The sequence below is a fragment of the Corapipo altera genome, unplaced genomic scaffold (genome assembly GCF_003945725.1).
Source record: "Corapipo altera isolate COAL_440 unplaced genomic scaffold, ASM394572v1 0, whole genome shotgun sequence".
NCBI lineage: Eukaryota > Metazoa > Chordata > Aves > Passeriformes > Pipridae > Corapipo > Corapipo altera.
The window spans coordinates 54,127,759-54,271,937 of record NW_020884872.1 but is presented as its reverse complement, the minus strand read 5'-3'; the positions used below and the strand labels follow the sequence as shown (position 1 = coordinate 54,271,937).

At 40.0% G+C, this 144,179-nt stretch overlaps 4 protein-coding genes and 1 long non-coding RNA gene across 6 annotated transcripts; 3 read left to right on the top strand and 2 right to left on the bottom strand.

Annotated features, from left to right (window-relative positions):
• Positions 1–27,986: 27,986 nt before the first annotated feature.
• On the top strand, positions 27,987–46,046 carry LOC113949220. Its single transcript, XR_003528384.1, has 3 exons — positions 27,987–28,751; positions 37,401–37,486; positions 43,786–46,046. It is a non-coding gene; the product is annotated as an uncharacterized LOC113949220 (long non-coding RNA).
• A 2,289-nt stretch (positions 46,047–48,335) lies between these two features.
• Positions 48,336–57,368, bottom strand: NHLRC3 (NHL repeat containing 3). The gene is made up of 7 exons (XM_027647538.1): positions 57,246–57,368; positions 56,051–56,203; positions 55,071–55,218; positions 54,380–54,580; positions 53,167–53,258; positions 51,511–51,623; positions 48,336–51,007 (listed from the first exon to the last, which is right to left on the bottom strand). Exons 1-7 carry the CDS (start codon positions 57,291–57,293, stop codon positions 50,779–50,781), a joined length of 984 nt encoding a protein of 327 aa, XP_027503339.1. The 5' UTR covers positions 57,294–57,368; the 3' UTR covers positions 48,336–50,778.
• A 671-nt stretch (positions 57,369–58,039) lies between these two features.
• On the top strand, positions 58,040–79,984 carry PROSER1 (proline and serine rich 1). Of its 2 annotated transcripts, none has more exons than XM_027647523.1 (13): positions 58,040–58,207; positions 62,201–62,266; positions 62,982–63,050; positions 63,515–63,609; positions 65,767–65,860; positions 66,361–66,471; positions 67,190–67,273; positions 68,232–68,310; positions 70,537–70,632; positions 70,756–70,800; positions 73,036–74,794; positions 75,451–75,598; positions 79,661–79,984. In XM_027647523.1, exons 1-13 carry the CDS (start codon positions 58,163–58,165, stop codon positions 79,664–79,666), a joined length of 2,697 nt encoding a protein of 898 aa, XP_027503324.1. In that variant the 5' UTR covers positions 58,040–58,162; the 3' UTR covers positions 79,667–79,984. The 2 variants fall into 2 exon arrangements, with proteins under 2 accessions (XP_027503324.1, XP_027503314.1); XM_027647513.1 differs by lacking the exon at positions 79,661–79,984 and adding an exon at positions 76,913–78,579.
• A 1,935-nt stretch (positions 79,985–81,919) lies between these two features.
• Positions 81,920–92,126, top strand: STOML3 (stomatin like 3). Its single transcript, XM_027647499.1, is given in 7 exon segments — positions 81,920–82,172; positions 86,179–86,282; positions 87,101–87,173; positions 88,390–88,460; positions 90,136–90,339; positions 91,333–91,484; positions 91,711–92,126. Coding segments are annotated over 7 exon segments (1,002 nt in total). The 5' UTR covers positions 81,920–82,120; the 3' UTR covers positions 92,057–92,126.
• A 1,275-nt stretch (positions 92,127–93,401) lies between these two features.
• On the bottom strand, positions 93,402–141,575 carry LOC113949197 (complement C4-like). The gene is made up of 41 exons (XM_027647485.1): positions 141,429–141,575; positions 138,995–139,187; positions 137,802–137,982; positions 137,066–137,136; positions 136,674–136,759; positions 135,877–135,959; positions 134,647–134,734; positions 129,790–129,895; positions 129,469–129,592; positions 127,362–127,477; positions 126,464–126,631; positions 125,518–125,715; positions 122,982–123,173; positions 121,459–121,608; positions 120,927–121,053; positions 120,486–120,557; positions 119,397–119,600; positions 118,452–118,563; positions 118,152–118,222; positions 117,058–117,197; positions 115,712–115,924; positions 113,657–113,708; positions 113,057–113,137; positions 111,827–112,030; positions 110,181–110,256; positions 109,606–109,762; positions 108,177–108,272; positions 107,691–107,859; positions 106,557–106,723; positions 105,954–106,112; positions 105,320–105,379; positions 104,769–104,862; positions 103,883–104,048; positions 102,535–102,622; positions 101,836–101,910; positions 100,691–100,799; positions 99,689–99,778; positions 99,233–99,325; positions 98,426–98,509; positions 95,175–95,307; positions 93,402–93,997 (listed from the first exon to the last, which is right to left on the bottom strand). Exons 1-41 carry the CDS (start codon positions 141,491–141,493, stop codon positions 93,859–93,861), a joined length of 5,052 nt encoding a protein of 1,683 aa, XP_027503286.1. The 5' UTR covers positions 141,494–141,575; the 3' UTR covers positions 93,402–93,858.
• Between the last annotated feature and the right edge of the window lie 2,604 nt (positions 141,576–144,179).

Sequence of the window (144,179 nt, the reverse complement as noted above, 5' to 3'; positions counted from 1 at the left end):
AGAGCCTTCAGGCACCTTCCATTGGAGCCGTGTGTCAGCAGCCAAAGCCTCAACCAGCTGGTGCTGCCTTGCAGCAGTCTGGAAACACCTGATGATCACATACAGATCAAGTACCGCTCCCCTGGGCACCACATCTCTGCTCTCCATGGTATGAGGGGTGAGCACAGATGCAAGGGGAGACCTGGGCTTGCTCAACTCATGCCCCTAGTGGCAATATGGGGAGAAGGAAGGACCCTCACCTAAGGCAGCAGCTCTTGACTCAAGTGCTCTGATCCAGCCTTCAGGCATAGACACAGCCCGCTTTGTTGTAGGTAAAGTTGACAACATGGCCACAGGTTTTTGCTGCCTCCAAGAGCTTATTGCCCTTTTCTGCTTGCAGCTGGCCCTAGTGCCAGCATGGCAGACAGAAAAGCAAATAACACTATTTGAGTTCCAGCTAGGGCTAAATTTTAGTGCAATGCAATTTAAAACAGAATAATCTTGGTCTGTAAGTGACAGTTTGGTCTGATTTTTAAGACAGGCACATTAACACTTGCAAACCCTTGGTTGTATTCAGGTAGTTTCCACAAGCATTTATATGTTCAGGAAGGCAAATAACATCCCAACCAAGTCAGGGCAGGCTTGTAGTAAACTAAACTGCACTTTGATTATTGCTGATGATGAAAATACAACTTGTTTGGTCTTTAGTGAGGAGATGGAAACTTTAATAAATTCTTGCAACCTTTTGTAATTATTTCTTCTTCTGCCAGAGCCAGGCAATTAAATCTGCAGCCTAGTCTTTGCCTTACTAAGCTCTGTCTTATTTTCTAGAGGTTCTGAGGATAGGAGCCTGCAAAGAGGAATTCCAAACTTCTGCCAGTCAATCCTGCATAGAATTACTCTGCCCTGCGTCCTCCAGGTTCTGTAAAATTAGAAGCATTTATGCCATCTTTCATTTTGCCATCCTTTGATCTGCCTGCAGACAGATGAGATGCCTGGCTCGAGCATGTTTCTGAGTTGCAACCATGATGATATCAATAAGAAGAGCTGATAGATATGAATCTCGTCAGCTGCATTGTTTACTCTGTTCTCCTGAAGTAATTGAGGATTCACAGTTGAGATTTACACTTAGCTTCTCTTGTATTATCTATGGCAGCTTTCACTATCTGTCAACAGAAATTTCATGACCATGGTGGGGAAAAAAAGAGTGTAGCGCAGGATAACAGTGCATCAGATATCTAGTAGTAATAACTAATGACTAACCAGCTTGGCTATGTTGTGCATTCCTTAATACATTGCCACAGCCCCCACTTTCTGAGATGGACTATAAAACATCTACTTAGGATCATACCCAAGGAGGTTGTGTGTGCACCTTTTCTTGTTCTCGCTAGTGTCATTAGATGAGATTCATTTGATGCCATTACTTGTGCTCGTTAAAATCTTTGTGACTAGAATATGGTACAGTATCAGAATTTTAATGCCTCATATATTCTCAGAGAGATGATGGCAATAAATGCTACTGCTTTGACCTTCTCTGTGTTTTATCATTTGATTCACTGATCATCTCCATTCGTTCATCTCCATTTGTGCCCATATAGAAAATGAAGAGCCAGAGAATAAGAACTACAGTCACTGACAGATAAAAATATTTACAACATTTAATGGCTCCTATTTGTAAGCAAACCAACAGTTTATAGCCTTTCATCATCTGCATTAAGTATTAATATCCTGCCTTTTCCTTGAGACAGGGATTGCTGTGAGCAATGGCAGTGTGTGGATCCTTTAGTGTTATAGGAACACTACAAAAGAGCCTGGTAACTACACATCCTTGTGACAATACTTGCAGTGAGAAATGGAAAAAAGAGCTTCCTGTTTGGTACTACTTACAAGAGTGACCTTAAAAGAATTTCTAGGAATCTTTATTTTGGGTGATATGAAGGTGTAGCAGCAACCAATTAACCCCATCACTGCCAAGCTTTCCTCAAGCTTTCTTTACAGCTGGCACCGCATGTAGTTAATAGGATATAAACAGGTCCTCAGAACAAGACTATCCAGGTGAAGATGTGTTAGGCATGTTGCCAGCCTCAGTCACCAAACTCAGAAGTTTATTTTGGAAGCCTAGATTAGACTCATCTCCCCACAACTCCCTGGATAGAGAAACAGAACATTTTAGGACTCATCTGGCCTGTTTTAGACATCAACCTAAGATTTCCATATAGACAGTGAACAGAAGGAGCTCTTTCAGAATATGATCTGTAGCACCACAATTAGATGTATGCTCTGGATTGCTCGCTGGAAGAACTTGTCTCTCTCTCATTTGCCTGTTGAGGGAGAGCAACCCTTCAATATAAGCTCCTAAATTGGAGGCTTAAAACTAGGCAGCATGATTACCTCCCCTACTCAAAACACTTGACCTGGATGCTCCTGCGTGGTGAAAATGAAGTGTTGTCTGGTGCACACTCCCTGCAACGGCAACTTGTTATACGAGGGGGTGTTTCTTTCACAGGCTCACTGACTTGAGGGAGTTCACCTGATTTATGGGACAGATTGGGGTGTGGTGCTCTGAAATTGAATTGCTTTAGCTTGTCCATAAAGAACAATAAGATTTCAGTGGAAAGTGTGACAGAATCATTAATTTTTTTACCTATTTCCTTTCACAAACATCTACTTTTCAACAGGTAGATTATGAAATAAGACCCCATTTGCTCCTGCACTGTGCTGTGCCTTGATACAGGGGAAGGACTATACATGGGGGTTCATTATTCCATGGAAGTCCAATGACTTCCAGCATTGTATATAAATCTGCCATGAAAGACCAACTTTTGTTTACCTGTCACAAGAATTTACTCATCTACCTTTGGGCAGGAATTTTTGCAGGTCCCCAGTACATCAAAAATATATCATCAGTAAAACATGACCCAGTTTAGCCTCCCACCCAAGTCAGGACTCTTCTGGGAACAGACAAAGCAGGTAGCTGCCCAGAGCAGCAGCCTGCTGAAGGGAGGTAAAACACCTGTGAGTGCTGCTGGCTTTGTGATTGACAGAGTACAGAAGAGCCAGAATGGCTGCTGCTCTTCCTTCAGGGTCACTGTGGGGTGATGTGGCTGGTGGCTACCATTGTCAGGTGATGCAATGGAGTGGTGGTCATCACCCCATCCTCCCAGCTTCCTGGCTGCAGAAGCAGAAATCCCAGCTTCTCTGCACTCTCCCCTGCCCTACTCCTTTTCTTATTGCTTTCCTGTTCAGGAGGGTTTGTGCCCCAACCGGCCTCTAGCCTCTGAGCTGTGGGGTGGGAACACTCACTTTTGAGAAGTCTTTGTAAGCTCTGGCCACAACTTTAGAAAAAACATTTAGAGATGGTCTATTAACAGCATTTAGCAGCCCTCATATTACACTTGTCAGGGGAGTTGGTACAGAGGCAGTGAGAGCATCCCAGACACATACATTGTCATGGAGGTTTAGGTAACAAGGTGTCTCAAAAGCTGACCACAGGTTTTGCTTGTCTGGTCTTTCTTTACCTCTGCAACCGGGTGATGCAGGCTGTGGAGGTAGTTAACTGATGGTACATGGAAGTAAGGTGCACCACAAAATCAATGCTGTGGTCTTCAGCACCCCAAAATTTCCCCAGAGCAGAAGGGAGCTCAGCTGCAATGGCAACAGTCTGGCAAGGATGTGGGCTGACTGGCACCAAAAGGGTTAAACTACTGAGTCAGAAGAAAAGTAAATTGGGAAGAGATTGTAAGAACACATCATCAAAAATGATTGCTAAACCAGGGTAATTAGAAAAGCTTTTTCTTCTCTCTATAAGAGTAGCAGCGAAACCAAGGATTCAGTGGCATGTTCCTTGTGTCCACTCCACACTGATCCATGTGAGACAGATCCACAGATAGTTAGGAAGGACCAGGCAGTAGGATACTCAGTGGAGCAATTGACAGCTTTAGCAGGAGAAGATTGGTTCTTAGGTAATTTTAGGGTGATATGACAGGTCAAAGCACCAATGCAGAGATAAACATGATTTCACTCTGAAAGATATTTAGAAGGTATTGTTCAGAAAGGCATCTAATCTGACATCACTGTGAAGCAGAGAGAGCATGGCCATGGTTTTACCTTCCACGACAACATAGTTTTATCCTGATTGGGCCAAAGCTAAGATAAGTATCATTGATAGAAAATTAAAATTTTGCTGAAACAGAAAAAAACCAAGGGGTACTCTATCCAGTCAAAGATACAAAATTATCTATATTCAAGCCAAATATATCAGGTTAGGCACTTTTCTACTGGTTTTGTGTTCTGTTTGTTGTTTTTTTTTTTCTAATTCCATATGTGTACAAGCAATACGAGAACAGGTGTTGCCTTGTTTTACTGCAACATCTCAAAATTACAATTTTACACATTTCTTTTACCTGCTTGTTTAGCAGGAAAGATCTGAGATTGTTTTTCTCCCTCTGTTTGGAAAGGAGATATGAAATGAGATGGCATTTCAGTAACTTCCCTGGTTTTGCTTCGTAAGTACAAATTTATTCATATGTCAACGGTAATACTTAATTTCCTACATATCATAGACAATATATATACCATATTACAGACATAATTCAACTTCTGAGCAGTGATGGGGAGATCTGATGTCAGATGGTGTTTTTGACTCGCTAGTTGAAGGAAAACGAGGATATGGGAGGACCCCAAGCAAATACTCCAGCTCAAGGCATGAGACCAGAGGACCTGAGAAAAAGAGAAAACATCTCTGCTTTAATTTTGGGCAATAGGTGAAGTCAAATAAGAGGACAGAATTTTGACCTTTCTTCCCTGGGAGAGGTTGAGTTGACTTGGCTGGCAGTGAGTTATCATTCATCAGGGAAGAAATAAACTTAAGCAGCTTGCAGAAAGATTATTTAAGAACAACTATCTCTAAGAACATGAGAAGCAAGGTAAAGCTCCCTTCAGGAATACACTGTTGTGAATCTGGAACAGCTCTAGTTGAAGCAAACTGAGTTATGCACTGATGTAAATGAGATCAGACATAACTTGCTGTCAACACAGTCAAATTTTAAGTTGATCAAAGAACAAAATCTTCCCTTGTGTATATTCAGAATTCATCTGATGACTGTAGACAGATTTAGATCAAAATATTTCTTCCAAAGAACCCAGTAGGTCCAAGTGACTTCTCAGTGTGGGAAGGAAGAAGTCAGCTTTTTATAAAGGGAACACTAAATCAGAAACTATATAGGCTTTTTTAAAATCATAGAAGAGCTTTTTGCAGCCTGTTGAGCTGTGTATCACCTCCAGTGATTACATTTTCATTCACTGCTGGTGTATTGAATACCACATGGTTACAGCACTGATTGTTTTAAAAGGAATGCTGGACAGAATGGAGGAGAATTTTATGCCAACATTGGCTAGGATGGGAGCTGCCAAAACCCATCCTTTTATTTTCACTTAATCTTGTTCAAATGCATCAACTCTATTTATTTCAGATTAAAGGCTGCAATATTGTCATTAAACATTGGCATTAATATTGGAAATCCAATCTGCTGTCATGGCTGGCAGTGCCAACACAAGCTAATTATTAAATGCCTTTAAGGTACTTTACTTCCATTTTTTCCTTTTGAACACCAGCAAGCTGTTTTCAGATCCTGGCATTCCAGAGGTCTTCTTCAAAATCAGGTGAAAACACAGTATAGAGGCTTCCTGCTTGCCCGAAGAGTACTGAAATGCTGTACAACGTTCATGGTGCTTCCCCACACCATTTTGCCATTGTTCCCCCAAGAGAAGGTTTTCAAATCCAGCTGATGCTCTTTGCTAGGTAGGAATATAGGTGATTATCAAAACTCCCAGTTGTCTAGACAGCTAACACTGATGATGACAATTGTTTCAAGTTGACCCAGTTCTCCTGTTGGAAGACACCAGTCTATAACTGGGAAACACAACTGTTGCCTGGGCAAGATCGAGACGAAGCAGTACTACTGTAGACCCTACACACTGTGTCTGGTGTCCAAATAACTTTCCCAAAGGCCAGCCGAAGAACATCTCACTCTCCCTATCCTAACCATCTCATAAATAGTGCCTCAATAGTCCAAAATCTCTGTAACCTTGTGCTTTTTATGCAAATTTCACCCCACCACACTACTTTGATAATAGATTAGTTCTTCTGAGGGACATCACACCAATAAGTCAGGAATACAAGATTAGTTAAAGAATTTCTTTGCTGTTCATACATCTATTCTCAAGACAGTAGTAGATACATATACAGTTTTTCAGCACAACACAGTCTTTTAGCATGTCCCATACATTTGGTTTGTTCTCATCTGTTTGCGAGTCAGAGATCTAGGGGTACCTTAAGTTATCCTGTCTCTTCCTTTTGCAGCTTTTTTTTTCTGTAATATGGTCCACAGAAGTCTTTGCTTAGACGTGCACATTTATTTTATATTAGGCAGTTTCTAGAATAAAGTCTAGGAATAGCTGTAAGAACATAAAGCACAAATCAGAACCCTCCTTTTCAGCCAAGTGCCCAAACTACGAGGTGATTCTTGCACCCCTTCTCTCTTAACTTGGATTGGTGATTTACAGATATTTCTTATCAGAGTTACTCAGTCACAATGAGATATTTAGGGAATACTGGCAGTAAGCTAAGTTATAAACCTGGTAAAATAAATCCTACTGGTGCTAGGATATAAAGTTGTGGATTTAAATCTGCTCAAACAAAAATTGAACCTAGGTCTGCCATTTCCTGAAAAGTGCTCTAGCTCCTACCTAAATGGCACAAAAGTGCAGTAAAAATATCCAAAACTACTTCTCTCTAAAAATGTGAAACCTATGTTTGAAACTATAGAAGGTATTTGGGACTATTTTCAGGACACCATTTTTAAATGCTAATTTTAGGGGCTTCTCAAAATAACTGTGACAAGAGCAATGAACAGCTTGGAAAGCTTGTTGTCAGGCTATGATGCCCCTTTTAGTCAATTTGGAAAGAAGTTATAATGCCTAAATTGTCTGTAAAAAATGACCTACTTAGCAGGCTGTGTTACCTACTGAACATGCCATGGCATTCCTTAGGTTACCTACTGAACATGTCATGGCATTCTCTGGTGTCATGCTTCTCCTTTCACTTCTTGTACCCTAGTTTCCTTTGCACGGAAAGCAGATTTGGGGAGACAGCATATCCCCCATTCTTGCTCCAAAATTGTATTGGGATGTGCTTAGGATAAATAAAATCGGGGAGCAAGGAAATTCTTCCCCTGTTCCAGAAATGTCTATTTACATTCATAGCTTATATAGCAATGGAAGCTGGTCTGAGGAACTCATCAGAATTTATTACAGGCACAGGTATGCAGTTAGGTCACTGCAGCTGTTAGTTTTGACATACTCCCCAGGTCCTAGGCTGAGGGGCAGTATACAACCCTTGTAGTAAACATAGATTTCTACAGGAGGTGATGTATTTGCATTTTTCAATTCATTACCTTTGCCTTCTTTGCTGCCTGAAATGTTGCGATATCAAAATCACACATATATGATTGATTTGAGTTATCAGGGAGCATGTTGAAAAGGAGACTGAGTGCCCATCATGGCAGGTTGAGTAGATTTGATACTAATTGGGATGTTTTTTGCAACAGCAGCTGAAAGCACCTTGTGGCTGCTGTGGGCTGTGCCTACAAGGCATGATTAAATGTGTGCTCTGGCATGTGAGTAGGATGGTAATTGTTCACAGCTGCATGTATGAAGACCAGTCTTGGGCAGGCTTCACTTCTTGCTCATTCCTTTCTACCAGATGTTTTTTTCACTTCTGTCAAGTTTTCCTGCTTTCAAGAACAAGAAAGGGGACCCAGGGCACTTCTCAGCTCATCTCAGGAGCAGGTGGTGAAAGCTCTGTGCCTTAGGGAGGGGCACTGAGCCCTACTGAAAGCTCCTTGACTGCAGGAGGTGGGACAGGATTTGAGTGAGGTCCATGTCTCCTGTCCTCGGCCAGCAGAAAAATGGAAAAACACAGATATGGCTATTCTGAAACTCAGGAAAACTATGCCCTTGTGTCTTAACAGACACCTAATGTCTTCAAGTGACCCCCTGGATGTGCACCATCCTTCATCTAGAAAGATGACATGAAGCATAAAGGCTGGAGTTGAGCTTTCTCCAGCTACTCAGGCTTCAACCTCTCTGAGAAGATCACGTAGCATATTGCCAACTTATATTAACCCTTATCAGCATTAGTACCTGATCTTGACCATTTCTTTTAGGACTGACCTGGCAGGTACACCTGCGGAGCACCGTATGGTCCCCACCTCATAATAATTACCAGCGTTCTCTACTCATTTTCCAAGAAATGAACAATTCTATATCCCATTAGAAAACTAACCAACAGTCTTCCCTTCAGCCTACCGAGCCCCTGCCTCACATCCCTACCTATCTTCATGTAGCTTATCTCGCTTTCTGTGGTCTGCCCTTCTGGGTGAGAAGGATCCCCACAGTAAGGTCATCCTGAGATGTTTTTGAAAACTTATGCAATGCATTAGTATTTTTCAATGCAGAAAAATTAGACAATGGCACCTGACACTGCAAGAATTTAAAAGCTCTCAGGAATGTTGATTAAAAGGGACATCTGGAAGCCATCATCCAAAGCCCTGTTTACAGTGGGTTGCTGCTTACGCTAGATCAAATCAGCTGTGGCTGTTGATCTGCTTCTCCATTTCCCCACAGTCTGCTATAAGCTTTTTTTCTTCTCCATATCCTCAGGTTTTTTAATATAACCACCACCATGGCCACTCTGTATTCTCCAGGCTTCTGCTGCTTTTGTGCTCCTTCGGCAGTTTCTTTTCACATTATCCAGCCTCTATCAGCTTTTTTTCCCCATTAGAGTCAGGACAGTGTTTGAACTGATGCACAGCTTTGTTCCTTGAAAAACAAAGCATGGTGTTTCCTGCCCTCTTATAGACCACAGGAAGCTGTAAGCACGTGCCCTGAGTGTATTCTCTGAACTTTTGGCGAAAGGTTTTTTGGACAGACATACGTGACTTAATGGAAAGGTTTCTCCTCTGGTTCTGCCTTCTTTAATGAACAGGGTTAAGCAAATAAAAACCAGTCAGTTGTAACTTATCCAGAACCTCAGAGGTTCAAATACAAAGATTCCTCCCCAGTACCTCTTAAATAGTTTATAGATAACATAAAGACATGAAAAACATAATAACCACTACTCAGACTGATTCTGCTTCAGGGAAATCACTGGGAATATAAACAGCAGAGGACATGCCTATATAATCTCTGGAACTAAATTTAGGCAGAGCTGTATCTCTGCCTAATTGTTCAACCCATTTCCTCCTCTCACAATGGAACAAAGATTCCTCCTGGAGCAAATGGATCCTGCTCAGTGTCTTCTGTTTAACTTCCCTCCTACGATACTTAGCTTTTACAATTGCTAGCCTTCTGGATGAATACCCTATAGACAGATCTGTCAGAACTGGCTCCCTTTACAGCAGAGAGTTTTGCTGTGTTACACTGCAGTCCATGACACCAAGTCAGTTGTTCAGTTTTACATTGGAAAGATCCCAAGAATGACCAGTCTCTCTGTATCATCTCAAACCAGCCTGGCTTTTTAACATGGCTTCAGAAGGTGCATGAGAGATTTCCTACTGGATGAAATAGTATGCAAAACAGAGGAAGATTTCAGGTGCAACATCATTGTGGTACAGCCTGTGAGTTCTTTAGGGATTATTTTTCTCATAAAGTGTTGCAGTATCCAGCATACCTGACCAAAACGCTCAGTCGCACCGTCAGCATATCGATAGAAGAAGTAAAAATAAACTTTGGATTGATGAGTAGTCTAATGGCTCTTGAACATGAAAATCACTCTACATAAATAACTAAACAAAGTTTGCAATTTGGGTTGAAATAATGCTGCTGATAACATAGCTTATTAACCCCAGTAATAAGTAATGGAGATACACTGATTATGCAGCAGAACTGAGCTGAGTTGACCTGATGGCTGCTTGACCCTGAAAGAAGGAATCCAGCTCAGTCATCTCTCCTCTCCTTTCTTCCTTTTTGCCCTCACCATGACTGTTTAACCTGCTCCCTTCTTCATATTAGCCCTAGTGCTCCTGATTGCATGCTGAGCAAGTTCAGTGCACTGATCTAATAAAAAACTAACTCGAAAGGAAAAAAAACCCATTAACAAAAACCAAACAGTTTTTTGACTGTTTTCAACTTAAAAGAACTTAGTACAGGGTCAGAAGACAGTGACAGACACTGTAACAGAAAAAAAATATAGCATATGTGTGGAAGGACACATATAGGGAGAGATGTGAGGGGAAGTGGAAAAGTGGAGCCAGACAATCCTTTTAGCTCCCAGTGAGATGTTAGATTGGTTCATGTGCTTCATTTAGTCATGTTGCTGGTAGACAGCTCAATTACATCTTTAAATCCCCCAGTAGGCAATGTTACTAAACACAGATAACAAATTGCTCAATCCTCATAGGAATTTAAAACAAAATTTGTTAAAACTAAGCTATAGTGAGCCTATAATAAATACACATTCTCTTTCACCTTTTCTGCTGTTACTGCTGTGTGGCATTATCCTCAAAACTTCCCCATAGCTCTACTAGGAAAAAGACATTACTCTGGAGATCCCTGGGAAGATCCAATACAGTTATTTTAGGAGGCTCTGGATCCTACCATGCTGTTGCTTGCTAGTCCCAGTATCAAAGCAGCTCACCACTCTGCCAAGGAAGGCAGAACTGAAGATCCAGACAAGTGGAAGATTGTTTTAATTTTTTTATTTTAATCTGCAAATTAATTCTAGAAACATTTTTCACCAACCTTCATCAAGAAATACTAACATGCTTGGGATTCTCTTCTGGTAATTTTCCTTCCTGCTACCATAACAGATAGCATTAGGCTGTTGCCTGCATACACAGGACATAAGCTGTGGGCTAGTGCCATGTGCCACAGTGATATTAGCTATCCAAGCTTACTTTGAACTAGGACAGCTACTTGTCTAATGTAATCTGGCACTAAAAAGCTATACTGCTTCTGATACTCTGGTGATTTTATTTAAATATACATAGTGTTGCAGTTGTCTTATTCTGAATAACAAATACTGGTATCTCATTTTGATAAATAAGTGCTCATTCTGATAAATAAGAATGACAAGAAACACTTTTCTCTCTTGGGACTGGAAGCATTTTCATTACATTCTTTTCCAGCATTCTGGCTGTAGAAAGCTAGTAATAATTCCCGGAAAAGATTTCTGAGAAAAAACTATGTACAAAATTCTTATCTAACACGCTCACAGGCCATGTAAAAAAGAAAAAAAAAGTGTGGAAGATGATTACTTAGTCAGACAGAAAGTCCAGAAATTCTTCAGTGCCTCCCATGCCTGTTGAAGGACTTGAAACATCATTAAATGATACTGTAAAAATACGCTAATTATTTCTTCTCATCCTCTTGTCTTATTCCAAAATATGCATCTGCATAAATACTTTCAGGTCAAAGGAAGTGGCAAAAACAACAACACTTTTCATTTTCTTTTGATTTAAGTTTTATTTTGTCTACCATACAGTAGCCTGACTGGATATAAACAACTTGCCACACACAGCTGTGTTTATGTTAGCAGGCAACCCATTCTCAGTTCTCTTACTAAGTTTCTTGAACACAGCATATATGGGAATTTGGCTTCCAGGGTAACAGCCATGAATCTCAAAAGCTGAAAGCTGTGAGATGCAAACAGAAAGGCCACCTCACAGGAGAGAGAGGGCTAATCCTCTTTAATTGAGTTTAGATTTTCTTTCAGAGGGTGTACTAGTAAATGGCTTTAGAAGCCAGAACATTCACTGAGGTGACTGCCTATGTAAGAAAATACTGAAAGCAAGTGAATTTTCCAAACATATGATACTTGCTGAGATGTTTTTCTAAGTCAGGGAACAGAAACAGATCTGGATGAACCACCACGGTGAAACAACATGCCTCACGTTTAAGTACTTTCAGCAAACTCATCTTAAAGAATCCTGAGACTAACAAATAGGAATATTTTCACCAGATTAATTTTAACTTTGAACTGCAAAAATTAAGCCAGACAGAGGAAACTCTTTTTATAGGTATCTCCTAACGTAGAAAATGCAGGCACGTGTCACAGTGTTTACTTAAATTATAGCTGTGTTAGATAGATGAGGTAAAAATGTAGGTTGGATACCCATGAAAGAAAATCTGAATGAACAGTCATGGCTGTGGCTGATAACATGTTCAGGAATTATTTGTACAGAATGTCCCAGGAGAGAGGTGTGATTATCAGACAGGGGAGAAGTGCTTCATTTTATACGAGCAAAACATTAGCATTGAATTATTTTTGAGTGAAAGAAATCCAGAAGTGTTTCCTCCACAAACAGTGAGAAAAAATGTTCACTCTTTCTCAGTTTCCTCCATATGGCTCTGAATGGCTCTCTGAACAGGGGTTTTGACCAGGTACCTAGAAGAGATATCTGAGAAGGTAGAATGAATCTCCTTCTTAAGGTATCTTTCTATCTCCATTAACTACAGGACAGGTTTGAACAACCAGCTTAGTCTAAGTGTCTTAGTAAATGCCAGTCAAAGTCTCTGGTTTTTTTAAGAATCAATAATAACTCAATCCTTGCATTTTCATTTCACTGAGAAATATGCTTGATGTGGTCTACAAATATTTCTCATTGACATGGCTCTCAAAACCTTTGTTTAGTGTTTGTCATATCCTGGTTTTACAGAGTTCCTTCTAAAATATATTCAGCAATAGACTTGGAAATTGATTGAAATTTACTTACAACTGGGAAAAAAACCCAAACCACCACCACCACCCCCCCAACAAAACGGAAAGAAACAAAAATCAAGGAAGGAGACATGGATTTTGTTGATGGGTGTCATTCAAGTTTTCCAAGGCTAGCTAAAACAGTTCTGTCAAAACTCAAAATAAAGACCCATTTTTTTTTTCATTTCCTGAAGGGACATGCTTTCCTACACATAATGTATTTTTTCCTTTGGAAAAGTGAGACCCTAAGAATGAAAACTTGGAATGAAGAGTTGGCCAAGAATCCAGTGCTTCAGGGTATATGTAACCACTGTGCCTCAGTTATGCTGTAGAACAGATGTCCCATGCCCTTATAGTTTTCCATTTCCAGGCTATCCAGGTATACTTTACATTTCCTGAAATGAGCCAGCAGCTAAACAATCCTTCACAAGTTTCTCGAGCCACTTTCCTCCCCCAAATGAGACACCATGAGAAATATGACCCAGTGCGAAAGAAAAAAGAATTGAGTGCATATGGCCACTGAACCACAGTTCACATAAATCATCACTGTAACATTAAACAACAGCTTTTTTTCTCTTGGTTGAAATATTTGAGACATTCTTTTCTCTTAAAGTTCAAGAATTTTCATGTGACACAGAACGCTGTGTTCCCACCACTGGTCACTTTCGTCCTGTTCCCCAGTATTGCAGTTTTATTCCACCTGACTTGATCATTTTTAGATGTCAACTTTTCTATTTTACTAATGCTATAGATGATTTCTCAGGGACCTCCCTCCTGGAACCACAGGAATACCTCAGCATTTTAGCTCTGAAGTATGAAAAATGAAGCTTCTGAATCACATGTTATTGGACAAAAGTATGATCTAATTGTGTCCTAACAGTCCGAAAGACAGAAGATAAAGAATTTCATAAAACGCTGGAAACTGATGAAAGAACACTGGTTCGTTATGTATTTTTGCAGTTTCTTCAATGGGATTTCTTATCAGGGACAAAATTTCAGTATTAGCCTAAAGTAGCTTAGAATTAATTTTATCAGTTGAAAATAAGACGTTATCTACACAAGTAATGACCCATTGCTGGAGCTACTGGACAAGAGAAGTCAAATCCTGTGGTGGGTATTTTACTAATGGGTATTACATTCCCTTTTTTAAAGAGACAGTTCTCAGATTGTTGGGTAATTAATCACATCTGTGAAAAGTGTTTTTCTAATTAGTAACTAAATTTAGGCTATGGTTCTTGGATGTTCTGCAGCATGTCTGCTGCATAAAAATATTGCTTTAAATGACGGCTTTGTCTCATGACTAGTTGTGCTGTGATTATCAAGTAAGAATAAAACTCTTCTGGCAGGTGTTTTTGTTTCATGACAAAGAGTTGATAGCTTTTTGAATTGAAGCACTTTTTTATGGTCCCATAACTCATTGAAACCTATACTGCAGGATGATTTTGTGGTTATGCACATACAGAAAAATGCAGATGAATTCTTGCGATACCCTTGCTTCACCAATTCTGCAATTAAACCACATGCTGTTGAGAAACATAAACACATTGAAACTAATAAACCCAGCTGCAAGGCTCTCAGTGCAGTGCTGCACAGTCAGCACCTCAGACAGTATCAGGGATCTGCAGGAACGAACACACATTAAATATGACATTTCAAAGTAATACAATCCATTACAGAAGACAGTACTGGCTTTGGAGAGAACTTGACAGACATTGAAGTGATCAAAGGTGCTTTGATATGCCTAATTTTGGCTTACACAGCTGAGTTCTTCTATGGCCAACAGAGATGATGAAAATAGTGGTCTCTTTTATGTCTTCCTGAGGGAGGGGTCAACAAATAGCATACCTTATGCAGGTGACACAGTGATGCAACATTTTTTTCTTTATTCCTAACTCAAATTAAAGAACAAATAGTTGCAGATTGGAAAATAAATTTAACTGAATGCCCTTTCCTTTGGTTCTAAACACTGATATTTTCTAAGAATTATGAGATAATTAATATTAACTTGCTTTTTTTAACCCTTCAGCAGACTAATTGCCAGTATGCCTTTCAGTACACTACGCAGTTTTGCTCTTTGCTACCAGGAAAATATGTGTCATTCTCACAGCACAAGTGTGCTTAACTGGGCAGGGATTTTTAAATCAATAAGAAATAATTTATGAACGTGTTATATTTGCAGTGCTTCTGTGAAGCATCGTAGCAGAATTATATTGTCTCTGCCAAATATAAAGGCTAGTAACAAATCAAATCTCTTATATGAATGCTTCTTACCAAGTATGTAATAGAATTATGAGTTAAATTGGACTGAGACACAGATGTTTAAAAGTAACAATTGAAATTTAAAATCTCGGTGAAAAAACAAGCCATTTTCTACTACACAGAGACTTAATGCCTAATGTTCTCCTAACGTTTAATAGCTAAATGTCTACATCAGCTTCCATCACTCAGCACTAGATATTTACAAATTAAACAACAGATTTGAAACCTTATTACCCCCCATGGGAATGATCAGTTTATGGCAATGACATGAGCCCAGATGAGTGCTTTGGGAAATCTTTGAAATCATCTGAGATATTCCAAATGCTGGTCAGATTTTTTTTCTCCATGATTTTTAATGTGTTCTCCACAATGATAGAGGAGATAACTGATGATGCTATTAATAACTGTTACTGTTCAGATAAACAGTGCCATGGGTGTTCTAACTAGTCAGACCCCTAGATCTATCAACAGGACCCTGAAGACATCCCCAGGGCACGGAGGGAGACAGAGATAAAAAAAGGCAAGACTCAGGGAGCAACACAGAGGGACTCTTGGCTGAAGCCCACAGTTCATATCACAAGCTCTGAGAGCATCCCCTCTGCCAAAATACTTCCCTGAGGAAAAAGGGGTTGTGAGAGAGTCCTGGAAGGGCAGAAAGCTAAAAATAAAAATTTTACAGCCATTACTTGGCTTTATTTCTTTGTTGTAGCTCCTTCCCTGACCTAATTTAAGATAGATTGCTTTTAACATATGAATAGCTTGTTTACTGGGACCTGAGCTGATGAAGACATAGACCTGTGACTGTTAAGTGGCACAGCTCATCCTGTGAAAGTATATTTACTCAGCCAACTATTTTCCACAATGTTTTTCCTTTTTTCATGAAGAGCCAAAAAGAAAAATGGTTTGACTCATGTAGATTTTGTCTCTTCCTGGTCTCTGTATCTTTTATCTCTAGAAAGACTGAGGGTGGAATACTATCAGATATTGCCTTTCAGGTATTTTTTGGTCTTTTTTCTTAAGATATGACTTAAACCAGGAGTCAGTTTCCAGCTGAATACCTTCTGGGAAAGGTTTCAGAATCAGAAACAGTCTTCTGAATGGCTGCACTGACATCTAACACAATGCTATTCCCCACATTACTTCAGACCTTTAATATGCTCTTACTGTTTAACTCTTCTACTTTCTCTCTCAAACCTGTCTCTTGCCTGCAAGCTTGCTAGCACAATTTGGGTGAAAGATTTCTTTCATTCAGCCCATATAGTACTCTGCCCTTGTTCCTTGTTTCCAGAAAATCCTTACCTTTTTTTTTTGTCTTTGTCTCCTGTCTGAGTATCATCAGTGTTGCAGTTTCTCCCTGGGATATTGCTAGTTGTCAGCTCTTCAGGTCCTAGAAACCACTGCTGCTCACAGGCTGCACCTCAGTCACCCTCTACCCCTGAATAATAAGAAGGTTTAGGGGCTGTAGCTGTTCAGTCAGGAGAGAAACATGTGTTGATTTCTGTAACGGAAGTCACTGTGACAGGCTCTAGGAGATCTCTGGTCAGAGGGCCAGGTACTGTGGACTGCTGAGGCGCAGTTCAGTTTTTAATGGTGTAACTCATTTGATTTCAGAAATGAATGTGAAATGCCGTGCATGGAAAAGTGTAAGCCATCACATCTATCACCTTGAAAAATACCTGCTTTATATTCAGAATTAGTTATAAATTCAGATTAGTTATAAAAATGTATGGAGATATGGTTGAATACACTCAGGCCTCACACACACCCCCATACCTTTTCTTGTTAGGTACACCCTTTTCCTATCTCCACATATCCAACAGGAACTTCATTTAGGCTTCTTTCCTGTTACAGCTGGAAGGGAAACAAATTAGTCTCCTCTGCCTGCTTAAGACCCATTTGTGACAAGATAGTGTTGTTATCAATTGTTTCTCTTCAGTCAGTTGAGTACACTATGATGCACAGGTGCCAATTGCAGCATCCCAGGAGGGGGCTGCTTCTCAGTGGAAAAGGACAAGTAACAGCCTGGCAGCTAGGACAGGTGTGGTGGATTCATCTTGGCTGGACACCAGGTACCCAGTAAGCTACTCTGTCACTCCACCTGCTCAACAGGACAGGGAGAGGAAAATACAATGAAAAGGTCGTAAGTTGAGATAAAAACATGGAAATCATTTAATGATTACTGTCATGGGCAAAACAGACTCTGCTTGGGGAAATCGTTTTAATTTATTGCCAATAAAATGGAGCAGGATACTGCAAAAGAAGAACAAACCTAAAAACACTTTCCCCCCTATCCCTCCCTTCTTCCTAGGCTCCCAACTCTTCTTTCTCCTCCTCATGAACAGTGCAGGGATATGGGGGAATGGGGGCTGTGTTCAGTTCATAACACTTTGTATCTGATACTCCTTCCTCCTCATGGTCTTGCCCAGCTCCAACGTGGGATCTCATCCACAGAAGACAGTCTTTCATATACTTCTCCAACATGAGTCTTTCCCATGTTGTGCAGTTCTTCATGAACTGCTCACACGCAGGTCCCTTACAAGGGGTGCATCTTTCAGGAAGAGGGAAATCTCTGGTCAGGTGCCTGGAGCACCTTCTCCCTCTCCTTCACTGGGTGTTGTCACTTTGGTGCCTGTGCATAGCTATTTCTCTCACATTTTCTCACACTTCCTTAATTTTTTACCCTTTATGAAATATGTTATCAGATACCAGGTGCTACCAACATCACTAACGAGCTCAGTCTTGGCCTGTGGTGTGTCCGGTTTGGAGCCAGCTCTGTCCAACATGGTGGAAGCTTCTGGTATCTTCTCACAGAAGCCAGCCCTGCAGCACCTCCCCATACACACACTACCAAATCCTTGCCATGTAAACCCAATACAACCGGACATCTGTGCTGGGATACTCTCTCACAATACTGTGTGAAGGAATTACTTCATATTGGTCCTTACACATTACAAGAGGTGACTGTTCAAAAATGGACACAAAGGCAGCTGAGAAAGAATTGTGACTACCAGCTTTTTAGCCTCTGTCAAGTCAGGAGATGGCAATGTTCCCATCTTTAGGGAAACAAAATAGCAGGTACCCAAAATATCCATAGAGACCATAACTAGGGAGCAACAGATCCTAATGTCTTAAAGTGCAGACTTCAGGGATGAATGTTAATTCATCAAATCATCTATTGAAAAAGTGGAACTGCGTGGAACTGTTTTGCACCAGGAGTTGCTGATCTATTACAACTACAGTAAGAAGGCACACAGAGTCTGTAAAATAACAATTAAATACTGTTTGTTAGAGCTAGTAGTGTAAAGATGTAATCGCCAGTACTGAGTAGCATCTGCCTGCAGGTTCTTTTGTTTTAATCACTGGGATGAGTCTGCCCCGCCCAGTTCACTGATATGTGGATCACTGTCTCCTCAATGTACAATGGTCTTCCAATCAGCATCACTACATCCCTTGATCCACATGCAGTTGAACTTTCTTACAGATATTAATAGTTACTGATTATGTTAGTAAGTGTTTTAAAGTGATGTGCATGCAGCTAAACCCAGATGACCAAACCACAGCTAAGGTATTAAGGAAATGTTAAGACAGAACCCTTTCCTCCCAACATTCCACCCCCTCATTCAAGAGACCATTCCTGCTGGGGCCAGAAGTGTAGGACAGGGTAACTTAAGAGGCACTTAATAGAGAATATAGGAAAAAAGAATAAGCACATAACGCTTTAAGGTAAATGCTCCAGTCCCCGTGTGAAGGCATTAAACCACTCAGCTAGGAAGACACCACTGATAGGGTGCCTTAGTTGATGCATCAGGTCCTGTCAATGTCAAATGTTCCTCTCAATGCAGCTGATTCAGCAGTCATGTTGAAGCAGCACATGCCGTCAAAATCAGAACAGTGCATGTGGTGTTGATACAGGAGGCAGCAAATCAGCAACTGGACTGGAAAAATTCCCAGCTGTAGTTGGGAAATTCCCAGCTGCAGTAGCTGCAGCTACATCTACATTCCAGGAAACAAGTGCTTTGCTGTCTATTTTAAACCTCTGGTGAAGGCATAGCACAGGTGCACTATATCTGCTATGTGGAGAAGAAAAAGGAAACAGTTACCACACACAAGCATTTATGTAGTAATCCTGCAAAGATGTATCCAGAATGTGTGCATGTTGTGCAAGTCTACAAAGCATCATGAGCCAGCCTGTGACAAGGAAGAAAAATAGGCATGTCATCTCCTTACAGTAATATATATGCTGTTGCCCCAGCTCCTTCAGCTAAAATTACTCCTAACTTGGCACCTTGAGATGGGGTGATTGCCAATACAGATTGAAGAGGTATGGTTTGCGCTTTTTCAGACTGAATTTCAATTTGATGGGTGGTTCATGACACCAATAACAGAATTCCAATGCTGCCCCCCCTAGAAAAGGCCTGGGCATTTGTTGAAGACACCTGAAATATAAGAACTTGAGAATGTGATATTAACAAAGGATTTAGCAAAGAGTAATCCTGACACTGTATCCACAGCAGTGCATAAATATTGCCATCTCCTTGATGGGGGCAGGGGAACAAGATAGGCAACTTGCCAGGCAGTCAAAACCTACTGAGCCCGCTTCATTTTCCTCTGGGGTCTTTGTAATACCCTTAAACACAGCTATGTATAATTGGGCATACTTAATCAAGACATTCTTGCAGGCATCAAAGGCTTCTTGTTATTGCTTGGCCCTTTGCCAAACAACTTTCTTCCTGGTCAGTTCCTACAGAGAGCGCAGTAGTACTGCCAGGTATGGAACGAAGGTTCTCCAGTACCCTGAAAGCCCCAGGAAAGTGTGCAGTTGCTTCACTGTGGTTGGCATTTCCTTGAGCTGCCCATGCCAAACTACTCCCAGAAAATGTACAGTACTACTAGAGCCCTCTGTCTTCTTTGAATTAATCACCCAGCCTTGGTCCTGTAAGGGGGCCTGTAGAGATTCAGCAGCTGCCTCAATTTTTCATTGTGACTCTGACATAATTGGTAGATCATCAGTATAATGGTACACAGCGCTAGCACCTGACCACAACTGGTGGGCACAACATCAGCAGCCACCATTTGGTGTCAAATGTAGACACTGCTTTTAAATCTCTGAGGCAATGCCTCAAAGGTATGATGCTTTTGTTGCCAGGTAAAGGCAAATTGGTCCTGACATTCTGAAGCAATGGCCAGTGAAAAGAAAGCATTAACAAGATTCAATGCCACCTTCCAGGGATGTAAATTTTTTCTGAGTCTCTCCATGAGGGTAACCACATCTGGTACTGTAACTGCAAGTTGGAGGATGACTGTACCAAGTCTCCATAATTAACAGTCACTCTCCATGTACTATTTGAGTTTCAAACAGGTTGAATAGGGTTGGTAAAAGCAGTCATGGTGTGTCTAACGGTTCCCACTCCTTGGAATGCCTGAGTCATCTGAGGACTGTCCTCTCCCCACCCTAGAATACAATATCACTTTACATTTACCACCTTAGCAAGAACTGGCAGTGCAACAAGGTCTCATTTTCTCTTTTGTCTTAGAAAGTTCATTGTGTCTGGCAGCAGTGTGTTTGAACATATCCCTGAACAATTACAGGACTCTGTTGATGTGATAGAATATGTGAAGGAAAAATGCTGTGGCAGTTCCGAAGAGGTGCGAAGTTATGCAACATGCCAATCTCTGGCTAATATTTATTGGGTACTGCTTGTTACTAGACAGCACCTTCAGGCAGATGGGGAAGGAAAGCAAACCAACAGGCACCGTGGCCACACAAACTGCAGGTGAACCAGAGGAAGAACTCGTGCAAGTGACAGTTGCACCTATACAGAAGAAGAAATCCAAGACCAAATTAGCTTGCTTAGTGAGGGATGAAGAGGAAGTAGGGCCTTCAGAACAGGAGGAAGAGGCAAGGCTGCGGTAGCATCTGCCATTTCCTCCTTTGTCTTGGGAAGCCGTGTGGAACCAGGCTCTAGTAACATCAGGTTAGTCAGATTTCTGTAAGCATTTTTGCATGTAATCACCCCCTTTTATACACTATTGTTATTAGTATTGTTGCTGTTACTGTTTGTTTTCATTATCTCATTGCTCTTTTTCCAATAATTTTTTATCTCAACCCATAATCTCTGCCTTTTTGTCCCTTTATCACTGGAGGGAATGGGGAGAAGGGAATAGCTGCTTGGAACTTAATTTCCAGCTGGGTTTAAACCACAAGAGTGGTGGCACACCCTATCACACTTTTCCTAGCAGTGACACCAGAAAAGCCAGAAAAAGAACTCTCTAAGACTCTTTTGAGTACTAGAAAGCAAGCATTCTTTATTATAGCATGGTGGATGCACAGGAAATGTGTTCCAAATTGTGCATGCTGAATCACAAAAGGATCTATAGCTCTATTCATCTACCTAATTACAAATTCAGGCATTGCCTTATCTTGTTCCTCCTGCTTCCAAAACCGTTCCACCCTTGACATGCCCCTTGAATTTGAATCTGAGGTTCTGCTGGTGGTCATGAAGAACCCCTGGTGGTCATCTCCATCATCTTCCTCAGTTTGTCCTTTTCTTGATCCCTTGCTTTTGGCACAGCATCACATCTTCTGGAATGGTGACAAGGTCTATGACCAGCTTTGACTAGTTTGCTAGGTTCGTGTCCCTGCTTCACAGTAGAGGAACCTTCTACCCCATTAAAATTCCTGCCTGTTGAGATCCTTAACAAAGAATGATAAACTACATAGTTTAGGCTACACTGGTAAATTATAGTCACTAATAAGCTACATTATTCTTTATAGTTGCAAGTTCCCCCTTTTAGAGGCTTTAAAGGACCTCATCCTGTTAACTTTCTACTACCTATATTTAACATTGAACTATAAAGACGAATGACAACATTGAATCATAAAGCAAGCCAATATAAACCCACAAATGATAAGTACAATTATCACAAAAAGCTGTTTTATCCAGGTCCAATTCGGTAACCATGAAGTGATGGAATATCGTTATGTTTTGAACTAAGGCTCTAAGAACACAGGCCTGGTCCTTATTAAAGGGTAAAACTTTTCATGCTTCATTTTTGCATATCCAGTAGCATCCTGAACTCTGGGGGGGGGAGTGTCATTCTCCAGGGTATTTGTGCCAACCCCTTTATAAGTTCTGGTGTTAGTTTCACTCTGGACTTAATTTTATGGCAATGTGAAGGAAGAATGACCTATCCCATGGCATTAACAACTATGCAGGGAACCATATAGTTTTCATGGTTACAGATTAAGCTCCTTAGGGCTATGGGTATGTAGGTTCTATTGATCTGTCCACACCATTCAGATGTGAGAGTTCCTGAGCCTGTGTGTGTCATGTGTGTAGTATGATCCTGGAGTTTGTGGACCTCATTGAAATTTGTTTCAGTCAAAGGTCAGCCTTTTTTCTTACCAGTTGTTGGAATTTGAGTACAAATCCAACAGTCATTTTTATGTAAAATATTAGAAACATTCTGAACTAGGGTCACATGTAAATTCTGGTCCCAAACTTGGTTCATGGATACCAGCAGTACACATAAAAAGTACACATAAAAAGAGTAGTTTAAACGACATTTCTTTTTATCTTTATCTGTGTTCCCTTTTGTTCTGCTGTCCAGGGAGCAGAGGCCTTCTTAATTATGGAGTAGTGAATCCACTATCCTTTGCCACCAACCAAGGCTGTGATGAGGGTGGATAGTAGAACTTGAAACGGACCTCTTCACTTGGCTTGCAAGGGATAGCTGTCCCACCATGTAACATAGGCTCAGGCTGATCTGGATGGGCAGGAGTGTCCAATCCTATTGGTCCGGATGTCACAACAAATCTCTGTAGTTTCTGCAAAGCAGATCATAAAGCCATTAAATAACTTTGCAAATTTTCCCCCTCATGTGAATGTCTCCTGGAATATGTGGAGTTTGGTATGGCCTACCGTATAATATCTCATAAGGACTTATATCGCCCCTGCATCTTGGCTGTATGCAGATCCTCAATAGAGCTGTGGGCAAGGTTTGAACCCACATCATGAAAGTTTCTTGGCAAATTTTGCTTATCTGTGCTTTGAGAGTATAATTCATGTGTTCGACCTTACAACTTGCCTGAGGCCTATACGGACTGTGCAAATCCCAAGTGATTCCCACAGCTTGACTGACCTCTCCCACTTCCACTGCAATAAAATGTGATCCTCTGTCTGATGACATTCCTAAAGGAACCCCAAATCTTGGGATTATGTGGTTGAGTAAACTTTTTACTACTTCTCTTACTTTGTTAGTGCATCCTCTTCATCTGTGTCAGGCTCTGATTTGCTAGTTGTTCCAGGAACTGAAGCTTTCTTTACTCTGGAGTAATGAAACCAGGGTACTTTGCCAGCAACTTTGATGGCAGTGAGGGAAGTCAGCAGGACTTGGAATGGTCCTCTCCACTTGGCTCGTAGTGGGTCACTGTCCCACCATTTAACGTAGACCCAGTCTCCAGGCTGGAACTGATGAGCAGGGCTGTCCAGTCCTATAGGTCTGGATAACTCAATAAATCTATGGAGTTTCTGTAAAGTATAGCCTACAGCCATTAAATACTTTTGTAGATCAACTTTCCCCCTCATGTGAATGTCCCCTGGAATATGCAGAGCTTGGTATGGTCTCCCACATAATATTTCATAAGGACTTAGGTTATCTCTCCGTTTTGGTTGTATGTGAATACTCAGCAGAGCTAGAGGCAAAGCCTGAACCCATGACATGGATGCTTCCTGACAAATTTTACCAATTTGCATTTTTTAAAAGTACCATTTATACGTTCTACTTTGCCGCTTGCCTGAGGTCTGTAGGGAGTATACAGGCCCCAAACAATTTCCAGGACATGACAAACCTCCTTCACTACTGTTGCAATGAAATGTGTCCCTCTATCTGATGACATTCCTAGAGGAACCCCAAACCTTGGAATTATATGGTTGAGCAAAGCTTTTTCCACTTCCTTGCTGTGTTAGTGAACCAGGGGCAAGCTTCAGGCCATCCACTGAAGGTGTCAACCAGTACTAGTATGTACTTGTATCCCTCCCTGAGTGGTAACTCAGCAAAATCTATTTGCCAATAATCTCCTGGAAGGTCCCCGGCCTTTGTTACCCCCAGTACCACTCTCTTAGTTGTATCAGGATTGTTTTGCCTGTAGATTTCACATTTACTTACGATGGATTGCACAACTTCGGTCATACCTGTCCCTATTACTACCTTCATCAAATATTTTAGAAGATTTTCTGGTCCCCAGTGGGTAGCTTCATGTTCCCACAGAGCTATCTCCCTAAGAAGTTGGGGTGTGATCACAACCTGTCCTGTAGGTGTAACAGCCTATCCACTTTCTTTGATTTCAGCATTAAGGGACTTAACTAACTGGTGGTCTTTCTCATCATATTTTGGGGTGAACCCTGTCAGATCAATTTCTTTCTGTGGTATTACTGCTAGGATACCTTTTTCTGCAGCCCCTTTTGCCGCCTGGTCAGCAAAACGATTTCCCAATTCGAGAGTTATTCTCCCCTTTTGATGAGATCTGCAATGCATGATAGACACGTCCTCTGGTTTCCAAATACTTTGCAGGAGTGCATGGATTTGGTCAGCATGTTTGATCCCACTGCCTTGGGCAGTTAGTAGCCCTCTCTCTTTCCAGATGGCTCCATGGGCATGTACAACACGGAATGCGTACTTAAACTCAGTCCAGATATTTAACTTCTTTCCTTCACTCAGTTCTAGAGTTCTTGTCAGTGCAATTAGTTCTGCTTTTTGGGATGACACATCTGCTGGCAAGGCCTTCATCTCGATTACTTCATCCTTGGTTGTCACTGCATATCCTGTCATTCTCTTACCATCCTGCATGAAGCTGCTTCCGTTCGTGTACAGTTCCCAGTCCGGGTTTTCCAGAGGCACGTCCTTCAGGTCTGGTCTGCTGGAATAGGCCTCCTCAATGGTCTGCAAACAGTCATGCTCAGGCACACTGTCAGTCAATCTTGAGGACAGAAACATAGCAGGATTTACAACAGATGTTGTTTTCAGGATAACATGATCATGTTCCAACAACACAGCTTGGTATTTAAGCATCCTGTTAGGGGACAGCCAGTGGCCCCCCTTCTGCTCAAGTGCAGCTTGGACTGCATGGGGTACATACATGACAATGCACTGCTCAAGGGTGAGTTTTCAGGCCTCCTGGATCAGGATAGCAGTTGCTGCTACATCTCTCAGACACCCTGGCCATCCTTGGCTAACACTGTCTAGATGTTTGGAGAAGTAGGCCACAGTCCTTTGGTGGTTTCCCAGGGTCTGTGATAATACCCCCAGAGCAACATTTAGTTGCTTATATGCAAACAGTTCAAAAGGCTTAGTTAGGTCTGGTAGTCTCAATGCTGGAGCTGACATTAAAGATTGCTTCAGCTGTTTAAATGCAGCTCTGGTCTCATCTGTCCATGTTACAACTTCTTCCTTGGCTGCTTTTAGTGTTCCATATAGGGGTTTGACTAGTAACCCATAGTTAACTTTCCACAGGTGACACCATCCTATCATTCCTAGGAATGCCTGCATTTCTCGTATGGTGTTGGGATCTGGGAGACTACAAATGGCTTCTTTCCAGTCTGTGCTGAGCTGTTGATGTCATTGGTAGATTTCAAGCCCCAGACAGATGACTATCTCCTTTGCAATCTGTGCTTTCTCTTCCAAGACCCTATACCCACTCAGTCCCAAAAAGTTTAAAAGACTTACAGTGAGCTCAATGCATTCGTCTTGACTTTTGGAAGCAATTAGTATGTCATCTACATATTGCAGGAAAACTCCTTCTGGTTGCTACCTTTTCCGGTCCTCCAATTCTTTCATCAGTTGGTTTCCAAATATCGTCAGGCTGTTCTTGTAGCCCTGCAGTAGAACTGCCCAGGTGAGTTGAGTTCTTCTCCCTGTCTTGGGATTTTCCCATTCAAAAGCAAAAAGCTCTTGACTGTCCTTATGTATGAGAATGCAGAAGAAGGCATCCTTGAGATCAAGCACAGTAAATCACCCTAAATCATCCATTAATGTGGTCAATAAGGTATAGGGGTTGGCTACTACTGGGTATATGTCCTTGGTTATTTTGTTGATTGCCCTCAGATCTTGGACCAATTGATAGCTCTTGCCATCGGCCTTCTTTACCGGTAGGATAGGGCTGTTGAATTTGGACTCATGTTCTATCAATAACCCAAATTTGAGAAATTTTCAATTATGGGTGCTAACCCTTTACAGCTTTCTAGCTTCAAGGGGTATTGTTTTTGTCTTACCAGTGTTGCTCCTGGTTTGAGTGTGATGCTTACAGGCTCTGCTTGTTTGGATCTCCCAGGACACTCGCTAGCCCATACTATAGGGATGACAGCATTCTCAATCTCTGCGAGGATCTCTCTGTGGTTCTCCTGTATGAAGAAGGTAGCTGCCTTGATATATTTAGTGTCAGGAATTATGACTTTTATTTCTCACCCTTGCAGAATTTAATTTCAGCTTCTAATTTCTCCAATAAGTCTCTAGCCAATAAAGGCTTAGGAGAGTTTGGCATATAGAGGAACTGATGAGTTACCCAGTGTTTACCTAATTTAAATCTCAAAGGTTTAAAGAAAGGCCTGGTTTCACTTACCCCTGTAGCACCAACCACAGTTATAGTATCACGACTTAATTTCCCTTCTAAGGTATTTAACACAGAACATGCTGCGCCTGTATCAACCAAGAATTCAACTTCTTCTTCCCCCAACTTAGCTATAACCAGAGGTTCTGCCGGGGAAGAATCCTCCTGTCCCCTTCATGCATCCTGGTTCACAGACAGTTGAGGGACTGGATTTCCACTTCTTTTCAAGTCTGGACAATCCCTTTTCCAATGTCCCTTCTTTTTACAGAAAAAACATCGATCGTTTGCCCTATCATGTTGGTGATTCCATTTACAATACTTGTGGTAGGCATTATGTTTGCGGCGTTCCTGACAGTTACTGCTTTTGTGGAGTACATGGCAGGTATCTTCCTCTAGCTTCAGCACCCTTGCCCTGCCTTTCTGATCTCTACTGCGATACACCGTCCAAGCAATATCCAATAATTCACCAATATCTTTCCTACCCCCTACCTTCTGCAGCTTTTTCCTTATATCATCTGCAGACTGGTACATGAACAAATAGACCAAGTACTTTTCCCCCAAACCTGACTCCGTGTCTATGTCTGTATATTATCGTATAACCTCTCTTAGCCTATTCAGAAAGTCTGTCGGGGACTCATTTCTATCTTGTTTTACTTCATCCACCTTTGACCAGTTCACTGCCTTTGGAATCACATGCCTGAAACCATACACTACCCAGGCATGATGGCGTTTCAATGCTTCTTTTTCCTCTGGTAAATTAGGGTTCCACTTTGGGTCCTCTAGGGGGAAAATATCCTTAAGTTTCCCTGTGAGTACTCCGCCTGTGTCAGTAAAATCACTGTCTCGAGTTTCGACTTTCACGCTCGAGGGGTCAAGAGGGGAAGACCCCGCCTTTGCTTCCTGTCGGAGGCCGGGATTGATTTGCTCTTTCTTGGAGTGCTCGTTCCCCGATGATATGGGGCAGAAGCTGGAAATCCCTCCAGTTCCTGCTTCCCCCCTTCCACAGTGGGAAATCCTACATAACTGGGCGGCGCAGTCGAAGTGACCCTGCCCCTGTGGTTGGAGGATAGCGACCATAAAGGACAGGGGGTACTGGGGGAGAGGGGGTGGCTCCAGCTCCGCCCACAATGGCGGAGCCGGAGGGTCCCTTGTCGGCCGGGACGGTGATCCCGGCTGCAGGCACCGCCCCTGCTCCTCCTCCCGCAGTTCCAAGATCTATGCCGGTGCCTCCCATCACCATGGGGACAGCTCCGGCCGCAGTGGGCGGCTCCACCCCTCTTCCCGGGGCCGTGTCGGCCCCTGCGGGGACGGAGCCGTCTACGCCCGCGCCGGCGGCAGCCCCCGTTGCCGTAGCAACCGCGCCGGCAGTCAGCACCACCCCTGGGGCGGCTCCAGTCAGAACCGACCCTGCAGCTCCTGGGGGGGGCCGCCGCCTCCCCGCTAGCGACCGCACCTGAAGCGGCTACGGGCGACATCGCTCCCGCAGCCCCTGAGGGGGCGGCCCCCCCCAAAGCCTGAGGGAATCCCTTAGGGATCTCCTTCTCCTTGGCCAGCATATACAACCCATGATGACAAAATACAGACAGGAGTAGCCCCGGGATTAGAAATCATAGACCCACGAGCACTGTGCAGACTCCTTCCCCGAGCGCCACTGCCGGCTTCAGGCCACACACAGTACTTCATCACACCGAGAGACGTCCCCCCACTCGGCCCCCCTGACCAACACAAAACACGAAACACCTGAGATTCCCTCTGCCCTGCCTTTACCGAAACTTCACACACAGTCCAACTGCCCGCCCCGGCGAAACTCTTTCGCCCACAGACTGGGAAAAACACTGACTTTTGCAACTTCTGGCCCCAAGTCTAAGTTTCCCTTTCCCAGTCCCACTATTCCCTATTCCTGGGAAATAGCATTTCGCAGCTGCTAACAAAAAGCTGCTCTTTTATCTCACTTCCGTGTGTGGTTTTGAGGAGCTAGGCCTCTCAAGATCAGTGTGGGAATTCTCCAAAATATGCCGGCCAAAGAAGAATTTCCTGCAGGATGAAATTTTCCAATCTGGAGAGCCACAGGTCCCGCTTTTCCACCTTTCAGGCTGCCAAAACTGTTGCCTAAGAGACCTAGGGAGAAAAAAAGACTTCAGGCCCAATTAGGTAAGGAGATAAGAGAGAAGAAGTTTTAATGAGCCTACAGGCTCCAGGAATACACCCGCCCCCCCCAGCCACTCGAGGACGCCCCTCAGGTCTCCATGCAGCCACTCCAGGTGCTCCGAGGAGCCGGCCCCGCAGCCTGCCATGGCCCCGCAGCCAGATGGTTTAAAAACAAAAAACAATTCAGCATACGCTACTTGGTTCCATTGCTCCTCTTTATGAAGAATCGACATAAGCTGTAACACTGTATTCATTTGAAAAGAGCCAAACTTCGGCCAAGTCTTCCCTCCGAGCAGCCCATGCAAAGGCCACATATTTATAGAGAGCCTTCATGACTCCTGCCTCTCTAAAGATGTTTCAGAGCCAGTCAAATGCCTCCAGTGCTGCAAAACCAAGGCTAACGGGGATCCTTTTGGGATCTCCTCCTCTCGGGACTGTATACAACCCATGCTGATAACTACTAGGCCAGGTACCCGGCGCCAGATTAGAACCCACAATCCTGGGATCACCTTGTGAGCTCCCTCTCCAAACACCACCACTGACCTCAGGCCAGGGTAGGCTATTTTAATACATGGAAAGGTGTCCCTCTCCTTCCAGCTGTACCAAGCCAGCAGAAGCGGAGCGTGTGAGCGCCGGTCCCTTCCCCACGTCCCCTTCTTGCACTGAGGTGTGTGTGTGGGGTCGCCCCGGCACCACCTGGCCGGGGGCAGAGGCGTCGGCGTGGGCAGGAGCATCTTTCCGGCGGCGGAGGGCGCGGACCCCTCCTCGTCCCGGGCGTCACCGGTGGCTGGACCCTCCCGTCCCCTCCGCCTCCTCCCTGCCCCCGGATCCCCGCAGCCTCCCGTCCAGGCGCGGCAGACGCTCCGTGCCCCCGCGGTGCCTTACCCGGGCTGCCCGCCGGCTGCGCGGGACGGCCCCATTTCGCGCATAAGCAAACGCAGCGCAAGGGTCCTCCGGCCTCCCCTTCCCCCGCCCATCCCTGCTGGGACACCCCAGTACTTCAGCCGGAAGAGGCGTCCAAACAGCCCCCTCTCGCTCTACCGGGCCACCGCGGGAGCCACCGGGGCGATTTGCCTTGCAGCCCGCCCGCCGCTGCACCCGGGCCAGTCAACCACCCACCCCCCTGGGCACCCCTTCCCTCAGGATTTTTTCTCCAGAGAGGCGTTTCTAACTAGGACCTGCCGGCTGCAACAAGGGATTTGAACACGGAGGTTATGGTGTCAGTAAGAAAGGCATCTGGATTCTGTAAAGCATCATTTAAAATAAGATTTATAGAAGCTAACATATAAAGCATATAAAGAAGGTGAATAGTATAGTTAATCTTAACGTTCATTTAGATGCTGGGTACTCCATGTTGGGCAGCACCAAAGTGGCCTCCCATCAGTGCAGCATGCTGTGCAGATCCCATTGGAAGGAAGGATTAGTCTGTTCTGATCATTCAAGTTCTTAAAGGATTTTCTTAGAAGAAAAAAACTCCATTCAGCATTTCTACTGTCAAACAGAGAATGTTTGCATAATAACTTATTGTTGCACTGTGAGATAAAGACAAGGCCATGCAAGTGTGTAATCACTGGTGTGTAGTGGGAGCTGCCTGTAGGCTCCTCTGTTATCGTCCCCCATGCAACACAGCACAGGCCTGAAGGTGATGCTGTACTCGCACAGCACAGCACGGACTAGGGCCTTCACAGATTCACTGTTACATGGATCACTAAACCTTACTGTGCTATAGTCTTTTAAGTCGGAATCACTGCAGGAGCCCATAAAAGTAGTTTGAGATCTCCATCAGTCTGGGTACATTTTGGAAGAGCCTCGTGTCAAAAGCAGTTGCTCTCTGTAGCAGGGAATTTGGGGTATTAGTGTGGAGTGTGTTGTTCATGCTGATAAGGTAACAGTGTACAGAGTCCCTACACTGACATTTTGACAGTATGGTTTATTATTTAGGAGAAAGGGATTGTATAGAGATATGCTGCATGAGAATAAGTCAGCAAGTTTTAATATTCAAAATGTTAGTTGGAGCTCAACTGGAACATGATCGATAGTTGTCATGAAAGAGACTTTGGCTTAGCAGGCTGCATCTAGCTTCAAAATGAAAGAGCCACTGAGATTTATCTGTCACGCATGGTTATCTTCTCCCAGAGGTTCTTAGTTGCAAGACGTTCTTTCATAATAAGATTGCTAAAGTCTGACTACTAATTCCACTATAGTCTATAAACTCTAGAATGATACTGAAGTTTATAGAAATTCTCTGCATGGTTACACAATAATTGTCTTCACTTACCAACAGCAAATATTTCTGTCTTTTAGTTTTCTCTTCCATGGATATTCCTCATTTTAGTGTCCTTGCCATTTCACTAGTTGCTTTGTAAAAGTTAATTTCTCTAGTGAAAGGACCTGTACCAAAGTCACTTGTGTAGTGTTTGGGCCAATTTTAAGCTCCATTGAGGTGGTCAGGGGTCATCTCACAGGCCTTGCTGCAGAGCAGACCTCCCTCAGCACTACTCTTAATGTCCTTCACCTCCTCCTGTTTCACAGGACCTTGGGATTGGTCCTTATCTGCCTTATATAATGTTCTTCTGCAAACATAACAAGCAAGCTAATGTCTTTACAAAATAGAAGTAAGCAAGGAAACTTTTCATGGGAAGTTCATGAACTATGCTTACTCCGTGTTGCACATTCAAAGCCATTGATTTCTGAGGAAAGTAAACGTACCCTCTTACTTCATCAATGCTGTGCTCTAAGAAGGAACTTTTTGACTTTTCTGCTACCCTTGAAGTAAACATGACAGAGATTGTCATTCTCCTTGTCAGTCAGAAGGGCCATCTGGCACTACATTAAAACGGTATTCTATTAAATTCATCAGCATGCTAATTATAGGATGACTAGTGAATGGTTAAACTGCCAGATGCTATGAAGATATATCACTGTCTGTTTATGTGGTTAGGCAAATGTTTAATTAAGCCTCCGCTGCTATGTCTGCTTTACCTATGGATATATCTCAAATGCATTCACCTGTGGGAAACATGAGTCTGTTTTTGTCTTTCAAGAAGAAAAACAACTTAAACACAACTTTGGTGAAACATACAGCATGTTTATGTATGATTGAACTATGCATGCTGGTAGTAGCATTTAAACTAGTTACAGACTCTTACACCTCTGTTCTCTCGGTTGTGCTCCCTGATCCTTGAATGATCTTTTAGTGCTCTTACAAGCTTTAGAAGCTGAGTTGTTTTGGACACTTCAGCAAAGCCGTGTTAGAAATGACAATACACAGCCTCAGTTAATAAGATGTCCACAAGTGATCCTACAGCCTTTTACTTTTCCCTATTCTAAGGAGTCTTTCATTCAGAAAATACTGAGGAGGGTAAGTAACCTTCCAACATGACACAATATTTAATATTGGTCCCAGGGTATTTAGAATTTCAATGAGACTGCTTCTTCACCAAAAAGCTGAAAGACAGAACCCCACAGTTCTCCCCATCTGGGATGTGGCCTTGGCTGGAACCTGCAGAGGATGATTTTCAAAGAGAATATAACTCCTTTGTAAGTGAAAGTGTTTGTACTTGGCTCTACTTGGCATTGTAAGGTCTAGAGATCAGATCTGGAAAAATGGGATTTAGGGGTCTAGCTAAAGTCTAGTCTTCCTTCAGTCAAGTTTTCATTACATTTCTCTTTTTTGTGTTTAAGAACTAGATTTCAGAAAGGTGCTTTATTCCCGCTTGGTACTGTGCCCATAGTCTGCCTGGACTCTTCTTAGAATCCATCCCAAGGCACAGCCATTGTGGTGACCAAAGGTGCACACAGACAACAAGCTGAGATTTAACTGAGGAGCTTGAGTCCCCAGAGTAAAGAGCTTTTTTGGATGGGCAGCATCCTTGGCTGTTTGCAGAAGGTGCTTTATGGAACTAAAATTGCTGAAATTGTGTTGAACTTTTGCAAAAGGTTTTTGGCATGGTTTTGGCCTGGGCCCACAAGCACTTTTCTAGACAATTCATGAGCACAGGAGTTACTACATAACAAAGAGCAGAGCCATCAGACAAACTAGACATGGCCAAGCATTTTGGAGGGTAAAGGAATGTAGTCATATAAGCATAGGTCATTTTGTGACAATTGAGCTTTTTGCCACAGTACTGACAGGAGTGGGAAGAAATAGGATACTGGGAAGTTATTTAGGAGATACCAGGGACATGGGCTTTAGAGGACAAAGTGAGAGTTTAGAGCTTCTACAATGGAAGTCATAGTTGAAATGATTTCACTATTTTTAAGCCTACTTTATTTGTAACTTTATTCTTCCTTTGCTAGCATTCTCTTTTGCCAGTTTTCATACAATGTGCCTCAGACACATACGGCCTTCCCTCTTGGGCACAAACACTGACAACATGATCCACATGATGGTTTCCCTCAGGGTTAGATGCTGGTAAACATGCTTTATGAGCTCAACAGCTGAAATCCAAGCAATATATTTGGGAGTACGTGGTGAGCTGACCCTGACTGGATGCCAGGTGCCCACCAAGGCCCTCTATTACTCCCTCCCTCAGCTGGGCAGGGGAGAGAAAATATAACGAAAGTCTCATAAGTTCAGATAAGGGTAGGGGGAGATCAGTCACCAATTACTGTTACAGACAAAATAAGCTGAACTTGGGGAAATTGGTGTAGTTTATTACCAGTTAAATCTGAGTAGGGTAATGAGAAATAGAACCAAATCTTATAACAGTTTTCCCCAGCCCTCCCTTCGTCCTGAGTGTAACTCCACTTCTGAATTCTCTACCTTCTCCCCCCAGCAGTGCCGGAGGACAGGGAATGGGGGATTGCAGTCAGCTCATCACACATTTCTGCGGGCTGCAGGGGGATACCTGCTCCACTGTGGAACCCCATGGGCTGCAGAGGGACAGCCTGCCTCACCATGGTCTTCACCACAGGCTGTAGAGGAATCTCTGCTCTGGCACCTGGAGCACTTCTTCCCCCTTTTTCTCCACTGACCTTGGTGTCTGCGGAGCTGTTTCTTTCACATATTCTCACTCCTCTCTCTGGCTGAAGTTGTCAGGCTGAAGTTTCCCCTGTTTAACTCTGTTATCCTGGAGGCACTCTCTGATGAGCTTGGCCTTGGCTAGCAGCAGGTCCGTCTTGGAGCTGACTGGCACTGGATTGCAGCTTCTGGATGAATCTCACAGAAGCCCCCTCTGTAGGCCCCCCCCCTACCAAAACCTTGCCACGCAGACTCAATACAGAGTATAAGATATTGGTGCCTCAGGAGCTCTGTTCAGTGCATCAATGTCTTCTTGCAGTTTATGGTGTTTGCCTGGGAAAGCAGAGAGAATATATTTGTGGTCTTCCCTGGAAGTTTTACTTATTCTCCGTGTTTGGATTAAGAATGTCTTGTCCTCTCACACACTTTTTTTTTGTGTGTGCACAGTAAAGTCCTCTATGAACTGGGCCTGAAACCAATAAATGCTTTCTTCAGAAGCTCTAGCACCTAGTAACAGGGAAAAACACAGCTCTTACCGAGTGTTGTATTTGATGGCTCTGGAAATTGTTCCTCTTTTGGTTTTGAAGATGCCAAATTTGCTGACTTTCCAAGCCTGCTGCAAAAGGCGTGTATGTAAGACAGTTTTCAGATGAGGCAGAGACATCCTTTCCAGCTGACAGTGGAGGTAGATAGCTGGCTGACTGAACTGCTGAGGCTTAACTTAACAGTATTTTTGCATAATTTATTATGGCAGTTCCATAGAGCCTTGGGGACTGATCTTGATTATTTTAAATTTAAACAAATAAATATGGATCGTGGGACAAACTGGCACACAGTTCCAGGAGATGAACCTGAGACACATCAAAGGCAGGCTCCCAGTGCCAGAATCAACTGCGGTTTTACAACTGTGTTAAGCTATGCAATTATCTTAAACCACAACGATCCTGTTGGATTTGCAGGGGGAAATTTAGCATCAATCTCCTTACACAAAACAAATAAACAAAATCAGCACTGCATTTTCATATTAACACAGCACAACACAGTGCCAGAATGAATTATCATTTATGTTCAGAAGTGCCGCTGCTGTGCTGGTTGCCTCACAGATAAATAAAAATGTATAACTATTGGTCTGAGAACTTGTGATTACAGAGCACAGCGATGACCTGTAGAGATTGTGACCAGTAAGGTAACTCAGAAGAAACTGTGATTGTCTAAAGCAGTGCTGCTACAGTCAGCATTTTACCCTGCTGGGGTATGCAGCCCTGCTGCTTTCATTCATTGTTGGCCCCGTTTGTCTATCTGTTCACTCATCTCTCAGGAAAAAGGACTGCAAGAGTTAACCCTAAGAGAGATAAAGGATGATTATGGCACAAAACTATCCCCAGGGCTAGAAGACAGGAGAGGACAACAACAGTAACAGATTTGGGTGGCTGAAGCACTAGGAGGGAAAATATAACCCAGAGTGCAACATTCCTTTTAAACCAATGGGGAGAGACAGAAGGCAGCAATGCAATAAATATTAACTATGGCAAATCAGTAAGTAAATAAATAAATGGGCTCTACATATCACTTAACAGCATGATCATTGTCAGAGAGAGTAGAACTTCTCTGGAGTTTCCTTCTCTGTCAGCTGAACCAGAATCCAGCAAGAGAGCAGGCTCAGAGACAGCTTTCATTTGAAAGACAATTTGTTTATTAGCTAGGCAGAAAATCCCATTAAAAAGAGAGGAATTTCCATGATTGTGCTGCAGTATTAATTTTCAAGTATTCTGCCAAAAACTTTTGGTATTTTACATAAGATGAAACCATAATTCTCAATGGGACCTTGAATTGGGGGTGAGGCATGAGCTGAGTTCCCTGGGAGGAGTCCCAGGAAGCACTTTAGAGGTTCCTTCTCTGCTAGATTTATATATATATGATATTTTTAGTCTGGATTATGCTAAAAGCATTCATAGAAACATAGAATCATAGAATCAATCGGGTTGGAAAAGACCTCTGAGATTAGCAAGTTCCTTGATCCAACACTGCTGTGGTTACTAGACCATGACACTAAGTGCCACATCTAGTCTCATCTCAAAAACCTCCAGGGACAGTGAACATTCCACCCCCCTGGGCAGCCCATTCCAATGTCTGATTACTCTCTCTCTAAAAAAATTCTTCCTAATATCCAACCTAAACCTCCTCTGGCACGGTTTAGAACTGTGTCTTCTTCTCCTACTGATGGTTGTCTGGGAGAAGAGATCGATGCCCACCCAGCTACAACCTTCTTTCTGGTAGTTGTAGAGAGTAATGGTGTCTCCCCTGAGCCTCCTCTTCTCCAGGCTAAACAACTCCAGCTCCCTCAGCCTCTCCTCATAGGATTTGTGCTCGAGTCCCTTCACCAGCCTCATTGCTCTTATCTGGACCTGCTCCAGCACCTCAATGTCCTTCCTGAACTGAGGGGACCAGAACTGGACACTTGCTCAAGGTGTGGCCTCACCAGCGTTGAGTACAGGGCAAGAATCACTTCCCTGGTCCTGCTGGCCACGCTGTTCCTGATCCAGGCCAGGATGCCATTGGCCTTCTTGGCCACCTGGGCACACTGCTGGCTCATGTTCAGCTTTCTGTCGATCCAGACTCCCAGGTCCCTTTCTGTCTGGCTGCTCTCCAGCCACTCTGTCCCCAGCCTGTAGTGCTCCATGAGGTTGTTGTGGCCAAAGTGCAGGACCTGGCACGTGGCCTTGTTGAACCTCATCCCACTGGAATCAGCCCAACTCTCCAGCCTATCCAGGTCCCTCTGAGGAGACCTCTGGCCTTGCAACAAATCAACACTGCCCCCCAGACTTGGTGTCATCTGCAGATTTGCTAATGGTACACTCAGTGCTGTCATCCAGATCATCAGTAAAGATATTAAATAGAACTGGGCCCAACACTGATCCCTGGGGGACACCACTAGTGACCAGCTGTCAACTGGATGCAGCCCCGTTCACCACCATTCTCTGGGCCCGGCCATCCAGCCAGTTCTTAACCCATCAGAGAGTGATATCTGCTTCCTGGCAGAAAGTGGGTGTTGGATATGACTTGTGTCACTCTTTTTCTGCTCATTTGGTAACACTGTACTTGCTAAAATAAGGTGATGACTCCTGGTATGGTAGTACAGCTAAATAAATGTGGGGCAGGGAATGGGGGCTGAGCACTGGTCCACAACTCTTCTACGCTGAACTTTTAGTTTGCTCATGGACTGGCCTGAGCACTTCAACAAACTTTTTCCAAGACAGAGCCCAGGCATGCTTCTGGAGAGTTTTTTCCCAGGAACTCCTCCCGGAAGGTACCATAAATGAACCTGAGCCTCCAACATTGGCCTATGTCCTCATGCCACACACTGGTATGAACAAAACACCCACTCACAGGTTTTTGAAGTTCAGAATTGCAGAGCAAACCTTACATTATTTCAGAAAAAGAAAAGATGGTAAAGTTCCCCACCCCTCTAAATTGTAATTCTGTTGCTGAAGGGACACCATCAGAGTGCCAGAGGATCTCCAGAGAGAGGATGGAGTGGGAGTGCTACAGGAGAGGAATGCCCTGGGCAATGTGGATGTGAAAAAGTTCATATCACTCAGGGATACAGATCAAACCCTCTGTTTTGTTATTTTTAATAGACTGGACATAGTCTTTAAAACTGAGACACTAGAATTGGGACCCTCCTCCAGGTGCCCGAAGAAAAGAACCAACATTGTTTTCTCATGGAGAGCATTAGGCCAGCAGATGCACATCCCAGGTCAGGACCAGCTTGCAGGTAGGTTTTGGAAGAAAAATAGGTGACAGATCTATTAGACCCTTGCCTCCACAATGTGGTAGGTGAGCGATCTCATTTGGAAGCTCTCCCATAGAGAAGCTTTCTATGTTGTGACATGCAACACTCATCCGGGCCAAAGGAGGAGTCAGTTTTGCAATGTCAATGGATCAAACTTTTTCATCTTGAGCAACTTACAGGGCCACAGCATGGCAGAACCCCTACAAATGCATACTTATGTGATCTGTTGGCATCTCCAGTTTTGATTTGTACCTTCCTTTGCCCCAGGCATGCTGTCAGGTACTGCATCTCAGCTGCAGGGTGGAAAATTCCAGCCAAAGGAGATCTTCTGTAAATGGCTGCGTTTAATCATAAAGCACTAATGTGACGGTTTCACAGGATATTTTGAGTGGAACAAACCCAGCAAGAATAGTCATGTAGAGATGATGAGGTTTTAACTCTGCAGTACCATGACCTTTTAGCTGATAGGAAAGTGGCCGGAAGGATTTTCTTGGGAATTGATTTTCCTCTTTAATGTTGCTGTTAAGAGATGTTGATAATAAAGACTGCTGATAATAAAAATTAACCTAGGTATTTCTAAATAAAAATGGTGTGATTCATTTGCAGGAAGACTGGTCCAAATCCCTTTCTAGATCTACGGACTAAAAGAGAAGTACGATATGCAAAATAATTATTATGATCCATCATTTTCACTGAAACAAAGCAGAACAACAAACAATTATGACAGTAAATTGAATCATAAATTGGAAATACTCCAAGATGTATATCAGCTGAGTCTCCCTACTTGTCTGTTGGCAAAATAAAGAGGATTGGGTTATGACTCATCTGTTGATTGGAAAATCTACTTTAAAGTTGCAAAGAAATTTGAAAAGCAACATTTAATAAGCAATAACTCTCTGGGCAAAAGCTTCTGTTCACTTACAGCTGCACTCCCCAGCTTATAAACTGTGGATGCTTTGGAGCAGCAGAACCAAAACAATTGTGACATGAATCTCTCATCACTAGGTTGTGTCTTCTTGTTCTTGCTATAGTTCTTGTGAGTGGGGTCATATTAGCAACAACAAAATACGTGATGTATTTGTATAGGGGGAAATCCTAGTTTTAATCCTAGTTAGCTGTCAGTGACAATTTTATTCCTGGCTGCTGTGCAGTCAGGGTTTTAATTTTTCCTACAAGTTTTATCTCCTCCTATATGAAATCTGGATTCTTCCTACACCAACTTTAGGTTCATAATGCATGTGAAGTTGTGGTTTTAAAACTATTTGTGGCCACCAAAGTGATGCCTGAGCTGTCGTAAAAGCGCTGGGAAAGACCACACTGTTCCAAACTTAGATTTCAAATCCTGCCTCATCCCCTGTTATCAGAGCAGCCAGCAGCTCCCTGCCCTGCAGGCACTAGTGGGGGCTCCAAACTGTGCAGCAGTTCTGGACAAAGCAATCAGTGCTGGGGAGGTCCTGGCAAACTGCCCATCCGTCATCTCATCTCTAGCCTGGGGTCATTCAACCCAAGCTGCTGCTTTGTCTTCATCTCACAAAACCCCGATGTCACCACATACCTCAGCAAAACTCAAACTTCATTCTGCTCAGAAGCCTGATGAGGATCTAGGTAACAGGTTTGTATAAGTGCTATGTGGTTATGCCTCTGCTATGCGTAACTGTACTGTGTTGGTGTTTGGCAAGTGCCATCTGGTTTTCATTTTTTTTCACAGTATAATTCATCACCTCCACCCTCACAGATTCACAGTGCAAATGCCTTTCTGCTTTCAAGACAATTTCAGCTACACTGAATGTTTTGATTTACTTTAGCTGAACCCAGCAGATATTACCTTCAAATCATTCTTCTTCAAATTAAAAATAATTTGATTTGCAAGTTTTAGCAAGATAGGACTAATAAAGTCTTAACTTAAAAAGTAATAAGATGCTAGGACCAACCATATAATAATTCTGCTCACCACAGTCTAGGAAAATACTCTGCAGAAGCATCTTGAGCACATCAAAACCCATCAAAACTATATAAGCAGTCAGAATAATAGTGAGCAATTAGGAGAAGTCTAGAGAGGAAAACACGAATTGTAGCTCACTACAGGGCATTGTTTAATAGTCCTTGTTATGACTCAAATTACTATTTCTGTTCGAGAAAGACTGGATGCATCTTTCATTAAAAACTAATTTTTGAATCTTACATTGTGAGAGGGGACACTGGCCTGTTCTATTTGTGTGTCTGTGTACAGGCAAGGCAAGCAAAACAAAATTAAAAATAAGAAGGAGCAAAAGATAGAGCTGATTACAGAAGTAACAAAAATAAGTAACTGACAAACCAAGAAGAATGTTTTTATAGTAGGTTTGTAGGACTTCCGGTGAACAGTTTTCTCCCCTCCATTTAAGCACGTACACTGGAAACACCACTGGACGTAGCTATAAGGAAAACTGTAAAGAGAGAGTAAGATCCAAAGCAGCAGCTCACCTCTGGTGACATAGATTATTTTCTTTCTCAGTAACACTGAAAGCCCACTTTGCATTGTAATTTGATGTGCTCCTCAGCTGTGTCCTAGGGTTCACTTTACACTATAGTTATTTTCACTGAGTGGCATTATGTGTTGAGGTATTGTGAATTGCAAACAGGATTACCAGGTTAAAGGGACATTGTCAAACTCCATTATTTTACATGCACATATGCACATTAAAAACCTTATTAAGTTTACTAACTCAAGCAGGCAAAAGCCTAGAAAATGTCAGACTTAATGTTATCTGTGTAACTCTAAGTCTGTCTTTTCCCCACATGCATCATGGCTACAATATTTAATGACACAATCACCAATTTATTTTCTCCTCGGGGGCTCCTGTCTTATTCAGTGTCCTCTGTTGGAAGCTCCTCCTTCAGCTTCCTGTTCCTTGGACTTCTCCAGGCTCACTGCACAGCCAAACATGACATATTTTTCCCAGGAATACCAAGTGGAAATTATCTCATGCAGATGACATGTCCATTGCTGAATTTAAAGCCATATTTACTAGAAAGGCATTAGAACTTATTGGAAGGTTTCAACTAGGTGACACAATTGGCTTTACTGATCATCTCAGATTGTATTTTGATAAGCCCACTGTAGTCCCTTGGAGTTTCCTCAGCAGCCTTGCTGAAGAAGAGGAACAGGACACCAGAAGGTAGGGTCTAAGACTGGGCCCCAAGTGAGACAAATGTGAAAAAAATGGGAGGAGAAGTTGTCCAGCGTTGGTTCTGTTCCCTCTTCCCTTCTGTCCCCTCAGGGTGGTCTGTGGATGACTGGGTTTGCTGCAAAACAAAAGCCACTCGTGTTGGGCAGCTAGAGAGTTCTCCAGGCTGTAGGTGCAGGAGTAGCAGCCAGCTTCCCCTTTTGTTTCATTCCCTTCCTTTGTGGTGCAAGCAAGAAAACAAAAAATAAGGGACAAACATGAGGCTCCAGGTTTGCTTTCACCCACTTAAAAAATGAAGGCCAAGCAATTAAACAAACCGCAGCAGCTAAAATAGTCTTATGCCATAACAAAAATGAAGTTACCCAATCTGATTTGTCCCACAGTTTCTGGGTTGCCAGTATTGCTTCAATTTTACCCCTCATCCCTCCTCCACTGTGTCTGATTTTATAAAAAATTAATAAATTCTCTGCTGAATTTAAAAAAGTGGCAGTATTTGCATTTTGAACACCCAGCCGTTCAGGATTCAGCCCATTTAATTATTACGCTTCAGAGGATGTACCCAGTTTTCTGACTCACCCTTACGGTGGAGGAACTGCCTGGCGGGGGATGAGCAGTGGGAATACCGGTCACTCGGCCTGCTGGTGTTTATTTAAATGTTACCAATGGCCATTCCTGATTTGGAGCTTAATCTGCACTTTGGATTTGAGACCACTATCCCAGTGATAGCTCTATCCCAGCACTAGCTCTTTAAATATATGCACTGGTAATCACATTTAATTTGACTAGGCTCACATAAATCTTTCTTTAACAAAAAGGATACCTTTCCAGCCTGTGTCATGAACTTGTACTTTCATTAAATGCCACTGTGTTCTACTTAAATTTTGAATGTTTTGTTTACTTGGATTCACCTCTAACCACATTACAGCGAAAAAGAAATTCTTCCATAAGTTGACAGGTATGTTTATAATAAAACTTTTCAGAAGGGGCTCAAAAATTCCTCTCTCTTAAATTTTTCCACTGTTTCATTATCTGCAATGTGCTTATGTCAAGCTCTCTTAGCAATGTGCAGGCCTTTATCTCATATATTGTGTAGTGCCAAGTGCTTTTTTTTTCTTTTGAAATAATATGGGGTTTGAGATTTTCAGATTAAGCTGCAAATGTTTCTTCTCCGATAAAAATTTTGAATCGAGCAGCTATTATTCCTTTCTTATCCCAGCTGAAATTTCCCCCAAGCAGAACAGTGAGAACAGGGAATGTCATAAAATCCATTACAACTGGTACACTGTATTTCATGCAGTGAGTTAGACTGGTGCAGTAGCATTCCTTGGGACACCTGAGCTGATCTAATGGATCTCTCATGCGAAAATAGACCTCTTTTTGAAAGCATGGAGGTTTCATATAGTCTCACTGAATTATGTACTGCTTTACTTTAAGACTAGCCTATTTTCTTGGTGAAGGCCTCCAGGGCAAGGGCTGTCTCTGTACAGTGCAAACACAGCAGAGAACTACTGCTGATACTGGGCGGCTTAGGCAGTTTCATTATAGAAGCATTTGCTACCACTCTTCTCTCCCAGCATGCCTGGGACCCAGACTAGATCAATAAAGATTAAATTAAAATAACATACATATGTATAAATGTTAGATTGTATATACTGCATCTGCTGCATACCTCTCCTGATATATTTAATCTGTACACGAGTGAATGTGTGTTGGTGTTTAGGATACATATTATATGCCATATATACAATCTGAAATTTACATGACTTCTGTTTCTTGAGCAAGTCAACGTTTGCTGGGGAAAGTCATATTCTTTGTTAGACCTAGTGAGATAGTTGTTTAAAAAAAAAAAAAAGAAGTAAATGTTACATAAGGCCTTGCATACCCAAATGCTTGTCTCCTATATTAAACTGTCACAATTGCACTAACAAGAGATACTGATTTTCCTTGCAAATGTTGCTTGTGTCTGCAGATCATTATAGGTTTTACATCAGTAGCATATTGCTTCCTCTGTTGGAGAAGGAAGGTGCTGCTCAAAGAGCAGCCATTATGACTGAAAGGCTCTCATGCAGGACAACAGCACCTGACAACTTTCCTAAGACTGCCTGGTGGCCCACTCTGCTTTAGAGGTGGCCTCTCCAAGATTGCCAGCAAATCTGCCTTTTCAGATAAGCTGCATCTTTCTTTGCAATGCCTGGTTAAAAAAACCAGACTTTTTAAACATAAGCCACTCCAGCACTGTCAGGGTTTCCTGATGTGCAATCCATCCTCCTCTCCTGACTGCTGGAGAGCTGTGTGCAGGGGTGAAGACCTGTGCACTGCTGATACCTGTGCAAGGATGGAGAAACTGTGACCAGAAAGCAGCAGGCCAGAGAGAAGGTAAGTGTATGTGATGGGAGCTGTCTGTGGCAGCCCTCTGCTTTGGAGGCAGATCAAACCTGGGTTGGCTGGGGAAACACCATCAGACATAGCTACAAGGAAAACAACAGCTTGACTGTATTAATAGTAACAGCTTAATTCATAAAAGAGATTTGATAAATATTGTCTGTGGCCTGTGTTTCCTCCTGACTGGGTTGTTTATGAGAAAGAAGGAAATTTATTACAAGGAAATTGGGCAAAATGAAAATCATGAACTCTCTGTTGCACCATACATCCCTGTAAGAACACAGGCAAGCATTTTCAAATCAATTGAAAGGTACCACCTTAAAAGTTATCCCCAATATTTTTAATTCCTCCAGCTTGTTATTTGTCCTATAGATGATTCAAACTTTCTTTCTGTTTTTGTCTAGTAGCATCATCCGTCACAAAGCCCCTGTTAAGGCAACAACTAGGAGGCACATCATGGCAACCCTTACTTAGAGTATAATCTGTTCTTAAAACAATTTTTTAGAGTTTTCATATTAAAAGCTCTGAAATTAGACTGGGCATTAAGTAAGATGGAGCAAGCCTTATTACAGAGTTAGTGTGGACTCCGCTAAGTAGAATCACTCCCCTCTCCTCCCCCTGACATTCAGGTCTCCTCCTTAATAGATTAAGTACATATTCCCACTGTAATTTTTATACACATGTTGAAGCACATGCCCCAATATGACATCTTACTTCCTTTCTCTTTTACAGCATCCCTACAGAGACAGTTATGGGCATTTGCTTGCAGACCAGTCACCCTCTGCTATGAACACTGCAGCGGGAGGCCCCATTTGGGAGCTAAGACCCATCTTCTGCCTGCTTATTCCAGCCACACCAATGCACATGAAATAAACCAGCATGACCACCAGCATTGTGTCAGGCTGGAAATCATTAAAACATTTGAAAGAGCACCTTCATTTGAATTCCAAGATTTTTCAAGTGCTCCAATCTTTGAACAAAAATTAGCTTATGCTATCTCATGTTTGTGTCAGACCATGGGTGATGATGTGTTACCTAAAAATGAAATTTTTTTTCCCAATTTTGGTACTTGATGCAGCAAGTATAGTACTTTTCATCTTTAGGAGAGTGGACAGGTGGCATAGGCAGCCAGAGCATGACCCTTGAGGAGAAGATCAAATCTGACCAACTGGAGTGAGGACAACTCTGACTTCCTTTGCTGAAACTTTTGATTTTTGGGAAGACAAATGAACTGACTTCGTGACAGTATGTTCTATTCAAAAAGTACCTTCACCACTAAAACCTTAGTATATTTGCAAACTCTTATTTTTCTTTCAAGCTAACCTCTCCTGCATAATAGACACCACATGTCTCTGCCTATCTGTATTCTTGCCCTGACCTTGGCATGCCAGCCAACTGTACATCCTCACCAAGTTCTGAAGACAAACCAGTTCAGAACAGCAGATATAGGGAAAATGGCATGTTCACGCACAGGTCTTAAGTGATAAAATGTTGATGATACCCAACACAGTAGCTGGATACAGCCAAGGATTTTTAACAGCTTTTTCTTCCCCTGCTCTCCTATTTCTAGTTCTGCTGCAGACTTCCTCAGATTAGAAGGAGAAAGAAGAGGCAGACTTGCCTGCACTATTCAAAATGAGTGAGCACTAGGAATTCACATAAATGCATTGCAATGCCTTCTGTTTGATCATCTGGTATTTTCCTAGTACCCCCCATTATTTTCTTTGTTTCCTGATTGCTCCTGTGGAAGCTGGTATTTTCAAAGAATCATATCTTATGAGCTGAAATAATTTCCTAAATGGCAATGTATATCAAAGATATCATAGTGTATAAAATTAGATTTCTTTTTACTAGCTGTATCTGATTTTTTTATTTATCAACGTTATATTATTTTTGCTATTTTATTGCCCAGTCATTCAATCTCATGGTATCCTTCTGCAACTCTTTGCAGCTTTTGTCTTTAGTCTCAAGCCTAAGTAGCTTAGTATTGTCAGTGCATTCTGTCCCTGACTTCCCAAATTCATTTCCAGATCATATATCAATACACTGAGCAGCAGAGAACTAGTTTTTAATATACTTCATTTATAATATTTTAATTAGTCTTCCATAATTATCCCTTCTTTCTCATTCTCATTTCTCTATGGACACTTGGAATGAGATGTTGCTAAAAGCCCTTTGAAAATTTAAGTAAACTTTATTTGCCAGATCATCTTGACATACATGCTCAGAGATTCTTCCAAAGACCTGTGGATGTGTATCCAATACATGTATTCTTTCATTATGGTTTATGTCAATTGGCAAGGTACAGCCATTGATTCTGTTGAATCTCTACAGAAACCTCACACACAGGTGTAGTGGCTTTTTTCATTTGATTTTGTGTGTTTGTGTGTGTGTTAGAATTTTTTTTTTTTCTTCAAATTTAACAGAATGGAGAGTTTGCTAAGCACTTCAACAGCAAACACAGATAAAAAACTTAGTATCTATTCTGGTCTATTCTTCCAGAAGGGTTCCTTTACACCTTGACCATTTAGTCACCCTTTGACAACTATCAGAGGCAGTGCTGTATTGTACTGAGAGCTAGTAGCAGAAACAAATTCAGCTTCATCAAATCACGGGGATATAGTATTACTCCTGTTTAGTGCTTGGCAGTTCTAATATCTAAACTTCCTGTTACGCAGTAAACATTCTTCTGGATTTGTCTGTTTTTATTAAAAAGTGCTAAGAAAACATTTTGAAATTAAAAGCCTTACTTGCAGTTTTCCACTGCAAGTCAACTTTTCCAATTTACACAGTTTAAACAAGGAGCAGAGCAAGAGATGACTCAGTCATCATCTGTAAATGACTCTTATGAGTGATAAGAAAAAAATAAAATTCCATATTATGTCTTCAAGCTAGCTGAAAACAGAAAACATGATGTTGAAGACAAATGAATCCAGACTAAATACAAAGCTTCTCCTTCATAATGATGTTTATTGACTACTAGGATGGATTAAAACACATAGACTTTAGTTATTCAAGAGATTTTTCAAGTCTTGATTTGTTTGTAAGAGATCCCACCGTAGCTGAGACAGAATTACTAGGCTTATTCCTGATGTAACTGAGCAACAATTTTACCTCTGTTTTGCAGATCTAGTTACACACATTTGGTTTCATCAGCCTCAAAACATGTGATACTATGATAAATTATGTCTATTCAATATCTCATTTGTATCAGTGTCACTTTGGCTTTAATACCGTAACAAATAAATCCTCTTGCATGCATAAATTAATGTGCTCCTACTTTAAAATTTCTTATAAGCAATATGACTGGTGTTTTATGAACACTGAAAGACTCAAATATTTTGAATCATTTACCTGAAGAAAAGTCTGTGTTCTAACTTTTTTTATGGCAACAGCCAGCAAATACAAATTTTGCAGATGAATCCCCCAAAGTAGAATAAAATAGTAATAAAAAAACAGAGCAAGATTTTGAAACAAAGGCTGAGAAAGGAGGGGTAGAATAAAACTGGTGAGTGAGATTAAGTAAGCTTAGCTCTAATCTCACTCAGGGTCACCTCTGTAGGGAAATATACTGGCATCTTTCTCTTGGTGTAATTATGCTGCTACAGTTATACTATTATAAATTATTATGTTTCCAAAGCAACATATCAGGAGTAATTCTATTGAAACCAATGATGTAAGGACTACAAGAATCAATTCACCATATCCAGTTGTCTCTGGACACTGAATTACTGATTTTTTTTTCTAGGAAAAACAATGGAAATAAAAGATCTACATAAATCCAGTAGTAATAAGACAAAAACGACTATGATTCTACGATCAGCTTATGTTTAAAGCAGTCTATTTTGAAAAAAGAAAGGAGGTCTGGAGCAATTTTTCATCTTTATTGACTTACTCCAAACATTCAGGAAATACCAGCTGTTTGTATTTGCAAAATATGCCTTCACACTGAGTATGCCAAGCATCGGCAGGGGTTTGGTGCCCTCTCACGTTTTGTACAAGCAATTTCACTGATTGCAGACACTTCTTGGTGATAGATCACTTGAGAAGGCATCTCAGGTCACAAATTTTAAAGAAAGTGTCAACTAAGACAACTGACTGCTTAATGCTTCAAAAAGATTCATAACCACTTTCACAGAGGCAGTGAACTTACAGCAACAAGCAGACCCACAGACCCTGTGTACCCTCCCCTTCAACTTTTATTGAGGTGGTTCAGCTTCACTGATCTGATCTCGCATAGCACAAACCTGATTCAGGCTTCTTTTGTTTCAGCCAGACAAATATTGTTAATAAATTGCCCACTATGAGAACAGAAAAACACGCATAAAAAAAGGCTGTTTATCATCACAGAAAAATCATGATTAATGAGGCACTGGCACAGGTTGCCCAGAGATGTTGTGGATGACCCATCTCTGGGAATGTCCAAGGTGAGGTTGGATGGGATGTTGAACACCCTGATTTAGTGGAAGGTTCCCTGCTCATGGCAGAGGGGTTGGAACCAGATGGTCCTGAAGGTCTCTTCCAACCCAAACCATTCTATCATTCTATGAAGAGAGGAGACTATGTGATCTGGTCTTACCTAATGGGAACATCGTCCAGTTAACAGCTGTGGTACTTCCTTAAAGAAAAGGGTCAATTAAAAAAAAAATTCTGCAAAATTGGAGACATCAAAACATAGATTATTCCTATTTCCATTAATTCAATACTCCAGTGCTTACTGCTTACACCTAAAAGTTAGCACTTACTACCTAAAACTAGATTACTGGGGTGTTCTAGCAATCACCTTAGATTTTCTTTCTTGGCTAGGTAACACTGGAGTATGTTATTTTTCTTCTTGTGCAAGTATTTCTAACTCATAAAGAAGTCCTTTCTTGACCTTCTAAAAACTCAACACTGTTTAGTAAATCTTTTCTGAAAATAAACCCCAATTTGTCATAAGAAGTGTTTTGTTTCTTTTTTATTTCCCTATTAGCATCATAAAGGTATACACTTTAATTAAACTTGGCTCATATGTAATTCATCATCCCATTTTACTAATTACTCAGAGGGAAACATATGAGAGATATTTATGTGTCTGTTTTGATACATAAATTAGAATGCAAAAGAGATTGGCCACAGAAATAGTAACATATAAAGACAACATGGAATTTTAGATTACATTTGAATGTTGGTATCAGAAATTATTAAATACCTTACTAAAGTGCTGAGGGCCCCATACTTAGAAAAGTAATCCATTGCAATGGAGTGTATTGATATTAGTACAGAAATAAAGCACCCAAAACTTTAATAATGGGAAATTCTCAATTTATTTTATCAAATTATCCTACTATGCATTTTTTCAGAAATCAGTTTCAAGATGATAAATAAGAAAACCTTCATAGAATTAGCAAGTTAGTGCACAAAATCATTTTCTGGTCACGGAGACAAAAAAGAGTCTAAGCATTTCATACTAGTTAATAATGAGCATCCCTTGTCTCTTGTTATCACAGATACCCATATGCCCAGTGGTAAGGCACATTTTGGCACCATAGCCTATTTCAGTAAAGCCAGACAAAGCTGGATGGAAGTTCCCCATTTGTAGGGGCTGCAAAAGCCCATGTAAAAAAAGAGCTGAGAGCAGATCCATGGAGCAAAGAGAAGCTTGCAGAATTATCTGTCAGCATCCAAAAGTGCATTATTGCTTGACTGAACACAGAAGCAGGTTCCCAGAGAGCATTGAGTTCTGTTTCAAATGGATATGACAAAGGAAAAATAAATAAGGAAGAGGATGTGATGAGGAAGGATGGATACACCTGGACCCCTTACACCACCGAGATACGCTCAAATATTGCGATATTACAGTAAAATTTAAGAAAATAAATCCACCCTGTGTAGGCAAGAAATAGCTAAATTACACATAGAGCAGAGATCCCTGAGCTAGTGGAAAACTAGTTAGAAAATCCACACAACACACTCTGTGGACATATCCACTTAGGTCTAGAGGAAGTACTGCTACTTGTTCAGCAAACAAATATTGCTAACTAGTTCCCATTCAAGACCATGTGAGCGATGGACCATATGTGCTAGTGAATAACCCTGAAGTTCTGGTTCTCAGGGTTGTGTGAGGGTAGTCCCAGATGAGATCTGGTTTTGTTTTTGTGGATGCAGCCAACAACAAAGCATTCACATTTAGTGCATTAGTCTCAAATAGTACTAAAATCAGGCCGGCCATCAGGCTCCACTGCTGAGTTACTTTCCACAAAAAGTATGAATCTGACTTTTCTAGACAGATTTTCCATCTGCTGACTCACAAATTTGTGATCATAGATTGAAACCTGCCAAATTAAGAAGCATTTGCTTTTGATAACATTCACTGAAATGGGTATTTCAGCATAAGTCTGTTTCCCATATTCTCTTTCCATAGAAGAAGAAAAAAATTGCCACTCTTAGCTGGTAATTAGCATTAAAATAGTCCACACAGTAGAATAAGTGTGTGGAAACAGCAAAAATCCTCCCAAATGTTTTGAAGAGCTAGAAAATATGGAATATAGATCCACAGCTTTACTCTGGTAATCAGTTATTCACTGTCTCATTTCTGCTATGCCATTTTCCCCATCCCATTTTTCCATACCCAGCTCCCTCTATGCTATAAAGTGAACTTAAAGTCTTCTAGCAACATGTAAAGAAAACAGAAACACTCTGGTCTGTGAGTGGAGAAGAACAGCATTTTTTTTAGGACAGAGGTTGGAGACATCTGGTAGGATATAGGGTAAGAAACTTAACTCTAGACATTAATGGAGTTGATGAAATCTGAATTCTGGAAACAAAACAGTTAAAAATCCCCAAATTAAAATGGCTGCATTGCTGTTAACTGACAGTGCTACAAATAAATTGGAAGAAAATTATATATCTCCCAGTCCCTACTGCTGATTAAGACCTTCCTAGCAAATTGCAATTTGTTTTTCTTGAGGAACTTAAAATAACTTGAATGTCAATATGTTCCCCTGTGAAACCTTACAGAACAGAAAATTCATGCTGATATAAATCAAATCAGGTTAAGAACTGATTTAATTAAGAATCAGTACTTGGCTGCTGTGCACAGACTTTTACTTGAGCCAAAGTGCCTAATATCAATTTAACTTAAGCTTATTACAGACTTCACCATTTTAGCTAGAGCTGAAAACAGATTTCAATACTTAATGTCATTAACCACCTAGGCCAGATGCAAGTGGCATCTGACACCATACTGACACCAATATCCAGCAGCATCTAATTTAACATCATAATACATCCTTGTATTTGGTGTTGGACAGTATCAGCACAATGATTAAAAAAAAGAAAGTGAAGAAACATTGAAATGAGGTCCTCTCCTCCCAGGAAATAATTTATACAATTTCTTTCAGACAGTTCTGACCATTTAACAACATACACAGGCTAAGTAAAGGAGTCCCAAGATGACTCCATGCATTTCAGAACAACAGTTGTGTTTATAAAGTTTTATATAATAAAATTAAAATGCTTTCCATTTTTCAATTGCAACAAAAGCAAAAGCCACCATAGCATTACTAAAACAAGCCCAAGTACTTCTCCAGAACTGCAGAACAGAACAGATTCTTAGCTGTAGGGTTCTGGGAGCACAATGTTCTGTGCTTGTCTAAGGAAACATAAGCCAAAAAAAACTCCAGGAAATGTGATCATAGGTCTTATACATCACACAGCTTGTGCCATGGCAGTTGTGGGAAACCATCAGCTTAAGGGTACAAATTTTTGTACTTGCTGGGCTCCAATCTCTGCAACATAGATTGCTCCACTCTTCATGTCCACATCCACAAGGTGCGGTTTGGTTTCATCTGCCAGTTGGACTGTATGGACCATAACACAGTCCCCAATAGCACCCACTGGTGGTGCCACCAAGATTGCTAACCGGTTGATATTCAGCTGAGCTACAATCAGGTACTTGTAATCCGCAGTAAATCTGTGAAAGACAAACATATTTTTGAATTATGGACGCCATATGACGTCATTTTGACACAACCATGCACTTTTGTACTAACAAAAACTCCTTAATAGTCACATCTTTGAAGGCTATGAGACACAAAATGCAATAAAACATTGAGAATTAACTTCTAAGTCTTGCTCTTCATAAGGCTTCTCATTGAGACAGATTATGCTACAGAAAACTCATTCAAGACAATCTTTCTGCCTGTAAAAGCTGCACCATATTAAAGTTAATAACACACAACAACTTTAAAATGAAGTTCCCAATCCTGCATTTAAATCCATGGGGCTTGTTACGAAGTCAGGATTTCCCTGTCAAGATACAACTGTGCAGATCTTTGCATATGAATAGGGCCCAGCACCCTATTAAACTGGTTAACTCCTTGTCATCAGGAATTAAATATCAACATTTTAATTCACCAGTATGAGTACACCTTATTTATGTAATTGCATGTGTCTAGAGGAACTGTTCAACAATACCTGACAGAATAGGGTCCATCTTCTGAAAAACAGCTGCTCCAAGACCCGAGCCATTCTCCTGTGACTTTATCAAAAACTTGGATTCTTTTGTTGTCTCTGTCTGCAACCCATACCTGTTAAGAAATAAAATCTTGGCTGTTCACAAATAGAACAAAGCAAATGCATTAGTTTCTTATAAGAGCAAGTTCCCTGTAGTAAAAATGTACCTTGGAAGAATGTACCTTCCCATTCAAAAGTAAATCAGTAGATATGACTTCCAGATATAAACCAAAACTGGCCCATAGTTAACATACATGAATTATTTTATACTACTTTAACAGAGAAATTGGTGCCTCCTCTTCATTTTTGTGGCTATGATATAGATATGTCTTGATAGGATTTTTCCCCCCCACTGTGAGGACATATTCCCATATTTTTAATTCTAAAGATCTGTCTAAAGGTCTGTCACCCACCAAAAATTTTTTTTTCAATGGTAGTCTCACTTCATGATCCGGGTCTGTGATGACTGCATCTGCAAGCACTCTTCATATGCCTAATACTACTACAAATATTGAGCAATTTAAACACTTAGAGCACCTTGAGTTTGTTTTGTCTTATCAGTTTTGCAGAGCTTGTCTCTGTCCCACCCTATGCTAACTGGGGTCACAAACATTGCAAGCCAGTAAATACCACTAGACAGTTCCAGTGAAGGCACCTTTTGTACAACAATCATTGAAGTTTTAGCTGTTGACAATGCATCAGTCTGGTAAGTAAACTTCACGACTTTTCTGGGGTATCACTGAAAAGGGAGCAATGAACAAGATGACCTGACATCTTTCATCACTATTTTTAAATTAAACACTACTACAGCATTCTCTTACATTTCTTAGAAATTAACAATTATTTTTTAACATAGGCTGATCAACACTATGTTGGCAACAAAATCATAGCCCATCACAGTTGCTGTCTTGTAGTGAATAAACTCAGTTACCCTTCAGCATAAAGTGACCATGTCCCTCCTGTTCTCTCTCCCACTCTGCCAGTTTTGGCAGAGCAGTGATTTTTATATACATTTCTTATTCTGATTCAGATAGCATCAGCAGAATTAGCTCAAACCAGTCATGTTTTAGTGAAGCTATCTTATTTTCACTGAAACAAAATAAGAAGAGGCTGCATAATTTGTCTATAAGAATGGCAGACCAAAGCCAGACTACAATTAACATCTGGCAGAAGTGGTCTCTTGGAATGCCTTGAGCTGCATGGAAAAAACAAGTAATGTCCACAATGTAGCTAGAGCCTCACTATCATCTTAAAGTTAATTGGAATTTCCAAATATGAAATTAAAGCCCCCTGATGTGTAAGTGCTTGAGTAGATACTTATTACAGAACAGAGTTCTCTGTTACTCTCACAATGGCAATCTGTTACAAACTGCAGGGGAAACAGTCAGTTGTTGCATGGACATTGACAATGTAACTGATGAGAATCTTTGTGTTAACCTCAGAATCTGCACTGGGAAACTTCAGCTCATGACTAGCACAATGAAAACTGTAACCTCCATAAAATGACACAGATCCCAACAGTTCAAATAAAGAAGGAATACAGTTTGTTTTGTTCAAATACACGTAAATGGGTCTGTTGAAAGATGAAAGAAAAAATAATTTTCTTTTACTCTTTACCCGTCCAAAAGCATCCAGTGTTACACTGTGAGGAATCTTGAACTGACCGATGCCAGTCCCGTTTGTTCCAGTCAGCCATATCTCTTTGTAATCTAAACAGTGAGCACGATGAAAAATAAAAGTAAAAAAAAATCACACTGAGAAAACAACAAATAAAGCATCTTTAAGTCATTCCTTTGCAAAATTGTTTTGAGTAATTTGTAAAAGGTGAAATTTCTAAACTTTTTAAACACAGTAGTCCTGATACATAAAACCAAGAAATACTGGAGCTACTACAGTGACTAATGGATTATTATTAGTGGTTTCAGGACTATAGTTACAGAAATGTAACCACTAGTACCTTTCTGCCATAGTCCAAGATTCTGTTAAGCACTGAACTAAAAAAAAAGGAAAAAGAAAAGTTGGCTGATTATGCTATTCATTTCTTCACTAAATTGATTTTTTTATTTGTTATCTGGCAGTTCTGGGTTTTAACAATTCACCATTTTGCAAACCAGGTATTAGGAAACTATCTGCTTTATGATAGAACAAAGGAGAAAAAGTAGCTCCTCCACTAATTCCAACCATAGGCATGTGCAGACTCCACACTCACTGCTCTAACTGGGGTATATGAGCAAACTAATTAGAAACACAGAACAATTTAAGTATAAATCTCCAGACACTGTCTGGTCCAAGCTGCTCCTCAAAGCAGAACTACTCTTGGTAACAAATTCAATTCTGAAATTAGATCAGGTTCCTCATAACTCATAACTTTCGAGCATCTTCAAGAATGGAGAATGCACACCATCTCTGGGTAAAATATTCACTGTCTAACCAGCCTCACTGTGAATATTTTTTTCCAAAAATTGAATTGGAATTCACCCCTCTTGCATCTTTTGCTTAGTGTTCTTCATTTCTTCACTGTGCATCAAGAAGAAACATGTGGCTCTGTCTTCTCTATAGCCCATTACTGACTTGAAGACAGCAATAAGAATCCCCCTTAGCTTTCTCTCCTAAAGACTGAACAAACTCACACTCTCAGCCTCTTCTCATAAATGATTAGGAGACTTTTCCTGAAGTGACAAGCAATAAAACAGGATCTGATTCAACAAGGTCTTCTAACTAATGTTAAATGACAGTTCTACCTATTCCTTGTTTAAAAGTATTCGCAAGCTGTGTTATTTAAAATTCAATTTTCAATAGGCAACTACTGTGACAGTTCATTTTTCCATACCATCAGATAGTTTGATCAATCTGTTATTCATTCCTCCATCTCCATCCACAACATAGATATCTCCAGTTTCCTCCACAAAGATTTCTGCTGGCTGATCAAATTGCAGGGGAATCAAACTTGAACCAGCATTTCCTGGTGTGCCCAAGACCTGCATAAGTTTACCCAAAGGGCTATACTGTTTCACAGTGTGTCCGTATTTCCCTGAATTAAAGAAAAAAAAAGTGCCAAAATATCTTAACAAAACAAAATATAAGTATTAAAACCAATTGCAAAGATTAAAAATCTTCTGATACTCACAGGTGATATTAATTCATCAAACAGTCAAAATTCTGTAGTGAGATTATGACTGTAAATCCATAGGATACAACAATATTCATTAATTGTATTAAGGTCGCTAAACCTAGAACAGACAACAGGTCTAGCCAGAATTTGTGATTTTTTCTGATACTTCTGGGTGGCAGCAGGGAGGAGTGCTTACTGAACTCAGCAGCTGTAAGCAGACACACAGCACAAATCACGAAACTTTGGAGTCTTTTGTGCAGCACCCCGGAAGTTTGTTCACAGCAAGAAAAGCACAAATCTGTCTCAGAACTGTTTGAGAGACTTAAGTAAATGAGTTGTTTAAAGCAAAATCTTCAGTATTAACATTTTCTTCCCCACCTAATACTTCTCATATCACCACCATGCATACCTGTTCCAACATCTGTGATCCATACTGAACTATCTGTTGCAGTGTTCCATACAAAGATACCATGAGGCATTTCAACTGTATCATTCCAGGAGTAAAGAAAATAGCCTTCCTCTGAGAACACAAGTACTTTTGGCACATTGTCTCCCCTCTGAAAAGGCAAAAAAAGATTAAAGAAAACATATTAGGCAAGTAATCATATTTTTTTTAATTTTTTTTTGTGAAGTTTTTGCAATGTTTCATGAATCATAAGAATGTCCTGAGCTGATTGTCTACTAGACCTCTTTTTCCATCTAGAAAAGGAAAGAGAGAGAAGTGTCTAAGTTTAGCATGAAAAACCTTCCACTCAGCCTCGACTTTCACTTTAAATCACATAAGAAGCAGCTAAGCACCTGCAGCTATCTTGGTCTTCATTTTGAAATGTGATTTTATATTCCTGCAGAAAAATATGCCCAGTATAACACAGGCATGAAAAATTGTAACTGTGCTTATTAGTTGCATGGCACTCAAGTATTCATACTGTGCTTTACAATTAATTCCCTCCACTTATCCATGGCGTAGAGATACCGATGCATGGAACTGGGTAGAGGAAATAATTTAACTCAGTTACTGTAACCGGTTGAAAGAGCTGTGTCGTTTTGATTTCATGGGACAAGGCTTGAAGGAGTAGAAGATTCAGTTGCCACAGAATCACATTTTTCCTTGCAGTTAAGGGAAGAAGCTGCTGTAACTCAGTGAAGTTGGATCATGCATTCATACCACAGAAATTTAATGTTTTCTTTTTAAAAAAAAAGCGCAAACAAATATGGTACCAGAACTGCTTTAAAAAATAGATATAGCAGAGACATCTATACTTATATTTTCTCTGATTTTGATACAAAAATTATTCATATATACATTTAAACATACACATATACATCCTAATCTAAACCTTTACAGGCAAAAATACAACAGAAAGAGAGAAATACAGTGTTCCCACTCACTTGTCCTACATAGACCAAACCATGAAGAGAGTCAACAGCAACACAAAATGTTTGGCCAGTGAAGTCTTCTGGAGTTTTAGGCCAGCCTATGTCTAGCTTGTACATCTGCTGCTGTTCCTTCCAAGGAGAGAAGTAATCATATGCTTCTAAAACCTGAAAGTACAAAATAAATATCCAATAGTAATCAAATTCCATGATGGTGGGATCAAAGAAAATAGCAGTTGAAAGTAACTGTGTGCTGAAGCACCATAAATTCACTTATTCAATTTATATTAACAAAACAGATAAGCAGAAGCAGGCTTGCTGCTAGAGGTTTGGATTGCAAATGGGAAAGCTTCAACAAACTGAAAATTAGCTAATGAGTCCTTTGGACTGGGGAGCTCTGGAGTTAGAAGGCAAAACACACATGCTGAAATTTCTTACATCAAAGTTGCTATTAGATATTTGTAAATCACACTCCAAAATGAGGAAAATAGTGGAGAAGGTTCCAAATGCAAGACTCAACAGCCACTTCAAGAAGACATGAAAATAACAAAAAGAAAAGATCAGAATTAAGGGGAAAAAACAGGTCAAGAAAGCAAAAATTACATCTTGGAAACTGGGAAGCATAAAACACCAGGAACGGCCAGACTCAGGTCCATTTACGCATTTTAAAGGATAACGGAAAAAAATAATCTTTCAGGTTTTTGTTCTATTTTTCCAACAAAAGAGCGGAAGCTAAGCACTGCTGCAATATAAGTGCTGAAATGGAGAGCTCAGTCCAGAGCTAAGAAGTACCCTGGGTGACCCTGAAGGTCTACGGCCACCTGGCATTCCTGCTCCTCGCCTTGCCAGGAACAGTGGTGCATTGATGACAGAACTGCGGACAGACAGACTGGGCTGCCATGGAGGAAAACCATGAGTAATCCAGCAGGGAGAAAACCCGACAGCAGCAACAAGTGGGAAGTCATTCACCCACACATTACTTTTTCCTCCCCCGAGCGCAGCAAACTGCCTGGAAACCCCTGAAAAGGATCGCTCGGCACCTCCGTCCTGCCTCACGTCAGCCGCCAGCCGGGCGGGAGAGTCACAGGGACGAGGAGACTCCTCGAGTCCCGGGGCCCCGGCCGGCCCCCCGCCCCCTCCCCGCGGCCCCTCCCCGCTCCCCGCCGTAGTCGGAGGCCCCGGCACGAAGCCCCGGGTGGCCGCGGCGCACCTGGGAGGCTCCGAGCAGAGCAAGCAGGGCCAGCAGTGTCCCGGCCATGGCAGCGCCGGAGCCGCAGCCCCTCCCGCCTCCCGGGGGCCGGGCCGGTTGCCATGGCGGCCACGTGGGCACCGCCCCGCCCGGCCCGGCCCCGCGGCCGCTGCTCCCCGCGCCGTGCCGGCCCCGGGCCCAGGGCGGCGCCGAGGGGACGGCTCACAGTGGCTGCGGCGGCGGTCCCGCCAGAGCGCTCAGCGCTTCGGCGCCGCGCCGGGGGCTGGGAGAGGGGCGAGCCCGCCGCGACTCCCCGCCGCTCCTGCGCAGGCATCGCTGTCGTCGGCCAGCGTAGAAAAGGGCCCTCGGTCCGCGTTGTGATGCCATAGGGGCGCGACGGCGGGAGGCGGGACCGGCGGAGGGGGTGTCCTGTCGGTGTGTTCGCGCCGCTCCCGGGCCGCCTTCCCCGCCTACCCCACCTGCCCTGCCCTCCCCTCCCCGCCTTCCCCAGGGGCCGCTCGGGGCCGCGCCGGCTCTGCCCGCCGGGGTCGCAGGGCGATGCGCTGCGGGGGCGCCCCGTGGGCGGGCGCGGGCAGGCCGGGCCTCGGCGCCGCGTGTTGAGCCGAGCGGCCGCGGCTGCCACCCCTTCCTGCAGCTCCATCCGTCCCCGAGCCCCGCGTCCTCCCGCTCCCACCGCCGGCCCGAGCGGCCCCGGGACGCGGCGTGACGGGCGTTCTGAGCTGCGCCCGGCGGGAGCCTTTGTCTCTGTGTCCGGATGAGGAGAGCCCGGACCGCCTTCAGTGCCCAGATTTTTTTTTTTTTTTTTTCCTGTATACTTGAAGACTCTCAAGTCTTTAGCCCAGATTTTTTCCGGTTTTTAATTTTTTTTTAATTTATTTAGTTTTTATTTCCTTCACACGTTGAATGAACTAATCAAGATGGATAAGAAATCATTTGAAACCGTGTTGGATGAAATTAGGAAGGTAATAACTTCTCGTTTTTTATATTATGTTAGTTTAATAATTTGAGTATAGGCTGTAAGACAGGGAGTAAGGGGTACAAATTGAAAGTGGGGAAATTTTAGGTTAGATATTAGGAAGAAGTTGTTTACTGCGAGGGCGCTGAGACACTGGAACAGGTTGTCCGGAGAGCTTGTGGATGCTCCAACCCTAGCAATGTTCAAAGCCTAGTTGAATAAGGCCTTGAACAACCTGGTCTAGTGGCAGATGTCCTTGTCTATGGCAGGGGGCTTGGGACTAGATGGTTTTTAAGGCCCCTTCCAACTCCTTAACATTCTATGATTCTGTTCCTCTTAATGAACACACGAGGTGAAGGGTTTTGTGTTCTTTGATAATCCCTTCAGGATTCAATACAGACTAAATTTCACCACCGTGTGAAGAATTAATGCTGTATTGCTGATGTATTCCAGTTTTTGTGTGTCAGATGTAACAGTGTAAAACTGCTGTGGCATGCTTCCTCGCTTTGAGATGTTTTTAATTGTCTCATAAAACTGACACGGGATGTCCAGACTTGTGCCACTGAACTAACATTGTGTACTTCAAGAGCCCTATTTGAAATAAGCACTTGAATAAGGTTATTGCAGCATTTTCACTGTCAAGGAAGATGAGGAACAAAAACCATGTACTGGTTTAAAGGTAAACCGGCAGGGAAAATGAACCCAACTCAAAAGAGAGATTATAAATCAGAATAATAATTTAATAAAATAATACAATAAGTACGATTATGCAGACAAACAGTTGGTTTTAACCCACAAAACCCAAATGTATAACCCAGCACCCTGGGGATGAACAGAGTGGTGTTCTTTGGGCCCCCTGAGTCCAAAGTAAAAGGAGAGGGGAAAACCTGTTGGTGAGAGTGCTGGTGCAGTCTGGTCAAGAGTGGTGGTCGCAGTCCGGTTGAAAAAGTGGTGGTTGCAGTCCAGTCAAGTGGTAGTCTGCAGTCTGGTTGAGAGTAGTGGTCTGCAGTCTTCCTCTGGATCCCACGAGTGGTTAAAAAGGTTCCAAGACTCCAAGATTATATATTCTCCAGTTCAGGCAGGAATGTCCAGTACCTCCCTCAGGGCAGGGGGTTTCACAATGGGTGTGAGGACAGAAACACCCTCCTATCTGGAAGGCCTCTTAACACCTAGTTTATAGCCTGATGAGTCATGCGCTCTGAGCTGATGGTGTAAATGGTTCATTGATAACAGTTTCTGGGAAATGGCATGGAAGGCTATAGAATACACAGTTTTGGGTTACACTCATACAGTGATGAACTGGTCCCAACTGTTCTAACTATGACAAACCAAAATAACCAAGTATCTCTTATTTGTGGAAAAGGGTTGCATTTACTTGGCCTGACCAGAGACAGTGTGAAGTATCCACCTTATACAAATCTTTGTTTGCGAAGCCCAGCCATGAAGAGATACAACGCACAAATAGGACATGAGAGCCGATTTCAAAGCTGCACACAGCAGGCCTTGGAAGCCACATCTCTCACAGCTTCGGAGTGTTTGCACAGCTTCTCCAGGATGCAAATCCTGTTTTGATGCTTGCTCTGAGCTGTGCTTCTGCATCCCCTCTTTAAAAACTAATGGAGCAAAATACCTGCTAGCTGTGGGGAGTAGAGATACAAACCTGGGCTTCCTGGTGTCTGGCAGGTCTCTCCTTTCTCTCTGCACTGAGGCCTGCATTTAATAGGAGAGCTAAAGGTTAGTGGTTGGCATAGTTACCGAAACGCTGGAGGTGGAAAAAGAGAGAGAAAAAAATCAGAACCTCTGAGATTAATTTTTCCTGGTTTGCATGGGAAGTAGAAGTCTGTAACAATGTATTTTGTTTTATGTATCCTTCTACCTGTCTTGGTGTGAAAATGAAGGGCTTGTTTCGAATAAGATTGCCTTGTGGCAGAAAAGGGATCCTTAGCATTTTTGTAATAAGTGGGCTTTTTTTGTTATGTTGGATTGTCTAGTAAAGGTAAATTTCCTTTGGACTTGGGTACTAGAGTTGAGTTGCAGTTCAGTTTCTCTTCAGCATGAGGCCCAGTTGATGGCTGCAGTTGCAGTATTACTATTTTGCAACATAGTGAGGTATAAATGAGTGTGCAACAGAAGCCCCAGGGATGAGTCTTTTTTATCACATCTGTGTTTACTAGCATTTTTGCATAAGGTCACGGTCATAAATTCTCCCTTATAAAATAGGTATGTGTATAACCAGCTAAAAACATGACAGCCTAATAAGATATTTGAGGGTGTGGACTTCCCTCTCGGTTAAAATTTTGTGTGGAAAATCTGGGAACAAAAAAAAAATAATTAAGGAACAACTTGCACATGATTGCTTTCTGTGAGAATTCATGGTGGGAAGGAGTAACGTTTCAATTATTGCTACTGCAGTGCAGTCCTTCAGAATACGCTCTGTGATTACTAAAGACTTCAGACAAAAGGGTTTTGACATGTGATTTTAGGCAATTATGTTTCCTCTATGCTATCTGCCTGTATTCCTGTAAACCCAACTTGCAGTTGATCTAAGGATCAGTGCTGTGCTGTGTTAATAATAGCTGTGCTGTTGCAGTGTAATGTTGCCCAAATGCTGATTTCGTGTCTTTGCTGCTGTGTTTTTGTCTAAGCTTTGTTTCTAGCTCTGTGGTAGAACCTTTTTTATTTGTGATGCACAAGTTAGTTGTGCTAGTGTGTTCCATTCTCAGTCCTACAATTAGGAGGAACAATTATTTAAATGTCTTCTTGTGTAGCTTAGTATTATTTCCCCCATATTTATAGTTATTAGCAAAATAAACTTTGGGGATTTTGTTTGTTTGTTTCTTCCATAAATATCCATAGCAGTAGTTTCTGTTTGTGTTCTTATTACAAAGTCATTCAGTTGTTGATTTAAGAAAGAAAAGTAACATATTTTGGTAAAAAAATATGGCATACCCCGCTCTTTTCCAAAATACATGGAAAAGGAAGAGACAGAAGTAAAAATGAGCATGAAGAGAGAAATTCTTTTCCCTCTGTGACTTCGGTGTGTCTGGTAGTGTTTATTTCTTAATAAGGTACTGAAAGGAAAAGACTTGCCTCAAACAGTATCCAAGTGAGTTTCTGTGCACCTGTGCTACTCACAGATTGCAGTGAAGACCTTCACATCTGTCTGTGTGAAGGGACAGGAACAAAAAAATTTAGAGTAGATTTTAGGGCTACTGGGAAGCAGATAGTTATGGATGTGGGGGTGAAGCTGAAGGTGGTTTGAGAATATGCATGAGATCTAGCAATAGATGGAGACTTGGAAACTGAGGAAGAAAGGTGTTTGCACCAATTTGGGGCAGGAATTCAGCTGTCACCTCTCTTCTTTGCATCTTGTACCATCTCAGTGAGTGGGTATGAGAAGAGGAAGGAAGTCCTGGCTATTAGATAGCTCACATGGTTATCAACAGAACTGTCTCGCCACAAAGTTAAAAGTGCTGCATCAAAGTACTGCACTTTGTTTGTTTTGTGTGATTGCATGTTAAAGTTAGAAATCTGAAAGGTAATGATAAGACATCATTCACCTCTGGAGCAAGCTTTGCTGTAATCTTAATTCTTTCTATACAGACTTGTTATCCAGTCCCTTCATAAATTCACTGAAGTAAAATGCTTTGCTACTTATTTTACAGGGAACATACAATGAGATTGTCTGAATAATCAACTGTATTATCTTGTTTAACATAAAATTGATATAAAGCTTTGGGGCAAAAAGAAGAGTGATGATGATGATGTTCTCTCAGCACAGTTATAAATGACAATAAAAAAAAATGAAGTCTTTTTCTGTTTTTCACCATTCTCAATTATCTAAGGAATATACTGTTACTTCAGAATGCTGTGGTGTGATTGATGCAAATGCCACTTTGTAAGGGCAGAAATTTTTAGATTAAGAGATTAGTAGATGATTGTGCTATAATTATACTTTTTGGGCAACTAATTGTACAACTTCTTTTTCTGTATCTTTTAGGCTGTATTGACTGAGTACAAATTAAAAGCTATTGAATATGTTCATGGATACTTTTCTAGTGAACAGGTAAAGTCAACACTGTCATGGGTTTAATGGGAGCTATTGTTTTTGTGTATTCAATAATGCAGACTGTCTCCAATTATACCAAAGCTGATCACATTAGCTTTTTTATTTATTAACTAAGAATATTTAATTCCTTGTTATTATATCAGCATTAAACTTTGAAAAATAGTTCCAAGTTGTTTTATCATCAAAGTAATTACATTTTTGGTTGTGTATGGAAAATGGTATAAATTTATCATAATGGAATTTAGGATTATTTTGCATGTATTGTCTAAACAGGCATGTAGTAATAATTATCCAACTTATTTTGATACTATGTATATTTTTTCCCTGTTTCTTTTTCTGCTGGCTTTTTTTGGTGTATATTTGGTAAAGATGCTGTTTGAGATACTGAATGTTTATAAGCTTTTTCAGAGATAGTTGACTCTTTTTTTATTTTAATACAGTCTCATTGTTGCCCATATATGCAAATATATAGAGAGTCGTAAGTATTTTAAATATTTCCATAGACAATCTTCATCTCATAGCATAGATTTTTTTAAGTGCCTACTTAGAGATAAAAACCGTTAGATGCTAGTAGGCACTGATAATCAAACATGCAGACAGATGTTTTTTAACAGTATACCTCTGTACTATAAAAATGGAAAGATCGTATTGATACTGTTAGCATACATTTTTAGTATATCTAAAAGATTAATTGAAGGCCTTACTATTGCAGGTTGTTGAGTTACTGAGATACTTTTCCTGGGCTGAACCACAGCTCAAGGCAATAAAGGCTTTACAACATGTAAGTTCTTGTGACATAATCTTGTGGAATAAATTTGCTTTTATAATCTTATTTTAATTTTGTGATATCTACTTTTGCAACTGATGACTCATTGTACCCTTTATAATTGTCAAAGTTTCCTCTTTATGTGCTGCTTCTTCAGTGGTATCAAACTATGAAACTTACTTCTAACCAGGGTATCTTTTCTGACTAAAGTGTCTTTTACTTTCCTGTGTATCACAGAAAGAGATGTAACCCTTTGTAACTATTGTTAACTTACCTGATTTCTTTGTTTTGGGTGAGTGCTTTTTGAAACTGCTTGTTCATAATTTAGCGTATAGAATCTTTTTCCAATGGGAGGGAGAGACTGTTAAGTGTTTGCTGAAACACACCATGTGAAGTTGTTACTGAGTTGTATTCTGAGTTTAAAATAATTGTACTTCTTTATTTTAATGCACTTTTTTTCTTTCTTGCTTTCTTGTCAGAAAATAGTGGCAGTTCCAGCATCAAAAATGGTTAATATTCTCAACTGCTTCACATTCAGCAAAGATAAACTTATTGCCCTTGAAATCTTAGCTTCGTAAGTATCTTTCATGATGTATTCCTTTAACTTGTATTGGTTTTGCTAGTGTTTGGGTATATAAAACTTTACATACTTCTAGAAGGAGGCACTGTACCTGGTTAAGGTAAAGCACAAATCCATTACTGATTGTGAATTAGAAGTAGACATAAGGCTGAGAGAATTGGATTTGTTCAGCCTGGAAAAGAGAAGGCTTGGAGTTGACCTAATTTCAGCCTTCCAGTACCTGAAGAGAGCCTACAAGAAAGATGGAGAAAGACTTGTTACAAGGAATGTAGTGACAGGACAAGGGGGAATGACTTCAAACTGGAAGAGAGTAGGTTTAGATTAGATATTCGGAAAAAATTCCTTGCTGTGAGGCTGGTGAGGCTGGAACAGGTTGCCCTGAGAAGCTGTGGATACCCCATCCCTGGAAGTGTTCAAGGTCAGGCGAGTTGGGGCTCTGAGCAACTGCGACTACTGGAGGATGTCCCTGTCCATGGCAGTGGGCTTGGACCTAGATGATTCCAACCCAGACCGTTCAAGGATTCTATGATTGTGGAAAATTCCATAGTTCATTTGAGTCTTGAGCATGCTGCTATGTGGGCTTCTGCCTGCTGGAAAACTGCCACTTTGGCAATGCTTTTACAGTGGTCTTCAAATCAGGTAGAGAATGAAGACAGCCTTAAGCTTATTTCTCTGCTCACTGAAATGTGAAAGACTTGAGACTAGGGCATTCTGGGAACTGACCTCTTTTGCATTCAAAAAACCTTCTAAATTAAGTATATAGATCTCCTAAATTGACAAATCTACAGTCTAAAAAAGATGTATAGATACTCTGTGTTTACGGAGAAAGTTGGGGTTTTTCTACTGAACACAGCTGGTTCAAAGGATCTGCTGCTTACACATATTTACACTGGAACTCTGCTACTTGGTTCAGGGGATTTGTTATAAGAATATTGTTCTGTTTGGGGTTGTTTTGGTTTTTTTTTGCTGTAAGTATGTCTGCCTTGCCTATGAATGCTGTATATTACAGCCTGCTTGAATTTTCTGGGGCATATAAATTCATGATATAAATATCCATAAAAAAATTAAGACACAGACTCCAAAATCTGGCTTTTGGAGTTGAGTTTAAGGAAGCCGTGTGAATGTTCCTAGTCTATTTCAGACCAAAACAAAACAGGGTAGCCTAAGGAAAGTTAGTCAGTGGCACATTAGACTCTTCATTTGCTAGCTTCAGCTCATGTGGGGGGAAAGCATGGTAACTTCTTTAGCTGTTGAATTTCTACAGTACAAGAGCGTAATAAGGGAGTCTTGATTAGGAATCCTAAGCCAAATCTATGTGCTGCTTACTTTGTTGATCAGGATTAGAGAACAAAACCAAAAGTTCAGTCACATTTTAATAACGTTCTTTGAGGCATTTTTCATGTCTTCACTCAACATTCTGCTGATTTAATTTCTGTCTAATATCCTCCTTTGAGAAGTCCTCCTTTCTGGTACCATATTGTATTTCCAGTAGTTTGGATGGCAGAGGTAGTATTTGACAGAATAAGGCTGTGATCAGGATTTTGAAAAAGGCAGGTAGAAGCAGGCATTGGTCTCCTGGTACTCACATTTTGTCTTCCCTGGTGTGTCTAGTGTTGTTTTGGAGAGAGAAGAGAGGAAGAGTTCTTTTTGGAACTATCTGAAGACTTTCACTAGCTGTTCAGAACTTGGAGAGAACTGCCAGGAGTTGATCTTTTTCATTCTGGAGTACCAGAATTACATGAAAATTTGTTTTTTACCAGACGAGCAAGAAACAGTGGCAAACTGAGTAGCTGCAGCTTTTCTGCTGTGCTAGGAATTGTGTGCTGGTAGCAATTAAAGCTTTCTAACAAACTGTTGTGATGCAAAATCCGTTTTTTCAACATATTTTTGCAATAAAGTTTAGCCATCATCATCCATTGTTCCATATTGATATTTAATTCTAATACCATGATTTACTTAAGACGTAAGAAGTTCATATTTAGGCTGGAAGGTTTTACTTTAATAATAGTAATCATATGATCTGAACTAATTATGGGTTTTTTTAATGTACTGTTGGGTAGTGGCTAAATAAGTGTTGGTCACTTTTCAGTGGTGCATTATTTCTACTTATGCCAATGGAATGGCAGTAATTGTCTGTGACTGTCTTTTTAGCAACATTGTTGATGCTCAGAATTATCGCCTTATTGAAGATCTGTTCAGAATTAATATGTCAGAGAAGAAAAGATGCAGAAGAATTCTTGAACAGGTAATCAAGATATACTAGTATCCTTGATTCTGTCAAATAAGTATTGTTTCCATCCTTATGGTCATTGTGGGGTCAAGGCTTAGCATGAGGACTGTTGGGAGCTGGTGGTGTAAGACAAGCTGAAAGCAACTGCAGAAAGATAAGAGCTATATAATGCTTGTGCAACAAAAGGGGAAGTTTTTGTAGGCATTAGGAACGTATGGAAAAGGGAGCACAGAATTGCAACCAATGTGGAAGGAAGCAGTTTGTTTTAGAGAACACCAAGGGCTTAAGCCCAAGTTCAGTCTGAGCAGAACTGGTCCGAGTAGAGTTATTCAAAATAAAGGGGACTTTGGCAGAACCTTACACTTATTTGGATTATTTGGAAAAAGGTTTGAGACAAAAGATTTCAGCTGTTCCATGTAGGTTGATTCATACAGTCTAAATGTCATGAAATAGTAAAATTCCTTTAAAGCATTGAATTTGGTAGCAAATAATGTTCTTTCTTGATTATTTTGCAGGCTTCCAAGACAGGTTGTAAGGCTCCTCATGCTATGATATCATCCTGTGGCATGATTCCTGGCAATCCTTATCCCAAGGGCAAACCAAGCCGCATAAATGGAATTTTTCCAGTAAGTATGATCCTATGCTTTTGCTTTTCACAAATGAACTCTTGATTTGGGATTCACTGTAGTATAACCAAAACCAGAATTGATATACATGGAAGGAGGACTGGGGTCAAAACTGATGTGCATTTGTTGGAGTTTTTTGTTTGTCCATTTTTTAATACCCCCTTCTGCTATTATAGGGAACTTGCATTATTTTTATTTGCCCATTCTTTCTATGCTGCTTCAAGTAAAGATTACTTCATAAATTAGACATTGTTCATATCAGAAACACGTTGTAAAATACAGCAATATTTGGCAGAATCAGGAGAGGTATAAAGAGCCTTACTGGTAGGTTGATAAGATGGCTTAATATGGTCACTACAGTACTACTGCTAATCTTAGTGTAGTTCTTGAACAACCATTTTGAGTATTTTCTGTGAACACATAAGAGACTATGAAATGTTATCACATCCACAAGTCAAAATGCAGAATTCCATCATCAAACTGGACTGTTTAAAATGCCTCTCTTTACAAAAGCTCAGTGTTACAAACCAAGCTGTTGGAATGCTGTTTACTCATCATTTTACAAGCCTTAAAGACTGTTGTTTTTTTTCTGGCAAACATGGTTACTTTTAGAAGTTTAGAAACTCAAATGTAGTTGGGAAAAAGTCAAATATGGCAGAAATTCTATATCAATATTTGCTTCTAAATTAGTACTTGGTTCAATTTTCTTTTGTTTCAGGGAACCCCTATCAAAAAGGACACAGAAGAATGTACTAATGAAGGAAAGGGAATAGCAGCCCGTATACTTGGACCATCCAAACCAGTATGTCTAATAAATTAATAAATAAATGAAACTTCAAGAAAACCCAAAACAACCACAAGATGATTCAATGAGGCTTTATTATAAAATGCTGTTATGTTGCAAGAAGACTGTAGAGCAGCAATTTAATTGAAGCTAAACTTCTATAATGAAATTAATATGACCTAGTAATTTTTTATTTAGCTTGAAAATAAGCTGTAATTTTTAGCTGTGGAGAGGAGATTCTCTGCTTGATACAGTGTGTGTGCATTTGAAAACAGAATTTAAATTACAGTAGCAGAAGAGAAAGCTAAAAACATTTTTAGTAGTCCATCATGAGCTGATCTTTGAGGATTTCCTATATGGACAAAAAAATGTCTGCACCTTGGGAACTTGAATTACAGCTGTGCTTTTGAAGGAGCTTGTTTCTTAACAACATGGCTGATCTGTATTTCAAAATTCTTAAAGATGTGGGACAAATTTTCAGGGAACCTATTACTCTTTTGAAGTATTGTTCAAATATTTTATTATCACTTTTATTGTGAGGCGTTTCCTACAAAGGTGTACTATTTTAAAGGCACAGGTACCGTCAGAAATATTGGTTAGGTTTGAATGTGCTAAATCTTTAAAATGAGATGTCAGTCCAAGACTGCAGAGTGTGAGAACTGTGAGGCAGAAAGGAGTTCCCTTTCCCACCTGTGCTCAGTTTCATATTAAAATTTAAATCTAAAATCTAATCTACTTTTCACTCATGTTAGGGATTTCAGGGAGTTTTTAAGGTAGTTGATGAGAAAGTTGATGTTTGTTTCATTCTTTTCAGAAAAGAGTGAAATACTTGCACTGACAATGGATATTATAAAGTTCATATCACGTGTATTTGTAGTGAAGAATGCCTGTATGTAGTAGTATCTGAATGTTAGTTTTTTGTCTGAGATACATCAGGTAACGCTTTCACTATTGCCTTTTCCTTTTGTTTATGTAGGCTCCATCGACGTACAATCCACACAAACCAGTTCCATACCCCATCCCACCATGTCGGCCACATGCAACTATTGCACCAAGTAAGGCTTCTGTGTGTTCTAGCTTGATGCTATTGTTTCATGCATTTGCCTTTTAAGTAATGTGTCAAGTATTAGTTTCTCTGACCATGGCCATCTCTGAAATTGGCTTGTGCTTCCTTGGCGTGTTCTGAGTACTGGTTTCTACCTTTTCCTGTCATGACTGCAGAATTGATAAAAAGAGGAATATATTGACTTCTTTTTTCAACATCCACATCATAAGGAAAATTCACAATCCTGTTCTGATGATGAAATATTTAATTTATGGATAAATACTGTGCATATTAGACAAGGGCTGTGACTTTGTTGTAACATTTGACCAAGGTTTGGGCTTTGACCTGTCGAGTCTAACTTGTTGCTGTAGAACCAAACTTTGGGTATGGTCAGCCACAGCCCTGAATTGGATGGAACTATGTAGGAACTTGCTGGAGGTCTGTAATATGTTTCTCTCAGCTGAAGGTTCAGACTTGTAATCTGTTTTTCAGTTACCTTCAGCTTTACCTACAGTTTCCTGAAAGAAAAGCACATTTCAGTCTCAGAAGGGACATAGTGATTACCTTTTCCTGCTTTTAGTCTATTTGTAGCCTTGTGCCATAAGTAAGATTGAGCCTTTATTCATAAACTCCTCTTTCTTTGCTCTGTTCCATCAATTGTTTGATTCCAGACGTGTTTGGAAGGGAGCAAGACAATTACCCTTTCTTAGAAAGAGGAGGTTAGAGTACTTACATAGTCTGACTGGTCTTTTTTTTCAGTATCTGAAAACCCTTCTTAATCTTGCAATTCCTACTGCAAAACAAGGAGTGCTCTGGTTAGGACGTTTGCTTTTCACTGATGTTAGGGATTTCTAAGGTAGTTGATAAGAAAGTGTAGTAGAACTCTTAGCATGCATGTTGAAGGGTGAGTCATCTAATCAATCCGATCTTTGCAAGTCTTTTTATAGCCATTTTGGAAAAATGGGCACTACAAGTGGCTAAACTAAGACTGATTATTTATGCCCAAGAAATAACTTGCTCCCAGGAAACTGTATGGGAGACTTGCAGACTAACTAAAATTTATATTAAATAAGTCCTATTCAGAGTAACTTAAAGTACCAAATTTGACCTGTGACTAGATATAAATATTAGTACATTTTAGGATATGAACAGCTTTTGAGGTTTCAGGGCCTTATTAGACTGCAACATGTTTTTTAAGAGAGTTCTTGTGACAATGGAACTCATAACTGTTGAAATTATATATATATTTATGTGTGTGTGTTTGATGAGGTTGCAAATGCTGACCTGAAACTATTGAATGTGATTGTTTTCAAGCAATGGTCAGAATGATGTTTTGTTTTCAGCCTCTAACATTTCCTTCCTAAGCGACACAATGATTGTTAGTTGCTTTTCTGATTTTCAGGCAAGAGTTGTCATGCAAGAAATCTTGACATCAGGTGCAGTTGTGAAATATGAAATAGGAAGGAGTTGTGTATGACAAATTATTGCACTTTCAGTATTGTTCGAGTGCTACCTTTCCCCATGAAGCACAAGTTTTTATGCTCTTAAACTATTCATTCAGGACCACTGTGAAGTGTGTTTATGTTCCTGCAATTTAATTTCTGATGTTCTTCATCAGAACTGTATACCACAGCAATACAACAGTTTGAGTTGCTCCAAAAAAATAAGAGGAAAAAAAGGTATTTTTAATACATCAATTGCACTAAGAATTTTATATTAAAATAATTTCTTAACATTTAAAGAAATATTGAAGAATACTAGATGAAGTATTTGAAATGGAACATTTTCCTCTGAATTTTCTGGCTAGTGTTGAAGGGCTGGTCATGGTCACTGGTCTGTGTTTCTCTTTTTTATTTGTCAAGACTTCAGTGTTAAAGAAGGAGTTGCAACAGACTTTAGATGAGGAATATGAAAGTAACCAATGATGCTGCAGCACTCTGGATCACTCCTTCCCTTAGAGTTTGTTCAGGCAAAATGAAACTGAAAGGAATTGAAACCTGACTTTTTTGTGCTTTCTTAAGAGAATTACTCCTAGTAAAATTTGAATCACAACTCATGCCATTCAGGCAGACATTGGCAAAAGCCAACATCCAACCTGGATGATTAACTGGTCTAGCTTTTTGATGAAGGAATGTCTTACAGTCTTGAAAATGTTCTTTTAAAGCAGAAGATGCCTACTGGTTCATTGAGATATGGGTTTTTTGACAATAGATGTGTATTGTATGTTTTATTTTAGGTGCTTACAACAATGCTGGCTTAGTTCCAATGGCTAATGTCATAGCTCCAGGCTTACCAGCTCCTCCACCATACACTGCTAATCAAGTGGTATCAGGTAAAGCATGCATATCTTTAAAAATATTGATTGTATTGATTTTGCAGTTCATTGTAGTATGTGGATCATTCACTGATGGAATTTCATTTGCTTTTAAATAACAAGCTATTGTTCTTTGTTTAGAAAATGAGGACCTTTCCAGCCAAGCAAAACCTTCCCAAAATCAAGGTAAATTGCAAATCCCCAGGGGGATTTTTTTGTTGATTGTATCTTTGTTATTTGTTCAGAAAATGTTAAAAACTGACTTGTTTAGTGGGGTCTTCACAAGACTGTAATTGTTTAACTACTGTTGGAATAGGATTCCTTGAGAGTGGAGAAAAAAATCATCAGGTATTCGGTGCTTAGAAGCATTGTAACTTTAAAACTCATCCTTTTATGTTAACCAAATTTTATATTCTTAAGTATATGAGTATGTGAGAAATCAGGTAAACTAAATCAAAATATGTTTTGCAATGTCGGGCACTGAAATACTTCAATAAATCTTTGCAGTTGTTGAAACTCTGGACATGTGTTGGAAAACTCATTCACATTTTAGTTTCCTATAGCAGTTGCAATAGGAAGGTAGAAATACAAGGGAGATTCAGAGATTCTTGAATGTCTTATCCCAGACTTATATCCAGCTATGTCTACCTGCACTTTTGTATTACCCTTTAAGATCCTGTTCTTTTTACAAAGACAGTCGTGCATTTTTTTGTTGTTTTTATTTGTGTAGTGCTTTGTATGCTTAGTATAAATCATAATAATACCATTAGGAACTACTTATAAAAAGGCTTTGATAATACTTTGTTAGGTTTGACAAATAGAAGCTTAGAATCTACTGACTATTGAGTCAGGCAAATTGACAAATACTGCAAATAGATAAAATGACCATGATAAGTCTAGCAACTGTAAATATTCTTAGGGACAAAAAAGTTATGTTTTGTCTTTTCTTCTCTATGTCCAGGGGTGGTTCTACAAAATGTTTCAAAGACTCACTTTATTGTTATATACCCCTCCATAAGTGTGCATATATTTTACAAGGTAGTTAATACAGCTTAATGAATACAGTGTAAGGAACGAAATCTTCTGTAGCAAGAGAAATTCAGTAACAGCTCTGGATTCTGTTGCAGCTGTATTTCGTTGATTATCTTGGCTGTCAGGATTAAATAACTGATCTTCAGGAAAGTCTTCAGCTTAGAAACAGAGTAAGGAAAGAACAGAATCCAGAGCTGGGCAGTCTATTTTTTTTTTTTTTGGAAAAGAATACGTAAACGAAAATAGTTGTTTTGCAAAGTTGCTAGTTTTAGAGTTTCAAGATATACAAAACAGGAGTTTGTCATATTAACTTAGATCCTAGATTTAAAAGATTAATTTTTTTGGATTTGTGTGTATATATGTAGAATTCAGTCAAGAGAGACATTTAGGCTGTACAGAGTTATGGGTGATGAGTTTGACTGGTTGGATCAGTGATTTGCTTACAGTTGAACAGATTACTTCAAAAGTAAAATAAAACAAAAAAGTTGTTTGGGAGGAATGATTTATTAACATGTTCATATCCCACAGGAAACTAGAGGCAGGCATATCAAGGTGCTTGACATGTTAGTGTTCTTAAATGCAGCTTCTTTCCATTAATCTCCACCTCCCCATTCACAGTGTACCTTCCTGTTTTCCTCCAGCTTGACTGATGTCTATAACTTACTTTGTAGGATTGACACAAGCTGATACTCTTAGAGGCAAGTGCTTGCCTTGATTACAGACACCTGACTAAAGACTTCTAGAAATATTTGTTGATAAAGTCAAGTGTCCATGTTAGTTTCTAATACTGTAGTGTGATACATGAATTTAAAAGTGTACCTTCTTAGAATCAAAATCTGAAGGAAGCACAGTGAAGAGAATGACCTGATTTTGAAGGAAAGAAAACTACCCGCACCTGAAATCAGCTTTCTTCAGTTGTTGACTAAACTTGTCTGAAATCATGATACATTGAATTAACTGGTTCTGAAGGAAATTCTGACCTTCAGTGAGAGTGGATGCAGAGGAGCCCAGGTGATCTTATGCTGATTTGGGTACTACCAAATATTAGGGACTAGAGGGAGGGTGTTTACCTGTATCACTTAGATGTTCTTACAGAGTATATTTGAGTGTATCTGACTGTTTTGCATGATATCATAAAGAGGTAGCAGATGTCACAAAATGTTTTTAAAAGGAGTGGTAACCCACATGATGTACAACTTGTGTGATGTGTTTGTATGTACCTTTTTGGTTTGTTTCCATAGGTTCCAGTATCCATTGTTTATATATAGACATTGCGTGTTAGCTATTGTCTGTGTATCATATTTTTAAATGCTATATAAAATGTTTTTGTGTTGATTTCAAACATTTCTGACAGTTTCAAGTATTCTTACTGGTTTTGTTTCTTTGCAGCTTTTTCTGCACAAGCGAATCAGCTCTTTACTCCTCATGGTTCTAATCCTTCAACACCTGCTGCTACTCCAGTCCCTACCCCATCACCTGTCAAGGCAATAAGCCATCCATTAACACCTGCAACTCCACACATCTCTGGGATGAACATGTCTACCCCTGTCCTTCCTGTTTTCCCAGGACAGGTCTCCTCTTCCATCCATACGTCTCAGCCATCCACCCCAACCCCTACTGTCATCAAATCCCTCTCATTGCCTGGTGTTCCTGTCACATCTGTTCACAGTGCAACCTCTACCCCTGTCCCTGCAGTTTTTTCTGGGCTGGCTTCTATACCCACTGCTATGCCTACTCCACAAGGTTCTTCCACTCCATGTGCCACACCTGCACCTAGTGAAGCTTTTGCATCTGCTACTACACCATTTACTGGCCTCCCGTTTTCTGGAACCTCTTCTATTGCTTCTGCTAATAATCCTGCTCCATTGTCATCAGTTTTTGCTGGCCTCCCTTTGTCCTTGCCACCCAATGCCCAAGGGATCTCTAGTCCTGTTCCATCTACAATTGCTAATTCTCCTGCCACTACCATTCCTGGTTCACTTAGCTTACCTAACCCAATTTTGTCTGTCTTAAAGGGATTTCTGACATCAAATGATGCTTCATTAATCAATTCATCTGCTTTACCTTCTGCTGTGACAAGTGAGCTCGCTTCTTTATCTGCTCTTGCTAATCAAAGCTCTGACCCTCCCACTTCCTCTGTCAACAAATGTTACACTCCATCAGCCACCCCCACACCACAGCGTTCTTCCACACCTGGGCTGGCTATATTTCCAGGTCTTCCATCCCCATCTGTAGCCAGTTCTAGTTCCACTCCAACATTGCCTGCACAGTCACCTTTAACCACTTCGCCGTCAATTATTCCAGTCAACTGTGGCTCATCAGCCTCCCTCCTGCATGGCACAAGCCCTACTAACCCTGACCAGCAGCTCTCATCAGCCCCAGCTGCCACAAGTATCCCAGTTCTGGTCAAAACAGAACCCATGAGTCCTACCCTCTCAGCCTTCAAAGGCCCTCCTCATGCAGCCAGCCCTTCTCATGGCACTATAGGCCTGTCAGCACTTGGGCGTGCGTACACCTCAGCAGCTTCAGTGCCAGTCAGTTTACCCAGTTCCCTGAATCCAGTGCTGTCAGGTCTCTCTTCTTTGAGTGCTCCTCTAAACAATTCCAGTTCTCTGGCTTCCATTTCCCTCGCTCCACATGGCTCCTCTGCTCCCATTGCCCCTGTGTTCAACGGACTTCCTCCTTTTACATCTCTAACCAGTAACTTTGCTTTTACTGGTAACCCAGCACTTACACCACCCGTCACTCTCCCAGGGTCTTTGTTAGCTACTCCGTCTACAACCGCTTCAGCCGTGTCTGCCCCCCATGTGAGTTCCACTGCTGCCGTACTCTCAGGACTCGCCGCCTCAGCAACAGCAACAGCTCCACCCTTCTCGCTTAACTTGTCCAGTGCTGTCCCTTCGCTGTTTTCTGTTGCCCAGGGACCTCTGGGATCATCAAACCCATCCTTCCCTGGTTTTCCTGTCTCTAACACACCCTCTGTCACTCCTGCTCTCCCTTCTTTCCCTGGCCTCCAGGCATCTTCTGCAGTAGCAGCAGTTGCACCGTTGCCAGCAGCTGCCACAGCCCCATCTCCAGCTCCGGTCCTGCCAGGGTTTGCCTCGGCCTTTAGCTCAAACTTCAACTCTGCACTTGTTGCGCAGGCTGGGTATGTTTCTGTTTCTGAAGGAGGTCAGAACTATTTCTTTTTGTCTTGAGCAAAACACTGATTTTACTTCAGGTGTAGATGTTATTTTCGCTCATAGTAAGTAATTGCAGATAATTTTTAAAGGTAGTTCACTAGTAGATTTCCACTTGTCTTTAGAAGCTGATAGAGAAGTGACTAAATAGGTTGTCCTCAATAGTCCCTGTTATGACAGTTCAATCCAGTGAGTGATCTTATTTCCCAGATGAGGATACTTGGCACCTTCTAGGCTTTTACAAGAATGAATTCCACATGGGCATCCATTGACACATACAGGTAATAGTAGACAATGTCTTAGATGTTCCTGTGTTTTAAGGAAGTACTCAGCATTAACTCTTGTCTGTAAAGTTTTTTTGAGTGCAAATTGTAGGCACAGTCAGGGTACAAAAAATTTGGAGTTCCCTTCTAAGGTGTGCTTCAGATAGTCTTGGTTTGTGTGTGCATGAATAATTTGTAGGTGAGTAAGGTCTGGGCTTCTATTTGGAAATTCTGGCCTTATGAGGTTTAGAAAAAAAAGTGCTTTTCTAATTTGTATAGATGTAATCTTATAGAGAGAGAAACATAGGATAAAACACGATGCAGATGTTCCTAATAATAGCTTCATTTTGACATTGTTTCAGCTTGACTTCTGGACTACAGACACCGGGAAATGCGGTTTTTCCTGGTCTTTTATCTCTCCCTGGTATCCCTGGCTTTCCCCAAAGTGCCGCACAATCTTCCTTACAGGAATTGCAGCATAGTGCAGCTGCACAGTCAGCACTACTACAGGTAACATGCCTATTTGCTAGTACTGTTTTGTTTCCAGTGATTGTTTGAGCATGTACTTATGTGCTAACTTCTTAGGATTACTTTAAGTCAGTAAATGATTAAAACCCCTGACCTGCGTGAGAACTGATTACAAGGATGATGATAAAGAACAACTGATATTAACTTTTTACTCAGGGCTGGTATACAGTGCTTCTATACGTTATGAATATGATTAAACCCTTTTCAAAAACTCTTTTTGAAATGGGGAGAAGTAAAAGAAAGAAAAGATAATGCAAATGAAATTTTTGCTGTGTGTGTGTTAAATCTAATGACCTGGCCGTGTAATTGCAAAATTTGTACTCAGTTCCAGTCTGACATTTTAATAACTTACAGATTTCGTGGACCCTTTGTTGTGAGTTACATGACTCTTTACACATGTAATCAGATTGTCTTGAATTTGTGTCTGTTGTGGTTGTGCCTTTCTCTTGGTGGTTCCCACAAATACAGTTGTTGTAATACAAGCTTGAAGTGGCTTTGGGTAATGTGTAGTCTCATCATCTCTTGTCCATGAAACAATTTGTTTCATTCATCAACCTACGTAAGTTAACTGAAATTACCATCAGACTTTTTGTTTACATGTTTAGTTTGTCTTTTGTTAAAAACAGCCTCTGTGCAGTTTAAGGATTCTGGCAGGAAATTTGTCCTTCTCCACAAAACACTAGAAGAGGCAGTTGAGTGTCTTGAATTAATGTTTTCTCTCTTCCATGACACATCAGCTGTTGAAATGGAGCATGTGTCTAAGTACTATTCAGTGTGCAGAATATTGTCAGATATCTTTTGACTATCAGGGGATTGGAAGAAGCAAGTTATTAGACCACGCTGCTTTTGCAGCTCAGGAATCTGTTTATTCTGTAGAAATCTATGTATGCAGATTGCATTGAGGGAACATCATTTTTCTTATTTACAAGTTTCAATCACTAAAATTAACACTTATCTACTTGAGCAGTGAAGAGAAAGGAAGTTCGAACTCACTGAAATACTACAGCTGATTAAGCTATGCCTTCCAAATCAGTAAATGCCTTTAACATTTCTTTGTTTTCCCTCTTAATCCAACTGCTTTCTTCATTCTCTGGTATTTCAGAGAAATAGTTGCACTACAGTTTAGCATCTGTGAATAGAAGCATTTCTCATCTTTGTTCTTTGCACACTTATAAATAATTTTTTTTTTGGCTTGAGTTGGACTGGTATCGTGGCTGAAATTTTGCTTGATTCAGATTTTTGTTTGTTTCCTTGTTTTTATCAGTGCTGTTTCCTAACTTCTTCTCTTCCTTAAAGGCACATTCTGCTTCTGCTCTGGAGAACTATACAGCTCAGCCTGAAGGTTTTGCTAACTATCCATCAACACCAGGAACACCATTTTCATTGCAGACAAGTCTGCCCCAGAGTGGATGGCAGTAAATACCAGACATTTTTAAAGACTGGAATGTTTGCTTGACAGAGCCTGATCCTATTCATTTTGAAGGCTGTCTCTGCATTAGTGGGAGCATGGTCTGAGTTGGCAAAGAAGGGGAAAACATGAGGGTAAAATTATTCCAGGGGGCTGTGTCAAATGTCAAATTTAATTTGTGATTGCATTCAATTGATTCAGGGTCTGATTCTGTGAATTGCTGAGCATCCTTGACTCTCCTTTAATCTTAAGAGTTGAATGTTTGGTGTCTTACAGGATCGGGAACATTCAAACAGACGTTTATGTAAATAGGGGTAACTGACTGTCAAACTGAGTGGGGAGAACAAGTATACTTAATAGTGTGTATAAGCACCTATCCTTCTGTTATGTTTTGTATGGTATATGTGGTTAATGTAGAATGAGATCTAGGCTGAAACTAGACAATTAAAGCTGTAGATGATCTTTCATCTAGAAGCACACTTCTTCTGTGTGCATAGATCAAGGTCAACTTATTTTTTTGGATATTTTCTTTGTATGTATGAGGATCTCCTGTTAGCATCAACAGTATGTTAAGGGGAGGGTAGATTAGAGGTGTGTGGGAGTTTTCTTATGCTTTGAAATATTGTCGTGGGCTTGCTGCTGAATTGAGTACTCCTTTGTCTGAAAAAGAAAGCTAGGAAATGATGCTGTACTATATTTGGGTAGCAGTGAATTATGTTTAACTGGAGTATGGTTTAGCTAGCTGAGAATATGTCTTTCCAGAGTACATAAAAACATTCTAACTCGCCTCTAAAATAGTGTTCCATAATATTCTCCTTGCCCCCAACACCCCTCTGTGAATGAAATAATTGTACTGCGGATAGGCTGCCTATCCGGCACTTTTGACTGCAGACTTTTGTGAATGTTTACAGACATGGGTCAAGTTCTTCTCTCCCTTATACTCACAAACAAACTGGTTCTCTATGCTTTTCAGCTATAAACTACAACTTGATGGTGCTTACATTATCCTGTGAATACAAGTGGGAGCAGAATTTGGACCATGGATTTTTTTAGTATTTTTCCTTGGAAAACGTACATGATTTTAAAGGCATATAGCTAAATTAACTGTTACGATGCAGCATATAGAAAGGTCTTGCTTTGTTAGTGAAATTCAGTTGTGCACTCTTCTAATAATGTTAGTACCTGTGGCAATGTGTAACACTTCGTTGAGTATCATCTGTTTAAGATATACTCTTGATCATGTTCCAGAGACAATAGAGATGAATGATATTCAGTCACGTGATTAAATTAAAATGTAGAGGATAGATACTACACTGTAGAAAAGTTCTGCACCTAGAGTTTTACTTTTTTAAAGATTGATTCTGCTGGGAGATGTTGCTAATGTATTTTCTTTCAAGATGTGAACAACTTTTTTAGAATGTTAACAGAAATTACTGTATTGGTTTTTAACATAATTTTTTTAAATAAAAAGTTTACAGTCATGGCGAAAAGGCTTTGCTGACTATTTACATATTTACCTAAAATACAAATGAATAAACTTGTTTTTACTAAGATATTTCTGATGTTTGGTCTTGCTTATGCTGTTTCTTTATGATGGAGAATTCTGTCCATAATGATGAAATTGACTTCCTAAAGAGTGACAATAGAGATATCCTATGAATTTTTTTAGAAAAATTTGGCAGCAATTGGGTAATCTTATATTTTAATAATCAAATTTATGTATTGTGTTAAATCTAAATATAAAAATGTTGTGCTCTTGCTTTTTTTTTTTTTTTTATTTTGTGAAACCTGTTGAATTATTATTCTCCACTCTGGACTGCTTTTAAAATTGGTGCATTTTATCTTGTCTCAAGAAATCTGTGGAAGAAATCTCTACCATCTTTCATTATACTTTCCTTCTCATTCTTTTCATAATTTGTTCTTTGTAGATTTGTAGATCAGTTGGAGAAGGAGAAAATAAAGATATAGGTATCTTATCAAAGCAGATTGACTTTTGTCCCATAGATATGAATGTAAAGTAGTTCAAAGTCAGCATTTTGTAACCATACTGTGGGCCTAAGTTTGATATCTTGTTTTAATCCTAGTTTCCTCATTAATCAATCAAAGTCTGAACTAATTTACATTACCTTTTAGTCAGAAACAAGTAATATGCAGTGTTTTATCAAAAAGTAGGCAGTTTGTACCTCTTTCTCAAAACATCTATTGAGTGGCTGTGGGGTGTGGGGTTTTCTATCTGAACATGGGACGACTCAAAGATACTGAAGAGGTTATGAAACTTTGTTTCTCCAAATGCAAACAGGTGAGAAGTAGTGAAAATGCACTATTAAATGCTCTTCTCCTGAAACAGTGTAGTTAGTGAGTGGTGTCTAGCCACATCATCCAGAGAAGAGTATTTCATACATAGGTGGTGTAGTTTTACAGACACACTCCCATCTGTGTCAGACAAATGAATAATTTAAGAAGCATTAAACTGTTAAGTTCCTATGTCTTGAATGGGCTCTCTGGTTCTTAGTGAAACATGTTGAGCAGAATTCTGTAAATTGAACTTTCCAGTGCTTAGGATTAAGATAAAATTCAATTTTATAAATATTTCTCCTGATGTAAAATTATTCTTTATTATTTTTTTTTCTCTTCAGGAATAAAGTCTGTGTTCTTCATTGTAGCAAACTCCTGTGACCCAGCCTTGGAATATCTGAAGGAGGTGATTTCTCCTGAGCTCTTTCATGTTTTCTTGAGCACCATATTTAAGAAGCCAAGGAAAAGTCTGTTCCTGAGGCAAACCACCTTACACTGAGCCTGTGCTGGGAAAAGGCTTTTGCTGTATGACTTTAATTCTGAACTATGATTTTTTTCACTGTTCAAGTTGCCTATTACTGCTGTATTTCATCTGTGTTGACAGACTACAAAGATAAGGTGTAGTGAAGTGTTCTTTAAAATAAAATCTTTCTTGGAAGAACTAAGAACTTACTGGAATTTTGTTTGCAAATGTTTCAATGTTTCTTTCAAGTACTTTAATTGCAGCTGCAGTGAATATGAGAGAAACAGCAATTTTCTGTCCTCCTCTTCCTCCTGTTTGCGAATGAGTATTCCGAATTTGGCTGGGCCTGAAAGGAAACTTGCTGTGTAATGAATGTTCTTATTTCTTGCAAATTGCCTTCCTTTCTGGATTGAGATGGGAGCAATCCGTTTGATTAACTCTCGTATTTACTCATGCTCTAGTGAAATGTAGTCAAAGGGAGGCTTCCTGTTGTCTCCTGATCTTCAGCTATTGAAAGCTGATGCCTACCCTCTCTTCTGAATTTTGATTTGGGGAAAAGGAATGATGAGCCTGAAGCAAATAGGCTAGTGCCTATTCCATGGGCAGAATTCAGGGCCAGGGAAGGACTAAGCTGAGAAATCTTTAGGGAATGGCTGCAGCCAATGGATGAGAAGGGAAGTAGTATGGGTCTAAAAAGGTCAGAGAAAGACAAACTGAAACCTACAACTTTTTTTCAAATCTCATGTGGGCATTGCCTGATGATTCTTTTATATACCTTTGGGATTGGCACTGTTTAGAAATGGCCGTGGGTAAGAACTACCCTTCTTTTTTTTAACAGACTTTGAAGTGGGTGCTTGGTCTTTATGATTTTGTCTCTACAATTGGATGATGAGGTAAGTGAGAGCAACTGGGCACTGTAGGGACATTGCAAAGGACTGGTGCCATTTGTAAATGTAGCAGGTTTTGCAGAGAAATGCTGGAGAATGGCATGCTTACAGGTAAGCACCTAATCATGCCTGACCTGAGCCCTTACTCTGCTTTTAAACAGAAGTTGAAGGCTTTAGCTTTATCAGCACTCTGCAGAAATAGCTGAACTGCCACCAGCCAAAACCACAGTCATCTGATGTTGCTTCTAAGTTAGTAAGTCCTGCTAAAGCAGCTTTGAACTCAGTCTGATTGTCTTTGTGGTAGTGCCCTGACACAGGACTGCAACAGGCTGTTCAGCACCAGTGAACTTGCAGCTTGTAAACTGCTTTGCTCCAGGGGTCTTGTATTTTATTCTCTGAGTGTTCTGTAGCACTTTGGGACATGAGTTATCCACATGCTCCCCTATAGCCCCAAGAAGAAAGGATTAGGATTGCCTTGCCTTTGATTTAAAGTTTTTTAAATGGGGAGTAAAAGTGCAGCTGAAGTTAAAATGAAGAAACTAATACTGCGATATTCCTGAACACAAATGAAAAGCACCATCTGCTTTATTCACCTTTTAAGGACTATATTTACAGGCATCTCAGAGAATTATCAATAAACAGCAGGGAGCAATTATTTCTGTTAAGTTTTAGTGTTTCACTCATTTATCTGATGATATAAGCAGCTGTGCAAATTGTGGCATTCAAATGGCTCAGAATTAAGTTATTTTCAATAAAATTTTCAATTAAAAAGTTGCTATAAAGTGGAAAATTTTTTGATTGGTTTTGCATATTATGTTTTTACTTCTGAAGTAATTAAAACACATTTTTCTTGTAACTGTTCTTGCTTGCTACCCTGCTATTAAGCATCTGTCTTGAAGAGGTTTGATCTTACAGCTCAGTGTTCAAAAGCCAAATAATGAGGAAAATGCCTCATTTCCTCTTGTGCTATTGTTTGTTTACTGGGAGAAGAGACTGACCCTTGCTTTGCTACAACCTCCTTTCAAATAGTTGGAGAGAGCAATAGGGTCTCCCTTGAGCCTCCTTTTCCTTGGGCTAAACCTCAGCTGCTAGTCACAGGACTAGTTTTCTCTTTATCTTCTCTTTCTGTCATGTCTTGTTTGCATTTTTTTTCTCTGTGGTGACAGATTCATGGAAATTATTTCCAGCTTGTGTTTTGTCGGGTCTAAAACCAGCTAGGCCAAAAGCACACCCAGACAGAAGACCAGGGAGTTACACCAGAGGCAACCCGAATCTGAGAGACTGTGTTTGTAAACATCCTCTGCTCACCAGGGTAACTAACTCCCAGGGGACTCATACAAGGAACTTCTCCTTCTCTCACTCTTCCTCTTCAGCATTTGCATGAGCACTGTGCAGTTTCAAGGTGCACTGCTGTCTTGTCTGTGAGGGGATCAGAGCTTCCCTCAGATAGGATGGAAACCCAGAGGGAGATGCCCAAGAAAATCAACATGGAACGTCTAATTGGTAAGCCCTGTTTTGTGTGTGGGTTTTTTTCTCAATAATAATAAAAAGGACCAGAACTAACCAAACAAAAAAAGCACATTTGATCTCCCACATAGTCAGGAGATGAAAATTCAGAATCTGCCATTTGTGAGTGAGTGAGCAAATTGCATCATGCTGCCCTGTCACCATGTGCCAGCATTTATCTTCTGCCAGCATGATCCCAGGGCTAAAAAGGACTGATTCAGCTATTGATATACTTGTAGGGATGGGGTGGAGAGGGAAAAATATGACTTAAGGAAGGCAGAAGAATTTTTCAGCCCCAAAAGAACATTTAATGTGGTTGCACTTGTGTGATGAATAGCTACCTGGTGTTCTCTTCAAACCAACTTGTTACTGGCAATGTGTACTGTTTTCACCATTGTGTCTGGCCATAGGTGTGGACAGTGCAGTGGGACAAGCATGAGTCTGAGCAGGATTGATTTGGGTGCTAGTAGAAAGCAGGAAGGTACATGGCGATTAAAGAAGCTGAGTCTACTCCATCTTTGTCTTGTTGTAGGAGACTTGGGAGATTTTTGCCCACAGTGAGCTTTTCATTTGCCTTCCAAGTTTGTAACCCACATTGTGATTTTGTGTATCAAGTGTGTTTGTGATGTACCCTGAATCTTATGAGTGGCCTGGGGCTTTTCCATAACTGCTGAATGACGAGCTCTCACAGTGCAATCACACAACAGCTACAGGATGGACAAGGGATCAGACCCAGCCAGCACAGGTTTAGGAAGGGCAGGTCCTGTCTGACCAGCCTGATCTCCTTTTATGATCAGGTGACCCACCTGATGGATGAGGGTGGGCTGTGGATGTGGTCTGTCTGGACTTCAGCTAAGCCTTTGACACCATCTCCCAGAGCATACTCCTGGAAAAGCTGGCAGCCCATGGCTTGGACAGGGGCACTCTGTGCTGGGTTAGGAACTGGCTGGATGGCCGGGACCAGAGAGTGCTGGTGAACGGTGCTGCATCCAGTTGGTGGCCTGTCACTAGCTGTGTCTTCCAGGGATCGGTGTTGGGGCTAGTTGTATTTAATATCTTTATTGATGATCTGGATGAGGGGATTGAGTGTACCATTCACAAATTTGCAGATGACACCAAGCTGGGGGGGAGTCTTGATCTGCTGGAAGGCAGGAGGGCTCTTCAGAGGGACCTGGACAAGCTGGAGAGTTGGGCTGATTCCAGTGGGATGAGGTTCAACAAGGCCAAGTGCTGGGTCCTGCACTTTGGCCCCAACAACCCCCTGCAGTGCTACAGGCTGGGGACAGAGTGGCTGGAGAGCAGCCAGGCAGAAAGGGATCTGGGAGTTTGGATTGACAGAAAGCTGAACATGAGCCAGCAGTGTTGTTGGATCAAGAATTGGACTTGATGATCTTGGAGGTCTTTTCCAACCCAGTTGATTCTATGATTCTATGATTTTGCACATTTTGTACCAAGAGCATTTCAGCTCTTGGTTTTCTCTGGACTATAGATCCGAGGGTTTTGGGTGATTATGGCTATTGTAATCCATATAGGGGCATGGCAAACCCAGGTCACTGATATGTTGGATTGTGACTGATTCTTCATTATTGTGTTTTCTTAGAATCTTTCATTTGTCTTGTAGTTAAATGGTTTGAAACTTTGGGGTAATCAGAGAAGATCTGGTGTTCTTTGGGGAGCTAGGAGCTTCATTCACTCTGAAGAAGGCATACATTCATATCCTGCTTTTTGAATTGGAACCTACATTTTTAGCTGGCATAGGACAATTCTCATGGATTTGATTGTACTTTATTCAAGTTTTGGGTGCGTGCTTTTTGCCCATAGTGGTGAGGGGTGATATCTTGACCCCTACCGCTTCTCAGCTGCTTGAACATCAATTGGCTGAGTGCAGGCATTTGTTCCCAGCTATTCCCCCGTCTGTGGATTATGTCATTCCCACCAGGTATCTTCGCAACAGGGTCAGGTGGATGACAGCAGATCCAAAATTGATTTTAAGGAGATTCTTCATAACCAAGTTTGGCACAGAAGAAAAAGGTCTTCAGACATTTTATGTAAGCTAGTCATTTAGGTGAAATGAAGAGAGAGACTAAAAATGTTGAGTTCTGTTGAAGTGAACAAAACATCCTTTTGTGATTAATTTCTCCAGGTTTCAGATTCAGAATTATGAATTATGCCCATTCCATGAGTTTCATTGATCTCTTTCTACTGACTAAAAGACACTGGTACTGCTGGTACTTTGTGTACCTGTTGTAGCCTGACACATCACTAGCGTAACGTGAAGTACACTATGTGGCAAACAGACAGCAGTGACAAAGATTTTCGCATTAAATCCTAAAAATTCTGTCTTCATACACATGACCTTAAGGTTTGCATGGTAATTTGTTCAGGGCTGCTCCTGAAATCATTTGTACCACTGATTGCAGAATGCCTGATGATACCTCATGAAACAACTAGGGATTTAAAAATGCTGTTTTTTTGAAAGGATGAGGAGGAAAGCTGAGCTCCCACTACAACAATTTTATGCCCAGCTCTCATGGAGGCCTGAAACTGGGCCCTCTTGGACACGTGTTTAAATGTGAGTGATTAAATCTGCAGCAGGGACCTCAAAGTAGGATGGGCAAAACTGTGAGCAGCAAAGGGCTTGATGTAACACCCAGGTGTGCATGGCTACCATTACTAGCAGGCTGAGCCCAGCCATGCACAGATAGGAGGGGCAGGAGCTTCAGGAGGGCTGTACTGTATTTCCTCCTCTGGGGTTGCTGGGAGTTTTCTGACAAACATGTCAGTCCTGCTCTACTGGTCTGTTAGCTTGTGCCTTACAGGTGAGGGAGCCTCATGCTGTTTCCATGGTGGTGACAAGTTTTTTTTCAGACAGTATAAATTGAATTGTTTTCTATTTATCAGTTTCTATCTGCATGTGAATTTTCTTTGATGTCAGAAATTTCCAGTGCTACCCTATAACTTTCAAATAACTTATCCAAAACACCTTGCACCTTTCCATCAGCATGGCAGAGCTTCTCTGAAGAGACCTGAGACTTTGTCCCTTTGTCCTGCTTCTTCCTCTTGCACTGGGAAACATATGCTGTGGTGTTCAGCTTCCCATCTGCTGATGCTCGTGCCTGCAAAAATCCTCTTCTGGCCCAAACCAGGCAGCTGGGCAGCCCCTAGCTGCTTTCCTTGTGACTCTCCTGAGGCATTTCTACATTTAGCAAAATTCAGTTGATCCTACAGCACTCTGTCCTGATCACAAGACTGTCCGGTTTCCCTCCTAGCCTATTCTTTGAGGATGTCAGCAACTCCAGCCGCTCTTCTCTTCAAAGACCAGCTGCTCCTTGGTCACACTTTCCTTGCAAAGAGCTTCCTGAACTTTTAGCATTTGAACAGCTGCTCACTACTGCCTTCCTTTCAGGCATCAAAATAATGAAATTTATTTTTATATAGTTTTTTTATTTCATTGTAATGAAATTTTGGGATGAGACAAGGTCAACTCAACAAGACAACTGCTTAAAATGCATGAGTCTGCATTTTGACAAGCAGTAATTTTGAAGTTTATGGTTCACTGAATGAACTGGTCCATCAATATTCCTCAAAACCCTCATGTAAAGGCAGCAATAGTACCTCTTGTTTTCCTTATTACCTGTTTCATACGAACTAAATCTTTTGCCCCAACCATGGTGCACTGGCAGATTCATACTCATGGATACTCCACCCAAGGTTTTTAATTCTCCTTCACAACCCCCAGCTTTGGCAATATCTTACATTTTTCCTTTTTGTTTCTGTTGCAAAATGTATTTTCTGAACCTTTTTTGACCTCTTGGGTAGAAGGGCCATAAGATTGGATGTTTGGTTAGGTCTTTGATGTCTTTGAGCGATGGGAGGGAAGAATAGGGAGTGAGTCTCTATGGACTTTGCAGTCCTTTATGATTTCACTGGGCTAGATCTACATCCCTGGGGTAACTCTTCAAATTTTTCATTCATTGCTCTTCTGCCTTATATTTTTTTGTAGCTGACAGGCGGGAAGGAATTGGTGTCTGTGGCTGGATCCTGGTTTCCCTTTCATTCCTCCTGGTGCTTATTACTTTTCCTATTTCCATCTGGGCATGTATGAAGGTGAGCTAGAGGGATTTGAGGTACATAAGAATACTCTGTTATCATTGCTGTTATTTCTTTTATTGATTTAGTTAAGACAAGGCACTTTACATTCACTTTTTGGAAATCATAAAGGCTTGTAGCAAAGATGTGTTCTGGGCCTGAGATCCATGTTCTTTCACTAACTTTCTGCATCACCACAATTTTCTTGTTTAATTTCTTCCAGTCTCAACTTCTGTCATCAGTTAAACTTCTCTGACTTACAACACTGGGAAAATAAATCTACAAATTTTTCTAAGGAACTCATATTTGATGCTGCCAGCAATAGGAATTAACACAAGAAGATGAGAATATGTGGCCCTGCATTGAGAAACTGCATAACCTAAACCCATACGATGCCCCTTCAAGACATGGGCATAATAATTTCAGGCATTTTTAAGGCGTGAGTTACCAGTGATTGCCCTGAACTCCAGGCCTTCAGTAGTTGTGATGCACTAACTGAAGTAGTTAGCTAGGTTACCTGAGGTGAGACGTGGTTTGCCTACAGCTCCTCTGAGTGTAGTGCTGATGTTGAGAGAGCTGTGGGATAGCCTCATTAAATCAGTGGCAATTCTTTCATATTTGATCTGTTTTGTAACATATTTGCAGGGCCAGGGTCTGAGTTTTTTCAGCAAAACATGAGGTAAGTAGAAGATGTAAAACACCTACTGATTTGCAACTTTGTTGCCTCCTATATTATTTCTTCTTTTTTCACATTTAATATGGATACCAAAGATTAAAGAAATCAGACCAGAGAGTAGAATTAGTAGTAAAGTTCTAAACTTAAAATATTTTCCTAGGTTATCAGAGAATATGAACGAGCTGTTGTGTTTCGTCTGAGACGTATACTGTCTAAGAAAGCAAAGGGAGCATGCAGTTTTATTCTGTTAAAATCCACCGCATTTATTTGTTTTATTATGATGCACTCTAATCACATAGAGAATTGCAGAGGTTCATGAAATCCCTCTTCACAGCATAGAGGGGACTGAGAAGGTCCTCTCTACTGCAGTTCCTTTACCTGCAGACTATTTTCTTTTCTGAAGAGAAGATAAAGCGCAGAAGTTTGAGTACTTTGATACTAGGTATGGCTTTGCTGTTGAGGAGATTGGACAACAAAAGGTTGAGCTCATGTTGCAGACACTGGCAGGGGACTGTGGAGAGGTTCAGATGCAGTGTTCATGTCTGCCATGGTCTTTTTTGAGTGACTTTTGTGGCCTTTCTCCCTGAACTTCACTTCCAACACTGCTTGTTGCTGCCAACTTCTTAGCTGTCTCTACTCTGAAAAAGGTAAATGTGTCAGGGCCAAGGTATTCAGCATCTATGTAAAGCTTGTTATGGTCACTTAGGATCAGGTTACAACTCAGAAACTCAAACCAAACCCATCATCATGAGGTGTTTGTGTAGGTGCAGTTACCATCTCTGTGCAGTGAAACTGGGCAAACTGGAAGTTGAAATAACAGGAAAAAGTCCTTTTCAGGTATTGTCCTTCCTCTTGGATAATAGTCATGAGGTCGAAAGAGCAGCTGGGGCTGGTGCAGAGCTCTTCTATGTGGCTCTGGGCACCAAAACAAGATGGTAAGATTAGAACAGTTGTGTCCAGTCTCCCTCTCCAGTGAAGGAGCATGGGGACCCCTTCACAGGATGCATCACACCTTGGGACAATGTTCCTCATGTGGATGCCATGCAGAAATGGATCTGGGGGATATCTTTCCTGGATACAGATGTACTGAACCATAAATTGCTTATGATTTAAAAAGGGGAAACAGAATAAAGGCATGGAAGGAATTTTTGCTGAAAGTCTTATGGTAAATTTAAGACCAGAGTTGCAATCCACCCATTACCGGACCAGAGCCCTAGGTCATTAAGCTCTAATGAGTTCACATTATTTGCAGATATCTGCATTTCCCTATGTTATTTGAAAATGCAAAACCTCACTGTTGTCACCTCCTGTAGCAGAAAGGGCATCTGTAGTAATAAGATGGGCTCATTCCCCACCGTGTGGGTATTTCCATTTGTTTGCTTTGCACAGCACACCTGGTTCTGGACTTAACTTTCAGAGGTGTTTCATCTAATTATTTTTATTTTTCAGGTATGATCCTCATACTTCCATGTATCAAGGTTGATCTTAGAACAGTTGCCTGTAAGATTCCTCCACAAGAGGTAACTATTCTCTAGCAGCCATCTAAGCCAGAAACAAAAGATGCAGCTGATTCACAGCATGATCAAAAAAAAAAAAAAAAGTGTTTTATAATCTTGCAGCTCTCAGGTATCATGAAAAATTTAGCTTCTTTGCTGTATCTTGAGTTTCAAACTGCTTACAAAATTTCTTCTTGCTCAAAGAAGTTGTGGATGCACCGTCCTTGGAGTTGTTCAAGGCCAGGTTGGATGGGGTGCTGAGCAATCTGATCTCGTGGAAGGTGTCCCTGCCTAGGGCAGCAGGTTTGGAGCTAGATGATCTTAAAGGTCACTTTCAACCCACACCATTCTATGATTTAGCTTATAAAAATTTGAGGATGCACCATTGCAGTCAAGCTGATATTCAGAACTGTGAGATAAAAGACAAGGGAGGTGGGATGCAAGTGTGCACGAGAGACAGAAAGAACAATAGAGGAGCGAGTACAAAATTCCCAGTTGTAAATGAATGTCCTAATGAAATTGGATCTGACATGGAGCTCACCCTTCAAAAGAGCTTTCTACATGTTTCTGAAAAGGCAAATTACATATGGGTAACAAATCTACTTAAATAAACCGGAATTAACAGACAACATTCACAAAACTCAGATCCAAACAGGAATGAAGGGGTGTATCTTTAGGCATTTTATTGAGAAATATTGACTGAAGAACTTAATTGAAGAATTAGTTGCTGAGAAATCCTGTCTTGATTAGGTTTTGTCTCTGTGTGACCCCAACTCTATGGCAGAACAGTGCTTCTGCTTGTGGAGTTGGCACCGCTGTCCCCTTTGTTACACAAAGAGCAGAGGGCAGAGACAGCTCCAGGGCCCCTTTGGCCTCAAGGATTGCCCACTGTGTTCCCCAGGAGCTGTTTCTTGGACTGTTATCTTTCCATAAGCACAAAGAGCCTTTTCTCAGAGTGCAGGTTGCAGGTTTGCATGGGGTGAAATGAAAAATTGCTTGCCAAAAACATAAGGCTGGAAGGAATACATTGCAGTACTTGTGCTGTACAAGGCTTAGCAGGTTCTGGCAAGGCTTCTGCAGTGGTTGGCAGGGCTTCTGTGAAGCGTTTGCTTGCAGGCAAAAGATGCTGAGGAGAGAAGAGATAGTGGAGCATCATCAGTGCTCCACTGAGGCCAGCTGCCTGCTGAGGCACAGGGAACTTGTCTGGCAAAAGATGACACAGCACTTCTATGAATGCTTTAATATTTTTTTCTGTTTCTTCTCACAATTCTTTTCACTTTTCATTTTTGTTTCAATTTGCTGGTGTTTCTTACATTGTTTAGAGGAAGTAGCACAGATCTTCCAAATTGCATGTAATGTATAAAATCATTAATGGTCCTTTCTACAAGAAAGGAAGAGGATGGCCATCATATATTAGTGCAGAAGAAATTAATTCAAGTTATGAGATTCGCTTACTGTTGAAACTGTGGTTTAGAGGCTATGTACAACATTTTGCCCCAGTTTAAAAATTGGTGGTGCTGGAGAGCTGTCTTGAAGTAATTCCTCAGGGTAATGACAAGAAAATCAAAAGAAATTCTTAGTTTCTTTGAATTATCAGAGCCTTTGCCTCACTAAGGGATAAAAAAAAAATAATTCCCCATCCTAGGCAAAGGATGTGTTATCGGATCCTTCTCTAGTTCTTTACATTTCTTGAATGCAGATTCTCACGAAAAGATGCTGTTACTGCCCAAGCTGATGGGTGGTGTACTACAGGATCTACAGTGCTGTCAACGCTGTTGCTAACATCAGGGATATCCACTCAGCGACCTTGCTTTTGGCACAGACAACCCTGAGAAACATTCTGGGTACACAGAGTTTGGCTCAGCTGCTGGCAGGTCGTGAGGAGATTGCACGCAGTATACAGGTAAATCTGGCTCTCAAAATTCACTGACAAGCACTGACAAGGGAGATGTGTTCTGGGGAGTAGCAAATTAGAAATACTATCTCTTTCTTTTTTGAATAATGATAATAAAATCTCCCTTTATTGTTTTTTCAGTTACACATCTCATTGCTTAGAGTCAGAAAGAGTTATTCTAAAGGTATTTCCCAAGGTTCTTGTAACACAGTTATCTCCTATCAAAAAGCAATTAAGATTTTGAAATTATTCAGTGACCTAAATAAATCAGTTTAGTCTTGCAGAGAGGCTGCTGCAAGCATGGAGAAATGTTTGCTGCTCGTGGGAAGCTCTATCTTGAGCAGACTCTTGATTGAGGCAAGGCTTGTATCTCCTGTCATCACAACTAAGAGTTTTGTGCTTTAAAATGCCATCTGGTTCCTTTCTTTATTTGGCAGCCAAGGAGGGAGCAGAGAAGAAATCCAACACCTGATTTACTATTTTCAGTCAGAGATGAGGCACAGTCAAATCAAAGAGAGACTCTATCCCTCTCCAGCAAGAAGAGTGGCCTTGGGCAGAGTCAGGGTCATGGTGGTGGTGTGAATTGCAGGAGTGCCCAGGAGCCAGAGCAAAGAAGATTGTGTCAGTGCTGCAGGGCTGTGCTGTGTCTTTCATCCATAGTATACTTTAAAGTGCTTTTACAGTGTTGTGCTGCTAAGGAAGTTGTTGTAGTATTTCTTCGTAAAAGGGAGAAGTTTGGTAAGTGCCCAACTAAAGCACGGGGATCGTAATTTAGGAGGCAGTAGAGAAGCCACACAGGTGACACTGGTGCTGCTCAGCAGGTGTTTCATAAGGCTGTGGTACTCACCATACGCACACTGTGCTCAGTGCTCGTGTCTCTGGAGGGTGTGTCTTTCTGCTGTCCAGGTTTGCATGCTGCCTGTCCTTCTGTCCAAGTAGCAGGGTACATCATGTGTCTTTCTCACTGCGCTCTTTGTGGTGTGTTGTGTGTTTATCCCTAAGGCATTCCTCAACAGTGCCATGGAGCAGTGGGGAGTCAAAGTGGCCCGTGTGGAGATCAAGGATGTCAGGATTCCTGTGGCCATGCAGAGGGCAATGGCAGCTGAAGCAGAGGTTGCTCACTAGACAAGAGCTAAGGTGAGACCCACAACAATGTCTACCCCCAAGCACCCGTTTCCTTGTCATAAAACCATAGAATTGCTTGGGTTGGAAAAGACCTCTAAGATCATTGATTCCAACCATTAACTCAACTGCCAAGTCTACCACTAAACCATGTCCCTAAGCACCATGTCTATTAAATATCTCTCGGATTGGTGACTCCACCATTTCCCTGGTATCCTGTTCCAGTGCTTGACAACCTAACTTTTTTCTGATATCCAGTCTAAACCTGGAGCCACTTGAGGCCATTTCCTCTTGTCCTCATGTTCCAGGAATCCAAGTGCTTGTTTGTTTTCTCATTATAAAGGTGGATTTTCCCCACTAAGAGCGCTGTCACCATGGCATTTCCATTTCTCTTCCTTTGCAGGCTGTGGCAGCAGAACGAGAAATGAATGCTTCTAGAGCTCTCAAGCAGGCCTTCATGGTGCTGTCTGAGTGTCCAGCAGGTCTTCAGCTGCGTTACCTGCAAATGTTAACAACCTTGGCAGCAGAGAATAATTCCACCATTGTCTTCCCTCTCCCTATGAATATGCTTGGGAGTTTGGGGCAGAAAAGTAGAGGGGGATAGAGACTGTTCTATGGTAGCTCCTTAGCCAGAGATATTTAAAGGTTTCCTCAGGAAGCCAGGGGTTCCAGATTGCCAGAATTAAAGTAGAAGCATGCTTGGGTCCTCTGTCCCAAAAATAAGAGTAAAATTAGTTTCATAATCCTATATAGCTCCCACATTATGCGTCTGCATTTGCAAAGATAGACACTAAGCAGTTTCAGCTTAGCTTATCTTCAAGTAAATAGAAGAAGATATGTAAAATGCATGCTAGAACTATTATAACATTTTAATGATGCTTTCACCTCATCATTTTACAGAGTCTTGAGTGGAGCAATTATTTGGTGTTTGTCTGCTTAGCAGGAACCTCTGACCTGTCAGATACTGGCATTTAACTCAAGTCCTGTTAAGTGGAAAAGAAGGACTTAGCTCTTAACCTTAGAGGTATCTTTTCATAAATATTAGCAGAATTACTATATAATTGGTATGTTGGTGGAACAGGCTATTCTTTATCTTGTATTAGTAGAAATTAGTACTTGCTTTACTAACCTCAGCTGTATTTTGCCATATGACTACATTTATTTGAGTTCTGTAATAAAAGAAAGAGAATATATGACCAGGTATTACAGTCATATTTCCTAAATATGAAAGTTGGAGCAAACCTCAAGGTCCTTTGTTAATTTAAGTGTCTGTTTTATACCTTCAGTAGGTTTCTTATCCTCCTTTGCATATATCATGAAGCAGTGATGCATGAGCCTTCCTACCCTCCATCCATGCAAATCCTGGCAGCTGAGAAGAGGACGTTGCTGATATTCATGTTCAGCTGACATTAAATTTGAGTTTGCAGCCTTCAAAATTAGCTGGGTACCTCACAGTGTGAGCACACAGCAATGAGCTGTCTGGGTCTGAAAGCTCTCATGATGGAGCTGTTCTGGTAGGTGCTTTTGCCATGTAACGTCCACACAAAGCTCACTGCTGCCCCTCCTGTCAGTGGAGTAATTTGACTCCAAATTAACAAAATCAGCATGAACCTGCTAATTGCCATATCATTGATACAGGCCCTTTTATTTTTAGTGCAGTGTACACAAGGAGTCTGGGTGGCAAATGTTTGTGCTCAGTAGCTGCTGGCAATGTGGTAGATAGACAGTGGTATGAGCATCTGAGGATGGTGACCTATTCAGCAAACACAGCTTTTTGTATCAGCTCTTCTCTGCTTCAGATATAACTGCCAAATGGCATCTTTCTGGCAAACTTAAGTATAACACCTGTATTTGCAAGTCATCTGCTTATCAGTGTTATCAAAACACTTTCTACAGATTTTTTTCTTATCCTAAGAAAAGAGAAGTTTTGAGTTTTGGGATAATTTTTCATTGTCAACTGCTTTTAATATTTGTGGAAGCCACAAAAGTGATATAAAGTATACATATACAGCCTATTTTAAGCCCAGGAATGTCCAGTCTTCTTTCTGACCCATGGAAATTTCTTGACGTCTTTTTCCTGGAAGGCAGGAATTAATCAGCTCTACAAACACAATGTTTTTTCATTTGGCCCTCCACAGGATAATTGCACTGTTATATAATGGATCAGGAAGACAGAAATTCCTACTCTCTCTTTGCCAGTGTCAGGTACAATAAACACAATAACTAGTAGAGTAACTGCAATTTTTGTTGTATTACTCTCACACACAAATCTACAAGGAATACCTCAGAGAGCAAAACAGCAATGGAGGCAGCCCTGCAATGTTCAGGTGCCACTTGGTTGCACATTCTTTGCAAAAAAAATTCAGGAAGGAGGCAAGCTGCAGTCACACGGATAGGATGTGGGGATCAGAGGAGGCACAGGCTCTCAGATGTGTTCAGGAAGTCCTGCAGGTGAGCACAGCTTTGCCGACGCAGGGTGCTGCGGCACTCACTGGTGCTTGGAATTTTCTCTACCCAGGCTTGTGCATCAAGGAAGTACTGCATCCTGAATGAAAATGGGACAGATAAAGAAGATGAATCATTATTCCCAACATGGAGCAATGGGAAAGCATAATCCCTGAGATGCTGCATCCCTCCACTGAGGCATCTCTGAGATCAGGAGATATACTAGCCAAGAAACTTGCCTGAAACTCAGTTTCACCAGCAGGTTAACTGAGCTTTGAATAAAGTTTGGGAAGTGTTGGCACCAAGCTGGGACAAACCTGGCTGTACTGGTGTTTTGAGTGTGTCAGGTAAGCTCGGGCTAAGTTTCTATTGAGTTTTCCAGAGTGGCATAAAAGGCCCCAGTGCACATCAGTGGGACACAGTGAGGGGCAATTTAGTTTCAATAGTGTCCCAAAATGTTTCCTAATTTTTTGTGCTGAGAAGCTGTGTAACTTCAAGTATTTTACAACTGGACTTGAGAAGACTTTGGAGGTTACACCTCTTCCAGGAGACCCCAGTCTTTAGCAGGCTTCTGCTGAAGAAGGCCCCTGACTTAGACACTCACTTTGGTGTCATATAGAGATGGGGGTGGGACTTTTTAAGGTTTTAGGAAGTGGCACTCACAATTTGATGGAGGTCTCCCCCCTAGAAGCTTTCAGAGGCACTACCTTTCTCCACTTCCGTGAAAGGAAATGAAACACTTCAGATGTCTTCCTCCCTGAATACTTGATAGTGTCAGACTAAATTCCAACACAAATAAATTGTCTTTTTTTATTAAAGAGTGACAATGGGAAATGAGAAGAATATGCTGTTTACATGCATGATATAACAGAAACTTTGTGGTCTGCTCTTAGTCATTGTTCTGCTCATTTCTTTTGCAAACACAGGAGTTGTTTAAGGCATCTGCAGTAGGTGGACTGTGTCACTTTTCCCATTCTCCTTTTCCAGCTGTGAGTTTTAACCCAATGGAGTCAGGGCCAGACTTAATTCTGAGAAGTCTGGGAACCAACCTCTGCACAGATACATGAGCCGACAGATTTTGGTGGCTCAGCTGTTCCCCACAGCTACCCTTTTGCCTATGGAGTGGAACTCTCTGCTTTTTAGTAAATCCAACAGAACTAATCTCTGAGAAATTTGGTCCTGCCTTTGCTTTCTGGAAGTATTCTAATAGATTGAGTATCCTCTGGATTTATGGTCTGTGGTAGCAGCTGCTGCTGCTCAGAAACCATTGCACTTACTTGTTGTTGCAATCGACTGTTTCCCCATCTTTCCCCATGAGGAGGTACTGTTTGCCAGGGACCATGTTTAACTTGCACGTGGAGCGTGTTAGGAACTGTCGGTGGGCACCCACTTGAATGCTTTCATCATCAGCTGTGGGACAAGAAAAGAAAACCCCATGAACTTTTCTAATAAAGAGTAGAACTGTAGCCCACAAGGCACAACCCTTTGGGATCATTTGCCCCACTGCTAAGACAAAGTAATGTTTCACTTGGGAATTGAAGTTTGACATGGGGATAAATGTCCATGCTTTGATAGGATATGTTTCCCTTAGCATTACCTGACAAAAAGTAAGCCATTTTTGCCTTAGCTGGTTGTCTTGTCCTCTGCAGTAGTTATTGAAGGAGCTGTTTTGCTATAGACCTTAGGACTTTTCAGACATTATGGAGTTTTTTTAAATCTCAGAGAGCTGGAAAGATGCTTATTCATCAGACCAATTTCAGGCCATGAAGATATTGTGTTGTTTAACTGGGACAACAGTTTTCAAAGTCCATTTGGAAAAAAATGCAAATAACTCCAATATTCTACTTGCTTACTCTCTTTCTAACTATAATTTGAAATGTCCTGGTGATAAATTCAATATTAAACCAGCTTGAATTACAGGTAAGGCACCACAGTCTTTCTATCAGTTAACAGAAACTTGTGCAGCTTCTGCTCTCTAAAGTATTATATTACAAGTATAGGAAGTCTAGTATTCAAAATAAACCCCTAAAAGTAGAATAAAAACCTGAAGTAGAATATTTCAACATTAATAAGATTTCAGAGAATTTGACATAGACTGTGCAACCTAGCTTTAAGAACCTTATCTACTTCCTTAGTAAAACTTGTAAAACATTGTAAACTTAGTAAAACATTGATTTTACAAATAGCACTTATACATCTACATTTTTCCAAAGAATAATAAATACTTCAGGTTTTCTCACATAACCCAAGACCTTTTTGTTGTTCTCATGGTACAGGGTGGACTGAATTTTCATTTTGTTCATGGAATGCAAAAATGGATCAGAACTATTTGAGAAAATGGATCAGAACTACTTGAGAAAATTATCTTATTCCTCAGGTTCATTGGGCTTAAATTACCAAGGTGTTTCTTGGTTCATATGCTTCACAAATGCCCTAATGCAATTGAGACTGTGGCACTTGTAAGCATTTGAGTTGTTACTTTAACAGGTTACTACATAATTTTCAATTCTAAATCTCCAATTAAAAAAAAAATTAAAATATAATGTTTCAAAGCTTCTAAGCAGAATGTAAGGGGAACAATTACTTCAAATTTTAGAATCTACAATAGGAAACAAAAAAACTGGGGGTGGAAAAAAAAAAGAAGAGTAAAAAAAGGATTCTATGCTATTTTGCACAGGCTATACTGTTCCTCTAAGAGGACTCCTAAAGAACTCATAGGACAGCATAAATATTAGCCACCCAAAACACATGTACTAATCCTATTATCTGTAGCAAATGTGGATACTGTAGCAAATGTGGATAGTGCCTTCCCAAATCTTCGTTCGCAAAGCCTAGCCATGAATTCTATTATTAATCAAGGTAATCCTAGAACCACACATCTGCAAAATTCTCTTTTGCTGACTCCCAAACACAAATAAATGCTTCCATCTGTCTTCTGAACCAATCCTTTATTTCAAAGATTGATACTGAAATAATGACAGGGATCCAGGAAATGAGATTTTTATCCTATGAATTCTCACCTACCCTTGGTGACAGTAACATAGGCCAACCTCACTCAAAAGAGCCACAGAGAATACAGAAGATAACAACTCTAGTTCAGTCACAAGTTGATTTGGGTGCAACACCTTGCTTTTTCTTTATCATTGTGGCTTCATGCCTCCTGCCAGCCTTTCCCAAGTCTGCTGAAAGCCTGCTGCTCAGAAGCTGCACTAGACAGCACAAACCAAAGGGGATTTTAAAGTGTATGGGAATGGGAGAAGATGTCTTTTCCCTTCAACTTCGCATTCAAAGGGTGTTTCTCTCAGCCACCGAGCAGCAAAATTTTTCCAGTGCTTGCCTGTAAGTTGTGAGTACAAATGCATTGGAACCAGAGCTCTAAATCCTTTAAATCCTCTAGGTATTCTAAAGAGATTAATGAAACTTTCCCACAGAATACCACAATTTCCCATAGCCAGTATTTTGCTCACTAGGTACATTATCATTTCCCTGCATAGGGAAAGCCCTATATGTCAGATGCTCTCTCTGGATTCATAAAGAGCGGGCCTGATTTTCCAACAAGAACTGAACATTGGGCATACAAGTTGTGTGCCATAAAGTACTGTGTGGCATTGCAAAGACTGATGGAATGAGTTAATTATTCTGTTCCAGAGAGGGAAGAATTCAAAACCTCTGAAGTTCCTTTTTAAAGGCAATCTCTGGCTGCCAAACCCAAAAATGGCAACTGCATGATACCACAGTGGCTGCAATTTGAGATGTCACATGAGAGGTTCCCCAGAAATTATTGTGAAGAGTATCAGTGTTCACTGATACTGCTGATTAAGTTCACATGGGACAGCTGGGATGACAGGCCTGCAAAACAACATTGCCTAAGTGCAAATATTTACACTGCACCTAAAGAAACAGAAAGGCTTCTTTGTTGTTATCACAATCATTAAATTGAAGTTATAGAAGTTTTCCTGTGTTCATTGACTTGAGGCAAGTCATTGTGGACAACTCAGCCTATTCTTCAAGGATTGAAATTGTTTCATGATTAATTGAGTAATAAGCACGTCAAATCTTAATCTAGTATCAGAACAGAGGTCAGTGAATATGGCTAGACTAGAAAAAATATGAATCAGTAGTAGTCTATAAAGTGAACTAGTTGGTGCAGAAGTCCTAATATCCACACTAAGCATATTTTTTTAGAGGGTTTATCTTAGACTAGTTTGGAGCCGTGGACTCAGTGCAGCTAGAGTGTGTCTTCTAGTTTAGTTTCGTCTGAAAGGAGGAAGCTCACATGCTCTGGGATTACACAATGTGCAATCATGCACAGTGTGAACAAAAAACTATCCCTGAGCCAAACTGAACAATGAGGCAGATACACCAAACCTTGCAATAAATCAACCTTCTTGAAAGCCTAGTGTAGAAACGCATCTCACCCTACTTTCTGCAGCAAAAGATGGTGTCTGCGTGGCTCATACTGGCTAACATTCAATCAACCTAGTTTTCCTACAGGTGAATGAAAGGAATCAAACATTTTTATACTTACTGGCTTTAAGGATTCTGTGGATTTTGGCCTCATAGTAATCAAAAACATTCTTCTTTGTACTGTTGAGGATCTCCACCTCATATGCTGCAACCAGATGGAAACATGAAATTGCACCCAAAGACTGAAAAATAGGTATGCTTTTACCAAGTGTCTATACAGAGGCCAGTGTATTCACAAATCATGGGAGTATGAAAGACAACTTTCATACTTTTAGAAGCTCAGGTATTAATCAAGACCTTCTAGATTTGTATTCCTTTTTTTGTATTTTTTTTCAAGGAAGCTCCTCTATGATTATCTTTTCACTCTTTTTCCTGTCCTGCTGGTAGAATCTAACTTACCAAAGCTACTCAACCAGTTTTCCTTCAGTAGCTCTTCCAATTTGCCATCCAAAGAAGAGGTCAGAAAGGCAAATTAACAAAGGAGAAAATATTCATCTAGCTCTGTAGAAAGAGCTGCTGAGCTATGGCATGCTATGTAGAGCCTATTCTTTATCTACATCATGTAACACGAGGTATGCAAGGCAAGGTGGTATTCACACCATGTTTTTTTTCTAAACCCTGTAACATTATGTTGTCCATTCTTCCTTCCCCCAGCATCCCCTGTATCTTTCCAAGGCCTTTACTTTCCATTTCACCCCTCTGATGGCTACAATAGCACATGCCTTCATTTCATCTCCTTAGCCACTAGGCCATATGCAGAAATCCTACTCAATTTAGGAGAGATCTGGGCATAAAAAAAATTACAAATTTATCCTTATGAAAAAGAACTATGTTTAAACTAAGTTGACAGTTGTCTGTCATGCCTTACCATAATCTGCAGTAGGTTGGTAGCAGACAAAATTAAAACGTGTAGTTTGTGTTACAGCTTTGCTGAAAGTTGATCTTTGTCTTGGGCAGGGACCTGGAGTGAAGAAAATAAGTGATACGTCTGTCTCTGTAGACATGGACATGTAGATAGATATAGTTTACACATACACATTCACACCACAATATAACAGATAATAAAATGGCAGAACAGCTTTCTTAGAGGTGCGATAGAGGGTTTTTACATAGGTATGCACATATATACATATGTACACATATTGCATTCGGCTATCAAAAGATCAATTTCAATTTGATACTGAACATACTAGAGGATGCACTGTGTCCTGTATTATGTATTAGTATAATTGTAATGGTCCTTTCTGGACTTAACAATTTCCATGTTAATGGTTTCTAGAAGTATCTATCTTCTTTTAGATCCGCCTATGTAGTAATTCCTTACCTTCTGCACACTGGCAAACATTGGCGCGGCACACCTTTGAAAGCATGGCACTGTGCTTGGGAGCACTGTAGAATACACTGCACTTTCTGTCTATGTAGAAGAAACAAAACAGCTTGTCTCAGAGCTCAGGTGGAAAAGCCTGTACAGTAGAATCTACATCTGCAGGTCAACTTTTCTCCCTGGTCCAGGGAAAGGAGAGCACTAAGGGATAGAATGCACATCAGCAGTCCACAAAGACCTATAACTTAGGCTCCTAGAGTACAGGGATCACCTTGCCTTTCAGTTGGGCAATAGTTTTTTTGTTCAGTTTGGGTAAATTTTGTTTGGGTATTTTTTTTTTAAGTTGCACCCTTCTCTCCCTCCCCACCTCCCTGCCATTTTTATTGTTCCCCATGAAAAGCATTTATCTTAAAAATCATTAGACCATGGAACTACAGTGGGCACTGCACTGTTTCAGAAGATTGGATCACCAATAGTTAGTGGTTTAAAGCCAGTGTAAACTGTCTTGGACCCCTCAGTTTAGGTAAAGTCTACTTTCACCGAATTTTCAAATATTGTTTGCATAATTCTGGCAAATGGGGATGATTTGCATTTAACCTTCTTTGAATGGGGAACAAGACTGACTTCCCCAGCAAGCACAGTACGTAAATAAAACCTCTAAGGTTGCTTATCTTAGACAGCCTAACTGAAAACAAAATGTGACTGAAACATGCTTAAAATCACCAGAAGAAACAGGAACTCAGGAAACCTGATTTAAAAATCCATAAGTGTAAAAGGTCTTTTTTCATTCCATTTGAAATAATGGACCTTCCTGAGAGGATCTCTATTTAGATAATCTTAAGCCATGGTAGTGCAAGACAGTATGCAAAGCAGGTTATTTTATCACTAGATAAAATTATGTGGCTTCACACACTACATCAAAATCACTTTTATATAGACTGGAGGGGCTTTTTAGAGGGTCTCTCTTTCAAGCAGTTATGCATCATTTTTCTGTGCCCTTACCAGGACTGTAAAAATCATAAAGGATGGCATTTGCTGGCTGAACCAAGCCCATGGGATTGATTTGCTTTGCCCCAAATGATATACAATCTGGGTCTGGTCCGCTTGTGAGCTGGAGGAAAAAGGAACAATAGTTTTGATGAGAAAACTAACTCTCTCTCCTCAGTCAATTCCGTATTCATTTGTGCCTGTGCTAGTTTTTGAACGCTTGTTTCTGATGGCATAGGTGAGTTAATACTGGTATCTGTACCGTCAGCTTGAAGGAGACTTTTCCTTCCATGATTTTACTGGGAGATTTTGTGCATGAGTTAAGACTCAAAAAGTAGTTTTGTAAGATGTGTGCAGGTCTTCTCTGCCTGCAATTGTCTGATCTGGACTCATATCATTGGTACTTCGGGGTTTACTTTTCAGCTTTTTCCTAAAGCCATTTTGCACAGGAGTAATGGGTGTTAAATATGTTCCCTCGTGCCAGTGACCACCAGTATATACACTTTCTTTAGTAAACTGCTAAGGTCAGAGACAGATTTTGACATATATTAAATGAACAAATTATGTAGGAAAGTCATAGCAATAATAACATTTACATTTTTTCATTTATCTATTATCTAATATTAAAAAAAAATAAAAATCACTGCCCATATGTGCTTTCTACAAGGACCTCCTGCTTTGACTGTAGAGGTGAAGCAACTCAAGTGGGTATAGGGTGGAGTCATTATCCAAAATACTGGGAAATACACACAGAAACTATGGGTCTCGATGATTATATTTGTTTATCACTATATGAATCTTGATCTTGACATGCAAGTTGTCCATGTGGAATTTACAGGACCACCAGTTAACACTTTTGTTAATCATGCACAAAAAGTATCCCTTCTGACTAGAGAGGGAGAGGATTTCTCTTTTTATTTGGGCCAGTGATCAAATCTCAAATATGGACTATATCTCCTGGAACATAAAAAGGTGGAAGATGAAGGTGTATGTTTCCCTTCTTTCCCCCTGTGTTTTTCAATTGAGCCATTCAATAATAATATATAACAAAAAAATACAGAAAGGTAATGGAGTGTGAAAAACATAATCACTGGCTTTAAAATAAAGTCTATAAGCCATCTGAGATGGTACGGATTAGAAAATCACTGGGTTTGCTTTACCTCACCAAAGTAGAGCAAAACCTTCCCTCCCTTGTACTCATAGTGCTGAATGTACTGGTCTGAAGCTGTCACCAACTGCAGGAAAACAAAGAAACAAACAAATCAGAACAAAACTCTGGTAGAACAGGAATACTACACCCTCTATATACTGGTTTGCTTTGTTCAGCTGTTTGCTTTATTCTGCCCTCTCACTTCCTTCCTAAAGGAGACAATCCCTGAGAGCCTGAAACTGGGCAAACCTGCCTCAATAAACCAGGTTCCAGAACCCAAAACTCTGTAGCCACGTTTTTAGAGCGCTGTGTCCCCCCATCGCCTTGTCACTGTGCTCTGCCATCAACCATCTCTAAGATGTACTTGCCTTTCCCCCTGCAAGCACAGGGTGCACTGTCCTGGCACGTTGCAGGACAACAGTGCCAGTGGGGACAGTAATATGTGTGAAGGACAGGCATGTATTTAAGTGCCCTGCTGAGCTTTGCCCTAATTTCTCTTACAAGGGACTAAGAAAGCTGAACTCTGTTCACCACGAGCTTTGCATTTGTTGTATATATTCAGCAAATATTTTATCAGAACAAGAATAATGAAAATCTGCTTTTCCAAAATCTGTTTTCCCTTGTTCATTCTATGGACTTCTGAAAGATTTTGAAAGACAAATTTTCTAAAAGGGCCATGAAAGATTGCACAGAAAAGTGTGTTTTTAACCTGTTCAAGATCCTTTGTGTCAGGCTCCAAGCCACTCAGCAGAGTGAGATCAACCAGGGACATCTTTGGTGCTTTGGAACCTGTGGACCTTTATAAAGGAGATGGTCAGCAGTGAACATCTGCACTGAACAGCCAGCTTGCTTTGAAAAGTTTGGCTTTTCAGGCTTGCTAATGGTGAAACAAAACATTCTGCTCCATTTAACTGTCCAAAGTGGATTTTAATTTGAAAATTAGCTGCCTACTTCATTAGGAGTCATGAGGCAAAATTAGTCATCTCAACTAGTCAAATGGCCATTCAAATGGTCATTCTCATTTCTGAACTTCAGAACTTTTTATTTTGGCACCCTCCTTTTCCCATAACAGTTGTACCACAGTGTAGGGAAGAACTGGTGACGTAGTTTGTGCCTTGAGTTTTTCTCCTGTGTCTTAACTACAAGAAAGGGAGCTTCATACTATTGTTTAAGCCTCACCCTAACACTCAACAGTGTGCTATGGAACAGTGGGTCTGGTAGTTGATAAATGTTACGTAGTAATTAATGGTGAAAATGATGCTTTGGCCAGTACACAATTCACTGAATATACGTTTAATGAGTGGGAGTGAAATTTGGGAATTAGGGTAACTTCAGTCCTCTGCTGCCATTGTTCGTGCCATTGTCTGTGAGGGGGGATAAAACCACTGTCTTCAAGGTTTTGCCAAAAGTCAATGGAAAAATGAAATTCTACTGGGGAGTAAAACCTGCTTCTGCCCCCTTGTACCTCTCTAGAAGGGGAATCCAGAATAGCCACCACTTTGTGCTTCTGAGACCCATGCCAGTCGGTGAGCAAGAGAAAAGACAGGTATTTCAGAGTTATTCTGCATGGGAGGATTTCTTTCTTACTACCTCTGGCCTTGCCAATTTCTTGATTACCACAATAGGATATCCTATCTTCCTCCCCTGCTCTCTCAGCTAGTAGTAGACATATTTTCTTTCTTATAAGGTCAGAATTTGACCACGAAGGAAGTAACAGCATCTTTCCAGAAACTCTGTAAATGTGTTATTACTGTATTCCAGTTGTATTTACTTTATTTAATAAAAGACTTCTTTCAAATGATTAGCCTAACAGGTGCTTTAGAGTCTCCTCAGAGTCTGATGGGGCAGAATCTGCAGTGGGCATCTGAAGTATATCCAAATCATGTAAACCTCATAATTGTGTGGAAATCCTTTCTCCTGCCATGGGAGAGAGGACATAGACTCTTAGTGTATTCAGACTCACAGAAATTCACCATGTTGGATGCCGAGTTTGTGGATATGAAGAGGGTGACCAAGGAGAATTACAAACAAATGAAGAGCTGGTCTTGCAGACATACCTGACACAGACTTTGTACCGCAGCGATTCTACTTTACTGGGAGTGATGGCATCCCTTTTCCTTCTGCTGTGGATATCAAACCACTCTATGCCAGAAAGCCCCTCAAATGTGCTGTTTTCTGCAGCAATCAAGTCCTCACCATCATTTTCATCAGAGTATTCAGCTTCTGGAAGTGAGAAATAATATGATCAGCCATGCATAAATTTGCCTGAGGACTTGATGATTTGGCTGCTTTAGGTGTAATGATAAATATCAGTTGGAAGTCATGCCACCACTGTGGGTTTTCTAAAAGTTTGCTGTACACCATCTCAGTATTTCCAATTAATTCAGATTTAGAATTTTAGGGATAACTAGAGTAAGAATAACCAACAAATGTAGCTAAGTACGGAGTTTAGGCTATGAATAAATTTGTAAAGGACAATCCCTCCCTCCAAAAGTTAATTTTCAAACAGAAAAAAAGTGCAGACAAAGGTAGAGATGATAATGAATATATACTTCAAAGGATGGAAAACACATTATTGCTCATATGAAAAACCTATGACAAATCTGCCTTGAAGAGTTTTAAGGGCACATGGTAGGTCCCTTATTAGCCAGGGAACTGAGCTGGGCTTTACCTTCTGTGAAGGGAGTTCACCTACTGCTCTTCAAAAAGAGTTTCTAATTGTGTAATTGTTAAGTATCTGCTGCACCTACAGTCACTCTGATAGTTATTATATTATTTACAAATAATAATAAGCTAAATGAAAGAATAGCTAGGGAGAGTTCAGGGACTTCTATCTTTCCTTGTGATAATTCTCACTTTCCGCAACTGGAAAGCTGTGAATTATCATTAGCAGCTGGCCAAACGTGCCACCTTTGAGACCTAATCACTGCCCCTTTCACTTACCAGAGTACTTGATGCTCCCTTCCATTTCCACTGTCAAAATCAAATCATTGCAAGTATTGTTCTTCAGCTCAGAAGTCCAGTACATCTTTAATATCTAAGACAAACATACAAACAGCAAGCCACTAAAAATATCATTTAAATGACAAGGGATTTACTCATCCAGGACTTGAAGAAATTTTGATGGGACATGGAAGTGTGGAGAGAAAGACCAGTCTCCCAGAGGCTCAGAATGATCACAGAGGAGTGTCACGGGTATAAGCATGTGCAGTTCACAAATGGTGTGGGACCCCTTTGAGGTAACTCTCTATTCACAACCACAAAGAGGTCTTTCAAACTCTAGCTGCCTATCAGCGTTGACATTTCGAAGATTTAATAAATTTAAAGACGGGAAAAATTGACTGCCCATAAGGGCAGGCTTTAGGCCATGAATTTTATAAATTTGGAGGTAGGAACATGAAGGTTGAGGTCATGGCAAGTGATTTTTTGCTCAGTTTTCAAAAAGCGATTAAAAGAAGTCCAGTTAGACTCTAAATTTTGAATTTGCAACTTACACTCATTGTCCCACTTCCTCTGCCATGTACCGATACTTCAAGTTTTCTCCCAAGTTCAAACTGCAAAGCAAGGGGAAAAAAAATACTTAGTCTGTGCTCAGCATTTGATCTGTGGATTTCCTGTCATCTTGCCTTTACCCCTCCAAAATGGGGTAGGGAAAATTTTTAGCTATGGAGTTATAAGACCTCAAGTTTCATAACATTTTAAATGTGCTGAGCTGGTACATCTTACTCTGCTGTTTAGGGCTGAATAGACATATTTTATCAACTTCACTCTCCCCTCTGTAGCCTGGATTTGATGTTTTCACAGTTCCCAGCAGACTGAAGATCAGAATATTCCCCTTCTTGCTCATTCCCTAGTAAGACCTGGTCTCCTGGTTGCTCTTCTTTCTTGGGGAGATTCACATCATCAAAGTCCTTGAAAAGGCAGGAGAAGGTACCTCTAAAGTGTGCTGCTAAGAACCTGCTGGTTTTTTTTTTCTTTAAAAATATTCTGTTGTTTTACAGATTAAATTATTTAAAGGTATTATAAGCCAGCTACATCATGGTTGCTTAACATGAGAAAACCCAGGTCAGATGATCCAGTTTCTCCCATTTGAGGAAAAAAAGTTTGAAACAAGGGATTGTTGTGTACCTCTGTCTGCTTCTGAAACTCTTCATCAGTATCAGTCAGAACAATGCTGTAGTCATTTTGTCTTCCAGGTGTTCCCAGTTTGACAGTCAGGTCAGTGGAAGCAGTGTTCAATGTCTGTATGCTGTATGCTGACAGAGCTTCTAAGGCCACCACTGTGTCCTAGGTGACAAAGAAGTGCAAAAAATGTAATAATTATGCCACATTGTTTCAACAACATGTAGGATGACATTATCAGTCATCTTGGACTACTCAATTTTATGCTTTTTCCTGCTTTGAAGTTCTCCTGTATCTGTTCCTACCTGCACAGGCTGTTAATCCTATTCCCCAGCTGCTTCTTTTGGCACTAAAATTGTAAAATCACTGGAGTTCTGACCTTAGATTATCATAGGTCTTCATGAAGACAAAGAATCTTCTTTACTAGCTTTTAACCATTTTATTTTGGTTCATTGTTTATTAATGAGCCAAAATCTTTAGTGCTTCATGCACCAAAGAAGTTGAGGATTAACTGTTATAATGCTTTCAAATCTAAACGAAAAAGTCTGTATGAGGCTTCTCTTTTCTTCCCCTTGCCCTAGAAATCCCCCTGGACTGGTGGTCAGGCACCTGTGTAGAGCAGTACCCTCCACCGTAGTTTCTTCTTTCTGTCAACCACGTAGCAATAGGCCTTGTGTACTCCATGTCTTTCAGGAGCAATGTTTGAAGCAGTGCATAGGCCGTGGTTTCCACTGAGACAGCATCGTTCCCATTTCCCCAGTAGCGCTGCTGCTTTGCTGCAAAAATAACTCAGTCTTGAATCTCCTTTGTAGGGACATTTGCCAAAAATCACTATTGTTCTACACAGTAGGTGTTTCATGTCATAGCACTGAGGGACCACAAGACACAGATGGTGTTGTGAGAGCAACAAATCCATTCAGAAGAAAAGATAATGGAAAAGGAAACCTATAACTTCCAATTTTTCAATTTTCACAGTCTAATGAACCCAGTGTACAGCGATGCCCATGTGATGGAGTGGTAGCATTGCGTCTGATGGTTCCTGAGAGATAATAGTATTAATTATGCCCATAAATCCAGCCTTGAATAAGGACAACCATATTCCCTGTACTTAAACTATGGCTATTAAACCATAATGTATTGCAAGAAATTTAGCAAATGTATTGGAAGAAATTAACAGGACGGCAGTGCTGCCACGCAGCCAACTAACCCAGCAGTCACCACAGCCACACACTGGAGGAGTAAGAGGTGACATCCGAGTGGAGCTGCAACGAAGCACTCCAAACTGGTGGGGGACTTTGAAAGCAGGTGGTCTGGAAGAGACACCTTGCCTTTTGATCAGAAATCCAGTCGGGGCTACTGTTATATGTAGCTATTTTCTCATTCAAATTTTCTTCTTCCTCATTTGGCTTGGACTTTTTTTTTCTTTTCCCCAAGGGAAGCAGAAAATGTAAATGAATATTTACCATGGTATTGTCCAAGTTCCAGTGTCAGAGAAGATCATGATCCAAACTTCATTATGGTGTCACTTTGTAGTGGTATTAATTATGCATATTACATATTAAAACATCAACATTGACATATTTAATTATGTAATTTAAATAATTAAATATATTACACATAAACATACATGTTTCTATAAAATGAAATGTTTCTCATTTACTTGAATATGTTTTGTTCATGTAAGTGTTCTCAGTGTTTCAATTAGGAAAAGTGCTTTGTAAAGGAATTTTGAAGGATGGTTACCTGCATCAAAAACAGAACAGTCCCTTAATTTTTCTTTCACAAACTGGGCTTCTTCACTATCAGACTGCACAAGTGTCAGAGCATAAGCCGTGATGACTGTAGAATAGCAGTCAGTATTTCTCGAAAGTTGATTTTTCATGTAATCCACTGCTCCTCTAATCCCTTTTACCTATGAAAACAGAATGGATCCTTTTGAAAAGATCACTGAGATCTACTAAGTCTTACTGCTGGCAAGAATATTGGAAATTAGAATACTTCACTGTAGTAATTTTTGAGACAATTGTAATCACTTCTGCTTAGTGATTAAAGCCATTGATGATGGACTGTGTAGCTCGAAGTGCCTTGTACACTAGGCCATGGAATCTTTTCCTATACACCACAGATGTAAACAGATTTTATACTCCTGATTTGCAGTACTGTAAGAGATAGAAGAGTGGATATGCCATTGTGCAATAGCCTTCAGACTAAAAGAGTCACGCTTCCTACCACATCAGGTAACTTGTAGACCTGGAGCGTCTGTTGCAATGCTATGGTTACAAAGGCTGTCATAGCCAAATCCTCTTCTGCTAACTTAATGCCACCCTGGAAGACAAAACATTAAAAGGAAAAGTTAAATGTACATGCTTATGATTAAATTTAGAAAATCACTTTTCATGAAGTAAAGGATCTTTTTGGCAAACCATCTGGTCACATACCATGTAGTTTTACCTCTAATTTTTCTCAATGTGTTCATCTAAAGTATATCTTCTATAGTGGCAGCTAGTTTTCATTAAACAGTGTCAGAAATTAGGAACCCACCATGTCCTTCAGCTGATAATCAAATATTTAATTATTTAACTTATAGTTTAAAATCTATAATTTGTCATTGAAATATTCATAGCTTCAATTTTCAAGCATTAGTTGGGTGGGGTTTTTTCTTTTCATTTCTCTGGTACTGTTTATGCACTTACATGCACACAGAACTTTTTTCCTGTAACGGTTTTTATGCACCAATACTAGATCATTTCTTATCTCTCTTCTTCATAAAGTAGACACAGTCCCCTCATTAGCTTTTTTTCCTCCCAGAAAGCTCTTGAAGTATATGTAAAATAGAAGATAACCATCTCAGCATGAACATAGGTCAGAAAAAATCAAAACCCTTTGGCCAGTTCTTGGGCTGTTTGTTTTTTTCCCCCCCAACAGTTACATCAACTGTAAAACTGGATTTAAGGGGGAAAGCCTCACTACTTATTTGACACAGATAATTAATAATATTAATACATTTTTTTCTTATGTGGTCACTACAAAGGTAACTGCATTTTCAATGAGTTTTGGAAGATGCACATTATTTCCATAGTCTAGATTCATGGACTGCATAAGAATTTTGTGTTTCTGGACAGTTATAGGGGATATGTAGACTAAGATATGCAAGTGGAAATTCTGCTTAAGTATTAATATTTTCTTTTTTCACCATGAGAGTGGTGAAATACTGAAACACGTTACCCAGAGAGACTGGGAGGTACTCAAGGCTCAGCTGGACATGGCCCTGTACAATCTGATCTAACTAGATCTGTTTTGAGCAGGGTTTGGACTAAATGACCTCTGGATGTCCCTTCAAAATTAAATTATGATTCTATGGCTCTGTTTCCTTTGGCAATAAAAGGCTTACATTTTTACCAAACATGTGGACCTCACAATTAGTTTCTAAGTGCTCTATAGACATAGCTGCAAAAATTATCTAAGATTGGATGAAAAGATAAAGGTGGTGAAGTGCTAACTATGCATCTGACATAAAAGACCTTTTAACAAATTAATTTTACATTACAGATTTATTTTCTTTAGATACATTTCTTGTTACTCAACAACTCACAATATTCCTTTCAACCCCTAATAGCCCTAAATGAGCAACAGATTCTTCTAAATATGGATTACCTACCTGCATTGACCTGTCCAATACGGGGTGATGGTCGTGGAATGAACCATCTGCCTGCTGTTGATTAGTCAAGTAGGAAATGGAGTTGAGTATGTGATTGTCTTGGACATCAATGTATTCTCTGCACCTTGTGAGTACTTTAACAATGAATGCAGTTAACCTGGACAAAAGAAAATTTTTCAGACTTGTGCTGACATATATTTATAGAAAACTATATTGACAGGAAAATAAACATACTAAGTTTGTATACAGACTCATACTCAATACAGTCCACTCACTGGAACCTAGTGTGTTATTATTCAACATCAGCATGACCATTTCTACCCTGTGGCAAATGCAAAATAATCAGTGGCTCAGTATAAATCTCCTTCATCAAGGACTGAACATGCTCAGAGATTTTGTGGCTGACTATTCATGACAAAAGTATATAGGCAACACCATGTCCACCAGATCTTGAAAATCTATCCCCCTAGAAAAACTTCTGATGCATCAAAAGGTAATAAAGGTAACTTGGAAAAATACCAACCAGATAAAGAAACAAAACCAAAAATAACACCACAGAAAAAAAAATCACTTACCATACACTACTGGGGATTTCTTTAAATGCTCCGTAGGAGCCATCCACCTTCTGAAACTCAAGCAGTCTAGTATAACCTGCATGAACAGGAGAGAACATAACTTTTCAGAGAATACTCATATTTACTGGGCATTTTCCTACATCACTTGCATTAGCATGAACATGTTCAGTATTGACTGGTGGAAGAGTTCATGGAGGTGTTCACCGGTGCATTAAGAAGGAAATGACTGCATCAGCAGACTTTGACACAAAAAAAGCACTAGGCTTAGAAGGTCCTCTGTCTTGTTTGGCTTAATTGAGCCATGAGAATAACCTGAAAACTGTAGATACCTATGGTTACAAAGCATTTTCTGTGTAGTGAATCTTGGGAAACTTATTTCCTCTTATTGACAACTTTTCAAGCTGTTGACTTTATAGCACATTGAATCAGAAAGTATACGAAACATCATCTATTTCATCATACACAGCCTCAGAAATCATGGCCTCTGATCTTGACTGCTACTGTCCTGACAAAGTCTGTATCATAGCCTCAACTCATTTTCTACACTACTGAACTTCAATAAGAATCAATAAAAGCATAACATAGGGACTAAATGATGCTGATAATACCAAATACTCATTAGCAGGATCTCGTATCACTTTAGGCATTCTTAGATAAATAGGTAAAGACCTCCATGCAGCAACTGCTAGCATGTTTTTAATCTGTATTTATATACTTATTTTTCACTGTTGAAATGTGTGTCACATGTCTGAATATCACGTATCAGGTACATAATATTGCTTTATGCCATAAGCACACCACTGCAGTTAGAAAGATCAGATGTACCTGCTGCAACATTGGCAACTCTCAGGCTCTGTGTTAGTGCCTGGGAGTTAGTGAGCTGGAACACTTCCACATACTGTGATCCCAGCTTTACCATTTAATAGTATCTTTGGATCACATCTTGGAGTGGACTCTTCGAGAAGCAGACTTGCAGTGTCCTCTCCCTAAGGAAACTCCCTCCCTGGGTTGGGCCAAGGCTGCTGAAGCCATTCTAGCTTATGTGATGATGAGTACAGGAGTGTGGAAGCGAAAGTGTCAGTATCATGATTAACATTGGGAATTTCCTTTGTGATACTTCTTTTGACAGCCACAGACAGAGATGTCTACATCCCAGATGGGCATCCTAAGCACTGTCTGTGACTCGTGGGGAGAAATAAGTCTTTTTAGGACATGATTCATCTTTATCCATTTTGAACTTGTACATTAGAAGGAAACGAAGGACTAGCCTTTGCTATCCATTTACTCTGAAAAGAGCTGACATTGATCAGCTCAGATTTTACTTTCTACTTCTGAATTAGGCAAGAGGGAGGATGGATGGTGAACGTCAATACCTGTCCACTGCCAGATGCTGGCAAATAGTCCTCCTCACAAGTTCTGTTTGCAGATTGTCAGAGGCATTTCTTTGTGGCTGTGACATTGGTCACTCCTTCACCAAGTAAAAACAATCAGTGTGCAGTGCAAAATGATAACAAAGATCCCATCCTTTGGGTTCTGGTTTGTTGTTGTTGTTGTTTGTTTTTTTTTTTTTTTTTTTTGTTTGTTTGTTTGTTTTTTTGTTATTTTGGGGTTTGTTTGTTATTTCCTCCCCCTCTTTGTCTGCATACCTTGTTCAATCATACTAATGGCTTCCTGCTTCTGTTCAGGATTAAAGTTCACCCACTGCTCACTGGCATCCAAGTACTCAATAGCGTAGACTGCAGGGGCCATTGTGACCATAGTTTGCTCTGCACAGCCTGTGGGCACTTGAATAAGTTTCTCCACTCCAGTAAGACTAAGACAATTTTCAACAGACTTGTCCATAATATTCCCTGTTGTAAAAACATAAGCCATAATACATACCATATTTAAAATTGGGTGGTGTAATATGAAGAAAGGTGATAATAACTATAGGTCGACATTCCAGCATGGCCTGATACTCCTCACCATTAAATATTCTTTTTAGCTACCTAAGACTTCGTAAAGCTGAAGAAGAACAAGGATGAGGTGCCAAGCCCTGGGAAAGCTGGAGAAAGGAGGCTGGCACAACGAAGGAGTATGAAAGAGAAAGAGTACCAAGGCTGCTGGAGGCAGAGAAGCAAGGAAAGGGGGAAAGATTGGTGCATGGGGTTTGGGCTGGAAAATTCCTGTCAAACCAGACATGATCCTTCCACAGAGAGGAAGAAAGACTGTACATTAATCATACCAAACCTTTTGTGTATTTTTTTTCTCTCTGCAATTTTATCATTTGATGAATTCACACATCCCTGTACTTTAGCTCAGGGATTTGAAGTGGAAACCAATAGCCTTTGTGTCACAAATGCATTATTTTCCATTTTCTGGGGAAAACAGTAATTATTCCTAACAAAATTGCTTGCTAATAGATGTTTTTAAAATACGTATACATGCGTATATATATATGTACGTATACAGTTATTGGATTAAATGACTATATGATTATACAGAACTTTCCAGAACTTATACATCAGAATCTAGCATCCTTATTTCTAAAAGCTAAAGCAGATTTCTACAAACCTAAATGCAGTGTGGGTTTATTAGAGAAGCTGAATCCCTTCACCTTTGGCCTTCCCATAATTTTAGTCTGAGCACAGTGAGGAGGATGGATCATATAAAGCTATTACATCCATTTCAAATAAGAAGGAGTAATTAGAAAGAGGAAAAGATACTGGATCAACCCTGGGGGTGTTCTGTTTTATGACCTGGTCACGTAGCACAGACAATTTGAGTCATAACAGAAAAACTAGGAGGGAATGGAGATTTGACATGCAGGAATAAGTGACACAGAGGGGCCTGTCCCTTGCCACCTGGAGAAGTTGTTGACAAAAAATTACATTTACCTTTCAGGCTAACAAACACATGACTATCAGAACCTGGTACCATATCAGGTGGTCTGTTCAGGTCCAGTGTATGGGATTTTACTGTAAATAAATAATAAATAGAGATGTACATCCTGACTTTTAAAACATAAACAACATACAGTATAATCTTAGAACATACTTTTCCTTAAGCATTCCACAGTTGACATCAATTTTGACAGAAATGTTATCTGAAATGTTAAATGAAATTTTATGGAAAGAAGTATTTTTTAAATTAATTTAATTTATTTAATTTCCAATCTTTAACAATATTTTAGGCTTGAAAAAACTCCTACTTTTTAATATGTTTAGGACCCATTAGTAGATGAAATAGAGGTTTATTTAATATTTAAAGAATGCTACTTTGAAACAAAAAAGTAAAATAAATCAATTCTAAAAATTTAGAATTTAATGACTTTTCTTTCCTGAGTCTTTTGCCAGGTACCAGATGAAGTTATTTGTGGTAAGTTCTGGTTAACAAAAGCAATATCTCTACATTAAGAAGTATTTCACTGCACCTATCATTTACCCTCTCTTTCTACTCCAAACCTCATCTGAATCAAACTCTTTTCTGTAACTTACAGCCGCTGTTAATGCAAATGGTTTCCTCTTCTCTCTGTAAAACACCTTCTGCCTGCACAATTGAGGAAAGAAAAAGTCAGAATGTTTGCAAGCACTCACACCTGAAATTAACCTGCACAAAACCCATAAGCTCCATCCTGGCACTAGACCAGCGAGTGGCACAAATAAGAGATTTTGATGTGAGATTTCTCTCCAGGTAAAACTCAAGCTTAAAATCAGAATTACAATCTCCCAGTTGAAATATTAAGAAACTCTACTGACTTTTTGTGTTACTATTGAAATATTTCCCTGGATGAAATTCCATTAACCAAAACTAACCTCAAACAATTAAACTTCAAAGTTTATTCTCAGCTTTGTGAGCCATGCAAGTCAAGTTCAATGAGGGACTCACGTTTATAAATCTCTCAAATATGAAATTCATGAAGTTCTGAGTACATCTTGTTGATAAAATCTAAACTTTTTTTTCCTTCTGATTTCCACATATCCTTCTTCCTACAATTTCAGTTTTAATAAAGATATTTTTACAGTTACTTTTAATAAAGCTATTTTTACAGTTACTTTTAATGTTTTAGTGTAGCACTGAACTCTGAGACTCTGCCTATCTCCAAAAAAGTTATGGCCTGTAACAACTGCAGGTTCTCAACATCCTGTGCCTTATCCTTACCTACAATGGTAGAAGGATTCATATTTTGCACTTTTTTGTGTGGATTGAAAATAGCCCTCAGTAGGTGACTTGGGTGCTGTAACAAGTCTGTGTTGGCTCTTGAAAAGTCATCTTTTCTAGAAGGTTCCTCCTTTTTATAATTTTGAAAGAGAACTAAGTTATTTAATAATATTTACAGCATTTTTTTTACCTGTATGTTTTACCTGTGCAATCATTAAAACTGAAGATCCATTAACCAGAGGGAATAAAACAAGTGTAAATTTATTACTAGAAGAGAGTATTTCCTTCTCAAAATACTGATACATGGACATCTTCAATCTTGGCTTCATAAGGGAAGAAGAATTTTCATATAGAATTACAGAATCATAGAATATGCTGAGTTGGAAGGGACCCATAAGGATCATTGAGTCCAGCGCTTAGCTGTGCACAGGACCATCCCCAAGAGTCACACCATGTCCCTGAGATATTGTCCAAATGCTTCTTGAATTTTGTCAGGCTTGGTGCTATGACCACTGCCCTGGGGAGCCTGTTCCAGTACCCACCCACCCTCTGGGTGAAGAACCTTTTTCTAATATCCCACCTAAACCTCCTCTGACACAACTTCAGGTCATTCCCTCAGGTTCTGTCACTGGTCACCACAGAGCAGAAACCAGTGCCTGCCCCTCCTCTTCCCCTCACGAGAAAGTCATAGATTGCAATGAGGTCTCGCCTCTGTCTCCTCCAGGTTGAACAGATCAAGTGACCTCAGTAGCTCCTCATGCAGCTTCCCCTCAAAGCCCTTCCCCATCTTCATTGCCCTCCTTTGGATGCTCTCTAATAGCTTAATATCTTTGTTATGTTGTGGTGCCCAAACCTTCACACAATATTCGAGGTGAGGTCACACCAGTGCAGAGCAGGACAATCCCCTCCCTCGACTGGCTGGTGATACTTTGCCTGATGCCCCCCAGGACATGGTTGGCCCTCCTGATTGCCAGGGCACTGCTGACTCATACTCAACTTGACACTGATCAGGACCCCAAGGTCCCTTTCCATGGCACTGCTTTCCAGCAGCTCATTCCCCAGTACACCCAGGGTTGCCTTCATCTCATACATGTTGATGAAGCAGGTGGAAGTCAAAGATTACAAGATGAGCACTGGCTGCATGAAGAAGTTTTTGCTATGTCATGGGTAGAAGGATGCCTTTTTGCCATAGAGAACAAACATTTCCATATACATTATACATATAGGGTTAAATTTCTTCCACATGTTATACCTCGCTCCTTACTGAAAAACAGGTTTCCTGAGATTGCTTCCAGTCTTATCTTTGTATCATTTCACTCCCGTCATGAATGCTCACACAGAGTGAATGTTACATGTTTGTGAAGTGCTTGTCCTCAACAAGTTATACCTACCACAACATTGAGGTTCTTCCTAATGCTGTCACTATGCCCAGAAACCTTGTCAAAAGCAGTAATAGTAATTGGAATTTCTCCCACAGTCAGAGGGACAACTGAGAAGTAGGTTGGTGTTGCAGAGTTTCCCTTAGCCACCAGTGGCAGCTGCACAGCCTTCTCTGTTGTCTCTGCGGTGCACAGCTCCTTCACTGCATCCATCTTCACTGTTACCTGAGGGGACAAGGCAGTGTCTGAGATCAGTCTTAGAGCATCACTGCACAGGAAATATACTCCAGCTTCACTGGAGATAAGAGATAAAGGAGATCTCCGCTGGAGATGAGAATGGGAAGTTAGAAACAGGTAAAACAGGAGACTAGCTTTTGCTTAAAAAGGAAAGAGCAATGAAGACATTTTGCAAGATATTGTTTTTCACTTTGCTCTCCTGAATTTACTGTTTTCTATTTATAAAACGGGAAAACCTTTTCATCAAGAAGTGATTGATTGCTGGCACAGCTTGTCCAAAGGGTTTGTGGAGTCTGCCTCCTTGGAGATATTCAACATCTGACTGGACAAGACCATGAACAACCTGCTTTAACTGGACCTGCTCTGAGCAGCAGGTTGGACTAGCGACCTCCAGAGGTCCTTTACAACCTAAATTGTTCTATGACCCTTTAGTGTGTTAACATTCATCTAGATTGACTAGGGCTGTGAATATAAATTGGCTAGTATTTCTTCATTATGCTGAATTTGCAGTATAGTTTTGGCCTATCCTCAAACCACAGGGGAGTAAGAAAGATAATACATTTTTAATATGTCCCTCTATACTGTCCAACACAGCTCAGAAAATGCTGGTCAAACAGCTGGCTGAGAGATGGGAAGAAACAGAAAAAAGAGCATCAGCCTTAGGATGAGAGAGGTCCCAAGTTCAGTGACAGCTGTGGCTGTATGGAGAGCTGCATAGTGGCTTTGCATTTTTTGCACAGAGTTTTGTGGCTAGCATATCAGATTGTGTGCTCAATTTACCTCTGTACCTTGAGCATCTTGTGAAATAGCAGCAGCTGGTTATTGCCCAGATTACCAGTCAGTTAAAAAGTAACTGATTGCTTCAATGAAGGGGAAGAAGTCATACCCAAAGGCAAGGAATACAGCTGTGTAACATGGTAAATAAAATCTGTTTTATACAGTAAGTTTGATTAGCAAGTAGAACTGGATCCTGTCCTTGGGAAAGCTTTCAAGATGGTAGCGTTATGTCTGGGCTGTAGGAGGGCACTGAAAGGTGGCCAGGTCATTTACATTAAATTACTACACAACTACAGATTTAGCTAGCTAGGAATGTATGGTACAGCAGTTGCTGGTAACACTACCTGGAGATCATTGGGCAGGTAGTTGTAAACCACTGCTTTTATTTCTAGTTGCTCGTGTCGTCTGACTGAGTACGGTAATCTCAGGGATACAAAAAAGTCTTTGAAAACCGCAAAGGTGTGGGGGTCAGCTACACAAAACCCTGGGATGAGAAAAAAAAAAAAACACAAAGAATGAGTTGAGAATTACACCCTTAACAGCAGCTGATAAGAAGTTAAACGTCTAATCGAAACTCATTGCTTGAGCTCTCCTGAAGTCAAGAGTAGGAGAGAAAAACAGACATATTCAGAAAGCATTTCAATTCATCTGTACTAGAGACCCATCTCAGGGGTAGATGGTTTGCCCTCTGGGGTCACTGCCATGATTTTTGATACGTAAAACTTGGCAGGAGTGTTTGTAACTTTTGTGAGTGAAACACAGCCCAGTTTTCCTGCAAAGGCCATGTTTAAAACACAACGACTTTTCCTTGTTTTCTGAAAATAAACTCCGTACCCATCACTGTAACCCTGGATGAGACTCCCTTTCCATAGAGGAGTGGTCAGTACCAGAAGGACCCCTTGTCCCTCCTGCATGGTCCTGGTCTACTTCCAGGAGCTCCCAGAGTAGCACCAGGAACCTGGGCTCTCTGATGTCTAGCCCTTGCTGGTTCTCTGCTTGTTTCCTGGTGCTCTTCTCTTATTTGTCTTCCTAGAGATCACAGACTTTCATGCTTTGATATGGCCAGAACTTGGTTCCAGAATTATTCAAAGAAAAGCGGTGTTTACTACCGCTATCTTTCTTGTGGCTTCCTGGCCATGTGGAAGCTAAACGAAAGTGTTTTATAGAGAAAAAAGAATAAGAGACAGTTTTGATTGTGTTATCCATCCTCCCTCAGATCCCACTTCATGTTGCTTTTATAACTATAAATCTAGCTCATAACTTCTAGCTGGGCTTTAATACGGCATAAAAGAGTGAAGGAAATATGATCAGAACACTTTGTATTTGTTCAGTACAGACTGTTTTACTCTGTCAACATAACATTGTGTTTCTCTTTTAAAAACTACACATTGTCTATTCGTTCATACAAAGAAACCAAAAAAATGCCCAATACTTATACCTTTTTCAGGAGATATGCTTATTGCCTGAACTTCCCAGGTAGTTATTGAATCAGGAGCAAAGTTTTCTACACTAAGAAATAAAAAATAAAATATATTAGGAAGGATGTATAAAATGTAAACATTGTTATTTACTGAAGTTTGAGTATTGTAAGGAAAAAAAACATATTCCATCGGTTGTAGAGACAAAGTACTTGCAAATATTCTGAAGTCCTCTGCATCAGAAAACATGTAAACCTGATATTTACATATATTTTACTGTACAAATTTAGACATATTCACCTAGTCAGGAAGTACACTACCTATGGTTTCCAGGGTTTTCCACTTCTTCAAAATGCCACCACCAGCTCTCAGGAAAATAACTGCGCAAGCTGACAGAGGTTTCATCAAAGAATTCTTCATGATCGCTGTTTTCTGTAAAACAGGAGTATGGTTTCTGTCTGGAAGCCTTTGGCTGATGACCTTACACTGTCTTGCAGGGAGTCAGTTTGTCAGAGCATGACAAATACTCTGAATGAAAATATTTCATCTGTGTTTCATCTTCTACATTACAAAAATACGTTGAAAAAGGAGAAGCACTGACCAAATCTTGTCAATGAACAAAAGATAATTCCTCTTTCCATGTTCAGTAACTATATGCTACCAAATGAGAAATCAGTTCCCTTTAGTAATACATAGCAAAGATGTTCCTGCTCTCCCATATTTGTGAGAAATTGTAGCAGAAATTGCACTTAGAAAGGGATCATTTTCTATGCCAAGAAATTTTTTTTTTTTTTAACATGAGATAAGATGTAACATGTGGTCAGGGACAGACTTTGGTGAGTTGAAAGGAAGAAAGAAACAAAATTATTCCTGGTTAAAGTGGTCCCTTCTCATGAGGAGGTGTCTGGGAGGTACTCAGGTGTTACAACAGTATTACCACTAATAAAATAGTCATGAATCTAAGACCACTTAGAGCCCTGAACGCAGACAGCCACTCACTGCTCTGTTGTCTGTAGCCTCCCTGGGATTTGGGCAGGGGACAACAGCTCCTCCACAAGGCTGTTCTGGGCTAAAGTGATTCCTGCCTTTTCTCACCCCAAGAAGTTATCCTGTCCCACTCCCACGTTCCCAGTGTACAGGTGCGAAGATGCAATGCTGATGTGAAAACTTCCTCCCCAGCCCCACAGCACTAAACACCCCTTGATCCTCCCTTGCCACCATATGAAGTGTGAAAGAAGTGGCACTTGTATGCCACTGTTCTTTACGTCGTCGTGCCAATCCCACTCTGTTCCTCCGCTTCGCTTCCTTCCTGAGGGCTGTGGCTTTCTCACAGCAGTCCTGGAATGCGCTCCTGCATTCGCGAGAGCCAGACACCCTTGTTAGTCTTTTTGCACAAGGAAACCTCATGGGATTTATTTTCATTCCGTCTTGACAGCATTTTTGCAGATCAGTGTTTTGGTATTTGCTGGCTGCAATACAATTAAACCCCAGAATTATTGCTGTGTAAGTAGCAATAAGTGTAAAGGTGTTCATCATGCTCACTTCTGTCATTAACATTAGTTTCTATTGCAACAGTCAAGCCTTCAGCCAGGGACCTGTTCTCCATCCTAAAAACAGTTCACAAACACAGAAGGAAAATACAGGCCCTATAGCATCCTAAATATTCTGTTCTAAGATTTCACTTCACAGTCAGACTGTGAATTAAAAACACCTCCTTGGCAGGCTGAAATTAGATATCTTAATAGAAATAGCCATGGCAGTGTTTTCCTTCTCAAATAAAGAGCCTGATTTCAAAAGTAAGGAAGATGCCAGTTTCAAGCTGTCATGTCTTCCAGCAAGGAGATGTCAATTTGTGTAAAATTTTTTTTTTTTTCCAATTTAGACCAAATATTATACTAACTCTTCTCTTAATTGAAGCACAAAGTACCAAAATTTTAAAGCAGAATATCAAGGAAAAAAAAAAGATATATGAAACATTTTCTGACCATACAAATAACTTTGAAAAGCCTCAATGTCATGACTGATTACGCGACATCTTATCTAGTAGAAGTACTTCGCATTTGAGAGATTGTAAAGTCGTGAATTATTTTCCATTTGCAGTTTTTTTGGTTTAGTTAGTTGGGATTTTTTTTTCAGGTTTCTTTATTGTTTAGTTGTTTTGATGAATGATGCATCAGGTCACACAGCATAGTATAAACACTTGTGCTAGGTTATGTCACTTAATGCAAGAATTGGGACTAAGAATATCTTGGTATCCTTTGCTATGCCATCACTTCTTGCTCCCTTAGATCCCAGCCAGATTCCTTTGCCTTCCCCTGCTAAGCCTTTCAGGCCACCCAGATGAGCAGACATACCAATTCCTGACATTTTCTTCTGAAAATCCAAAGATCTCTTCTGCCTTCTGGTGCCGTGGAGGCATTTATATCCTGGGAAGGTAGAACAGAAGAGTTTGTCACGATAAGATGACAGGAACAGCCTGATCATTCACATCATTCAAGAAGACTGATCTTAGGACCCATCTCAGGATCCATCTCATTCACAGAAGACCCACAGTTTGTGAAGTTACCTTCCAACCCTGACCAACTGCTGCCTGCCCCATTGGAGGTGGTCACCAAAGGACCATCATCTGGGCTATCTGACTTTCCAGCATCCAGTGCAAGAACAGAAGAATAAAAATCCAGAAGCAAAGGAGATTTTACAACATCACAATAAAATGTTTCTGGTTTTTAAGCAATCAACCTTGCCAGATCTACAGTGTAAACAAACATGTAAAGTAGAGGGCAGATTGCACTTACCTTCCCGAATGCTGGATTGAATTGTATCTGATAAAAAAGCCAGACCAACATCAGTAAAAACTTGAACATTATTTGAGCCACCACCTGCAGAACATCCAAGATCATACGAATTCATAGCATTAAATACCTGCCAAATAAAATAGTACGGATGTACTGTACAGGCTTGTAAAGGGTTTATATATACATTAGAAAAATTCTTGTAGCCTTTGATTCACAGAAGCAAGGCAAACTGGAGGTACAAGCTGCATTTGGAAACTGAGATTAGAGCTGAGGAATGTTTTAGTTAGGAAGTAATTTCAAGCAATGCTTTCTTAGTTTACAAACTTGTCTGCCATTGCATGAAAATTCCCATCTTAAATATACCATTCATCTTAAGTAGACAATAAATTGCAAAAGAAAAAAACATTTTCAAGTTTAGCAAATCAGTGTTTAAGCAATTAATAGCCATTAATTACATTTTGATCCTCACATTAGTCATGGGAAATTTTGTTTGACTAGTAGATACAAAATTTTCTTCTTAGAAATATCTTACTTTTTTGGCTGTAAGCTTATTTTTCTTATTCAGAATAAAAACTGCTTTATCAACCACAGCTAAGGCAACTTTTCCCGCATGGTCCGTTTCAATTTGTAAATTGATGATATCTGTTGGTTCATATATCTCTTGTTCTGTTCTCACTTTAATCTAAACAGAAAAGATTGAAACAAAAAATATTTAATTTGTTAATAAAAAGTAAAGACTCTTTGGGCCAGGAATACTGTCAGCTGTGATTGTCAGCAGTCAGAGGCTGGGGGATGTTTCTGTTTTGTGGTGCTTCTGCCTGAGATCCTGTGTTTTGGAAGATGGAGATGCAGATATTTCTCACTGAAGGAAATCATGGGGAACTAAAAGATAGGTCTTGCAGAATTATTGGACGCTGACTTTCAATGACAAATAAGCACCAACGGGAATTAAAAGTACGTGTAAGGGATTTGCTGAACTAAGGTCTTCAACATAATTTTGTTATTTTCCAGTGGAAAAAAAATTGCCATGAAATACAGGAAAAGACTAATTAATGTACAAAATTAACTGACTTAAACCAGTCTGTAATAAAACTACCTGCTTTCTGTTGCACACTTGCATTTTTTAACATGACTGGTTAAACTCCGATCTGGTTCTAATGTAGACACTTCGTGGTTTAGGAGGGAGTAGGAACGGTTATTATGAAACTAATACAGAATCCTTAGTAGATATGCCAGCTTGACCATAACTGACTTTTGTCATTGTATAAATGAAGAATTCGTTTGTGTTTTAGAGATAGATAATTTTTCTTGAAAACTTTTTTTTTTCCCAATAGACTGTCACATTCTTATTCCAAAACAAATATTTTCATTGTAAAATATAATTTTAGACTGCTGACATTTTTCAGCAGTTGTGTTTCATGCTATTAGGAAAAATTCCTGTCATGTATTTTCATTTTACCTTATGATCCCACAAAGGAGGAGGAGGAAAGTGAAAGGAAGGCTTAGAGGGACTCTTATTTTACCCACACTTCATTTTCTAATTTAAACTTTTTAAAAGTGTTTTTGAAATGCTACAAAATCTCAGAAAATTACTTTTAAAAGAAATCAAAAAGCCTGAAAAATTACTTTGAATTTGTTTTTTTTCCCAATACGTGGCTTCACTTTCTTTCGTGTGGCACACCTTACTACAAAAAGACAAAGTTTAAAGTGATTCTGCCCCTCAACAATTCTATTGGTGTTGCACTGCAGATTTCTAATATATAGACACTCACATGGGGGGCTTTATCTCTACAAAACTATATTCTTCATCTCTTTGAGGCACAGCCCCTCCTGCAGAAGAAGGATATCTCTTCTGTCACTCTTGAAAGCCTTTCTGCCATCACTCTTGGGAGTCTTTTCAAGCAATACCTTTCAGCACGAATCCCTTTTTTTCAATAAAAATGATACGTCTTTTACTTTTGAACCCCAGGCCTACCTGTATTTGCTCTGCCGATAACCTATGGTTTTGTTTTCAATTTGGAATAAAATAACAGAAGCTACAAGCTCTGGAAGTACCTTTCCTTCACAGACATCCATAACGTCCACCCATACAGAATCGGCAACAATGTCTTGATGGCCCTCATTTGCAATGAAGTAGTAGGCTAAAAAGCGAAAGGCAGGCACCATCTTCTCTGTGATTTTAAGGTTTATTATTTTTTTTGAGGATGGGACCCTTCCCAAAAGTTCAGCTTGTCCCTTTGCCACAACCTGCAAGGCAGAAACAAACATAAATAAAATACTGCGAAAATACCCTAGAATGGGCATTATGTTGCATAATTTTACACATATATATATATGCATATATATACATAGATATAATTTTCTGAAGGGATTTCTGTTTAAAACACATTCTCTTCTAATGGCACTTAGTTTTAATTCTTAACCGGTATACAAGTAAGCTGGAAGAGACTAGCACACAGTGTGATGGTGAGCCTCTGCTGCAATGGTCTTGTGGCCCAGGTTTGAACACAAATATGCCACCCTCCACTCAATCTTACAGTTTGAAAAGAGGTACTCAGATGTCAGTCTTATCTTTGTCTTCTACAATGACTGACCATCACCCCAAAAAGGATATCAGCTTTATTTAATCTGTAATCAGTACTGAATCTTTCAGATGGTGTGAAAAGGTTGGAACACCATCCAACCTTTTGGTTGGTTTCATCCAAAAAATACTGTTCAGAATAAAATATCACAGCCTTTAACTGATTTCAGCCCATCTTTCACTATTTAACTCCTTCTTCTCACACTATGTTAATTATATGAAATTGAATGGAATGAAAAACAGACACAGTGGCAGGACTGACAGTGTTCTTCCCTGAACAAAACATGTGGAATTTTCCTAAACACACAATGAATGGGCTTCTGGAAGAAACGAAGACATGCTGCAGCCTTCTCTGAAATCCTCGCTGCCCTCATTTAGATGACCAAAGTTTAGGAGAGAGCCTTGCTGCTGCCCTCTAGCAGTGTCTCTCACCACATCTCCCACACACCCTGCCTAACCAGCACTGTCTTCCCAGAGCCTGGCAACACCTGTGCTAAGTCATCCAATGAAAATTAACCCACAAATCTAAACTTAACTCCTAGGGATACAATTAATACAATACATGAGAGTCTTATTAAAAATAAAAGGGGACTGGTGTCTGTGCTGTTTATCATCCTGGGAAATTTAAGCTGCCAAAAGAATTAGGATGAAGAGAGGGAGAAGAGTATTAAACACATTTCACAGCCAAAAGATTCACTCCTGGACTGTACCCATGAATACATTTGTCTCCTTCAGCAAAATAAATACTGTGCATTCCTGATCACAGGCTGAGTAAGATGGTTTCCTTACTTTTCTATCTACAGATCTGCTTTTCAGTTACAGAATGTTATGTAGGGTCGTAACAGCCGATGCCTTCAGTATCATTCATGAGAATATTTGTAGGAGATAACACTGACCTACTGATTAACTAAAACCAAAAGCAGGTAATATGGAGCCATGGTAATACAAAAATCATATATTATTTGTGAAAAAACCCAGTAATTAATTATAAAAGACATTTTTTATATATTCAGCGTCCCCTAGAAGAGGACTAGATTTCCTAATTGCAGGGTCAAAACCTTATGTATATATATAATCCGTCCACAACAAGGTGGGTAGTTCTGTAATAGCTGGGGGAAAAAAAGAAAGCATTTATGGGAATCAGACCTATAAAAACAATGTTATGAGGAAAGAATACAGATTGGAAGGAGTGTGAAAGAACAAGATCTGGATTAAGAGAAATTTGGATTAAGATAAAATTATTATAGATATCATAGAAGTTATCTGCCTGGCATTTCAGCTTTCAAAGCTGTCAGTTCTTTCAAAAATATCCACATAATTATGCAGACAAACATTACCCCATATGGATCTATTTGCTGTAGACTGCATTAGAAACTACAGACTAAAATTTATACTTACGTGTCCTTCTTCAGGAGAAAAATTTACAAAGATTTGTGTATTACATGCCCCAGAACATATATAAATATAAGAAAATAATAGAATTATAGAAATAGTTTCTGGAAGGGACTTATGGAGATCTCTAGTCCAACTGCCTGCTCTAAGACAAGACATCACCAGTTTAAGGTTAAGTCAGATGTGGTTTTTCTCTAGTTGAGCGTTGAATTTTTCTGGAAAGTTCCTAAACCCTCTGGGGAATCTCTTCCAGTATTGCATTCATCATTAGTGAATAGATTTTTCCAAAATGAACCTTCCCGGCCATAATTTTTAGCCTTGGTCCCTTGTTATATTGCATGGCACCACCTAGGAAAGTTTGCCTCTCATTAAAGTTTGAAAGTTTGTCTCTCATTATGTCTGTAATTTCTCTTCAAGTAATTTTAGGTTACTAGTAACTCACTCTGAGTCTCTTCACTAAACTGAACAAGACCAATTCCTTCAGCTTGTCTTGGTGGGTCAGGTGTGCCAGAACACTGATTGTCTCACTTGCCCTTTGCTGGATATTAACAACTTGATAAATATTCTGAGATGTGTAATTCCTAAAAGAAATAACTGATATGATACTATTTTGTTTACCATATAATAGAAATAGTCAATCTTTCCACTGCCAGACTGATGAATGTCATTCAAAGTGATGTGTAAAGTATCTCCAGGTGCCACAACAGCATGCGGGATGCTGATGCTTAGGTAGTTTGGGGAAGCAGACTGGTATCTTTCAGCTCTGATACTGGCTTCAGGTGATTCTAATTTTTCTTTTCCCTCTTCAGCCTTTACCTATCAGGGAAGAAAAAGACAGAGTGAATCAAGTGTCCTGCAGGAGACAGTATATAGTGTCACCATTAATTCATATCTTGACAGATTATTTGGAAAATGCTGTGAAGTGAGATGAATCATTGCCAAGACCTCATTAGCAGAACCTGTCACCAAAAAACAGGATTTTAATTATTTTATTCTCTCACCTCATTTTGTCTCTTGTTCCATTTTAATTTGGTATCTTTCATTCTTGGCTCTTCTGAATGAGAAATAATGCCTCAAAATGACTCAAAAGTGATTTTGTACTCAGATAAGTTTTTTCCCATTTTATATTGTACACTTAAATGAACTCCCTGAGTGGGCAGATGTAGCCTACTCTCTGAATTGCTCAGGACCTTTTCCTTCACCCTCTTTTCATAATTTCCTATCATTTTCCATGGTGAGACCTTACAGTCCCATTTCTGTTATTCATGCCAGGAAAATGAACATCAAAACACTGAAAAAATGCACCACTATAACCAACACGTGTATCCCCAAGGCTCTGATGTACCAGAGTGCCTTTCATGTCAATGAGACATCCCTCAGGCCCCTGGTCTCTTTAAAATGTCCTACACAGTCTGAATAAAGCTCTGCAGATGGTGTAAAATATGATGTTCCACCCTCTGTGCTAATTTACTGAAAACTGATAATTTTCACAGTCATTTGTAATTGTGTTCTGAGTTCTTCCCAGTGGTATACTTTTAAACATGGATGTCTGGGTTTTCTTTACCATTATTTCAAGCCTTTGAGCATCTGTGGGGATGTCAAATGTAAGGGCGATTAGGCCCTCTTTATTAGAGAGTGCAGTCTTCTTCATTGGGGGTTTTCCAGGCAAGGTAATAGTAGCAGTGACAGGTAGGGAGCCAGCAGGAGAACCATCAACCAAAGTGACAGATGCCTATTGGAAAAAAAAAAGTTTTTGTTACTTAAAGGAAATCCTGGGTTTAAAAAAGGCTTACAAATAAGAAGGAGTTATTTTTATAAACTCAGAAGAAATACAAAAGTGTACACATTAGTGTTCAAAAATTTGAGCTGTGAGAGAAGGGGGTAGAAATCGACTCAGTCTGGACTCCAGCTAAGGTAAAAATCTGTGAGTAAGGATTAAGAGCTGCCCTAGATATTTACTTGGCATCTATTTGGTCTAAGCTGATCCCAGAGACATTTGTCTTCAGCTATTATAAGGTAAATTTATGACTTTAACTTGTAGAAAACTCTGTAGAAAAACTTGAAGATGTGGAGTTTAAAACAGTAAAAATTTCAATGCATTTTTTAAAAAACATAATATGCTGTTTTAGTTTTCAGAATTCTAATTTGACAAGGGACTAATTTGATACAATATTATTTATTTAATATTTTGATACAGAAGTGAGGAAGAAATTGCTATTTTATAAAACCTTGTAGGGCAACAGTACACATTGACTTCCAGAGCAGAAAACCAGCATTTTCTGGCTGCTTGGGCTCTGAGTGTACAGAAACAAGACAAACCAGACACAAACTGTAGGTCTGTGTTGGATCAATTCCTAAAGGTCTCTGTCCTATAGAGCTCCCATTGGATCAGATAAGGGAAAAGGGCAGATACAAACGCATTTCTTTAGAGGCAAAGATACAATCAGCTAAATACTACATACCACAACAGAGAAGGGGGCTCCAGGCACAAAATGCTTTTTGGTGTTAGACAGATCAACAGCATAAGGAGATTTCACAAACTTCACATTGCTCAGTTCCTCTTCCCTCATCTCACCACCTATTAATATCAAACAGTACATGTTGCTATGAGGGCAATAACTACATACTTGCATATAACCACAACATCCCTAATTTCTGTTTCCAAGATTAGTTTCACCTTTAGTAGCATATATAAAGGAAAGTGAAATATGATTCTTACACAAGAGCTTCAGTTTTTAGAAGAGGATGAATAAAAATTCCTCTCTAATACATTGATTGGAACAAAGTACCTGCAAACAAAGGGCACTCTACCCCAGGAGCCACTGCAGCCACACACCTCCCTTTCTGAGCTGTTGGGGCTCCGTTCCTGGGGAAAGGCTCCATCAAAGACTAACACAGAAGTTACTCAGAACTGGTAGAGGGGTTGGGACCTTAGATCTCCAATTTTCTGAAAGATTTTTTTTTCGTTTTCACCTACTAGTGAGAGTTAATATTACCTAATGCCATCTTCTGCAACTTGCAGTTTGAGCAACTGCTTTCCATCTACGATCCTTCTAGTTAAAACAGTAATTCTTCTAGTTAACTTCTAGTTACACCACTACCAATAACTATATCTAAAGAAACTAGTTGCACAACTTGTTTTAAACCAAATGCATTTAGAAACGTGTTTCAACATCCTTATATTCCACTTTAGCACTCTAAGGTTGAAAGGTGTCAGTAAAGCCCACTACCCTTTCCCTGTCATGCATGTAATTAGTACCAAGCCCAGCAAGTACACAAGTGTGAAGGTAGCCTGCCTGTGGCAGAAAGAGGTAGCATGCACAGAGTGGTGAAGAGCATGGCTCACCATGAGGTCTTGTGCCAATCATGATGGCATAGTAACAGGAGTTCTTCCAGCCCCTTTTGCTCTTGCCATAAATGTTGTGGCAATAGTGCATGCTAGCACCTATAGCAGGTAATACTAAAGAACTGCACAGCTGCAATGAATCTGGCTTAATTTTAGGATTTTAAGGAATCCTACTTAATGTATAGGATTTTTAGGAATTTGTGGAATTCTTGTAATTCTAAGCTAAGTAACTAGACTTCTTCTATAGCTATTGGGAACAGACACCTCTGGAGTGCTGTTTAACCCATCCATTCTCTATACTGACTACACAAAATACCTGAGCTCTGATTAGATACTTTACCTTCAGATATCTAAAATAAAGGGGAGCAATTTCCCTATGAAGAAAAAGAAAAATCTTGCCCCTGTTGGAAAGGTCAGCTTTGTCACAGATTCAGCTTCAGAAGTTAGCTCCATTATTACCCGTTACTATCTGTTTCCTAGAAGAACAATTACAAGCAACCACTAGAAACTCTGGAAGGCATCCTCCAGGCTCATGTTCCAGATGAACAGCAAGACCAAGCAATTTGGACTACATTGTGCTTGCGCATATGCCAAGTACCACAGTCTAATAAAATTGTGGGACATAAGAGGACAAACAGGACTCACAAGGGTTAGATCCTCCTCTGCATTGCACTGTGGCTCTAATACATATGCCTCACCTCTAACCTGACAGCTTAGCCAGCTGAGGTACAAAGCAAGCTACGATATCAAGTACAACTAATAAATTTATATATATGGAAGGAATGGAGGTGGCTAGGGCAAGTGATCAACAAGATCTTATGGGGATTAATTTATTTGCATTCATACATGTGTCTGATGCCACTTCAGAGGGACTAGGATATCTCAGATATCCTCACAGAGCTATTTCATATAGGACAGACCCCATAGGACAGTACTCACAGGAGACCTGAGTACTTCTGCAGCAGCAATGGAAGACAACACAGGACCACACAGGGCATTTAAAGTGGTCAGGATATCTGGGTTCAGATAAGTGAATACCACACAAAATGAAGCTTTTGTACAGAAGGGGGTCAGATGAAAGAGGCTGTCAGGCACTATAGCATGAGGAAGCTTTGCAGTAAAGATTGATCCAGTTGCACAAGATTTCCCACATAAAGGATTACAGTAGAGAAAGGTCAATATAAATATTACAGACTGTATCAGCTAAGCCATAGTGTACTCACTTGCAGTTTCTACAGTGGTAACAGCAACATATAAACAAAACCCTTCCAGAGTGGAAACACTCTTCCTTAATTTCTCTTCCAAAAGTAGTGTATTTAAAGTAACTCTTCCTTTCCCATTTTGAATCTAAAACAAAAGTGAAAAAAAAAGAAAAACAAAAAAAAGGGGAAGTGACAACCCTTTACTGGTTTGTTGCCATTAGAAATAAAAAAGTGTTGCTTATATTATCATGGCTATGGTATTGCAGGGTTCTAAGTTTCCAGAATTTCTGACAATATTCAGCTTAGGTACAATAAATCAAAATAGTTCCACCGAATACTTACAGATAGCTGTTGCTCCAGGCCTGGAACAAACACTTTGTTTTCATTTTCATCAATGATGCCAAATCGCACATATGCAGCACCTTGAATTTCTTTCCCATAAGAGTGTCTTTGAAAGGAAGAAAAGCAAGGAGGTGAATTTTTATCTTAATAAAAAACAAGCATAAAGCAGACATATCATTTTATGTTGAAATAAAATTGGAATATTTGTAGGCATCCGATCTGTAACTAATACCTTGAAAACAAAAATTAGTCCCACTCACTTGTAACTCAAACATGAAGACTTTTACTGACCTGTGTACGTGATTTCAAATGCAGACATATATGTGAAGTAAATCATGTTGGCAGAATCACATGTCGAGACACCATCTGACAAAATTTGTACCAGAGTAAACAAAACTTTTTTTTTTTTTAATGAATTAACAAGAGCTTTAGTTGCACAGTAAGGTCTCACACAACTCATCCCCCTCAGAGAGAGCAAGGGAGGTATCCAGTTTCTTTAGCCTGGACGCACAGCTAATTCCTTTGTATGAGACACCTCATGAGAAAAACTTTTGAATTAAGGGATCAGAGAATCATTTCAGGGACTGATATGAAGTATTTAGTTCCTCTGAAGATGTACAGAGACAGATCCTACCTACTGATATTTTAATACATGCATTAGGTACAGTAGACACCCTCTACCCTACATCTCTCCTACAGATTGAGGCAGTATAGCATAAGGTTCATTTGTAAGTGAAATATTTGCCAGATAGGTATCTGTCCAGAACACCCCTGAACATTGCATATAGGTCATGGAGAGAGAGGATAGGGCATGTAGGACATGTTGTACATGGCTCCTTACTCAGGGAAACCCTGGCAGATGGAATCCTCTGGCAGCACAGTGGAGGATGCTACATGTGCTACATGAGACTTATCATGGCCATAGTGTTGTCTTTTGCTTGTGGAAATCCTGCTTTATCTCAGTTCTGTAATGGCTTATTTTTGTTTAAACAAAGCTCTTTCAAATTGACCCGATCAGCAGCACTGATCTATACCAATGAAAGCAATTGAGATGCAGTTCTTATGAAAACTCCATTAAATTCCAGAACTAATAACAGTGGGAAACAGTAGTAAATATACCAAATAACTTTATTACATGCATGGCCAGTTCAGAGAAATAAGTTCAATTATCAGGAATTCCATATGTTGATTTTGATGAAAGTCAGGCAGCACCACTAGGACATTTTCCAATAGACAAAAGAATTATATGCCATTATTAAGACCTAATTTTTTCTTCTTAAATAATTGTGATGTTAATGAGTATTGAGATATATATGACATTTATAAACTCAAAAATGAGTGCTGCAATAGCATAGAGAAAATTTTAGAAAGGATTAAAATTAAAGCCAGTCATTTGATATTACTTCATATCACAGTATCAAGCAATCATGATTAAAGCTAGCAATTCAATAGAACCAAATAAAGAATTGCAGGTGATCAAGAGGAGATTAGAAGAGTTGAGTTCAGCCAAGCAAAAAGAAGTGGATATAGGATTTTGTCTGCTCTCTCAAGGTATGCTGGGGAAGGAAGAACCAGCAGAGTTAAGGGCAGAGAGCAGAAGTCCAACAGGATATCCACTGGTCAGGGATAAATTTAGATTAGAAATAAACCCAGATAAGAAGTAGGGGGAATGGGGGATCAGTATTCCACTTGAATACAGTTCCAGGGTCCGTGTAGCAAATCTAAAGACTGTGCTCTGTTTGGACCAGGTTAATTAAATTAGACAGTACAGTGCTGTTGCACTGTAGCCAGCTGGCAGAGCTCAAGCCATCCCCACTCTATTAAACAGCAATGTGGTCACATAAATACCTTAGGTTGACCTTGGTTCGTGCTTCTTCCTAAAAAGGTTTCAGAAATTGTCTGGGGAGTGCTGTATGGAGGAAGTCAAGCCCTTGCCATGCACCAGCTGAGCCATTGGCAACTAAGCTCTGGGGCTTGGGACCCAGCTGGAACTGTTTAATTGACTGATCAGGTGGCTCAAATAATTTCTCTGGTATCATGTTGAAATGCAGACAAAGTTCCTACTGTATGAGGATAATATCTGAATAAAATAATAATTCATTTGCTGCTCTTAATTTGGAGGGCTTTCTAGAGTCAAACACAAGGTGAAGTATGAATGGTCACAGTAGTAATGATGCATTAGTCACATGCACTCACATAGAACCATAGAAGCAGTAAGGTTGGAAAAACTCTAGCTATTAACCCTGCACTGCCAAGTCCACCGCTAAACCATGTCCCTAAGTGCCTCATCTACATGTCTTCTAAATATCTTCAGGGATGGTAACTTTACCACTTCCTGAGCAGCCTGTTCGAATGCTTGACAGTCCTTCCAGTGAAGAAATTTTTCCTAATATCCAATCTAAACCTCCCCTGGTGCAATTTGAGGCCATTTCTTCTTGTCCTGTCACTTGTTACCTGGTAGAAGAGACTGACCCCCCACCTCACTACAATCTCCTTTGAGGTAGTTGTAGAGAGTTGTAGAGACTCCTTTTATCCAGGCTAAACAAGCCCAGCTCACCAGCTTTGTTACTCTTCTCTGGACATGCTCCAGCACCTCAATGTCCTTCTTGTAATGAGGGGCCCAAAACTGAACACAGGATTTGAGATGCAGCCTCACCAGTGCTGAGCTCTAGTCCTGCTGGCCACACAATTGCTGATACAGGCCAGGATGCCATTGGCCTCCTTGGCCACTGAAAAATGTTAATAATTAATTCCTATTTAACTAAAGGTTACTGTAAGCCAAATGACTTCTATGGTTAATTATTGTCAGTGCTTAATAAAGGCTCAAACTTTGGTTGTATAGACCAGGATTTTTTATTCTTATTTGCATATTACTTTAGCAATTTCTATACTTAGACCTTTCCTCCCTTATGTATTGACTGTCTTCTCTCTTCTATTTGCATCAACTCCTAAGATAGACACAAACTGTGCAATGGTAACTTATCAATAAGATATTCTTATACTATTCAATTATGTGTATGTTTCTAAAAGACAATACTCAAAGAGGTTTTGCCTAGGAAACTTAATGAAATACCTTTATAAAATTATACAAGTTATTCTATGGAATTAGTAAGTTATAAGAATGAACTTCTCTGCTAAAATATCTCCCAACAATGTCACATGTATATTTATATATTATTCAAAAATAATTGCAAACCATTAATGGTCAAAATACTAAAAGTGAATGGATACAATAAGCTTTACAGGTCAAAAATAAATAATCATTATGTAATAAAATATAAACAGTTCACTTTCCACTATCTTGCATTATTGTTACCATACAAAAAAATTGCCCACTGTATAACACTAAATATATTTAATAGTACTGGCTGCAATAACTCTGTGTGATCCTATTCTTGCTTTCGTGCTAAAGAATTTTAAGGGGTATGGTGAATCAACCTCAAAAGCCATGAGGTGCTGATTTCTGTTTTAAGGAGTTGTTCTTAGTGACAGTCTAACACTACTTGCTGATACTGCGTGGTCAGCTCTTCCCTAACACATCAAAATCGCCTGGAAATGAATCTGAGCTTTTGTCTATCTAGGGAGAAATAAACAGAATAACTAATTCAGTATTATGTAGATAATACAGAGTACCTTATTTCAGGAGATGTATTCTTCCATATCAACTATCCAGTGTGTTTGACAATATCCTAAAACCCTTCTCTGTTTGATAGTACTGGTAAATATTAATTTCTGATTTTTAAAGACATAAAAATTAGATTCCTCACTTCTAAATATTAATTTCTTATTTTTAAAGACATAAAAATTAGATTCCTCACTTCTTTGAAACTGAATAGATTTCTGCCAACTATGAAAGAAGACCAGCTGCTTCCACATGCCTGTTGCCGTTTAATAAAATTTACTCCTCTTCAGAAAAAAAGAGAAAAAATGTATCTAGTTCTGATTTAGTCATTCTCTCAACAGGCAGTTTCTTAGTATTTTGACTCCTATTAAACTTGAAAATTCAACAGTCAAGAAGGTTTGAAAGATGTTGATAAGCCACTGCTAGTGTACAGCAAATTTAGATCTGTCAATTTGTGCTCAAAAATACCAGAGCCACAGAGCACTAAATGCTTATTCAATTTCAGTTCAGTCTGATTCTTCAAAAGTATTAAAAATATTTTGATGGGTTAACTTTTCACTCTCTGACTTCCTAAGTTACTCTGTGTTTGATGCCATTCTAATTTGGTATGGGACCAGGTATAACTTATTTTTCATTGAGCCCTGACTCATGATCTGGCCAGTCTGAGAGCTTTGTAGCCATGTCTCATCCAGACCAGTGTTGTACTACTGTGCAACAACAGACATATGTGTAGTGATGGTCATGGAAACTCCTTTGATTAATTGTATTTATTCCCCTGGAAACACTTCTGCAAACAAGCACTAGCTTACAAACTTCATTGGGCCTTGAAAAAATAAATACACAAACTCGAATCCATTTCTACTTGAATTAAATAACACATCTGCGGCTTTAGACTATTTCTAAATGTAAGAAGCAAAAGTATAAAGAAAACCAGGTGATCAGTTTGCCTGGTACCTTACCAAGCAACACAGAGGAAAATCCTAAATAGTCACCTTTACTAGCAAACTAAAATATTCAGAAAATCTTGCTCACCTTAATCACCGTGACTTGAACCCAGGTAGAATTTTATACTGATGTTTCAAGTCATTAGTGGAAACAGAGAGTATGTAAGATTAGTCAGATTCAAGTAGAACCAGAAGTGGGTTAACTGTTAATGACAAGAAAAAGGAAGAAGCTGCAAAGTTCACAATCTACTTATCTGCCTCCTGAAACAACCTGACTCTGAGCACACCTACTTTGCCTCAATATCAAACACAAAGCTTTCATTCCAGATGTGGTAGTATGGCTGAAGTGGGATGAGTTTGACTTCAAAAGATGGAAGTTCTGCATGAAAAAAAGAAAGTGAAAGGTCATGACAAGCAAGTTTCAAACATATCTTAAACTCCTGTCATGTGGCAACACCCACTGAGAGGATGCAGCTGCATTGAGGGGATGTTTCAGTTTGAATCAGCAATGCACTATTGAAGCAAATCTCTAATCATCTTCCCTTGTTCTGCTTTGCTTCATATAGTGGAGCAGTCTTTGAGCCCACAAAATCAATTTATTAATTTATTTACAGTGAAATTAAGCCAGAAGATAAATTCCAACTGCTACTGGGCATTAAGTGCCCTGGACTAGAAGCAGTCTGAAGTAAACCCACCCTGAAATGGGTTGAGTGTGGACATGAGATCCCCAGCATCAGCTGTGTCACTTTGAATTTGCTCCTGTAAAGCCAAACTACTTGCTCCTGTAGATATAGTCAGGGTAATTTGCTTCTGCATGTAGGTGTTTGTGGAGGATGCAGTAGTCTCCACTATTCTGTTACATTCGCTACCTAAGGCAAAACCAGTTTTGTCAAACTGAGATTTTCATACAATCCTGAAGTTTTCTTTTGTCTTTAAGAAAAAAAACCCAACAAAATAACAAACCCACCATAACTTTTACAAGAAGGCATAATTTCAGTGCAAATAAATTAAGCAATTTCTTATCCCAAATTGTTAAATTTTTACATTTTTACTTTTCCCACAGTGCCTTTACCGTTGCTCAAAAAAAACTTCTTTGAGTATAGGAACTCTCATAAACTTCCAGACTGAATTCTACTGAGAGAAAACAGGCAGGTTTTTTTTCATTGTAGTCTTCACCAGAAACTTTAGGAGAATTGCAATGACTTTAAAAGGGAGCTCATCTCATTCTTTTTTTTCTGCAGTAGGAGAGCCCTTACAGTGTTTGGTGAAAAAAGTTAAAAAAGTGTTAAAAAAGATACTAAATCTGTATATAAATAAAGGTGTTTCTCTTTTTAAATACAAGTAGAAGCCATACAAAACTAGAGTTTTCCTTCTGTGCATCAGAGATAGCAATTATGCACAGAAACACTGTAAAATTTGTCCTTACTACCTAAGTAGAGTCAGGTTTAATCACTGCAGTATATCTTTTAACACATAGTGGTAACTTCATATATTCAAAATGCAAATTTAATATTCTCTTACCATATTTTTTAACTTCAAATTCAGCAGAAACATTAGACATTTCATGTTGGTGAAACCAGGCTTTGATTTTCCAAGTTCCAGGCCTAAAGTTCAGATTCAGCAGAAAATAGTTAATTAGGATTCCTCAGATATTTGATGATGCCAATATATAAATTATCACTAAACACTAATATTTTCCTTACTTTGATCTCATCCCAATCTAATTTATTAATGGATTTCTCTTTGCTAGGAGGAGCCAGCAACATATTTCCAAATGTCCTAGAAAACACTCAAAATAACTGTACGAGGAAGTACAAGATAACATATTTGCAAATCACATGTAACATGTATTACCTTTGAAAATCCTCATAAATAGAGCACTCATCAAATATTTCCTATAGCTTATATTCATTATGATATCAGAATCAACCTAGCATGCAAGAACACACTGAATATTAAGTAAAAGCCTGACTGAAATAATTAATATTTAATAATTAAGATATAATTAATGACACTTTGCAAACTAAGCTCTTGCAGAAGTGCTCTCTTGAATGAAGCCATACATTGGAGCAGATATTTACCCAGTTTTTTTAATTTTCCCTTATCAGGATACATGCTGCTAATTACAGCATAATAACATTAAATTCTGGACTCAGGTCTCCAAGATGAGGTGCTTAAAGGTAAAAAAGATATTAACCACAGGCTCAATCTTTGTCCCATGGCGAGAGAATGACAATTTTGAAAAGTAATTCTAGCAATTCAGCGGTTAAAAATCTTAATCTACAGGTTTTCATACACAAGGTACAGCAATAACATACTCAGCAACGTCGGGTATTTCAAAATGTTCACTGAACACTGCCTTTATTTTCCGATCTGACCTTTTAACCACCATTCCTTTTGAATTCTGTTGAGACACAGAAAGTAAACATGAAATTATGCACCAGGTGTCAAACATTTACATACAAAAGTTCAAGTTCGTATACTAGTCCTATGGAAGAGAAAATTCTTTGCTGACTTTCCTACTTTAATATTCACATGTCACATTTCCCTCCATGCTCCTGATATCAGCCAAAACCAACCAGAAATATCTTACTATGTGTAAATACTGAGAGGAGTCAAAGCTATAGTTTTGCTCTTACATCTTTTGTGCAAGTTATTCATATTTCCTGTGTTGAAGAAGAACTCATCAACAGTGTTTTTGCATACTTACTAGCACAGCAACTGTAACCGTGTCATCTGTTGGCCTCATAGCATTGTCCAGAATGAAGATCCTGTATTTTACTGTTTAACAGAAGAATAAATAGAGTCACATATTTTTTTTTTTGGCCTTTCTAGAGAGTAATTATTACGAGTTGTAAAATGAGTTACTGAATTTGGTATTTATTGCATTTAGTATTTACCGAATTTCTTTTAATAAAAATAAGTCTGAGAAATTTCAAAAAAGAATTGCATTCTCCCATAGGCTTTGCATGTTACCTGACCAGATAACATCTTGAAGCAGGCCCTGAAAATTACTCACTTTTATATTCATTCTGCTATCAAGGCCTGAAACCAAACTCAAGAACTCTGTTTACTTCTGTCTCTTATTACTTAATGAAATTGTTAGGTAAGAAAGCAGTTGTGGTCTTAAAGAGCAAAGGACACTTATTGCTGGTGGCACAAGCAGGACCAATAAGAGTTTTGGTTATTTGCAGGTTTCTCACAAATTTGTTTGCCAAAGGAATGTTGTCATTAAGGTTTTTGAACAAAAAGAAGCAGATTTTGTCTGGCTCTCGTTAGAATGACTCTTTGGCTCCAGTGGCATTTCCACAAGGGTTGCTACAATGCACAGTGCAGACCCTGCAGAAGTCCGGGCTGCGTGAAGGATCAAGTCATTGTTGCTTTTTCTAATCATGCCCTTGTAACATCTATATTCAACATTTAAAATGCAGCATTTGTATTTTAACCTTTGGAACTTTGTGTGTATATAGGCTTGTCTGTTTGAATAAAAATGTAGCCTTTCTTGGAGGACAGGAGGATGCGAGTGCTCTGAACGGCCTTAGGAAGCTCCCTGCTTTCAGTGACCAGCAGAACATATGGTTGATTACTCTTCTTGAACAGGTTCTGTTGCAGAGTCCCTGGTTTGACCTGAAGAGGACAAAAGGGAAAAATCCACAGAGTCAGAGATGAGCCTGTTGACTTTGGGGCCACATAGATGAGGCCCCAAAACAGCTGAAGTGCTTAAATAATTTTATTAGCACCATTCAACAGAAGATTATCAATTATATCTTTCTCACTTGGGGTTATATCTTTCTTCCTAGATGAATATTTCTTTTAAAGTATAGATACTATCTAATCCTTTATTTTCCATCATAGAAATACACTTTCTTCTGTTCAATGGCAATAACTCAAGCCTGGTGAATTTTCTTCAATTTACATGCTTGTTGAGTTCCAGTCACCATGTATCCTGTAATCCATATTATGCTAAAATCTTGTCTGTGAGATTGGTGCTTTACTTCATGCAGTTTTATGTGATGCTTCTAAACACCACCCTCAACAGGAACCCATTGATCTGAAAGCTCAGCTGTTAGCTTTGGGGGAAACTGATCAGAGCTAAACTAAGTATTGCTGTGCTGTTTTCCAACCAACTAGCCCAAACCAGTGCTACTGAACAAAATCCTGCCAGACTTCAAAGAATCATGGCAGAAGCAAAGGATGCAATGCAGGATATAAAGAACTAATCCACTTAAGAGTTAGCAGAAGCAACACAGGCTTTGTTCTGAGACTACATATTTTTAAAGGTTTCTCCTGTTTTGTAACAAGGCCAGTAGTAAGTCGAAGATATGAATGCAGTCGTAGTTTAAGTGATGCAGAACAACAGTGACAAAACAATCAAACTGAACTTATTTTATCATCATGTGACAAAATCATGAGCTTGTTATTTGGGCACAAAAGTGCACTTACAACCACCAGTTAAATTACATTAGGTGTTCTTTTACTAGCTGGTTGGGTGAATATGGTGCAACTGTCACGGGAAATGGTGTTCTGCCACGTGTCTCTAGGAATCAGTGTTGTCTCTGTTCCAACCTATTCCTAGTACAAATCATGTGCTTTTTATCACTTAATGAAAAAATGTACATCACTGTGATGGCAGACTCACCATTATTTTTTTCATCTCCTGGTAGTCATTATTTTCGTTAAGGTTAAAGATGATCCTGTCTGATAGGAGTTGATTTTTAAGCTCATCTTTGAAGTACACAGTAACTCGCACAGGACTCTGTGCTCCATGGACTTGAACTGTTATTGTCTCGTGTGTGCCCAAATGTACCACATTTGGAGCAGTAATAAGAAATCTAAAACAACAGACAAACAGATTGTCCAGTATACTCAGTGATTGTCCAATCAGTACAAATTTTAAAGAAAAAAGCAGACTCTCACAGAATAGCTGAGCTTGGGAATTGTGGAGATCAACTGATCTATTGCCCCAGAATAGAGGTTAAAAGTAGACAGTTTCTCCTTAACTGATCCCCAAATTCTGAACCATCACATTTAACTCCTACAAAACATCAGTCCCTATACATAGGAGAGAAAAAAACCTGCAACATGTCTGAGGGACCACTTATTCAATTTATAGCCTGGTTTAACTCAGACGAAGTTTTACAGACTCGAATTTCTTAAACAAAATGAGGCCATGCATTGAAAGACAATGAATACATATTCATAAATACATATTTAATGTTACAAAGTTATGTATCTTTGTGTATTAGCACTTAGATTCTGACAGCTTATGCTTTAATATGTCAGGAGAAATCAATTTCCTATCTAACCATGTGTATGGGGTTACAAGAAGCTGGTCTTCATTGCAATATCACTGTTTGTGAAATGCAGGAAATGAGAGACCAGAGAAGGTAAGACCACAGCCCTGGGAAGGGTTGAGCTGGAGGCTAAACTGGTTAGAATTTCTTTTTTTCTCTCTATTACTTTCCTTTGTTCTAAACTCTGCTCTGGTGCTTCTTAGCAATTAATTTCATGACCATTAAAATGTAGATCATTATTCTTGCTCTCATTTTTTTCCAGGATATTTTACGCACAAAAATCAGAGAACTATGTCAAAAATCATGTCATGACTCTTCACATATAAGGTCACATACACAAAGAATAGTTCTCAGTTCAAGGAAACTGCTTTTGGAAAAATTATTATTCTGCAAAAGACTTCTGAGGTAAATGATTTTGCTATTATCAGAATGAGTTGGCTGAACTTCCTCTTTTTTACTTTTTTAAAATAATGTTTCTTCTTTCTTAAATGTATAAAATGAATGGTGGGGTATAGCAATCAAGGAATGAAACTGATATTTAATTTCATTCACTCAGAGAATGTTGGTTCTAGCAAAAGATGACACAAGACTTAACTTCACATATGGAAAATAGAGAGTAATGCTTACTCTCTGACATAGTCTACAGAAATTCAAGGTATTTTTTTTTTCCTGAGGTATAGTTAGTTGTGACCATACCTCAGTGAGGTATGGTCACTAGCATACACTGCCCATAATCTCAGCTAGCCAGACCCAGGTCAGATCTAGTCTCAAAGCATCACGCTATTTTTGTGATGTAATGTTCAATTTCACATACCTGATAAATTCAGCACCTTGCGTTTCCCACATCCCATTACCTCAGGGAAAAAAATCTATCTCAGTCCCCCTTTCCACTAAGACTTTTTTCACAGATGACAAAGATTGTGCTTTACTAATGATGAAGTATGTCTCAAGATGCCCCACAGGTACCCCAATATCAAGTTTTTGTGGGGCTGTAGTTTTCATGCTGATGTGGACACTGGAGTTCAACACCAGGCTGCAGGCAGGAGTCTGCACCTGGACGAAACATCATCAGAAAATAAATAAGTATTTGGGGCTAAAGATAACCTCAAAGGTTACCTAATATGGAAGGGGAAGAAGGTTTGAACTGACAACCCAAATATCTCATCAAAGCTCTCCTCTCGGTATGGTAAGTACCTGCAAACATTTGATCCTCGTGGGAAAAAAGAAAGAGTCTCTTCTGCTGTACCTCTGCCCTACAGATAAAGATTAATTTGAAGGACCTTTAACATACTCCACAGGTTTTCTCAAAGAGTAACACCTATTTCCCAAACTCAGGAATTTGTCCAACTAGAAGAACCAGTATCAACACATGTAAGTCTCTGCTAAAATAGAGGATAAATACAGAAAAACACTGAAGCTCTCCCAAAAGTGAAAGCTTTGCTTTCTGCAATGTATAGCTCAATTATAGAGATATTGTTTCCAAAGATTTTTCAATCCAGTACATGTCATAAACAAAAGGTGAACAAACAGCAATAACAGAATGAACAACATGCTTTAGTGGGATATTTTTAATTATTCATTACTAGGTGGAGGTCTCTTCCCTTAAAAGTTCCTTAAAAGGGCTGTTTTAAGCTTTTTACCTCTTACCTATTTAAGATTACACAAAATTTTCAGTGATCTAAGAAACTGGCTTTGTTGATTCTCTATCAAGAGAGAGAATATTTCCTACTTTCTCTTCCAAGGGATAGGATTTAAGAATTGACAACAAAATGTACTTACGATGGTGCTTGCTGTGTATCGGACAGCAGCAAACAAAAGCTCATGAACAATGCCAGCCTTTCCATTGGAAACCTCTACAATATCTGCAAAACAGAAATACCAAAGAGCCACTGTCAATTTAGGTCCATGCTGTAAGAAATGGGCTGATGGCACATTGCAGCAAAGAATATTACCTATCCTGGTTATTTATTAATGACTTACAAATGGTGCAACCAAACATGATGGACCTGCTGGTGATGTGCACATTAATACCCCAGGGACAGACATTCTGGACTAAGACACAATTTTACATTTACTTATTCATCCATTCTCTTCCCAGCTTCAACATTTTGACATGACAGCAACTAAAAGTCACGTGCAGAGACAAGTTTTCACAAATACTGCAAAGGCATCCCAAAATCAAACTAGATACTGTGGCTGAAAGAGAGGCTGTAAAGCATTTCTAAGTGGGGACAAATGCAAGTGACAAGGCCATTCTCTATGCCATTACTTAACCCCAGGCATTTCTGTGGTCCAGCAAGATGAGAGAAAGCCCCTTCTCGTTTATATAGCACCAAAGTAATTGTGCTGGAAATCTCCCTGTACAACACCCTCTCAATCTGTCATGCTTGAAGGCGTTCATCTGCTTTAATTTCAGTGGAAATGAAATTGATGGCTCTATCTGAGCTACTCAGCCCATTTTTCCTATATGTTCGAGACAGAGGGATTTCCAGAGAGTAATTAGTCTCATCTTAGCATAAACATATAAGATGACTCATCAGCTGATGGCATTTCAGACTGTAGGAGAGACACAATATCTTACAAGGTAGGATATTGATTAACAGGGGAAAAAATTGTCTGAGGAATAATTGTTTGTACAGGAACCAGTTTTGATCAAAGGCAAATGAAAGAACAAACTGAAACTTTCATCAGGTCTCATTTTTACAAACCTTTAATGGATTGTTGTCTCCCACACATAATTTTGTTGACTCATGAGAATGGAAAAATGCCCATCTGATTTACAGGCAGGTCAAGTCTCAGAAATGATCACATGGCTATCCCCCAGGTTCTGGTGATAAACTGCCCTTTAATACACCACATTTAAGTCTGTGTCTTTAATTATTAGCAATGAATGCCTCAAAACGGCAGTCCAGTATTTGCAACATGAATTTATGCTCACAACATGGGGTCACTGCATGTTGTACTGTGAAGATGAAGGGACCTTCACCTCACCCCACCACCTGCATAAGTGACATCTCTTGCCTTCCTTTCAAGACAAGGAGGTAGGGAAAGAGAAGAAGTTGTCAACGAATCAGTTCACTATTTTATAGTAGGTATGCCACAAGTCTGAGACCAAAAAAGATGGCAAGTACACTCTGTCCATTGCTGGACAGAGAAAGGGCCAGCAGCAGTAGCAGGAAGAATGTTTCTGACTTCAAACTGACATCAGAACTACGTTTTGCCTGCTCTAGGCATAGTTTTTTTTTCATCAAGAGACAGCCAGTTTTCTTCATCCTTCCTCTCCTGGCTTCCACTCTCACTTCAGGTGTCAGGAGGGAGGAAGAAGTTGAGGAGAGGTACCTGTGGATCCTCAGGGTCCAAATCTGTGCTCTTTGGGAGATGTTTACAGAAGTTCAGACTTGAGAACTATTAAGAACAAAGTTATTTTCACTCTGCCTTCTCTCTACACCCTCTAATTACCTCTGCTGATTTATTTCCATGCAAAAATCTCATCATTTTCCTCAGGGCTTTTGGCCTCCCAAGCCAAGCCAGGCGAGGAGGAAGAGCAGAGATTTCTACCACAAAGCTGGTTTGTGTTCAGGGCAAAGACATGTGGAAGAAGAAGTCCTCTTAGGAACAGGGCTCATGCTCTCCACAGGGAGCAGAAAAGGCTTGTTAAACTTGCAGCTGGTAAAATAAGGACTTCTCACTCTTACAGAGATAATGAGAGAGTTAAGAGCAGCAGTTGCTGTGGAGCACAAGGCTCCTGCCGTTTTCAGAGACAGTTCTGCTTCTACAACTTGCACTGATGCCATCCAAGGTCGGAGCTGATGCAATTACTGAGTCACTAAAACAGGACAAGAAACAACTATGAGTGGGTTCTTTGCTTTTCTACAGACAAAATACAGGATAAGAAAAAAAAATAATATCTGCAAGGTTAATAGCTATCCCTTGAGAAACACATAAGGAGTTCTCCCAGCTGAAAAGTCAACAATTTGCAGAAGACTGAAACACAACCAGCATGGATTTCCTACTCCTGTAGTCACAGGAAAAGCACTTTTGCACTGTGAGATCACACCAAAATCTTGTTCTGTGCCCATCTTTATCAGAGGGGAGGAGGCAGGCTTTCCATTGTCCGAGATGGCTTGTTTGTCAGGGTCTGAGGTCTGTTTGCACAACTATACAAATAGCCTTGTATGAACCCACAGCTAAACATTTTCACAGATCACATTATAAAGATGACCTTGCAAAAGCTACGTTTTTTGCTTTCACTTGTTTTTACTTGGTTTTTCACTTTTGCTTCCTTAAGTGAATAAATATATGTGAGTACATAACAGCTATCCATAGCAAAACGTTGCATAAATATTTTATATTTGATTTTAAGGAAGTGTTCTGACTCTAATAAAGATTTTTTTCCACCAAAACATAAACCAGTAACTTCAACTAAATAGGGATATTTCTCACTGTCTCTCACAATCACAGAAGAGCAAATCTATACATAACCATTTATTAATGAATCTTAAAATTCCTTATACTTGATTGGTCTGTCTC

Bases quoted from the DNA above. Each gene is read 5' to 3' on its own strand.
- PROSER1 (XM_027647513.1), top strand. From the start codon at position 58,163: ATGGATAAGAAATCATTTGAAACCGTGTTGGATGAAATTAGGAAG. The intron at 67,274-68,231 runs GTATGTCTAATA...TTGTTTATGTAG, and splicing joins TACTTGGACCATCCAAACCA to GCTCCATCGACGTACAATCC. The intron at 68,311-70,536 runs GTAAGGCTTCTG...GTTTTATTTTAG, and splicing joins ACATGCAACTATTGCACCAA to GTGCTTACAACAATGCTGGC.
- LOC113949197 (XM_027647485.1), bottom strand. From the start codon at position 141,493: ATGGAAAGGCTGGCATTGTTCATGAGCTTTTGTTTGCTGCTGTCCGAT. The intron at 123,174-125,517 runs GTAAACAAAATA...TCTGCCTTGCAG, and splicing joins TTGACTATTTCTATTATATG to GTTGTGGCAAAGGGACAAGC. The intron at 98,510-99,232 runs GTAAGGCATGAC...ATCTGGTTGCAG, and splicing joins CCAACCTACTGCAGATTATG to CATATGAGGTGGAGATCCTC.
- NHLRC3 (XM_027647538.1), bottom strand. From the start codon at position 57,293: ATGGCCGGGACACTGCTGGCCCTGCTTGCTCTGCTCGGAGCCTCCCAG. The intron at 55,219-56,050 runs GTGAGTGGGAAC...TTGCCTTTTCAG, and splicing joins GTTTGGTCTATGTAGGACAA to AGGGGAGACAATGTGCCAAA. The intron at 51,624-53,166 runs GTAAAGAGTAAA...ATTTCTTAACAG, and splicing joins CACTGGATGCTTTTGGACGG to GTATGGGTTGCAGACAGAGA.